Genomic DNA, 132662 nt, shown 5'->3' with positions numbered 1-132662 from the left:
GGAGAGAGGCTGTTCTCAGTAGTGAGAGATGGCAGCACAAGGAGCAATTGTCTCAAGCGGCAGAGCAGTAGGCATATATTGGATATTAGGAAAAATTATTTCACCAGGAGGCTGGTGAAGCACTGGAATGTGCTGCCTAGATAGATGCTGGAATCTTCATCCCGAGAGGTTTTTAAGTCCCGGCTTGACAAGCTCCTGGCTGGGATGAGTTAGTCGACGTTGGTTCTGCTTTGGGCAGGAGTATGGACTCGATGAGCTCCTGAGGTCCCTTCCCGCCCCAGGACTCTATGATTCTGTGATTCTAGGTCAGAAGAGGGGGAACAACAAAAGGGATTTTCTATAAAAATCAACAAAATTCTTTATAGGCGGCATGGTAGAAGTGGGTTTTTAAGAGCTTGGGCCCATTCAGCCTTAACACTGACTTCCGCTTTACACTTACTTGTTTCAAAGAAATTGCAGATTGACCGATTCCAAGACCAAAAGTGACCAAGACATGGCCCACGGGCTGGATCCGGCCTACCTAGCCCTTGGATCCGGCCCTTAGGCTGCATGTGGCTCACATACGATTTATATTCCACTGCCAAGGTAGCAGCAGGTGCTGGGAGCCCTCAGGCTTTTTAAATAGCCCAGGAACCCCAAGTGGTGGACCAGCAATGCAGTAGCACCAAGGACCAAGAGCCATGAGACCTTTAAATTGATGTTATTTAAAGGGCACCCGCTCCCACCACTATCACCCCACCGGGTGACCATCTTTGATTCAATCAGCTATTTAAAAACCCTGTGGTGTCCAGGGCCTGTTGTTACCCTGGCAGTAGGATATAAATAGCATGTAGGCCACAAGCAACCTGAAGGCAAGAGGCAGCCCATAAATCATATCTTGCCTGCCCTGCAATAGAGGGTGAGTTATTTCATTACTAAGAAAGGTGCAGCCCCAGAAACTTTTACAAAACACGTGGAGTGCCCCCGTGGCAAAAATTATCCAATCTAGTCTAATGCCCTGTACACTACAGACCAGAGAACTTCCCCACAATAACTTACAGAGCAGATCTTTTAGAAAAAGAGCCATTTTTTATTTTAAGTAGCACCAGTGATGGAGAATCTGTGATGACCCTGAGTAAATCATAGAATCATAGAATAGAGCTGGAAGAGACCTAAAAAAGCCATCAAGTCCAGCCCCCTGCTCTAAGCAGGACCAAACCCATCAGATCAGATCAGCCAAGGCTTTGTTGAGTAGAGACTTAAACACCTCCAGGGATGGAGACTCCACTACTTCCCTGGCTAGACCATTCCAATGCTTCACCACCCTCCTAGGGAAAAAGTTTTTCCTAACGTTCAACCTGGACCTTCCCAACCACAACTTGAGACCATTGTTCCGCGTTCTGCCATCTGTGACCACTGTGAACAGCCTCTCTCCAGCCTCTCTCCAGCCTCTTTGCAGCCTCCCTTCAGTAAGTTGAAGGCTGTTATCAAGTCCCCCCGTCAGTCTTCTCTTCTGCAGACTAAACAGTCCCAATTCCCTCAACCTTTCTTCATAAGCCATATGCTCCAGCCCCCTAATTACTTTGGTCACCCTCCACTGGACCCTCTCCAGTGTATCCACATCCTTCCAATTAACTAACCTCACAGATTAAAAGCACACCTTACTTTCATTCTGAACGTGTCTAGTGTCAACATCAGGGCCGTGAGGGGACACAGCTGTGACTAACTTGGTGGGCTCCTGGGCAAGGCAGGGAGGGAGGGCAGCTCTGTGCTCCCGGAAGGGGTGGGGTATTGGGCAGAAGGAACAGGGCTGGGGCAGCCTGCTCTCAGAAGCTCCCGGAGTACGCTGAGGTTCTCTCCCTGCATCCACTGCCCCCCCCGCAGAAGCCCTCAGAGCAGCCCAGAACTCACCACGCAGTGCTCCTGTGGCTTTGGTGCGTAAGGCCTGAAGAAATGGATCTTCCCCATGAAAGCTCATCACCTAATAAATAATATCGTTAGCCTGTAAGGTGTTACAGGACTGCTTGCTTTGTTTTGTGAAGATACAGGCTAACATGGCTACCTCTCTGAGCTTGTTTATATCTGTACCCCAAGGGAGTTGTCTCTGTCCAGCCAAGGGGGCAGCATCATATTCTTGGCCCTGACTGAGCTGAGTCCCTTGTCGCGGGGTACATAAGTGTAGTGGTTCAGTAGAGACCGCTGACAAATATTACTGTACGTCATTTGACAATAAACTTGGTCTCATGCCTTCAGACCTTATCTGATTTTGTGGTCTTTGGGGAGTTTACTGTCTTGGAGTTTACTACGTTAGCCAGCTGTGTAGGGCTAATGTGATGTACAGAGTGAGCATAGGCATGTAACCGAATGATTATCGTCCTGGGACAGCACAAGAGACCCATCAGAACTTCACATCAGTCACTTCTGACTACCACATAGGCAAGCAGTGATCCTCTGTAGCTAAACTTCGCCTTCCTTTGCACATCGATAAGCTCTCCTGGGATCTACAACTGTTGTGATGTCGCATCAATACATTCTCATTGCCAGGTGGATCGAGTTGGATTGTTGATATCTAACAAAAAGTAGTCCTCGGTCATCGGTAGCTAAATGTACGGGTTGAACCCCCCTAATCCGGAACACTCTCAGCCAGCAATCTCTGTAATCTGGCATGATTTTCATTAGCCAGCCAGCCCTTTATCATGGCTGTGGCCAAGTTTCCCATGGTCCTGTAAAGTTTGTTGACAACCGCCAGTCCTGGCTCTCGGTGTTCACTGTGGTTATTTAGCTGTATTTTACCCCTAAATATCTTCTAAGAGCCCAGTAAGCAGGGGAAGTGTTAGTAATGTGCAAGAAAACAGTGACCTCCTGAAGGAGTTTTGCCTTCCCCCCCTACAGGTCTCCCAGGCCTGGCTGGGCTCTTGGCATCTGGAGCAACATAACATGTTTTGCAAACGAAACATCTGCTCTCTTGGAGGCAAGCCACAAGGAGCTGTGTTGCTTGAACTAGGTGTTTTCCAAGAGTTCATGTTCAAGGACTGGGAGGAATGATGTGGCTTTTTTAGAGATAGAGGTTTTGAGCCAGTTGTATTGTAGCTGATTGCTTTTCTCATAATAATGTGCTTTCACTTGGTTATAAAAGCTGTGAGAATAATAAACTCAGGGCCTTCAGTCTTCAGAACTGTTGGTCCCCTGCTGTCTTTATGTTTGTCTTTGTCTTTTAACCCTCGCGGCATCTCGCCTCTGGGACCTGTGAGAAAAAGAAATACAATATCTGGCGCCCGAACAGGGACACGGAGGCGAAAAGCGTCCATGAGACGGAAACGGTGTATCAGTGCCGGAGCGACCGAAGGGGATTTTTAGACCAGGTGAGTCAGACCTTCGGGATTTGGGCAGGGTCAAGATGGGGAATTCCCCATCTGCTTACTCCTCTTATATTGAATTGCTTCAGACCTTATTGAGAAGCTCAGGAGTAAAAGTAAAACAAAGTACGTTTCAACAACTTTTTGATCTTGTCTGTAAACATTGTTATTGGTTTACCCCTAGTGGGAAAAATGCTCTAGATTTAAAACAGTGGAAGTTGGTTATGAGAGCCCTGCGTCGAGCGCACCAAAGAGGGGAAATTATCCCGCTCCCCGTTTGGTCTCTTTGTAATCTTGTAGTCCGTGCCTTAGAGCCGTTGCAGTCTGGCTCTGAAGAGGGTTACCCCCTCTCGCCGGACTCCTTAGCGGAAATAGGAGCCAGACACAGGGTCCCTAACGGAGACGGGGCCTTATCGGAGGAATCAGGAGATTCTAGTGAAGAGGGCCAAGGGGATCAGCCTATTACGGGAGATGAAAGGACAGGGCATTATGGTAATTTTGAACAGAAGAAAAATCATAATGCTCGCGAGACCCATCGAAATTGATGGGTAGTAGGTTCAAAACTAATAAAAGGAAATTTTTCTTCACACAGCGCACAGTCAACCTGTGGAACTCCTTGCCCGAGGAGGCTGTGAAGGCCAGGACTCTATTAGGGTTTAAAAAAGAGCTTGATAAATTTTTGCAGGTTAGGTCCATAAATGGCTATTAGCCAGGGATAAAGTATGGTGCCCTAGCCTTCAGAACAAGGGCAGGAGATGGATGGCAGGAGATAAATCACTTGATCATTGTCTTCTGTTCTCCTTCTCTGGGGCACCTGGCATTGGCCACCGTCGGCAGATGGGATGCTGGGCTCGATGGACCTTTGGTCTGACCCAGTATGGCCATACTTATGTTCTTATGTTCTTATGTTTTTCCCTGTTAGTGTTTGTGTGGCTCGGCCGGAGCCCGATCTTTCTCCCCCCCGGCCTTCCCCGCTCTCACTGCCTACCAAGGAGGAAGGCCCCAATGGGGCTTTATCAGAGGAATTATGGTTGCAGCTCTGTAAGCAGAGAACTGCTTGTAAATTAAAAGAGAAAAAGGAATATTGGAGTAGTTTTATATCTGGCTGTGGGATGCAGTTCCTTGGACAAAAGCCCAGATTATAAGACCTTGAAGAAACTGCCCAACTCTGAAAGCTTTAGTTCAAGTTCTTAACTCTTTGTGTAATAAAGTGTAAACATTTATATTGTGGTGTATGTGTATGTATCATGGAGTTTTGTTCAATGTTGTCTGTCTGTCTGTTTGTCTTGCTGGTGCATCCATAAGGAGGGGACGCCTTCCGATATGGACACCTTTCAATATAGGAATAAAAGATCTAAATCTCTTTAGTGATATTTAAAATGGTAATATCCAATAAAATGTCACTTTGGAAAATAAGCATGTGATTTGAGGTTAAGAGTAAATGAGTAGGTCCTTAACTCTAAAGGGTCTGGAGAAAATTCAGAGTGAGTAACTTGCAGAGTTTAGAAAGAACTGAGCATATTTGTAAATGGAATATTCCAATATGCAACCTGCCACCCCAAAGGGGGTAGAAAAGTATTCTTTTGTCTTTCAGAAACACAGAGAAAAGCTGGTAGTTACTGAAGAACAACCTAAACATCATGAATTTCCTTTTAAAATGAAGAATGTGGTTTTGTATTTTATGTTTGTGCTTATCTTATTAATAGCATTATTAAATTGTCTATGTTGGTAAGCTAAAATATATATGGGCTTATGAAAACAACATGGTCTGTATATTGCTGCCTTATTAAATGCCTTGGCTGGCACAGCAGCTAAAGCTGCAGACCTTTTCCCTCTTGGGCCACTTCCCTGTTTCCCATTTTTGCAGATTCCCAGTCTCCTATTGTAACCCTTATTGATATTGCACTATTTTAAGATCAGGCCCTAAAAGTCAGAAGAAACTATTTAGAGACTGGATGAATGCCTTTTGCATCCTGAACACCTTTGGTGCTCCCCGGATGGCCGCCTGGTTGCACCCAAGGTCCTTCTCCTTTATTTTGCTTGCATGCACCACAGCCTGACTCATGTAAGCGAAGCAGGGAAATGATTATTGCTGTTCAAGCAAATTAGTTTGCTTCTAGATTCTCCTAAGTAGCCCAAACTATTGTCTGGCTTGCCCTGTCTGCCAAGCCCACGACATGGGCAAACCTGTAAAGACAGTTTTGGCAACCAGATTTCTGCCTTTAGGACTGTTCTTGAAGTTATAAATGAGCTTCATTCAGCTACCCAAATGTAAATCTTTTAAAAGTTGTGCTGGTTATTGTTTGTTTGTTCTCGGGATGGGTAGAGGAATTTCCATGCCAGAAAGCTGATACCGCACAGAACTCCACCTTAATTAAGGAATCCCTATGGAAGGTGGGAATGCCTAGTGAGTACCACCATGCCACCCAGCAACCCCTAAGTATAGAACATGCGTCAGCCCAGCAAAAGAATAACACCCCAGCTGCACAGCTAAATAACCTGGCAGATGCAGCAGCCCAGATCTCTGCCACCCAAGTAAATTGGAAACGTTTGTATCTATGGCTACAAGAGACCCTGGGGCACACAGGGAGTGATGAGCTGGTGCGGCAAGCACATATTAGGGGGTGGCCTATCACCCACCAACAGGCTAGAGACCTGTTGCAAGCCTGTACTATCTGTGCTATAAACCTGAAAACACACAGCTGAAGGACAGCGATTTGCCAGACTAAGAGATGGGAAAACACTATGGGCAACCTGGCAGGTTAATTACATTGGTCCACTTCCTACTACCAGGCACAGGTGTAAGCACCTCTTGACTGGAATGGAAGTTGTTTCAGAAATTGGTTTGCATACCCTGCCCCATTGGCAACAGGACTGTTCACAATTATGGGACTAAACTGCTTAACAGCAATTGTCCCAGCACCCCATGAAATCCAGTCTGACAACAGCTCACACTTTAAAAACAAAGTAGTACAAGAGTGGGCTACTAAGCATGGAATTCAGGCCCACGGCTGGCACTTGGGAAAACAGGCTGGATAAGGTGGTACAGCGACTGAACAACCGACAGACCCCTACGGGCAGTCCAATCAGCAGAGGATTTTTCCCTACTAGGAGAAATTTCTCAACTTTGGCTGTGCCACTCAAGGACTCCAAATCTAATCCTGGAGATACTGTTGTAATTAAACACCCTAGCCTGGGAACACAGACTCATGTACTGCACTCTTACAAAGGTAGGGGTGTAGACTGCTTTAGACTCTAAAAGAAAACCAATAACCATTACCAAGGCTTGGGTCGCATCCAAGATTGGCTGACCTTGTGTTTTCTCTCCAGAAAAGAAGGAACCACCTGGAATGCACATTTCCCTGGGAGGAAGCAAGGCAACGGCCACCTATAACATCAGTACACACCAAAGAATTTTAATGTATATAATATATGCATGTTGCTAGATGCCATACTAATATTAATAGATTTTTAGTAATTGCTATAGATCTAGTTGTGTTGTAGCTATTTTTAACTCAGATGACAGCATTGCACCTGAACTTCTCCTCATCTTCCTGACTACCTTGCTGACCTTTGCCACGCTCCAGGAAAACCCTGATCTCAACAGTCCTCAAAAATTGTCCATTAAGGCAAAGGCTAAACTTAAATGGGTGAAGCAACAAATTCACTCAGCGCAGTTGCAAAATGCCATATTAAAATGAATCTTTTTGCCAAAATAAGGTGGCAAAAACTTTATCCACCTATTTGAATAAGATTGCTGACGTAATTTATCGAGGGCGTTCCCGCTGTAAACAGCTCACAGGATGGGACCCTCATTCAATTACGGTCCCTCTCACCTCCAATCAGATTAACCAAAGCTTTGAAAACAACATGCAATGGCAAATTAGCCTGTCCAATTATGTGGGAGAAATTGGTAATCATTATCCTCATACCAAGCTGTTCACCTTCCTTAAAAGGACCCCATTTATTTTATCTACCATAGTCAGGCATCAACCCCTTGTTAATGCTGCAACATTTTTCACTGACGCTAATGGGCCTGGCAAGGCCGGTTATACCGGCCCAATTACCAAGGTATGGCAAACCCCTTACAATTCCGTACAAAAAGTTAGAACTACTCTCTGGATCGAAATTGTTAAATGGCCTAGTGGATGGCCTAAGTTCTTTGAATCCGCTCAAACATATTAAGCTGTTAGGAGGCTCAGCTCTGGTATTGTTAGGCCTGATTTTGATTTTTTTGCTTTTGCTTTGTATTATTTGGAGGAGAAGCAGAAACCTATCCTCCAATTGTAAGCAGCAAGCTGCTGTTTTTTCTCTGATGTTGCATAGAGTAGCTAGAAAACAAAAAGGGGGAGATGAAGGAGTTTTGCCTTCCCCCCCTACATGTCTCCCAGGCCCGGCTGGGCTCTTGGCATCTGGAGCAACATAACATGTTTTGCAAACGAAACATCTGCTCTCTTGGAGGCAAGCCACAAGGAGCTGTGTTGCTTGAACTAGGTGTTTTCCAAGAGTTCATGTTCAAGGACTGGGAGGAATGATGTGGCTTTTTTAGAGATAGAGGTGTTGAGCCGGTTGTATTGTAGCTGATTGCTTTTCTCATAATAATGTGCTTTCACTTGGTTATAAAACCTGTGAGAATAATAAACTCAGGGCCTTCAGTCTTCAGAACTGTTGGTCCTCTGCTGTCTTTATGTTTGTCTTTGTCTTTTAACCCTCGTGGCATCTCGCCTCTGGGACCTGTGAGAAAAAGAAATACAACAACCTCCTGAGGGTGCTGGATGAGTGAGGTTCAACTTTTATTGCATTTCACTATCACTATCACATGACAGCACCTTTAGAACTCAGCCACTTTTCTTCCCAAAACAAAAAGCAGTCAAGTAGCACTTTAAAGACTAGCAAAATAGTTTATTAGGTGAGCTTTCGTGGGACAGACCCACTTCTTCAGACCATATCCGCATCCCAGTGTATGGTAAGAAAAGCTGATGTGAAAATAATTTCTTCTCCATGTCATGCCCTGGATCATTTCCCACAGAAAAAAGTTATGTAGGAGTTATGGATTTTTTTTCCTTCCTGGTTGACTAGGATCAGTTGTATGAAAATGCTCATTGCTGTTAATATTCTGTGAAGCTGTTGGTACTTCAAAAAGAAGGGGTGGACTAATTAGCAGGTAGGAATTCCCACGCTGTAGTTATGAGTAACAACTTTGTTCAGCGTATTAGCAATGCCAACATTCTGGCTTTTATGCCTATCTCAGCTGACAGCATGCAGGGCAAGAGCTGGTTTGGGCTTTGAAATAAATCTGCTTGTCCAGATTGCTCTACTGGGCAGGGCAGAAGCAGCCTGTTGTCTTTGGAAGGGGTGCAGAAAGACCACAATTCTACTGGCTCCATATAGGCAGATCCTGGTTGTTCATGACCCACCTGCCTTCTTCCTTCTTTAACTGCCACACAAAGAACTCTCTGCTGAAGCAGAGCCCTGTATCCCCCTCCACCTCATGTGACACCTCATGTGGAATGGCTCTGAGCTGAGCTGAGCTCACAGTAGCTCAAACCCCTTTGCAGGAAACAAACCAGGATCCCACCCTCTCAGTAAGGTCCAGGCTTCTTATCTTGATCACCAAGGCTCTGCACAGGCTCTGCTGCTGAAAGGCCCATTCCTAGATCTTACTGCCCACAGCCAGTGCTCCAACTGAGCCTGGTTCCTAACCATTCTGCCTTGTGACCTGTGCCCTTGTCTCGCCATCACATCTTCTTCCACCCCGCTGCTTAGGTCTGGAACTATCTCCTACCCACTGTCCCTGGTACTTGGGCTCTCAGGGTGGGCAGGTCCCTTGCTGCAGCCAGCCATAAGAGCAACCTAGTCCCCCATGGCTGCCCCCCCAGCCAGAAGGGTGAAGAGAGGGCACCTCCCTTCTGCGGGAGCATGGAGAGGGGATGAGGACTCAAGGGGGGCCTTGCCTTCTCAGTGAGCCTCACCGCTGGGATTGAGATGGAGCAGCCAAGAGGTCAAGGAGTGCCATAATTACGGTGTGAGTGGAGGGATAATGTCCGCAGTGAAGGGGAGCTGGAGGGACACAACATGTAGAGTGGTACTGGCCACCTGGCTTTTGGGGAAACACAGCGCAGGGCACAGCTGTGCACACAACAAAATGTGGCCTCAGCACCATGCTGGACCCTTCCCACGTGTGTGTGGGGCCATGGAAGGGGTGTGTCTCTGAGTACACATGCACCTTGGTGGCCCCCAGCTGCCAGACCAGCCCTTCAAGCCACACTGCACCCAGCACAGCTCTGTATTTCTCTGGGTAGCCTGTCTACAGCCTGGCAGCCTGAGTCACTGCTCTGGTTGAGGTCTTCAAGGCCTTTACCATGGGCATGTCAAGCCAGAACTGCTCCCAGGAGTCCTCAGCACACTATACAAGTGTTTTAAATCACCACAGTTGCTCTGTTTTGCCCCAGCATTCATGAAGTTATATTGTACACATTTTGCACAGGTTGAAACTAAGAACCTGATCCAGCCCCTCAAGCCAATCCATGTATTTTGCATGGCTGAGATTCAGCATTATTTGCACAGGTGTCTCCAAACTACTCCTGGCAAAGGATACATTGCATTCCCTGGCCCAAATCCAGCCCTGGAGCAAACTCTGTGCACTAAGGGGCAGCTGATGTTCCAGCTGAATGCAATAAGCATGGCTAAGAATTTGGAATTTGATGGCCAACAGAATTTGGCCCCTTGCCTTGGTTAGCAAGAACTCATTGGGAAAACCACTGGAGCTGAGTGATTTCATGGATGATTTTGCTGCAGTGAAGTGAGGGAAAAGGCAGGGGAGAATTTTGATATGCCAGACATTTGTATTACCTTGTCCCAGTTTCTGTTTGTGTCTGTGCCAGCAGTAAGATGGATGGACATTTAAGACAAGTCTTTCCCAACCAAGATTGGGCTAGATTGCAAAATCCATTGAGGGCAGATGCTATCTTTCACACAGAGGCCATGCCCTGCAGGGCAGTGCTAGAGTCAATAATTAAAGAAAACTAGATGCCACACACCTGGCCAGCGAACAAAAATGCAAATGAGTCAGCGGTGAAACAGTGCCAATGTGCCCAAATGCAGGTGTAAAACAATGAGAGGGTGACAGTTCATTGGTCAAATGGCTGTTAAAATGGAGTGTAAGAGAGAGACACCAATATACTTACTTCACCGGGTCCGTAATACCTAGAGGAACAATGAAAAAGAAAGCTCTAGTCACATGGTGTGCTAATTAACCTCTGCTTCTGGAGGAGGTGGCAGAACTCTCAGGCTACCTCTACACTACCGCGAAACATCGATCTTCCAGGGTTTGATTTCATGCACGCGTGAGATGACGCTCTCGGGGGTCAAAGTTGACCCCTGTGCTCCTGAGAGGTGAAGAATGAGGAATGTTGAACGGAGAAACTCTCCCATTGACCTTCTGCCGTGTAAACAGATGTGGAAGTTGACTGTAGTTGGCATAGCTAAAATTGCACCTACAGTCGACTTCTGTGTCCTGTGTAGACATAGCCTCAGACAACACAGCGCTTGTAGCTAAAGCCAGTTTCTTGAAACAGCTCCAAAAGCAGAATGCATTTTCACAGAAGAGGCGTGTTCTGCAGATCAGTGTTTTGTTCAAGTTTGTTCTTTTCCCTGCTTTGAAATTCCGTGTAAAACCTTGTATCCTAGAGGCAACGACCTTTTCAGGATTGGAATAAATAAATAAATAAACAAAGTGGGACATTTCTATTTGTAACCGGAGTACTTAGAGTTCTGTTAGGGTTGAAAGCAGAGTTTTGGCAAATACAGACACCCTTGTGCTTCTGGGCATACCAAAGGGGGACAGGAGAAAATGTTCCCATGGAGCTGATTATCCCATAACTGCTTGGTATCTTGCCTCTTCCTCCAACATAGTTCATCCTGGTTTGAAAGAGGCTTCTGGCGTATTGGTTTGGTCCAGCAGTGGTAATTCCTAAGTTTCATGGGTCACAAGGTGTCTGGCCCCTTTTTGCAAGAGGCAGGGCCCAGAACAGCTATAAGCAGAATCTGAATGAGCTGTCCCCCACCATGTAGTGCTGAGCTGTGGAAGAGGACTCTAAGAGCCAATCTCATTTGCGTAGGCACACACTCTCTGCCTTGGTGTTTGGCATGATGGGATTGCTTGCCCAAGCACTCATTTTGGGCTGGTATTAGATTCCCAGCCCTCGTGTTACTGAGGCAGGAGTAATAAAGTTTGGTGGGTGTGAATCCATGGCAGTAAAACTATATTTGGCATAACCCAATCTAGGGACTCGCCTTCACCTAAACATCATTCCCTAGGCAAGGGACGGTTCCAACCTGCCCCCCAAGCCCATGGCTGGAGAGAGGGTTCAGTTTGGGTATTGTGCTAGTGGAGCCTAGGCACAATTTGACCCTTTCCCCTGTGCAATAAGAGTCTGAGTTGAGGATCTCGTTGATAGGTCTGGGTGTTAGACCTAGTTTTGGACAGTGTTTCTGAAGCAAGAACAGCCCAGTGTATGCCAGCAGCAAGGCTCCCCAATGACAGCTGGAAACACAGAAAGCTGTGTGAAGTGGTGGGCCCTGAAGGCATCTCAGTGCTTGGCTGGCCAGGTGGCCAGTGAAGAGGTGCTGCAATTGGCTGGTAAGGCAGCTGGTGGAGAGGAATAAAGCTCCACAGTGAGGCATGTTGATCAGCCAGCAAGGCAGCTGGCAAGGGAGGATCAAAGAAGAGCCTTGCAGAGATGTGTGGCAACTGCCAGAGAGGAGCAGTGAGTCAGTTCCCAGGTCATGGAGTGGGCAGGACCTGCTCTCCACCTAAGGTGGGATGGGAACTTTGCAGGTGCGCCTCTGAACTTTGGGCCTGCACTGACCAGTGGTGAGTGAGGTGTAGAAAAGGGACAGCCAAGGGTGGCAGACCACGGGCAGTGTGCTACAAGAGCCTGATGGAAGACAAGTATACTCGGAACTGGGTCAGTGACCTTTTATTCCCCACCTAGTGTCACAGAGAGCACAGCCTGGCAGCCAGGACAGGCACCTGGGGCTCATTAAGAGTCAGCCTGCAGCAGAAAAGCTAATCAGACACCTGTTGCCAGTGAAGGCATTCTGGCTCACTATAAAAAGGTTTCCCCCAAGAAAGGGAGCTGGGGGGAAGGAGAAGAGGAGCAGACCAGAAAGAGAGGATGGAGAACTGAGGTTTTGGAAGACAGAAGTGGCTCAGCCAGGTACAGGGGGAAGGTACTAGAGGAAAGTGGTGGGAGAAGTGGCCCAGGGAAGACTGCTGTGATTGGGGCAGGGGAAGAACTCCACCTAGGGTCCCTGGATCAGACCCCAGGGTAGTGGGCAGCCCTGGGCTCCCCCCACCTCTCCCCGAGAGAACTACCCGAGTAGAAGAACAAGGGCATCAGAACCTTCTGAAGGGGGTCTTTCATCCCCACTGTGGCTCGCCCATGATGGGCATTGCTTGGTAAATGCAGAACCTTGCCTCTGGAAAGACCCAAGGCAGTGGAAGGACCACTGTGAGTCTCTGAGGCACCCAATAAAAATCCACCAAGAAGCTTAGGACCCCTAGGGGACCAACAAGGGATTTGTCATACAAGTTAAAGGGGCTTTTGGTTGCTGGACTTCAGAACCTGAGGGGGAAGAACACTGCCCTCCTTCTTTGCAAGTGGATCTGTTGCTCATGGTTTATGCGCATGAGTCCTAGCTGTGATGTTTTCCCAACTGAATGCCAAGCTACCGACTTTCTTTCAATTCAAAATGTTTTTGCTCCATTTAGTCTCTATGCTTGCGAGAAGGAAAGCACTGCCTCCAAGACGTGGCTGGAAGGGTGTGCATGGTTGCTCTCGCTCACCGAATGGGGGCTCGAGCCAGTTTTGTGTTGTATTGTTGAAAAGGAACTGCTACCTACTAAACCTGGTCCTTGTTGCTGCCAACGCTGACTGGCAGAAGGTTTACACATCTGTGACTAATTACTTGTGGCCCAGCTGAGTTTAAGGGAAAACATCTGGGCCTTCTGAAGGAGGAAATGTCATTGGTTGGCTGGCTGCCCTTTGACCTCTCTCAACCTATGGAGCTATGGGTGCCGCTGGCAGAAGCTGTAGTGGAGAATGCACAATGCTAAGCGGGAGGAGAGCCGAGGGGGTTGCCGGCTGACCACTCTGAGGCTGAGTGGAAGAAGGCTGAACTCTAGCGGGGAAGAGTGGGGTGTGGCTGCTCCGGGGGGACAGAAATAGAGCTGCAGGACTGGCTGGAGAGGCCAGCATGGAATGTGAGACTTTATGTGGGGAGATGGATGTTATTTTGGAACACTGATTGTGGTTCTAAACTGCGTGTTACAAAATCAGCCACCTGCAAGCCTGTCCAGCATTTTATTTAGGAACCCTGAGGAAAGGGGAAAGTGAGGCAGGCCTCTGTAAAGCCACCCTGAGGGCATGAGAGGTGCTGTAACCTGTGGCCTTAGGTTTAGCAGAAAGCTTTGCATGTCTTCTCAAGAGAGGAGGCCTTTACAGGGAGCTTAAGGAATCATTTGGAACAGACAATTTATTTAATCAGTGCCGCCTTTAGCTCAGGTTCTAAATTTCCTGTGAGCACAGCATGGGACTCTCACTTTTCCCTTTACTGGTGATCTGCCAGTTGTTGTGAATCCCCATTGTTCTGGATTTCTTTGTTCTATAAGCAAACTATCTGCGGTGCCACTCCACCAAGCTGGGGTTGCAATCTAATGGAGCAGTCACAATTATAGCTGGCAAAAACTCACCTTCTGGGGAAAGGTGATGCAACCTTTGCGCTCAACTATTTTTCAACATAGTAGAGGTTATGGAGAAGAGGTAACTAAATAGACACTGACAGCAGCCTGGAACAAGGGCTGAGGATTGGGAGCAAGGTGCACAGTGAAAGGGAAGCAGGTGGTGTTGGCGTGAAGGGCACAGGAAAAAAGCAGAGCACAGATTTATACAGAAGAGCCAGTTTAGAGGAAAAAGCTTGAACTGAGCCACAGGATGAAATGATCATTTATGTTCCTGGTGAAGGACTGAGTGTTTGAGTCACTGTGAACTCAGAAGTTTCAAGGCAGATTAAAAACGTATTCTTGAAACACACCTCCTGAGTCGACTTTCGCTGAATACTCTCGTCCGGGGGTCAGCCACCTGTCTCAGGTGGAGCGCCGAGATCTGACCTTTTGACCTCCATCTACGAGCCGAGTGCCGCTGATACTTTTTAAAGTCATTAATAGTCTTACTTAACAACAGCTTCATGAATAAATACATTAAGGTGCAGAGCTTTACTGTTTTAGTGGTGGTTGGAAGCATTAGCTGGTCTTTTGTTCATCCACAGGCTTTGAGGAAGCTCCCAGCTGTATGGAGGTGCAGGAGCAGGGCTGAGCTCCTGCCTCCCCTGCCAATGAAAATTGGCTTGTGTGCCACTCTGGCTGACCTCTGATTTTTGTCAGTATTTTACTCTGGACCTTGTGTTGCAATGAAATGAGCATGCAACATTTGATGTGGTCAGCAGAGCACAATACAGGTGTGGATCTAGATTTCTGAATCCCTAAACACATGGGTGCTTCTGCTCAAGGTTCTCAAAGTAGAGAGAGAGGCCTTAGCTACATGGATTGTGGCTTCTGGAAGACTGATCTGTCTCTAATACGTTTGATTCTATTTTCTTTCAGAGTTTGAATGAAGCCGTAAATAACAGCAATGCTGATCCAATCCCGTCCCCTTCAATCTCTTGAATTTGGGAGATGTTCTCCTGAAATGCCACAGTTTTGTAGCACTGTTATTTTTCTGTCAATGGGTTTGAACTGGAACACCAAAGCCAAATGCCTCTTATCTGTGGGGACGTTCATCTTTCGATCCACATCTATGGCTCAGGAGCTTGGATATTAAGGCCTGGCAGCCCCACCTTGAGAGATGGACATTCTACAGAAGAGAGGACACCACCAGGCAAGGTTCTTACGCAAGGCGTATGCAGCACAAATGCTTGCATAACAAAGACTTCTGTGTTACTACCTAGCAGGTCCAGACTACTGAACTGGCTTCTCATGAAATTTTCTTGACACGTTTACAACTGATAAATCAGAATAGCTGGAAAAGAGCCACAATCCCCAAGAACAAAGTCCTACCATGGGACACCATAGGTAGCAAAGTCAGGCAGGTTCTGGGAATCATCAGGTGACTAAGTGTGACGGTTATGAGCTAGGAAATACATAAGAGGCCCTGGGGAATTCTCTGGGCCAAAGAAAGATGGTGGTTACCAGTATACCTGAAGCCAAGAGACCTGCACCTACAATGAGGGAAAGGGAAATTGCTTTATGTTGTCACATCCTGACTTTCTTTGTTTATCAGACTCAGGACTCTGAACTTTGGTTACTTGTTTGACCACTGGACTGCTTGTGATATTGCTGGACATGAGCCAGGGCTTCATTTTCAATCAGTGAAAGAGGAAAAAGGTGCTAACTCCACTTCGAACAGTGGTGCAAAAGCCGGCTGTATGATGCTACATGCAGACTGACTTGACTAGAGCTTTCCAACTTGGGTCACTAGAGGTCCAACCCTGCTTGCGGGAGATTCAAATGTGCTCAACATTGGCCTAATTCTGTCCCTACTGACATGAAAGTTCAAATGCCTCCCGATTGCAGTGAGCGCAGAGTTAGGTCAATGCTGAGTGTGTTTGCAAACCCGACCTTACCACTTGGCAGTGCAGGAGACCCAGAGAGCCTGTATGAAATGAGGCCTAGGGGAATATATAGGCACTGAGGAGATTTCTTGTGTCAGTGGATTAAAAAGTTGCCTGTTTATACAGCACTAACTCATGTGGGCTCTAGCCAAGGCTGAGTCCTCACAGGCAAGGAACAGGGGCATTTACCTTCTGCAGGCTACCTGGGGATTCCAAAATCATGTGTAAGATTGGTCAGTTCTTCTGCCTTTGTTGTGAGGGGCCTTAGAGGATTATGGAACATGATCACCTTGGCTACGTCTACACGTGAAGCCTACATCGAAGTAGCCTATTTCGATGAATAGTGTCTACACGTCCTCCAGGGCCGGCAACGTCGATGTTCAACTTCGACGTTGCGCAGCCCAACATCGAAATAGGCGCAGCGAGGGAACGTCTACACGCCCAAGTAGCACACATCGAAATAGGGATGCCAGGCACAGCTGCACACAGGGTCACAGGGCGGACTAGCGCTTCCGGGGCAACAGCTAGCCGCTCCCTTAAAGGGCCCCTCCCAGACACACTCAGCCTGCACAGCGCGCGGTCTGAGGAGCCATAGGCACACAGACCCCAGGCGCCGCAGTCATGGACCCCCAGCAGCAGCAGCAGCAGCAGCAGCAGCAGCTAGAGGTCCACCCAGCCCTCCCGGCAGGAGCAGGGCTTGCCCTGACCCATGCCATGCGGGAGGCAGCTGAGCACCTCCTTGCCCCAGGGGAGGAGATGCCCCCAGGGCAGCAGGGCTCAACCCCTACCCCTGCAGCACCCCGCCCCACCCCCCCGCCTCACACGCCGGCGGCTGTGGAGCTACCCCACCAGCACCGACTGGTGGGAGCGGCTGGTGCTTGGGGAGTGGGACGACGACCACTGGTTCAGGAACTTCAGGATGACCCGGCAGACATTCCTGGAGCTGTGCCAGTGGCTCACCCCCGCACTCAGGCACCAGGACACTGCCATGCGGCGTGCCCTCACAGTGCAGAAACGGGTCGGCATCCGGCACTCCGGACAGCTACTGATCTGTGGGACACCAGTTTGGTGTCGGCAAGGCCACCGTCGGGGCTGTCTTCATGGAGGTAAGCGAACCCATGGGGGGAGGGCAGGGCAGGGGAGGGGAGGCCAGGGCAGGGCAGGGCAGGGCATGGGGGCCAGGGCAGGGGGGCCAGAGCAGGGCAGGGCAGGGCAGGGCAGGGCAGGGCATGGGGGCCAGGGCAGGGGGGCCAGAGCAGGGCAGGGCAGGGCAGGGCAGGGCCACGCACACCCTGCTCACCCCTCATTGGTGCTGTCCCATGTGCTTTCTCTGCAGGTTGTGCGTGCCATCAACGCCATGCTCCTGCACAGGCTCGTGAGGCTGGGGGACCCAGATGCCACCATCGCCGCCTTTGCCACCCTGGGCTTCCCCAACTGCTTCAGGGCTCTGGATGGGACTCACATCCCCATCCGCGCCCCGCATCACAGTGGAGGACAATACCTCAATCGCAAGGGCTACCATTCTGTCGTCCTGCAGGCCTTGGTGGACAGCCGGGGACGTTTCCAGGACATTTACGTGGGCTGGCCTGGCAGCACCCACGACGCCCGGGTTTTCCGGAACTCGGGCCTGTGCCACCGGCTGGAGGTGGGGACCTACATCCCCCAGTGGGAAATCCCTCTGGGGGACACCACCATGCCCTTCTGCGTCATCGCAGATGCGGCCTACCCCCTCCGGCCGTGGTTCATGCACCCCTACACGGGCCATCTCTCCGCTAGCCAGGAGCGCTTCAACGAGCGCCTGAACCACGTGCGCCAGCTGGTGGAGCGCTCATTTGGCCACCTCAAGGGACGCTGGAGATGTCTCCTGACCTGCCTGGATGCAGGCCCCAACATCCCCCAGATTGTGGGTGCCTGCTGCGCCCTGCACAATTTGGTCGAGAGCAAGGGGGAGACCTTTTTCCAGGGCTGGGCTGCGGAGGCCGCCAGGGCACACGTCCAGCCACCTGCTGCCCCCAGCCGGCAGGTGGACCCCGAGGGGACCCGGGTCCGGGAGGCCCTGCGGGCCCACTTCGATGAACAGGCCGCAGGGTGAACTCTGCCCAGGCCCCCTACTGCCCGCCCCTTCCTCCCCCACACTCCTGCCCCAACGCCCACACCATGGAGCATCCCACCGCCCCCCCGTCCCACTTGTCCTGGACAAATGACAGCACGCACTTGTGGCTGAACGTAAATTTTTTTTTTCTTTCCGAAGCTTTTTTTTTTTATGACTGTAAATAAATATGTGAACCACAAACCAAAAACTAGGTACAAACGTTGAACGAAAGCAATATGTACAAAAATAAAACAATCCAAAGAAACAACTGTCTGCAATAATAAAAAGAAAACCAGGGAGGATAAAGGGGATAACTATTTACATGGGGGGGAAGGGGCAAACTGGGGGCCGAAAAAAACAGGGTCCAACTATATACAAGGGGGGGGGAGGCCACGTCCCGGGCCCCTCGCCCCTATAGCCCGGCACTGGGCGTTGGCGGCCGGGAGCCCCGCCGCGCTCGCAGCCTGGTCCGTGGCTGGGTGGGAGCGGGCTGGACCAGAAGGTACGGTGGCCGGCGAGTGTCAGGTGGCTCCAGGGGTCCCTCGGCACTCCGGCCCTCGCCGGTGGGTGGCGGGGCGACGGCGGACGGGACGGCGACGGGCGGAGCAGCTGGTGGTGGGGCTGCAGGAGCAGGCAGGGCAGGCGAGGTTGCGGCCGGCGCGGCATGGGGGGCCAGGTAGTCCACCAGATGGTTAAATGTGTCCATGTAGGCCCCCCATGCCTCCTGGCGCCAGGCCAGCGCCCGCTCCTGCAGCTGGAGGTGCTGCTCCGTGACCTCCAGCTGCCGACAGTGGATGGCCAGCAGCTGGGGGGTCCGTCGCCGTTGGCGGTTGGTGGCGCGGGGTCCGCCGTCTAGTCCGCCGTGGGGCCGGTCGGTCCTCGGCCAAGGGGCTGCCCTGGATCGATGGTCCTGGAGGGCTCTCCGGGACGACTGACGCCTCGCCGTCGCTCTCTTCCGGTCCTTCTGATGGTGCAGGTGCAGGACACAGGAGAGGAGGGGGGGAAGAAGAATGGAGACAGGCGTTAGTGTGGGCCCCGAGCCGTGGCCTTTGTCCCCCCAGCCCTGTGCTGCAGGTTCCCCATCCCCGTCCCCGGGAGATGCTGCTGTGATGGATGGGGTTCAGGGGTCCCCCTGCCCTGCACCCCGTCCCCTGGTGGGAGCGACTCTCACTTCACTCCGCAGGGTCTGAGAGCAGGAGAGGTTTCTTAGGCCACAGATGCCCAGTTTCTGCCAGGAGTGACAGCACCAGCTGTTGGAAGAGACAGTCCTTCCAACCCGTCGTGGGGAGAAGACCGCAAGGGGTGCCCCTCGGGGATGCAGCTTTCCCCCTCCTCAGGCTGGCTGCCTTCCAGCTCTCCCTTCCCCTAGCCTCCACCTGTGTCCCCCGCCCTCGCCCCCCAAGTCCAAGCCAGCTCGGCTCCTCCCTCCTGTTTGTTCAGGGCAGAGGTGTCACCTGCCAGCTGTAGCCCCAGGATCCTCCTTTGCCCTTGGGAGCTATTCGGCTCTTGTTGCTCATATGTAGCCTGAGTCTCCCTTTTGCACTCCCCCCACTCCATCACATGCTGCTGCTGCGGGGTGTCCCACCCCCTCCTCCCGGGGGCCCCTCGAGGTTCCGCTCCCCCCTGGCCCGGGGATGGGGCATGGCACTGTCGTGCTGGGCGGGGGGGGCAGGGGCTGATGCACTCCTATGAGGGCCATGGCCCTGGTGTCCTTGGGGCCATGGCCATGTGAGCATGTGGGGGTCCCTGGACACATATCTCTTACCCCCGCCCCTCAAGCTCAGGGGTGTCCACCAGAGGGGGGAACCTACCTGTCGGTCCGCTCCCACGGTCCGGAGATCCCCGGGGGTCGGAGGCCCTGCTGCTGCTCCGGGATGGCAGGAGGAGGATCTGCAGGCCGGATTCTGCGGAGGAGGAGCCCCCCTCCTCCTCCTCCTCCTCCTGCTGCGATGTCCCGGGGGTGGCCTCCGGGGGGGGCCCCCGGGGTGTGGGGCTTGCCTCCGGGGCGGACTCCGTCTGCAGGGCCTGCTGGGGGTCGTCAGCCGAGGTGTCAAGGGTGGCCGGAGGGGAGGAGGTGTGCCGGGAGCCCAGGATGTCCCTGAGCTCCCTGTAAAAGGGGCAAGTGACGGGGGCGGCCCCAGATCGGCCGGCCGCATCCCGGGCCCGGGAGTAACCCTGCCGCAGCTCCTTGACCTTACTCCTAACGTGGTCAGGAGTGCGGGCAGGGTGACCCCGGGCAGCCAGGCCGTCGGCCAGCCGAGTGAATGCATCCGCGTTCCGCCTCTTGCTCCCCATTACCTGGAGCACCTCCTCCTTGCTCCAGAGCCCCAGCAGGTCCCGCAGCTCGGCCTCCGTCCAGGAGGGGCCCCGCTGCCGCTTCCCAGCCTGGCTGCCCTTCTGGCTGGGCTGGCTGCCATGGCTCCCCTTGGGGGGGGTCCCCTGGGGGCACTGGGGGGGCTGCCGGCCAGCCATCGCAGCTCTGTGGGGCTGAGGGTGGTGCAGGCTGGCCGCATGTGCAGGCTGCAGCCTGCACGTTCCCTCAGCTTCCTGCAGAGGAAGGGAGGGGGAGGGGACCTTTAAGGGGCCGCTCCACGCGGCCACCAGTGAGCTGAGGGGCTGGAGAGAGCGTCTCTCAACCCCGCAGCTGATGGCCACCATGGAGGACCCGGCAATTTCGAACGTCGAAGTAGGGCGCTACTCCGATCCCCTCATGAGGTTAGTGACTTCGACGTCTCGCCGCCTAATGTCGAAGTTAACTTCAAAATAGCGCCTGACGCGTGTAGCCGCGACGGGCGCTATTTCGAAGTTAGTGCCGCTACTTCGAAGTAGCGTGCACGTGTAGACACAGCTCTTGACAGTCATCCTTGTTCATCTCTTCGCATTTTAGGGCTTGATCCAGTTTCCATTAAAGTCAATGGAGTAGCTCCCAGTGAGGTCAAGGGGAATTAGATTCGGCCTATAAGAAACACCTAAACCTGCTCTCCAGTATAGGACCTGTCAGTCCCACCTTCATTATCAGAGATCACTTTTCTTTTTGTGTACTGTTCACACATACACATGTGATTGTGGCTTGTGTTTTTATTCTTACTATTTAATTATTTGTTAAGGCACTTGACTCAGTTTTTGTCCCACTCTTCAGCAGCTTGGACACCCTGGTGAGATGGCAGGAGATCCCTTGGCTTACTGGTAGGGACCACATCACAGTTGTCTGTGGAAGGATCAGTTCACCTGAAAATCCTTAACACCATGTCCAATGTGATGTATACAATGGGGCCTTGGGATAGTCACAAGGCAGGAGACTTGGAACAAATGCATGGAAGTAGGTTGGGGTGTTTTTGTTCAGTAACTGGCTGCCTTTGACCACAGAGAACATTGATGGCTATGCAAACAAAAGCCTTCCATTAACTTTGGAGGGCATTAGCTTGGATCTCGCCATAGTTACAAGAATAATCATAACACTTCCTGCTTCATGGGACGGTTACCTTCCATGGTCAAGAAGGAATTTGCACCTTCAGGAAAGCATTGTACTGACCAGAATTATAAGTTGTTGTATGGAGGGAGGGATGTGCATCTTCTTCTGAAGCACCAGATACACAACTACTGGAGACAAGCTACTATAAGAGAAAAATAATGTAAACTTTTGTGGAAGGAAGCAAAACACCATGTAGGATATTCCAGTGACCTTCGCTGGTAGGGCAGCCCTCGTGGCTTCTTCCTTTCACAGAAAGTGTCAGTCATATTTATAGACATGTCAAAATTCAGCAAGGGGCAAGTTGTTCTGCAACAGGGATTCATGGGATTTGACACCCAACTGTGCAATCATTTCTCTTGCAGAATAGCCCAGATTCTTAGACCGTGTAATTCATCACAGCTTTCTGAATCAAGGGAGCTATACCAATGCACTTTTGCTGAGGATCCTTCATCTGCATGATTGTTTTCCCTTCCCCATTACAGTTTATCTATAAATGTCACTAAGGCTATGTCTACACGAGAAGCACCTGTCAACAGACGTTTCTGTCGACAGGGTAATCTCTACAGACCCTCTGTCAACAGATTGCATCTACACACAACTTGCTGTGTCAACAGAGAACTGCCAGACTGCACTGCCCTCTGGTGTCAGAAAGCAGAATGACAGCTCTGCAAAGAAGGCTGCCTGGCAACTGGAAGTCCTGTTGTCGACAGAAATGTCTACACTGCACTTTTATCGACAGTGCTCCGTCCGGAGATTGTTATGCCTCAAATTTTTGAGGGATAATATTGTCAAGGAAAATGCAGCATTCTGTCAAGGCTCTGCCAACAGAACACTTTAAGTGTGTAGGTGCTCCTTGAGTTATGTCAACAGAAGGCCCCTTCTGTTGATAAAACTCTGTAGTGTAGACCTGGCCTGAGAGCATAACAACAGCTGTTGTTACGTTAATAGCTAGTTGTTTATGAACACAAATCCTGAGCAGCTTTACAGTCTTAATCAGATGCCTATAATGCAGTTCACCCATAAGTCAACAGTGCAAGCTTTAATCAGTGCTCACTAAAAAACCAACAGGTGAGGAATAGTTGACCCACTCTTGCAAGAGCACCAGAAGGAGCATGTTGAATGATGGGGAGAGGTTCATCTGTAGGCACTGTGGAAGGTAAGGAGGGTAGAAGGAAGACCCAAGAAGGCAAATGGGAGGGAAATCGAGAATAGACGGACAGTAGGAAGCAGTGAGAGTTACAACTGAGAAGCTAGAACTTTGCAGGCTGAGCCAATGCCCATTGCACTCAAGGGATAGGCCTCACGGGGGCTGGCCTGGCCATCTGCATGACAGATGACAGACAAAGAAAGGCAGTCAAAGGCTATGAGGAGGCCATACCAGAGCAGGTGCAGATGCTCAAGGCAGAAGAAAATCATACAGTGCAATATGATTCAGGCCTTTTATTAAACCAGCCACCTATGATGCATCAGTACAGGCCAAAATGGCAGCAGAAGAAGGCCCATAACTGTGTCTATCACAACTAACTCATTGGTCTGATTAAATGGGCACCACATGATCTGAGATCAGTGCAATTTCAGCATCAGAGGACTTTCTTCAAGTGCAGGTGAATCCCATTCTTGGAGCGCAGGATAATCTGGGGGATTTTGATCGGGGAGTTGGCCAGATCTGGAGAGAGTTCGAAGCGGAGCAGAGTCAGGGCGAGAGCCACCTTCATCTCGTTCATGGCAAACTGCTGCCCGATGCAATTCCTGAGAAAAGAGACCCAAAGGAAATTCAGCAGCTGTGCTTGCCCCAACAAAAGCCATGAGTTTTTCTCATTAGCTCACCCTCTTCTTTATATCTCATTACCCTAAGGATGGCCATTATTTATGGTGTTCTTCAGGTCTCTTATTCTTTGCCAGCAAATGCAGCTGTAGTACAGATGACTACTGAGCAGTTCAAGTAGATGAGGCACACATGCTGCAGACTTCAAACTCTCTTAGACAAAGAATTAATGGGCATAAAACAGACATAAAAACCCTCCTGATTCACAAACCTGTCAGCCAGCACTTTAATGGAGTGAGCCATTCTGTTAATGACCTGAAAGGCTGTGTTTTACTAAACAGCAATTTTCACAGCACTTTGGAAAGAGAGGCTGCTGAATTCTCTTTTATATTCAAATTTGACACATTAACACGTGGTTTGAACCAGGATGGGAATTTTCTAGCTCATTATAGGGGCTCTTTTGCATATTTGGCTTTATCTAATTCTTGACTCCCCCCCCTTATGTCCCTCTACGTTTTGATTTGCTCACCTTAGCCGTGTCTACACGTGCACGCTACTTCGAAGTAGCGGCACTAACTTCGAAATAGTGCCCATCACGGCTACACGTGTTGGGCGCTATTTTGATGTTAACATCGACGTTAGGCGGCGAGACGTCGAAGCCGCTAACCCCATGAGGGGATGGGAATAGTGCCCTACTTCGACGCTCAACGTCGAAGTAGGGAACGTGTAGTTGTTGCGCGTCCCGCAACTTCGAAATTGCGGGGTCCGCCATGGCGGCCATCAGCTGAGGGGTTCAGAGACGCTCTCTCTCCAGCCCCTGTGGGGCTCTATGGTCACCGTGTGCATCAGCCCTTAGCCCAGGGCTTCTGGCTGATGCTGCTGCAGCTGGGGATCCATGCTGCATGCACAGGGTCTGCAACCAGTTGTTGGCTCTGTGGATCTTGTGTTGTTTAGTGCAACTGTGTCTGGGAGGGGCCCTTTAAGGGAGCGGCTTGCTGTTGAGTCCGCCCTGTGACCCTGTCTGCAGCTGTGCCTGGCACCCTTATTTCGATGTGTGCTACTTTGGCGTGTAGACGTTCCCTCGCAGCGCCTATTTCGATGTGGTGCTGCGCAACGTCGACGTTGAACATCGACGTTCCCAGCCCTGGAGGACGTGTAGACGATATTCATCGAAATAGCCAATTTCGATGTTGCTACATCAAAATAATCTACTTCAATGTAGGCTTCACGTGTAGACGTAGCTCTTGATAATATTTTTCTGATTTGTCAACCTTGATTAGTATGTTTGGTTCTCTGTGGCTTAAATATGGAGTCTGTTCTGGTACGGCTATGGTCTGAAGAAGTGGGTCTGTCCCATGAAAGCTCATGACCTAATAAATTATTTTGTGAGTCTTTAAAGTGCTACTGGACTGTTTTTTGTTATGCTACTGCCAGATGGCATTAGCTTATCTTCAGACTTAACCAATCCCCATGTTCTACTAAAACCCTCCATAAAGTTCCAGAGTCTCCCCTTAGACTCTTGCTCATCTGCCCTCTTTCTGGTGTCTCTGTGCACCTGCTCTTGACTTTACGCTGCCTTAATCTTGAAGTGGTTGCCTCAGTAGGTCAGGACTAAGGTATGCTTCCCCGGCTATCAACTCCTTGCTACCGTGAAGGCTGGACTGGGTTCAGGGCACTTGTTTCCTCCCTTCAGCAACCAGTAGCCAATGCTATTGACCAACAGTCTCCATCAAACAGTGTTTGTATTTATGTCACCCTTTCTTGACACAAGCTGCTAATTGAAGTTAGGAGCCCTGGGAATGTTCCAGTTGGCAGTAGAAATTAATGGAGTCTGGTTTTATCTTGTTAATCACAAGGAATGTATAAAGACCCGTATCTCTGAACACAGAAGGAATAAAGAATAAGGGGAGCAGATTCTTATCTCACAAGCCATTAATGTGTCTAGATAATATCAGACCCAAAATTTTTCCCCCTGGCTTTTCTCAGGGTTATACTGTGATTACACTCTGCTGCTTGGCTTTCTTGTCTCCATCTCCCACCCTCTGTTTTCATCTGTTCTCAGTTTCTGTGTGATCTCTCTCCCCACCTCTCATCTCCCAGCTGTAATACATTTATCTCAGTTTGGTTTGGTACATGGGTCTTGGATGACAATGGTGACAGGACAGAAGATTTGGTGGTCCCTTCTAATCTTAAAGTCTAGCAAGGGAAGCTAGAGCCCCAGGACCATGTGAGGTTATGAAAAGAACAAGGGAGGGGTGTGTACAAGAGAGACCGGCAGATGGTAAGGAATCACCAAGACAAGTAGAGAAGCCTAGATACACATCATATTTCAGGGGGCTGGTAGGAATCTTGGCTGGTCATCTAATCTAGTCCCCCACCCACTTAGCAAGACACAGCACAATCCCTGACACCTATTTGCCCTAACCACAAAGTAGCCTTAGCAAGGACTGAGCTCCCCAGGCTTGGTTTAGAAGGCCAATACTCAAACCACTGAGCTATGGCAGTTGTGGGCCTTGAGCCCTCTAGATCTCTATATGTAATCCCAGCCAAGTCATTTCATCTCTTTGTGCTCTAGCTCCCGGTGAATGAAAGGAGGCTAACTCCACTTTTCTATGTTGTGTATTTCGACTATAAGCTCTTTGGAGGGCTGTGTATGACTGACTGCACAATGCCGAGCAGAGTGAGACAGGATTTTAGCTGGGGCCTCTGGGGTTGACCAAACTATACATAACAACAGAGGACAACTTGATAGAAAATATTAAGTTTGTCTATCTTTTGGACAAGGCACAAGTCTTCCTTTGTTCTTGTGCTTTTGTCCATCACTATGGGGCCCAAGCTTTGTTCTTGGCTGGGATCTCCAAGTGCTTCTTCAATACAAAGAGAAAAATATTCCAAATCACATTTAACTGGGGACGGGGGCAAGCGGTTATTTTCTTCTCCTTGACCTTTAATTAAATATACTTCACCTTGACCCAGCAGCAAAAGGCAGGAAGGCATAAGGATGTCTGTCAGATGTGTTCTCTGGAGAAAATCTCCACGGGTCAAACACCTGGGATGAAAGAATTCATTTAAAAAACAAACAACAATGATCATTTCAGTTTCAAAAACACAGGCCAATTCTTTCAGAAGTGACTAGTGACTTCAGGGTCTATGTTCTGGATGCCTGATTTGAGGCTCCTTCATAGGACATAGCTGGGCGAATCCAGACAGGAAATAAAGTACAACTGATCTTCAACAGTGAGGATACTTATATGGAACCACTAAGTGAGAGACATGATGGATTCCCATAGCTTGAACTCCTTACATAGCTATCCAGTCTTGATTTAAACAGCTTTCTCTAGCTCTGGTAGAAGTGATGGACTTGATTCTGGGATTATTACAGGAGGTTCTCTGGCCTGGTATACAGGTGGTCAGACTGGGCAATCTAATGGTCCCTTCTGGCCTTACAATCTGCCTCTCTTTCCTCCACTTCAACCCCAAGAAGGGTCAAGTACCTGCCCTCTGAAAGTCAAGTCCCATTAAGGGAAGTGTACTAAGTAAACTTGCTGATGAACCAAATTGGGAGGTACCAGCAATTAAGGTAGAACAGAAGTAATAGGAAAGGAATGAAATTTGTACTGTTCGACTCAGGCCAGGTCTACACGAGGAGGTAAAATCAATTTTTAGATACTCAAATCCAGCTACAGGAATTGCATAGCTGGACTCGACTTATCTAAAATTGATTTTTGCCACCGCCCACAGAGCACAAGGTCAACGGGAGAAACTCTCCCATAATGTTCCCTTTCTCCTCACAACTGCTAAGAGTACTGGGGTTGACGGTGGCTCCATGACAGTTCAGTTTAGTGTTTCCCCACTAGGTCCACTAAATTGAACTCCAGAAGATCAAACTCTGAAAGACTGTTTACACTTCCCATACATGTAGATGTACCCTAACAAGTATTTCTGCCGCCAACCAGTTGGAAACAGGAGAGAGACCAGATTGTCTTAGTCAGTCAATCACAGTAAGATTACAGCACACCACTGTGATGTGGCTGTGGGAGGAAAGAACTAAATACAGTCCTAGGAGGTATCAGACAAGGTCTTTCCAGTCAAGAGAGAGAAGCATTAGTGGCAATAGTAGCACCGGTAAAAACTTCATCCGGACTTGTGCACAGTTCTGGTCACGCATGTGTAGTACCCAGAGGCACTGAGACCTCATACTAGGGTGAGCGAAGTCTCTGCTCTACAGCCTCAGCTGAAAACCAGCTGGCCTTTGCTCATGTGGTGGAGCACAGGGCTTTAGCCCTTGAGATTACAGGTTCAATCCCTGGTGCTGATAATCTATGGCTGTTGGTGTCCCAATTTGGGGCTTGTCTGGGAGGAGCTACCTGGAAGGTCTCAGGAGCTTGGGATGTGCTTCCTCAGCCCTGGGAAGCATGTAATACCCAGGAGCACTAAAGTGCCATAATAAGGTGAGTGAAGTTTCTGCTGTACAGGCTTGGCTGAGAGCCAGCTGGCCTTTAGCTCATGCAGTAGAGCACAGGGCTTTAGCCCCTATGATTCCAGGTTCAGTCCCTGGTGCTGGCAACCCAGGTCTGTCAGCATTACACATGTTTGAGAAAGATGAACTCAAATGGGAACAAGAGAAGGATGGCTAGCATAACCCACGTGCCTATGGATGGGTAACTGTCCCATGTAATGGTACCTAGACTGCTTCACAGAAAAAGAATAGGTGTCCTCTGCAGCCTAAACCAAGAGTCAGCTGGCCTTAAACTCAACCTGTAGAGGTACCTGCACTAAGATCCACCAGTCCCAGGTTTGAGCCTGTCTCTAGGTAGTCACCCGACTAGGATCAGGAGAATGCTTTCATCAGAGAGACTAAAAGTGCTTGCTCAGTTAGCCTAGCAATATCAGGAAGGGGATCTGATGGATCTCTTAAGCACAGCAGATTAATATGGGGAAGGAGGTAAATTAGAGCAGGAGAAGGAGCTATTTGGCACAGAGGGTTACCATATTTGACCTTTCAAAGAAGAGGCCATCCTTTGGAGGGAGTGCACTGTATCAATATCTACCAACTCCTGTTGTATTAATGTACTATATATACACCACATTACTACCATGTGATTTGGTAGATACTGATACGCTCCCTCTCAGGGGTGTCCTCTTTTTCATATGGTAACCCTACACAAAAACCAAGGGGGATTTAGTCAGATAAACAAAGTCGGGGTGGAAAGGAGAAGAAAGTTTCTTGGCATCAAAGGAGTGCGGTTCTGGGCCAACAGGAGCACAGGAGGCGAACGCCCTAACTTTGAAGAGGGAGCTTGATATATTGATGAATAGGATTACATGACAGCATAGAGCAGGCCTGTGTCTGGAACACCAACCAAGGATTAAAAAGCAAACAACGAAATTACATCTCCCAGGAGACTGTTACTGTAGCCAGTTGACGTCTGGCAAAGGTGACATGTGCAGAAAAATCAGGGCCCACAATTTGAAAAGTGGGTGCTCACTCCGGTGCCCTGACTTCAAAGTGTAGGAGAATTTAATAGTTGTAGCGTCTCTTGGAGACAACCAGATAAAAGCTAGGGCACATGTGCAAATAACTGTTGTGCAAGTGCTTTAAGAGGGCCACCCATCAGAAGAGGGGGCGTTGGTACCTAATCAAGACAGAGGAGGCAGGTGGACTTGGAAAGACTCTGTCTTTCCTTGTTGACCAAGGCCTCTGGCTAACCAACTTCTCCGAGGCCATGGAGGCTGATGTCAGGAGAGCCAGGATTAAATGAGTCTGGCCTCCGCGGCACACTTCTCATGTCTATTGTTGTTGCTGCGGGGAGTGCGGCTCGTGTGCACAGGCGCTGAGTGGGGGTGCACAGGGGTCACACGCACACGCTAGTGTCATCACTACTCTCCCATCGGTGCCGTGCTGCTTCTGGTGAGTGTGGGACAGTCCCTTCTCTTCCTCGAAGCAGCGTGGCCCAAGAGCCATATCAGCTTCCTTTCAGACTGCACTGCTCTGGGATGGTGTTGGGGGAACCCCAGGAAGAGGTGACCGGGGTGGAACAGGGTGAGGGGGCAGGGAGAGGGTGGGGCAAGGGCACACGGCCAGTGCCTCCCCCTCTGGAATCCCCACATTAGTTGCCTCTGTTTGTGTGGGGTGGGGTCGCGGCCATGTTTTTATGACGTAGTGCTAGTCTGTCAATATACCTACAAAAGAGAGGGGAGACAAATCCAAAAAGTATCAAAAGAGTGGGCATGAAACCTGTGTAGCCTACTGTCTCCTGCCCGATGAGCCTGTCTGCCAAGGAGTTTAAGTAGAAAAGGTGCTGGTGCTGGTGCAGCTACAAGTTGAACCTCCCTAATCCAGGAAACTCCATAATCCGGCATGTTTTTCGTTAGTCGGACAACCACTTATCACGGGTGTGGCCAAGTTTCCCGCGGTCCCATAAAGTTTGTTTACCGCCACCCGTCCTGGCTCTCAGTGTTCTGTGCTTTTATTTAGCTGTGAATTTCCCCTCAATGTCTTCTAAGAGCCCAGGGAGCCATAGAAGTGCTGGTAATGGGCTAGACAATATTGACTTCCCACAGCACAGCGAATTCTCTCATTTGGTACTGGTCAGTACACGGGGTGCCAGAAGAGAGAGGTTCAACCTGTACTAAAACACACACAGTGAAGTCACAGTCTGCGAGTAGAAAGTTCTCATCCAGACAAAAGAAAACATACCAGCGGATCCTTCCATATGCTGGGGTTTCTGTGAATGAGATAGATGCTCACTGCAACCGAGATGCCTGTAAAGCAACAAAGGAAAGAAATATCAGGGAGGTGGCCATGTTAGTCTGTATCTCCAAAAACAAGAAGAAGTCCTGTGGCACCTTATAGACTAACAGATATTTTGGAGCATAAGCTTTCATGGGCAAACACCCGCTTTGTCAGATGTGTGAATGGGCACGGGCATGGGTCTGCTCATGCATCTGACAAAGCGGGTCTTCGCCCCCGAAAGCTGATGCTCCAAAATATGCGTTAGTCTATAATGTCCCACAGGACGACTTCTTGTTTTTAAAGGAGAGAAAATATTTACTGATGCAGCAAACACACAGGCGGCTATAGTTCCATGGGAAACTGGTTTAGACGATCAGAGCAGTCTGGTCGGGCCTTAGTCTAGGGATGAAATCCTGATCTCACTGAAGTCCTTGGGAATTTTGCCATTTCTCCCATGAATCTGGCACACAGCCTGGGGGAAATCGGCACTGTGCCCTTTGAAGTGAATGGTTGAGAATTTTGGATGAACAGAGAGAAGCAAATGAAATGCAACAGATACAGGAGAGTGAAGTCCAACTTTCCCCATGCTGAGTTAAAGCAAATATTTGCAAAGTCAATGCTGGGGAAGGGTGCTGGCCTGATAATCATGAAGAAAATAATCTGTTTGTCCCCAGATAAGGAACTTCCCAGGTGGCAGCAGCACAAGCTGCCCACTGAGCCAGGCCAGTGTTTCACATTACAGTCCCAGAGGGAGTTTAATCCCCTACAATCTCTTTTTGTTGCTAATCTCCCCAGTAAACTTGCTAAGCGTTTCAGTTGTGGTGAGTTTCTGTGCATTAGGACACCAATCCCTTGCAAAAGGGTGTAAACTAATAGTGAGTAATCAGGGAACAATTTGCATAGCGGGTTCTGGTGGGGTCTCTGATTTTTAAATCAAGATTGAGTGTTTTTCTGCAGGATCTGCTCTAGGGATTATTTTAGGGTAGTTCTCTGGCTTGTGCTAAATCAAAGACAAGACTAGGCAATCACAGTAGTCCCTTCGGGCTTTAGAATTTACTAATTGACCTTCAATCCCGGATTCATATCATAGAAGCATGCAACCAGCGGGCACACACAGTCCTTGGTCATTCATGTTATAGGTTATTTTCCTACTTGCTAACCTTGCAATTCCATTACCCAACACTGGTCCCTAGAGCAGGGGTGGGCAATGATTTTTGGGGCCACACTTTTCAACGGTATTAATGGAGGGGGTGCAAAGGCTGGGAAAAGGCAGGAGCTCTGGGTAGGGAGCTTGGATGCAGGAGAGGGTTTCTCACATGGGGCAGAGGTGCAGGAGAGGCGGTGACCAGAGCGGTGTCTACACATGCCGCTTCTTCCAGAAGAAGTTGCACAGTAATGAGCTATCCGGAAGATGCTAATGAGGTCCAGATGCAAGTTTTCCATGCCTCCTTAGCATATCAGCACGTGGTTCAGAGTCCGGAAGAAGCTCTTCCAAAGTTCATGTGCAGACGTGTGGCCCCTGGGGATCTTCCAGAAGAAGATCTGGAATCTTTTCCGGGGAAGAAGGAGCTTGCGGAAGGAGAGTTGCCTTCCAGAAGATCCCCACAGGTCATGTGTCTGCATGTATACTTTGGAGTCTGGAAGAGCTTCTTCCATGCCGAAATGCTAATGAGGTGCAGAAAATTTGCATCCACACATCATTAGCTTCTTCCAGATAGCTCATTACCGTGCTGCTTCTGGAAGAAATGGCACATGTAGATGAAGCCCATGAGTATGGGAGTGGGTAGGATGCCAGGTGCAGACACTGGCAGAGAAGGACTTAACACAGGCAGCTTCCAGCTGACAGCCCACTGGGACCCTGGAGCGCATTCCCCAGCTGATGGACCCACAGCATGGGTGTCTCTGTGTGGCAAGCCCCTCGCTGAGAGGGGAGGAGCAGGTCTGTGTGTGCTGCATATGTAACACCAGCAGGCCTCAGTCATCTGCAGGTGGAATCAAACCTGGGACCTTAGGGCCTGAGTTGCTCCTGCGTGAGCTGAAAGTCAGGAGGCTAATCAGCTGGAGAGAATACTCACCGTTCCCTTCGTATGTCGTCTCAGTGTCACTCAGTGGGCCAGTGCACCACACACAGTAGGTGTGTGAGTTCTAGAAGCACAGCCCTTTCCACTCCCATTGGCTGGGTCCTGGTCAGGGGAGGTTGTGGAGATGGTGCTGGGGGCCGGAGCAGGGAACAGAGATCCCTTCTCCCTCAAGGGACGTGTGCCATGCAAGAGCACACGCACTGACCCAGCCACACACTTCAAGCAGTGTATGGGCCACAGCATCCAGAAAGCCTCCCCAAGGGTCCCATGAGGCCTCAGTGGGCCGGACTCAAATATTTAGCAGGTTGGATTTGGCCCAGGGGCTGTATTTTGCCAGTCCCTGCCCCAGAGTCATCAAATACCGCTTTCTACAGGATGTAAATCTCCACTCTTGACAACATTAGATCGGTCAAAAATTGACAGAACATTTTGGTGTTGGAAAATGTTTTGTCCAATTCAAAACCTTCCTCGGGAACACATCTAGTTCATGAAAATGTTCTCAGCTGGGGAGCTGTGTTAGTCTGGAGCTCCACAAAACACAAGCCATCCCGTAACACCTTAAAGATTAACACATTTACTTATTTGGTAATGAGCTTTCGTGGGAAAGACTCACTTCCTCAGATTTTCAGACTGGAGCAGATAAGAACGCAGGGTATATATAACAGGGGAGGGGGAAGGCAGGAAGGAAGAAAAAAAAGGAGGGGTCAGGTGTCATTAACAGGACCTGTGGAAAAAGTAGTTTAAGTGATGGGGTTGCCATTCCGGCAAATATCAAAGATAAGGAAATGAGCCTTGTAATGACTAACAAATGACTGACACTAGCTCAGCTGAAAACAAACCAGCAGTCATGTAGCATTTTAAAGACTAACAAACTAATGTATCGAAGGTGGGGAAATTGCCCCTGTAATGTGAAAAATAGTTGACATCTCTGTTAAGCTCCAGGTTAAATGTGTCAAACTTGTAGCTAAGTCGTAACAGAGAGGCAGCCGTGTTAGGCTGTATTTCGAACAAAACAAACCAGAAGTCATGCAGCACTTTAAAGACTAACAAAAATAATTTATTAGATGATGAGCTTTCTTGGGACAGACCCAAGTGTTCAGATCAATAGCATTTCCAGTCCAGACTGACCGTTATATAGCCCAGGGGTCCAAAAAATTAAACAAACACTGACAAATAAAAATGTTTATTTCATTTTTTTTTTGGACCCCTGGGCTATATAATGGTCAGTCTGGACTGGAAATGCTATTGATCTGAAGAAGTGGGTCTGTCCCACAAGAGGTCATTACCTAATACACTAGTTTGTTAGTCTTTGAAGTGCTACATGACTTCTGGTTTGTTTTGTTAGAATACAGACTAACACGGCTGCCTCTCTGTTACGACTTAGCTCATTTGAATTAATTTGCAAGTTTGACACATTTAACTTGGAGCTTAACAGAGATCTCAATTATTTTTCACATTACAGGGGCAATTTCCCCACCGTTGATATTTGCAGGAATGATTCTTGTCCCATTTAACCTCATTTATTTCTTCCACTGGTCCTATTAATGACAGGTGACCTTCCCCACTTTTTTATTCTTTCCTCCCTCCTTCCTTCCCCACTCCCCACTCTATAATCCCTGGATTCTTATTATCCACTCCAATCTGAAAATCTGAGGAAGTGGGTCATACCCACAAAAGCTCATGACCTAATAAATGAAACGGTTAGTCTTTAAGGTGCCACAGGACTGCTTGTTTCTTGTCAAGAAAATTCGATAGTTAAAAAAAAATCAAAATCAAGTGTTCCAATAGCATCCCTCTAATCTATTTTGACATCTTTGGAACAAAAATTTCAACTGCTCATTTTGAACTTGCCCTTTTACATTTTGTCTTTTACAAGTATATAAATAAAATAGAAATTTAAAAAATGAAACATTTTAATTGATCCAAAATGCATTTTGCGTAAAATTTTGTCTCCTGGGAATTTTTTGTTTGGTTCCTGCACTGATCTATGAACTACAGAGAGTGAGAAACAGTGAATCAGTGCAGATCTCGTGGAAGATTTTTACATTTCTGGCCTGGAAGATTGTTTAATTACAGTTAACTGCTTTGCACATTTTCCTAATTTCTTTCTTCCCTGCACTCTGTACTTATAGCTGTGTCACTAGACCACAGCTGCTTCTACTCTCCAGCTTTACAAGTTGCCTGTAGATCTGTTTACAACTGTTCGATTCTAATCACCTTCCCCTGACAGGTAGTGCCCACAGCTTTTTGTATAAACGCTTGCTCTCACAGGCTGTGTCTACACTTGCATTCCTCTTTCGAAAAATGTATGCAAATGAAGGTAATAGAATATGCAAGTGAGGTGCATATTTGCATGTTCAGCACTTAATTTGCATATTCTTACTTTCGAAAGAGCAGCGTCTACACCAGTTTTCTTCTTTTGGAAGAAGCTCTTTCGAAATAAGAATATGCAAATTGGGTGCCGAATATGCAAATATGCACCTCATTTGCATTTGCATTTCCCTCGTTTGCATAACTCTTTTGAAAGAGGAATGCAAGTGTAGATGCACCCATAATGTCATATAACTTATTTAGGGCCATGCCTTTGTTTCTGCTTAGGTGGAAATCTCACAGCTGTCAAGGGGAGTTCTACCTGAATAGCTGAGAGCAGAATTTGGCCATGAAAATTAACAGAAAAGAGCAAACCAAATGCACAGACCTTTGGGTAAGGTACGTCCGTCGTGGAAGGTGATGGGTTTACTGAGCTGTCGGGACACTCCAGGTACGGGAGGATAAAGGCGAAGGCTCTCCTTGATGCACATGGTGCTGTAGGTCATCTTGTTGAGGTCATCCCTGAAATGACCCAAAGTCAAGAGTGCAAGGGAGTGATCCAAATACTTCCAGGGAAACCTATTCCAACAGGCAATGACTGTGCACGAAGGAGACGCACTGTTTGCCACCGGCATGGGTCTAGTTATGGTTAGAGACTTAATTTGAGGGTGACACAGCCAAATGCCCTGACTGCAGTGACACCATCAGTGGGCAGTGTGGTATGTTACGGGCCATTCATGTAGATACTGAGGGTCCAGATTGCAGAAGGATGTAGCAGCCACAACAACAAAGGATGTAATAACAACTGTGTACTCAGTGCCTCTGAAAACTAAGCCCTGAGTATCTTGGCTGTCGAATGAACCTTGATTAATATGTTATCGCTTAATAACAAGATTGATGGGGAGGGGAGGAACTATCAAATAAATAAGAAAATGCGAGATTCACCACTGGATACTATTCCGGCCCATCAGAACCTGCTGGATCTCTTCCCTGCATCTCTGCTGGTGCTCGGGGTACAAGGCCATGCAGTACAAGAGCCAGGAGATCCCACTGGCTGTAGTATCGTGACCCTCAAACATGAAGGTGTCCACCTCCGCCCGTAGATCTTCGTCAGACAGTCCAGCTCCATTTTCATCCTAGCACATAAACACTATGGCCGTGTCTACACTAGCCAAAAACTTCGAAATGGCCATGCAAATGGCCATTTCGAAGTTTACTAATGAAGCGCTGAAATACATATTCAGCGCCTCATTAGCATGCAGGCAGCCGCAGCACTTCGAAATTGACGCAGCTCGCGGCCGGGCAGCTCGTCCAGGTTGGGCTCCTTTTTGAGAGGACCCCGGCTACTTCGAAGTCCCCTTATTCCTATGAGCAGACAGGAATAAGGGGATTTCGAAGTAGCTGGAGTCCTTTCGAAAAGGAGCCCCGTCTGGATGAGCCGCGTGGCGGTGAGCCGCGTCAATTTCGAAGTGCCACAGCCGCCCGCATGCTAATGAGGTGCTGAATATGTATTTCAGTGCTTCATTAGTAAACTTCGAAATGGCCATTTGCATGGCCATTTTGAAGTTTTTGGCTAGTGTAGACGTAGCCTATCAGTGGCACAAATTAGTCCAGCAACCAGGATTACATTCATTGATTATGCTGGCTAGAGTTAAGCCAAAAGGTTCAGGCAGGAATCCAGAATCTTCGACCAGGGCTACGCTAGGCTGGAAAGTTGATCTGAGATATGCAGCTGGATATGTGTAGCTGGAATCTATGCATCGAAGGTCAGTTTTTCTGGCTGTCCACATACAGCGGGAGGTCTATAGGAGAAACTCTTCCATTCACATCTCTTACTCCTCAGAAGAATGAGGAGCACCAGAGCTGATGGGAGAGCCCAGATGGTTCCATTTAGCATACCCCTACTAGGCACGCGACATCAAACCGTGGAAGACTGACCCTGAATGAGTTGACCTTCTGGTGAGCGATATACCCTTTGTTACACAGTGCCTATGGACAACTCCTGCTGCCACTGTCTCACCTGGGCTCAGAGACAGAGGCATTGGCTCATCTCGCTCATTGTGGCAGAGCTGTGGAGAATTGCTCCTCACACTTCTTTGGTTCTCACCAGAAAAAATACTCTCCCCACTTCCCTAAAGGGACTGTTCTGGGGGCCTGAAGGGCCAACTGCATTCTGATCTTACCCCGTTGACGGCCAGGAATATATTTTTGACCAATTGCACTGACATTTCCTTTTCTTAACATTGCCCCTCTCATCCGAATTAATGCTACCTATCTGGGGAAAGGAGCTAAGTCCCCTTGGAAAACTAATCTGCCCCTTCTACACTCTTCCGTAGACGTCCACCGCTCCAAGTGCTTCCAGCAAGCAACCCTGAGGCTGGGAGAAGAGAAATCTTCCCTCTCCAGTGATGGGACAGCAGGAAAGAAGACTTGAGAGCAAGGCCTAACTCATGCAAGAGAGAGGAGGCAAATTGAAGCCAGGGACTAAATCAATTACTGCAGATTGCAAAAGAAGGAGGTTAGAGACGAGAAGTGAGTTTTGCATTTGAATGCTGGATTGGCGACTGACTGGGACTAACTTCTCCTTTCACTTCTTCTGTGGGGTCCACACAACTTGCTGTAGGAGGAGAAGAGGGAATATTTGGTTTAATCACCAACCGGAACTCACGCTATGCAGTGGGCCAGCCGTGAGGGTCAGCCCTCATCTGAGGTCCTAACTGGTGGGTAGGTGCTGTGCTGCCTGTCAACAGAGGGTGCCGGTCACTTGGTATCACCAGACCACTGTCAGCGATGTCCTGGGGAAAATACTCACGCTTGGTGGTATTTAGTGCACACGAATTCCTCCATAACTCACTTTGGCATGAAGAAGAATATCCAGGAAGTCCAAGTGCCTCTTCTTCTGGATCTTCTCACGTTCTTGCTCATCCTTGAGAGACTCCTTCCGCTCCTGGATCACCTTGTCTTAGAAAACAATGACAGTATGCCTTTCAGCGACAGCCACCAGAGCACGGTAGGCCTGGAGACTGGCTGAGGGCTCTCCAATCTTCAGGTGGGGAGGCCATTCAACTCCACCAACCTTCTTCTGACCTATGCAAATGGGAGCCTGGCTATGATAGCACATATGCTCAGATCCCCCAGATGTGGACTCCTAACATTCATTGAAATCAATGGACATTAAGCACTGAAATACCTTTCAGGGGGTGTGAAAGCAAAAGTCTGTTAGAAGGAGCATGAGAGGAGTGGGAATTTCCTCCTGTCCTGATCCACCTTACCCCAGCACCTCCATCAACTCAATTTGCTGCACACCAGGAACAGTATAGTACGATTAGGATTCAGAGAAAGGTCATTGATTGTTCTAGTCCAGACCGGTCATGAGTCAGCACCCAAAGCTGCTACCCTGTGATGGCTATTCATTGAATTGCTGGGTCTCACCTGGGTTCCTAGCTGGCCTGGGCTCACATCATGAGAAATAATGGTACATCTGACAAGTAACTAGATCCCTGGCTACAGACCAAGCACCGAGGCCAGGGAGCTTATGAAGCTAGGAAGTCTGAACTAATCTCTGAGCCCTAGCAGGTATCCTTTGGAAGGAGGTTGGAATACATTGGCCATGGGTTTTGATGGCTGCTGTTTGTTCTGGGGACAGGGAGGGCTCCCTGCTTAGCACTACCCTGTGCACATAAAAGATTCAGAAAAATAGAGGCCAGTGTGTGGGGAAGTACCTGTGTGGTGATGTGCGAGCTGGCAGGCCTTCTTGAATTGGAAACCATGAGGGCTGAGCCAATAAAGGAGATCATTTTGATAGGGGAAGAAGCGCAGCCTCTGGTCCACCAAGTAGCTGAGGTCAAAGACAGCTCGGATGTAAGAATTCTCCCTGGGGGTGGAGGGGAGAAGAGGGATAAACAGGAGACAGTTGCTTTCAGGAAATCAGATATGGGCTGCAGTGGTGCACGTGGTCCAGACCAATGTCCGCTTATTGACCCCATCACTACCCAGCATCTGTGTTCCCTATAAGCTGTGCACTTGGGCAGCAGCTCAGGAGAGATTCAAATGCTGCCCAGCTGATTAGCAGAGCACCCTCAGCTGGTTGCATGTATTTCTATTGGTGGTGCACATCCGCACAGGCCACGGTGCACATAAAATTTATTCTGCACATGGATGGGAAAAATTAGAGAGACCCTTGCCTGGCAACAGCTGGTCACAGGCTACAAAGCAGCCCCATTTTCACAAGGGAAATAGCTTTCTCTCATTCTCCAAAGCATGATCAATTTTAATACCGCAATATAACATGTAGAGCAGCTGCATGGGGTTTTAAAGCAGAAGATGGTGGCCAAGAAAACATGGGATGGGTTAAAAACTTAAGGATTCCATATATTGAAGTATCTGCCATCCAGGGAGGAGTGGGCTATCACTATTGGTGATAATACGCTAGCATCAGAAAACTTTATGCAAGGTAAGAGCTCCACTCGACTAAACTCAGTATGCAAACATGGGAAGAGACAGTCCCTGCAGCATGGTCCAGTGTAAATACAGAGTCTGTATAGACAAGCCAAACAAAGGGTAGGAGAAAGGGAGAAGGATTATCCCCTTTTTACAGATGGGAAACTGAGGCACAGAGATTAAGTGGCATGCCCAAGGTCACACAAGGAATCTGCAGCAGGGCTGGGAACTGCAACCAGATGTCTTGAGTCCCAGTCCAAAGCCTGAACTGCAAAATCATCCTTCCTCCCTGCCTAAGGATGCAAATATTGTGCCCCTTGTTCACAAAACTGCCTCCCTTCCTGGGAGCACCAGAGACCCACTGGCAGAGGCAGAATCTTCCCTGTGTGTCAGCTGCTGAGAGGAAAATATTTACGCTGAAGCAGCATCGTACCGTGGGGAATATAAGAACCAGCTCTGGCACAGAGTGACCAGCAGCAGGAGGTGGGAGTCCCGTCCATTCTGCCCATTCAACTGCCTGGACAGTTGGAGAACTTCTAAAATGAAGGTGGGATAAATTTACCCAGCACGAGCAAGATGCACAGTTTGTTCGCAGCCAGCGAATAGACATTATCCAGCAGGACCCAAGAGTATCCCGTACTGACCTGTCCATCTGGCAGTTGCTTTGGTAACTGAAGGCACATTTCATGATGCTGTCGAGCGTCATCAAGGCAACGTGTTCAAAGAGCTCCACCGACTTATCCTGTGAGATCAGCCGTTCCCATTTGTCCTAGTGCAGGAAGGAGATAGAGGTGAGAAGGCCCACAAAGGCCTTGCTCTGCAATGCCAGCATTTACTTCCCACCTTACAAGTACACTAGCGACATCTTTAACCAGTCATGTATTCTAGGCAACAACAACCAAGAGAAGCTCCCTTGTGTGTTATGTATCCACTGAAGATGCCAATTTGAAGCTAGACAACTGACTTGGTGCTTATTGGATTATTTCTCTCTCTCCTGCCTTTGCCTGGCATCAGTTGCTTTGATCACTACATCACAGGCAGAGGTGGGAAAAGTTCCCCAAAAGTTGCCCAAGTAAAAATACAGCTGTTGGGTGTGAGGAGGGAATGTGCTGAAGTACAAGTCACCTGTGTCCCCCTGGAAAGCTACTTGAGTAAAAGTACACACAAATCACATCGTGATTGTACTCAAGTATCCAGAAGTGAAAGCAGCTGCACTTTTACTCAAGTAACTTTTGGGGGTACTTTTTCCACCGCTGATCACGGGGTCTCTTATGATATGGAAAATTAGCCAGAAAAATTACTACGTACAACTGGGCCCTCTGGAGCATAGGTCTAGGGCTGATCCTCTGCAGAGGAGTGTACTTTCACTTCAGTGTGGATGTATAAGGTGGCAGCTGCTCTGCTCTCAACCTGAGCACTGCCTTATTCTGCCCTCCTCACCAGGTCCAGTCCCAGCCAGACATCTGTCCCTAGCCAACTCTCCAGGATTATTCACACTGGAGACAGGCTAGTTCTTCCAAGGAGGTCCTTGGGAGTGACACGGGACTCATCAGGAGGTTCTGTGAGACATCATTGGCATGTCTCCATACTGAACTTATCCTGGAGACACGCTAATGCAGGATAAATTCAATGCTGGCCCAGAGAACCTCCTGACGAGTCAAATGTCATTGGGAAGGGCCTCCTTGGAAGAAGCCTCAGGCTCACACCAAGATGATGTCAGAAATCCAAGATGGTGCCAGAAGCCACCACAGAGCTGACTGTTCTCCCAACTGTTTAGTTTCCTGCCTTCCTATGAGGGCCTTGGGTGTTATTTTTAGGTTGGCTTTTAGAATAATTTGTTCACTGATCAATCCCATGAGGTACCAGGGCAGGCTGACCTAAAGGCTGCTGAACGCTGAAGATGTCAGATGCTTAGGCGTTTATCAGAAGGGCTGTCAGAACTGCTGGGCCCCTGGTCAAGTGTGGGGGTGTGGCTCAAGCTGGGGCAGGGCTTTGGGCAGAAGGGACAGAGCTGGGCCATCCAGCCCTGAGCATCTCCCGCCTCCTCCACCCCTCAGCCAGACCTCAGCACTATCCAGAACATTTGGTCTGGAGCTCTGGCAGATTTAAAAGATCCAGCACCCTGGTGCTGCCGCAGTTGCCGTAGCAGTGGTGGTGTTTGGGAGTCCCGGGCCTTTTTGAATCCCAAGGTAGCTGCCCCCTTTGTCCTTCCCTGTAGGTGGGCCTGGCTATGGTATTCACGTGTGATGTGACTCCTTCCCTTAGAAAGAGATTTTTACCCCTGGAAAGGAATTTGACTAAAAGACTTGCAACTCCAGCCTGAGGTCTCCTTTGCATCAGCTGGGGTGTAAGCGGGTGCAATCATCTGTGGACTGTGGAATGCAGCTTGCTTCCAGTTTAATATAACACATGGAGATATACATCTCCTAAAACTGGAAGGGACCTCAGGAGGTCATCAAATCCAGTCCCCAGCCCTCTTGGCAGGACCAAGCACCATTCCCTTTTGCCCCAGATCCCTAAATGGCCCCCTCACAGATTGAGCTCACAACCCTGAGTTTAGCTGGCCAATAACCAAACCACTGAGCTCTTGTACATACAACAAGGTGTGTGGTAGCATGCTCATATAGGCCTGGACCAATCCGAGGTCTACATATCAGTGAATCTCAGCGTCCTGTGCATTCTGAAAAGGTCGAGAAAATATTTCCATAGCTAAATCAAGAGGCAAAGTAAGAAAAATGCAGCCTGAGCACTTGAACGTTTGATTTAAGGTTAGTTACACTGGCAGTGTGATAGTAACACATTGCATTTAAATGGCTAATGCTTTACTTTTTCACATCTTAATGTCTGTCATTAAATAATTGTTTGATGCCCCCCTGACTCCCACATCGGCTGTGTCTACACTTGCCTCCAACTTCAAAGGGGGCATGGTAATCGGGGCCACGGGAGATTACTAATGAAGTGCTGCAGTGAATACGTAGCACTTAATTAGGCTAGTTTTCCCCCACAGCAGCTTTGAAGTGGCAAACTTTGAAGGGCCGGCATGCGTGTAGCCGTGGGCCCTTCAAAATGCCCGCGCTACTTTGAAGTCACTATACTCCTCAAAGTTTTGAGGAGTAAAGGGACTTCGAAGTGCCCACAGCTACACGCTTACCAGCACTTCCAAGTGCCCACAGCTACACGCAAGCTGGTACTTCAAAGCTTGCCTCTTCAAAGTTGCCACGGAGGAAAATTAACCTAATGAAGTGCTGCGTATTCACCACAGCACGTCATTAGTAATCTCCCTTGGTCCTGATTACCATGCCCCCTTCGAAGTTGGGGGCAAGTGTAGGCCCAGCCATAATTTCCTGCAACTGTGAAAATTTCAACTGAGATGCTTTTTACCTAATTCATAATTCTGGGAAACCATCAGTTTAAAAATTAAAAAAAAAAGTGCTTAAAATATGAGCTGTCCAAGTTGTATAAATGAATAAATAAATTCTACCAAGCTATGGGGGGGTGAGACCACCCTCTAGTGGCACATAGAAAAATTATAGCATCTCTTGTACTGTTTGTAGGTTCAGCAGCTGTTGTCATATGTTGCAAATGCCTTCCTAGGTCTTAACACCTGCAAGTTTGCACTGGGCTGCTATGGTTGCTGACTGGTATTTGCGGGGGCCAGGGGAGAGCACCACAGTTCTGGCTACTCTGCTCCCCTCCTACCCTATTCCCTGCTCAGCTTGCTTGGGATCAGAAATGGTGACACTCCAGAGCCAGATGTCACCTGCCCTCTCCCTGACATCCTGCCTCTGCTAGCTCCTTTGCTGCCCTAGCAAAGAAGGCAGCAATATCCTATCACCAAATATCTTGTCTGGTGCAAATAAGTGCAAAGTGAGTTGCCAGCAGCGTAAGTGGAGCACTTGGGCGGCCACTCACAAATTCAGGTGCCACCCAGCTGATCAGCTGAGCACCCACAGTGGGCAGCATGTGTTTCTACTGGTGGTGTACACCCGCACATGCCTTGGTGCACATAACAAAATTTATTACACCCCTGGACGGAAAATATTAGAGGGAACATTGGACACCTTTGGCGACTGTCTTTTTGAAACCCAAGATGAATGATAGTTCAGAGCCATCATTTACCAGTCAGCATACCTGATTTATATTCACTCCAGACACCCTCTCCAACTCCGTTTGCCCTACAGTTTCCTCTGCCACAGAGGTCAGCAACCTTTCCAAGGCAGAATGCTGAAATTTGACCTTTTCACCTCTACATATGGTCCAAGTGCTGGTGATACTTTTTAACATCACTAACAGTCCTACTTACAACAGCTTCATTAATAAATGCACTAAGACACAGAGCTTTACCATTAGGTGGTGGTTTGTAGCATTAGCTCATCTTTTGTTAAACCACAGGCAGCCTGACTTTGAGCAAGCTGCCAGCTGCTTGGGGCAGGAGGGGCAGGGTTGAGCTCCCACCTCATGTGCTGATGAAAATCATCTCGCCTGCCACTCTTGGCATTCCTGCCGGGGGGTTGCTGACCACTGCTCTGTGACAATGTTGGTCCACCTGAAGGAGTTGTAACCCACTAGTTGATGTGTGCCCCTTTCAGACCCATCCCAAAATGGGTCTAGTACACCTCTCAGCAACACCAAGAGGCTGTTTGGCTCCATACTTGGTGCACAGACTTGGGATTTCAGCAGTGGAAGTCCCTTGTTCAATCCCCAGGATGTTGGCTGACACAAAGAAAATACAGCTTTTAATTGGTCTGAACTGGCTAGCTCCAGAGTGGTGCAAATCCCACACCAGTGTGTCAATAATATGCTCAGTTCACTCATCGCAGAGTTGCAACATTGAGCATCTATGCTGCAGCTGGTCTTTAAGTCTCACACTAGAAGGCTGTGTTGTCCACATGGAATCAGTTCTTCCGGGGGCAATGCGTTGCAACTCAATGATGAAACTCACTGCTGAATGAACAGAGTGTGTGCAGTGAGAGAAACAATATTATTCAAACGGGCCTGGCATTTCAACCACACTGGAGCAAGGGTGACAGAAAAATATTTTCTGTACATGTCAGCCAATTTAACAGGCACCGAACAAGGGACTTCCACCAATAGTGGAGCTGCAGAAATTAATGATGGACAATCCAATGTCCAAGTCTTTTAATTGGATTATTTTTAAAAGAGCCCAATGGGAATTGAAACTGTAGTTCCACTGCACAAAGCAAAGATTGTGATATTACTGCTGTGACTATGACAGGATAGCTCAGTGGCTCGAGCATTAGCCTGCCAAACCCAGGGTAGTGAGCTCAATCTTTGAGAGAGCTATTTGTGGCAAATAGATTTAACATATATACATATCTGTCGGTGATGGGGACTAGCCTTGATGACCTCTGAAGGTCCTTTCCAGCTCTATGAGATAGATATATCTCCTGGTATGCTCAAGTCTCCAGTTCACCAGGAGTAGGTCTACACAGCAAAGTTATTTCAAAATAACTACTGTGGCGGAGTCAGTCTCATTCCTGGGCTCAGGTCCTCTGTTTAGTCCTCCTTTGTTTGGCTCTTCCAGCTGACCAGTTCCTCAAAGTCTCTGGTGGAGCTCCAGGCCCCCCTGGGTTGCTGAGCCTCCTTTCTTCTTTCATGGTCCCTGGTGTTCCTCAAAGTCTCCTTCCTTCCTTCCTTCTCCTCACTCGCCTCCCAAACTCTCCTTCACCCCCCACCTCCTCTTGTCCTGCGTGGAGAAGAGCTTATAAAAGGGATCCCGAGTGGGATCAGCTGGACCTAATTGATTTAGGGCAGCCTGCTCCTCCCCTGTTCCCCCTTTGATTGCCAGCTCTGTCTCCGCTCTGTTTTTACTCCTGCCTCCCCTCTCCTGGCCCCACCCTGCCACACGACCCTAGCATCTGCACAATGCAACCACTATTTTGAAAGTGGATTTTTTCAAACTTGGTAAACCTCATTGAACAAAGAACAGCTATTTCGATATAGGGGCCCTTTAGATAGGGAATAGAGCCTGTTTTGAAATAAGCCATAGTGCATCCAGTGGCTCTATTTAGACTCGAAATAGACTCCATGTATGTAAAATGGTGTATTTCGAAAGAGCTAAGAGCTATTTCAAAATGTATTTGGTGTGTAGAAGCATTATTTCAAAATAAACAGTTCCAGAACAGCTCTTGCAGAATATCTTATTTTGAAATAAGGCTGCTGTGTAGACATAACCTAGGTCAGGGTTTCCCAAAGTGTAGCCCACGGCCCAGTACCGGTCCTTGGAAAATATACAAATGACCTCTATGTACTATTATTATTGTGAATAAATAATAAACAGTGAACATTTAATCATTTATATTTTGGGGCTGCAAAAAAAGGTACTGAAAAAACCCGGGTCCCAACCACATAAAGTTTGGGAAACTCTGCACTAGTTAAAGCGCCTCCAGTCCTAGGGTTTAGGAATGCATGAGATCACTTATTTCATCTTGCCTTTCATATAAAGTACCGTTAGAAAGTGCCACCAAGAGCCTATATTATGCTTTATTACCAGTAGTATTATTGCAGATTAGATGTGATTGTTGGATTGTGGTAAAACAGAGCCCCGAAGTCCCTAATTTTCATAAAAGTTCTAGAATTGTTTTTCCTATTGAAAAGTGAGGAAATACTGTATCTGGAAACCATTTCAGAAAGGCCCAGATGGCCCCTTTCCTTATGTATCTAACAGGCCATGTGCATTAATTAACTCAAGAGTAGAGATGGTTGGGACCTACTTGCCACCAAACTTTTTAATTAAGAACTGTGTCCCTCGCAGAGCTGGTCAGACCACTAGGGCATCTTCCATTGAAAATGTCAACTTTTCATTGAAGACCAAAACACCAACCACAGAAATATTTGGCTGCAAACCACTCGAAAAAATTTCAATATTCCACTTTCCAGTTTAGATTTTTAAAAATGAAAATGTTCAAGGACAGCAGATACATCACAGCAAAATTTTCATTTAATCAAAACAATGTTCTTTGGTCAGCGCGAGTCCCTTGCTTTGTATTATAAAAAGTGCATTATAGTCTGTGCCACAGAGTCTGTGCATCCCCTGGACCAGTAAGTTGCTATACCTCACAAGAGCATCCTTTAATTCAAATTCGGCACAACCAAAAGAAAGTAATTCCATGGAATTATAAACTGTACAGGCCGATGACACTACAGCAAGAAAATTCTTGGTCCATCATTCTGCATTTAACCCATCAAGTAGAAGAAACTAACACAATAAATATGCCAATAGCTGTGAGCATTCCTACCAGCATCACTTTGGTGGACTCTGCAATCAATGGCACATAAGGTTTCAAAACGTCATAATGAAACCCTGGAGTCAGCAGCTTACGATGCTGGTACCACTTTGGCCCATGTAAGACCAATAATCCTTTCCCTGGGGGAACACAAGCAAAGGAGTTCAGATCATTTCAGATTTTAAAGACCACAAATAGTTATTTATGATATACATAGGTAAATACTTAGCCTACAGTAACCAGAACTTCCATCAGAGATGGTCGTATCTAGTCCATCTCCTATTTGGTAGGACAATATATTTTCCAGTGTTATGAAAACAAACAGCTAATAGGAATGCAGAGAGGGCACGGATTTTCTTTCATCTTCAGATTTTACCTTTTCTTTGTGATCGTAATCTAGATGATTGCATATTGAATAGGTGCCCAGGCTTAGATGAAATAAGAACCTGTTTGAACCTTCACCTACAATTTGAAATTAACTCAGTTTTCTCCATTTTCCAGAAAGTTAGCTTTTCATTTCATGTTCATTTTCATGCTTCTTTGCATTTACCACTTTCAAGCTATGTCTACACATGTATGCTACATCGAAATAGCTTATTTCGATGTAGCGAAATCGAAATAAGCTATTTCGATGAATAGCGTCTACACGTCCTCCAGGGCTGGTGCCGTCAACGTTCAACGTCGACGTTGGGCAGCACCACATCGAAGTAGGCGCTGCAGGGGAGCGTCTACACGCCAAAGCAGCCCACATCGAAATAAGGGTGCCAGGAACAGCTGCAGACAGGGTCACAGGGCGGACTAGCACTTCCCGGGCAACAGCTAGCCGCTCCCTTAAAGGGCCCCTCCCAGACACACTTGCACTAAACAGCACAAGATCCACAGAGCCGACAACTGGTTGCAGACCCTGTGCATGCAGCGTGGATCCCCAGCTGCAGCAGCAGCAGCCAGAAGCCCTGGGCTAAGGGCTACTGCACACGGTGACCATAGAGCCCTGCAGGGCTGGAGAGACAGCGTCTCTCAACCCCTCAGCTGATGGCCGCCATGGCGAACCCCGCTATTTCGATGTTGTGGGACGCGGATCGTCTACCCGTGCCCTACTTCAACGTTCAAGGTCGAAGTAGGGCGCTATTCCCATCTCCTGTTGGGGATAGCGACTTCGACGTCTCTCCGCCTTATGTCGATTTCAACTTCGCAATAGCGCTCTCCACGTGTAGACGTGGCGGGCGCTATTTTGAAGTTGGCACAGCTACTTCGAAGTAGCCGGCACGTGTAGACGCGGCTTCAGAGAGACTACAAAGGGTTATGCAGAAATATCTGCAGTAAAGCTGTCGTCCCGAGTTTCTAACTGAACGAGATGCAAAGAATAGCCTAAATCTCAATTGAAAGTCTGTTCTTATGCTAAATTTCTAAAAACAAGAACTTCAGGTAAGCAGCCAAATCTTTGGTTTATTCTTCAAACAGAATCTTTGAATAGTCTCCTATCATTACGGAGTGCAAGGTACGTTAATGGAATCTCATTTTTATATATATGACAAATAGCATCTTGGGAAACCTCAGTGTTGATACAAAAATGATAAATAACCTTTTTTAATTTGTTACAAACTTGTCTACACCTTTGCTGAGTATTAAGTATAATAATGTTGTATCCAGGATGCTTGAAAAAGATAACCACAAACGTGTGGAAAAGATACGCACAAACACAAAAAAGAGTTCCACAAACATGTTTAGCTAATTATGTTACACAATATTAGTGCGAATCAAAGACATTTTAAAGGTTTCTGCTTCTAACTCCCAAGGACAAGCAATCATCAGGTTTAAACACTCATAGAAGAAAACTGACTATGAAAAAAATGCAAAGTTGTGTTATCCTAGCAGTAAATCCAGAGGTAAATTGGAGCTATTACAAATCTCTTTCCTTTTTCGTTTCAAAGACAAACCTCTGTTCAACCCCACAAAAGGAATTCTAACAATATTATCCTTGAAATTGGTTTCCTCTGTAAACATTCTAAAGTCTTCATTTTTCAAACCTAGAGAGCACTTCACGGTGGCAGATGCTGGTACAGAAGATGCTGGTTACTTCCCAATTTGCATTTCCTTTTGAACAACACATTTTGTTGTTTCTCAAATATTCAAGATGGCAGAAGCGTCTGTTAATATCTGTATTTGCAAATATTTTGTATCAAAATACAAGCCTTCATATGACAAGGATATCAATCAATTATTATAGTAATAGAAAGATGTTTTATATATAAGAACATAAGAACATAAGAATGGCCATGCTGGGTCAGACCAAAGGTCCATCCAGCCCAGCATCCCATCTGCCGACGGTGGCCAATGCCAGGTGCCCCAGAGAAGGAGAACAGAAGACAATGATCAAGTGATTTATCTCCTGCCATCCATCTCCTGCCCTTGTTATGAAGGCTAGGGCACCATACTTTATCCCTGGCTAATAGCCATTTATGGACCTAACCTGCAAAAATTTATCAAGCTCTTTTTTAAACCCTAATAGAGTCCTGGCCTTCACAGCCTCCTCGGGCAAGGAGTTCCACAGGTTGACTGTGCGCTGTGTGAAGAAAAATTTCCTTTTATTAGTTTTGAACCTACTACCCATCAATTTCATTTGGTGTCCTCTAGTTCTTGTATTATGGGAAAAGGTAAATAATTTTTCTATATTCACTTTCTCCACACCATTCATGATTTTATATACCTCTATCATATCGCCCCTCAATCGCCTCTTTTCCAAACTGAAAAGTCCCAGTCTCTCTAGCCTCTCCCCATATGGGACCCTTTCCAAGCCCCTAATCATCTTAGTCGCCCTTTTCTGAACCTTTTCTAATGCCAATATATCTTTTTTGAGGTGAGGAGACCACATCTGCACGCAGTACTCAAGATGTGGGCGTACCATAGTTTTATATAGGGGAAGTATGATATCTTTTGTCTTATTATCGATCCCTTTTTTAATAATTCCTAACATCCTATTTGCCTTACTAACTGTCGCTGCACACTGCGTGGATGTCTTCAGAGAACTATCCACTATAACTCCAAGATCCCTTTCCTGATCTGTCGTAGCTAAATTTGACCCCATCATGTAGTACGTGTAATTTGGGTTATTTTTTCCAACATGCATTACCTTACACTTACCCACATTAAATTTCATTTGCCATTTTGCTGCCCAATCACTCAGTTTGCTGAGATCTTTTTGTAGTTCTTCACAATCTGTTTTGGTTTTGACTGTCCTGAACAACTTGGTGTCATCTGCAAACTTTGCCACCTCACTGCTTACCTCATTTTCTAGATCATTGATGAACAAGTTGAACAGGATCGGTCCCAGGACTGACCCCTGGGGAACACCACTAGTTACCCTCCTCCATTGTGAAAATTTACCATTTATTCCCACCCTTTGTTTTCTGTCTTTTAACCAATTCCCGATCCATGAAAGGACCTTTCCTCCTACCCCATGACCACCTAATTTACATAAAAGCCTTTGGTGTGGGACCGTGTCAAAGGCTTTCTGGAAATCTAGGTATATTATGTCCACTGGGTGCCCCTTGTCCGCATGTTTATTAACCCCTTCAAAGAATTCTAATAGATTAGTTAGACACGACTTCCCTCTGCAGAAACCATGCTGACTTTTGCCCAACAATTTGTGCTCTTCTATGTGCCTTGCAATTTTACTCTTTACTAGTGTTTCTACTAATTTGCCTGGTACTGATGTTAAACTTATCGGTCTATAATTGCCAGGATCTCCTCTAGAGCCTTTTTTAAATATTGGTGTTATATTGGCCGTCTTCCAGTCATTTGGTACCAAATATACAAATATACAAATATAGCAAGCTCATTTGATGTTAAACTAATGATTTATAAGAAGCCATATAAGTATAGAACTGTTATATTAATCAGGAATTAATTAATTAAAACAAACCCTCATCCAACACAGGAAAACCAGAACATCATTCCCAAAATCGCCATGTTGAATCAACAACTTAGGCTAAAGACTTTCTCAGCATTGTTTGATTTTAAAAGATTGTTTTGATAACTAAACACTTGTATGAATGATAGGACTGTTTGGACTGTTTGAAACAGGATTTCACTGCCTGTGAGACTAAAGGAAAAAAAACGTATCAGGAAATGAGGAAAAGAAAAAAGGTTGTTTTCACTTTAAAAGTTATCTGGGATATGCCCTGCCATTAGACGAACAAAGGCAATTCAGGAAATGTTGCCTATTCATTGAACAGGCTGCATGTTCAGTAGCTGCAAAGGTCACCTAAGCAACCATGAAATCATGGAGCCAATGACAGAGTGACAGCAACTAACCCAAATCTAAAACAATCACGCAAGAGACGGGTAAAAGACTCATCAAGTGAGCGTGCCATGTTACACGCGCCCTTCTACTCATGTCATAAACGTGACTCAATCATCCTGCCCATCTCTACTAGCAACCTGTTGCAGACAGATAAGAAATCAGAAAGACTCAAAAAGAAACCAACTCATGGCCTCTCCTCTCCTAGATCACACCATGGATTGGTGAAAAGAACTTAACTCACTTGGAAGGACAACAAAGGCTCCTCTGACACCTTAAAGACTAACAAATATATCAGGACACATGAGCTTTCATGGGCTTCGGCTCTCTTCAGTCTTTCACCATGGAAGTTTATGCCCTGATACATCTGTTAGTCTTAAGATGCCACAGGACTCTGTGTTGATTTTGCTGAAATTGACTAACAGCTAACTCTCTGTCTCTTGCAGGTGATTCATAGGTGCTGGAATAAGGGGCACTGCTGAACCCCCTGGCTGGCAGTGGTTTCCACCAGTGCCCCAGAAGGGATTAGGTTTAAAACTCCCAAACTTCCAGCCCTCAAACTCCCTCCCAGAGACACACCCTCATCCATCCCAGAAGCCACATTAGCACCTGAACTCCTGCCCAGAAACTGCATCCCTCACCCTCTCCTGCACCCCCAAGCAGGAGTCTGCATCCCGGACTCCATCCCACTCCCAAAATCCTTCCTGAAGCCCAATGTTTCACCCCTCCTGCACCCAGCTCCCTCCCAGAACCTGCATCCCAATCCCATACCCAGCATTCACACTCCTTCCCAGAGTCTGTACCCCCACCCACTCCTACACCCCCACCTCCAGCCCAGAGCCTGCACCTAGCACCCAGGCTGCATCCCAGAGCCTGGGCCCCAGATCCCCTCTAATAACCAAACTCCTTCCCAGAGTCCACATCCACCCCCTCTGCCCAAACTCCCCCCAAGAGCCTTGGGTGAGGGGAGGGGTGCAGATTCTGGGCACCAACAACATTTCTGCAACCCTCGTCCACCCCGACCATGTTTTCCTAGAGAGCAGACAGGGATTCAATTGGTTTGAGGATTCTTAATAGTTGTTGCTGACCTGTTTTAAAACAGCTCTTTAAGAAGCTAATTTACATATTGTCTTTGAATTAATGGGCTGTAGTGAAGATTGGCCACTTTGCCCAACTGTGAGCTACGTGGGTTATTATTACCATCAAGGTAGGCTTAACCAAATTATTTTTGGTGCATAAATACTTAAGCATCTAATAAGATATTAACACTGAAGTCACAATAATTTTGGAAAATGATATATTTTGGTATTTACTTGCCAAAGGAAAAGCGACCCTTCCTCCCCAAAGGCGGGGTCACTCATCCAGGGTATAATCTCTGTTAAAAACTCACCACAGAACGGCTTGCAAAAGTGACTAATGGTAGTTACAGTGGGGAATCAGAGTCTGTAGCAACACCAGGGTCTGAGCAAGCTAAGGCACACAGCTGGCCTGGAGTAGGCTACACTGCTTGTTGCTTGGACAAGTCAGCAGACAGCTGTTAAGTATTAACCCATGGCTGTAATAGTTCCTAGTTCTGCCTTGGTCCTGGCCCTTCTTCTACTTTGCTTCACTGCAGAGAACCCCACTCTGACCCTGGCAACTGACTTTGGCTGGGACCCCTGGCTCTGAGGCCTGGCAACTGACTTCTGTCCAACCACTAAGACGGATTCCTGCTTCAACCGCTAGGCATAACTGCCCACATCAATATCACTGACACTAACACATTTATCACCCTGACCTAGTGGTGTTTGGTTCCATGTTTTCAACTCTGGCCATTTTATTATTCATCTTTGTGATTACTGGGCTTGGGGATGCTCATGGAGATCCCCATGGTATGTCAAAGAGCCCTGGTAATTAAATACAGGTTGAACCACTCTCGTCCAAGACCCTGGGGACCTGACTGGTGCTGGAAAGGAGAATTTGCCACATCAGGGGAGGTCAACATTGTCTAGCACGTTACCAACACTCCCACTGCTTACTGGACTCTTACAAGACATTTAGGGATAAGTTCCTGCTAAATAATAGCACAGAACTGAGAGCTAGGACTGGTGGCTGGAAACAAACTTTATGGAACCACAGAAAACTTGGCCACCAACATTATAAGTGGTCATCCAGCTAAGTAAAACCATGCCTGATTACGAACATTGCCAGATGAGAGAGTTCCAGATTAAAGAAGTTCAACCTATAGTGGAAGCCACTGACCTGGCAGTGAGAGAGTGCATAAGAGCAGGATTACCCTCTTTTTTTTCCTTTAAACCATATATTTTTAGAAATTTTAAAAAAGAAATTTTGTATCCACCAATAACAACAAGCAGTCCTGTGGCACCTTATAGACTAACAGATATTTTGAAGCATAAGCTTTCGTGGGCAAAACTTGCTTAGAAGTAAGTCTTTGCCCACAAAAGCTTATGCTCCAAAATAGCTGTTAGTCTATAAGGGGCCACAGGACTTCTTGTTATTTTTGAAGACACAGGCTAACTCAGCTACCCCTCTGATACTTGTATCCGTCAATGTCAAACTACCCCTTTCAGCCCTGCAATCTGAACCTTCCAGAGTGCAGCCACATTTGTCCAAATCAAAAGCTTCTTCTACTATCATTTTTTGACGTACAATGCATACGAGATGATTTCAGAAAGCTTCTGTCCCTCACCGTACCAAGGAATGGGAAATACCATCTATTTATGACTTGTTCATGACTGACTGAGCCATCGTTTCTGGTCAAGAACATGGAGGAGGCCACGAATATACATACCAATCCATGGAACTAAGTGCTGATAGCTAAGGTCGTCCTTGGGATCTAGAAAAGCCGATTGAGAAAGAAGAAAATAAGAGTTTATTAGTAATGATTCATTGCATTGGAGGTTTATCTGCAGAGTAGACACCAGCCTTCGGCTGTGAATGAAACAAAATCGGTAGCTTCCCTGCATAATGAATCAACATTACACAATAATGGAGCACAATCGCAAGGATGCTGGATGTAGGAGAGACGTAAGGCTAGCATTAACCAGGGAGGCTGCAGGTCTAGAACTGAACGCACAAAAGGTACTGACGTGAGAGTTCACCACTCATAGGCATCATTTTTCAGCACAAATCTATATGGGATGTTCAATATATCACTTTGTAGTTGCCATAAATTAAAGCGGCGTGAACCAAAACTCACTGATGTCATTGACCACAGCTGGATAGGGAGCACTAGACGGGGCAGACCAAAGCTCTGCGAGGCTACAGAGAACGTTGAGGATGGGCTGGTATGACTTGTTCATGCCCAGGGAGATACTGATGGCAAGATTTGGGAGCAGGAAGGAATTTTCCCTTGACAGGGGTTTTATCCTCCCCTGCAATGCAAGGCATAGTTTGCTTCCTGGGCACATCCCCCCTAATCTATTTCCTGCCATTGCAGGGGATTTCAGTGTGAGTGACACCTTGTAATCTCCTGTTCTCTACCTGCCAAACATGCCTGAGTCACCTCAGGAATGAAAGCCCATAGTCTGACTAAAGGCTTTGGTCTCTGTAGGGAGCTGGTGATCTTTAATGGCCTTTGATGGGCAGGAGGTTACACTGGATGACCTAATAGTCCCCTCTGGTCTTGAACTCCCAGAGACTCCCAATGGACTCCAGCGTGCCTTTGATCAGGTACCAGTGGGTAATTTTTATATAACTTTAGGAAGTTTGATTTGCAAGCAAGGAGCCAGTGATATGAGGCTGGAACATAAGAACGGACTCACTGGGTCAGACCAATGGTCTATCTAGCCCAATATCCTGTCTTCCAACAGTGGCCAATGCCAGATGCCCCAGAGGGAGTGAATAGAACAGGTATTACCAAAGTAATTCCTCTCCTGACATCCATTTCCAACCTCTGACAGACAGAGGCTAGGGACACCATTCCCACCCATCCTGGCCAATATCTATCGATGGACCAAACCTCCATGAATTGATCTAACTCTTTTTGAACTCTGTTAGGCTACGTCTACACGTGCAGCCAACATCGAAATAGCTTATTTCGATGTTGCGACATCGAAATAGTCTATTTCAATGAATAACGTCTACACGTCCTCCAGGGCCAGCAACGTCGATGTTCAACTTCGACGTTGCTCAGCCCAACATCGAAATAGGCGCAGCGAGGGAACGTCTACACGTCAAAGTAGCACACATCGAAACAGGGATGCCAGGCACAGCGGCAGACAGGGTCACAGGGCGGACTCAACAGCAAGCCGCTCCCTTAAAGGGCCCCTCCCAGACACAGTTGCACTAAACAACACAAGATACACAGAGCTGACAACTGGTTGCAGACCCTGTGCCTGCAGCATAGATCCCCAGCTGCCGCAGAAGCAGCCAGAAGCCCTGGGCTAAGGGCTGCTGCCCACGGTGACCATAGAGCCCCGCAGGGGCTGGAGAGAGAGCATCTCTCAACCCCCCAGCTGATGGCCGCCATGGAGGACCCAGCAATTTCGACGTTGCGGGACGCGGATCGTCTACACGGTCCCTACTTCGACGTTGAACGTCGAAGTAGGGCGCTATTCCTATCTCCTCATGAGGTTAGCGACTTCGACGTCTCGCCGCCTAACGTCGAAGTTGGTGCCGCTACTTCGAAGTAGCGTGCACGTGTAGACGCAGCTTTAGAGTCCTGGTCTTCACAACATCCTCTGGCAAGGAGTTTCATGGGCCGACTGTGTGCTACATGAAGAAGAACTTCCTTTTGTTAGTTTTAAACCTGCTACCCATTAATTTCATTGGGTGACCTAGTTCTTATGTTATGGGAACAAGTAAATAACTTTTTTATTATTCATTTTTTCCACACCAATCATGATTGTATAAACCTCTAGCATATGCCCCCTTAGTCTCCTTTATTCTAAGCTAAACCATCTCAGTCTTTTAAATCTCTCTTCACATGGCACCCATTCCAAACTCCTCATCATTTTTGTTGCCCTTTTCTGAACCTTTCCAAATGCCAACAGATTTTTTGAGATGTGCTGACCACATCTGTATGCAGTATTCAAGATGTGGATGTACCATGGATTTATATAGAGGCAATAAAGATATTCTCTGTCTTATTCTGTTGCTTTTTTAATGATTCCTAACATTTTGTTTGCTTTTTTTGACCGCTGCAGAACATCAAGGTCACATCAACATGACAGCCTTATTTTGCAATAAGATCTTTCGAAATGGATATTTTGAAAGATCTTATTTCAAAATAATGTAGGGCCCAGCAGCACTGAGACCTCATGTGGGGTGAGTGAAGTCCTTGCTTAACAGCCAGCTGACCTTTAGCTCAGGTGGTAGAGTACAGGGCTTTAGACCCTATGCTCGCAGCTTCTATCCCTGAGCCCAGCAATCCCAGGTCTGTCAGCGTTACAATAACATAACCAAATGCACAAGGCACTTCAAAAAAGCACTTAGCTATTTTGAAATAGCATTTCCAGTCCATAGCACTATTTCAAAATAGTGCCATTGGAGCCCATTATGGCCTATTTTGAAATAGGTGTTATTCCTCAGGGAATTAGGTTTACCGCAATCAAAAGAACACACCTGTTATTTTGAATGTATTTCAAAATAGCATGCATGTCATTTAGACAATGCCAAAGTTGTTTCAAAATATCTGCTGTTATTTCAAGGTAACGGCTGTTTAGACATAGCCTGAGTGATTAGTAACTGCTATGCAGCCAGCAAGTACACAAACTCTTCCTTGGTAGTACAATACCTGAGCAGTCCTTCAGAGCTGCTATCAATCCCTGGCCATGCACAAACTGTGGTTAGACAGATGCCTATGAGAGACATCCAGGACTAGGGATTTCTGTGTGGCATCATGTGTGGAATTCTGCTTTGCTATGCGTACCTTGATCCCTGGAATTATACTTGGCATTTGCAATTTGCAGTCAACTTATCATTCAGAAGTCAGGTGCACGAGTCCTTACCTCCTCTGGCAAATAAGGTCTTGGCATAATCAGGGTGGGTGATGTTTAAAAATGCCGTGAAACTCCCAAACCACAGAGGGAAGGCGCAGGGATACTTCTGACTCCAGAGCTCTACTTTGCGCAAAATTTCCCCTTCTTGTAGAAACTGTAACAGTAGAAGGGGAAAGAGAAAAGCAGATAGGGTGGCCAGAAAAATATCGGTCCTGAAGAGCTCAGGGTAAGCTTGCTACAGCCAAAAGCGTGGTGATGGTCATGACATGTGGTTGTGGCGATGGCCGTGACAGGTATAAATAGCCGACGGTTCCTCTGAATTGAGCTGATGTACTGCAGAGAGGTTTCCCATTTTTAAACACTGTGGCTGTGTCTACACTGCAAAAATCACTTCAAAGTTGCTTACTTTGAAGTAAACAACTTTGAAGCTGAGCGTCGACATACACCCTATTTCGAAGTAACAGGAATGGAGTAAGGACTTCGAAGTTGGGCTTCTTGGAAGGGAAAATGTGTGTGGAGACTCTGCTGGCTGCTCGATGCGGTGCCTAACTTCAACATTAACTTCGAAGTTAGTTCCTAGTGTAGACGCACCCTGTATAAAAGCAGGCACCCCGACGGAGGGTCAGGAGAGGGGGCCAAATGCCACAAGGACCGGCACTTCAAAGGGTCCCAGAGCTCTGGCTGCCACCGCTGCTACCTTGAGAGCAGTGACAGTCAGAGTGCTGGGCCCCTTGCCACGCATCTCTGGAGGGTGGGGAGAGCTTCCTGGTCTGAACAGTGCTAAGGGCTTATTGCCCTTGACTCTGCCACTTCTGCCTCTGGCCCCACTGCTTCTGGGGGTGTGGACCCAGGCCCCCCTCCCACCTGGTCCCAGGGTCCACCATGGCTGTCGGTCCTGCTGTATGAAATAACTGTTCATCAAGGGATTCACACCAAAGAAAATCTTTTTACAGGTAATACGGTAATGGGCTGGTCAATGTGCATTACCTCTGTCCCTACTTGTAACCAATCCACAAGGACATGACTGTTACAGCTCTAAATATCACAGCCTGGCTTATCCGTTCCCTGACAAAGACTCAGCTTTTCAGTTCTAGGAAGTGCCTGGTTCCATCCTTATCATGATAGCACAATGTATAATGTACTTTGAACAAGGAGCAGAGGAATCTGAAGGCACAGGAGCAAACCATCCCACTGCATAGTAAGAAATGTAAACATGGTAGGCAACCATCTTGGCTTAACAGGGAAATCCTTAGTCAGCTTAAACTCAAAAAGAATGCATCCAAGAAATGGAAACGTGGACAGTTGACTAAGGAGGAGTATAAACATATGGCTGGAGAGTGCCGGGCCGTAATCAGGAAAGCAAAAGCACAATTGGAACTGCAGCTGGAAAGGGATGTGAAGAGTAACAAGAAGGGTTTCTACAGGCATGTTAACAATAAACGGGTTATCAGAGAAGGTGTGGGGATGTTACTGGATGAGGGAGGTAACCTAGTGACAGATGATGTAGGAAAAGCTGAAGTACTCAATGCTTTTTTTGCCTCAGTCTTCACGGAAAGAGTAAACTGCCACATGACGGTCCTAGACAATGCAGTATGGCAAGGTGGAGGGCAGCCATCTTTGGGGAAGGAACAAGTTCTGAGCTATCTAGAAAAACTAGATGTTCACAAATCCATGGGTCTGGATTTAATGCACCCGAGGGTACTGAGGGAATTGGCAGAGGTCATTGCTGAACCTTTGGCCATTATCCTTGAAGACTCTTGGAGATCGGGGGACATACCGGATGACTGGAAGAAGGCAAATGTAATGCCCATCTTTAAAAAAGGAAAGAAGGACAATCCAGGGAACTGCAGACCGGTCGGCCTTACCTCAGTCCCTGAGAAAATAATGGAGGGAATCTTCAAGGAATCCATTTTGGAGCACTTGGAAGAGGGGAAAGTGATCAAACGTAGCCAACATGGATTCACCAAGGGCAAGTCCTGCCTGACCAATCTGATTTACTTCTGTGAGGAGGTAACAAGCTCTGTGAACATGGTCAGTGGATGCAACATACCTTGCCTTCAGCAAAGCTTTTGATAATGGTCTCCCACAACATTCTTGTCCATAAGTTAAAAATATGGATTGGATCCTTGGACTATAAGATGGATAGAAAGCTGGCTTGACGGTCGGGCCCAAAAAGTAGTGGTCAATGGCTTAATATCTGGATGGCGGTCGGTTTCAAGCGGACTGCCGCAAGGCTCGGTTCTGGGGCCAGTGTTATACAACATCTTTATTAATGACCTCGATGAGGGACTGGATTGCACCCTCAGCAAGTTTGCAGATGATACAAAACTAGGGGGAGAGGTAGATATGTTGGAGGGTAGAGAGAGAATCCAGAGGGACCTGGATAAATTGGAGGACTGGGCCAAAAGAAATCTGATGCGATTCAACAAGGAGAAGTGTAGAGTCCTGCACCTGGGGTGGAAGAATCCCAAGCATTGTTACAGGCTGCGGACCGACTGGCTCAGCAGCAGGAAGATGGAAAGGGACCTAGGGGTTATGGTGGTCGAAAGGCTGGATATGAGTAAACAGTGTGCCCTTGTAGCCAAGAAGGCTAATGGCATACTAGGGTGCATTTGGAGGAGGATTTCAAGCAGATCTACAGAAGTAGTTATTCCCCTCTATTTGGCACTGGTGAGGCCACATCTGGAATATTGTGACCAGTTTTGGGCCCCCCAGTATAAAAAGGATGTGGATTTGCTGGAGCAAGTTCAGCAGAGGGCAACAAAAACGATTAGGGGTCTGGAGCACAAGACCTATGAGGATAGGCTGAGGGATTTTGGCTTGTTTAGTTTATAGAAGAGAAGACGGGTGATTTAATAGCAGCCTTCAACTTACTGAAGGGGAGCTCTAAACAGGAGGGTGAGAAGCTGTTCTCAGTGGTGTCAGATGGCAGAACAAGGAGCAATGGTCTGAAGTTGAAGAGGGGGAGGTGTAGGTTAGATATTAGGAAAAACTACTTTACGAGGAGGGTGGTGAAGCAGTGGAATGCGTTGCCTAGAGAGGTGGTGGATTCTCCATCCCTCAAGGTTTTTAAGTCCTGGCTGGACAAGGTCCTGGTGAGGATGACCTAGGGGGGGTTGATCCTGCGTGAAGCAGGGGGCTGGACTCGATGACCTCCTGAGGTCCCTTCCAGCCCTGTGATTCTGTGAATCCAACCAATAAAGAGTCCAGCTAAAGACTGCATGAATAAATCTGCCTGTCCTTTATATATCTGGGGCCTCTGACCTACATATTTCAGGAGCAAGTAAATAGGCAATGGGGAGAGAACCTAATTTCCAGCTACTCTGCCCCTCTCATCTCCTGTTCCTTTCCCATCTTGCTCGGGGTCAGAAATGGTGACATTCCAGAGGCAGATGTCATCTGCCCTCCCCCCAGAGCTGCAGTTGCTGTAGGCTCCATGGAAGGGCTGTGGGCAGGGGGTATTATATGCAACCCCAAGAAGGCAAGTGAGAGTCTTGCCTGTTGTATTTAAAATGATAATGTTTGATCTTTTGCTGCCCTATTCAAGAAGGTGGCAATATGTTACCATCAAATAAGAGTGCAGAGTGAGTTTCCAGCAGTGTTCCCCTTAAGCTGAGCACTAGGGTGGCCACCCAAGACGGATTCAAGTGCTACCCAGGTGATTAGCAGAGTGCCCACAGCCACCCAACATGGGCAGCATGTGTTTCTCATGGTGGTGCACGTCCATACATGCCTTGGTGCTTGTAACAAAATTTATTCCACCCACAGAAGGAAACAGAGTAGAGGAAACACCACCGGCCATGTAGCTGTATTTCAACTATGCTACTTTGGGTGAGCATACACACAATGGATCTGATTGGAGGCCACATTTCTAAAGTCAGAATAGACTCTCCTAACTCTCTGCACGGACGTTTGATGCTAAAGAAAGATAGAGCCATGCAGGTAAGCATGCCACAGCGCTTGGACGAGCAAGTCGTATGTGGGCAATGAAATTCCCTACTGCAAATAACCGTTTTTTTTTAATTTACACAGTGTATAAATATGGATTTTGTACTCTCTGGAGCAAGAGTAAACACCTGGTTTATATAACCTGTCTTTATGCCAAGAAGATCCCAGAGTAATCCTTCCAGCTCTGTGGGATGCTGTTTCATCTTTAATTTTTAAATAGATTCATAAACGAATAGGTTCTGGTTCTGGGGAATTAAGACTTACAGCCGAGTTACTCATTTATCCAGTAATTCCAAATGATCAGTGAAACAGCACAGTGCAATACCTAAGGTCAAGGCTGCAGAAAGGACTTTGTTAAGGGTATGTCTACACTACCCAGGCAGGGCTGAACTTCTGGAGTTTGATGTTGCGCGAAATCAAACTATCTCTGCACACCCTTCAACCTCCCTCTGTGTGGAGGGCCAGGTAAGTTGATTGCAGATAAGTCGATTCTAGCTATGCAATTGCCATAGCTAGAATTGCATATTTGCGATTGACTTAACTCCCTAGTGTAAACAAAGCCAAAGTCTCAGATCTTCAAGGGTGTTAGAAAGCAATTTGTAGAGGCTACACCAGTTTCTTAGTGAGCCAGAAGTTAAATGTGGCTTCCTTCCTCTCTTGCTTCCTTCTTATACCTGCCCAACAGGGGAGCTAGGGACCTGATTCTTGCTTACTCCAGGGCCCCTTTGCACAGCTCTAGCAGCGTAAAGGGCCTCACGTGTTATATGCACCTAAGTTGCCACAGAGGTACAAAGGTACCTCAGTGCAAAAGAGAGTCAGACCTAAGAGGTAGGAAGGGGCCAGGTTTAATTCTGTGTTCTGCAAACTGGGATGAACCTTAGCCCAACAACAAATTTGTTTCTTGTGGACTATTTCTGCTCATGGTAAATTGTGAATTATGTTTATGGCAATGTGCTACTGATGAGCAGTTCTTGTCCTTCCTCACTTCTGCAGAGCCACCTCACTGATTTACATACAGAACGTGTGAGCCACAACTTGGGGGCTAGATACACACTTGCCCAGGTGCAAAGACTTAGGCTATAAGCTTGTTAGAACAGGGAACATCTTTATGTGCTGTGTTTACATAGCACGCAGTCCTTTGGGGTTCTGCTCCATGACTGGGACTGCTGGGGGAGCACAAACAATATGGTAATATCTATGGTCACTAACAGCCTGACCCAAAGTCCACTGACATTAATGGATCAGCATTTTGTTCTTGTTAAGCAAATTTCAGATTGGCTTTTGTTCTGATGTTTTCAAGGGCCCCTTGTTTTCTCATTAATGTAGGAACAGTTGAACTTTGCAATTCAAATACTAGCATGTCAATAGTTCATTTTGTGGAACAGACCCAGAACAGCCTTTCAATGAATAATAATTAAAGACCAGATGCTGATGCCTTCACTCGCAACCAATAACATCTTACTCCGCAGCTAGAGCTACTCATCAAGTAGGGTCCTACTCAATGGGAGTCGCTGGATCACAGCCTGATACTCAGTCCCAAGCCATCGAAAAAACATTTTTGAGTCTGCCCATTGGACATCTAAAATGACCTCAAACCTGCTGCCACTGATGTCAATGAAAGCTGAATCAGGCCCATTTGATAGCAAGGGCCAGTCTGCTATGGGAGAAGGGTCACTTGAGCAGATGCTTTCTGGGGATCAGAGGGGGAATGACGGGAACGAAAAAGGTTTGATGAAGGAGGGTGGGGGGAGGTAAGGCAGCTCCTTCACCTTCCAGGGCTGGACAAGGTACCAAGCCAAGTTTGCAACAGTATCCATAGCACATGGAACCAGAACAGGTAACCAGTGAGATATTTAGCAATGCCTCTTCCTAGCCCTGATCCTCTGAAAATTCAGGAGGTCCTCCAGTCTTTGCAGCCCACTGATTGCCACAGGTGCAAGACCATGCTCTTCACCTTTCAGTCCTGCACTTCGGCCCCATATCTTGTTTTGCATCTGAGGCTTGGTCTACGCTAGGGAGATAAGTCAACTGTAGATATGCAGTTCTAGCTATGGCAATTGCGTAGCTAGAGTTGACTTACCTGCGATCGACTTACCTGGCCATCCTCATTGAAGAAGGTTGATGGGAGAGTTTCTCCTGGCAACGTCCCTTACTTGTTATGAGATTGAGGAGTGCAGGGGTTGACTGCCAAGCCAAGATAGGTCAGTTTTGTGAGTCTCTACTGGATGCACAAAATTGAACCCTGGAGGATCGACCTTGTGCGGATTGATCTTCTGGGTAATGTAGACATGACCTAACAGTTACAACCACTGAATTCAGCCTAGTAACCTTTACACTGGTTACATTTTCAGGGCAAATGGAAATCTCTCCAGCCATAAACTAGAGTAGTTATGGATTTTCTTTATAAAGGTTTAATTAAGGGATAGCCTCAGTTTTAAAAGGATAGTCTGTCCTCTTGCAGACATTAGTGCTCCTGCTGGCTCCCAATGCTAGATTCATGGTGTCGGGACCAAGGATGCACAAATTTACTCATATGAGTAGCCCTCCAGCCCACAGTCACTCCCCACCACCCAGAAATGGTAAGGCTATAATTTACTGTTCTTTCATTCACTGCTGATTCTAGTAATAGTGTACTAATGTGTCATATTTACGCATTACCAGGACAGCACCCTAACTTTACCTTACGCTGTGTTACTCTTTCTGTATATTTGTTTTAACATATGTAAATGGTTTGTTTCCTGACTCCAGCTCTGACCCAGGAGTGTAATCATAGTGTCTGAACCCCAGCACTGAGCCTGCCCTCTGATTCCTGCTACGACCAGTAGGCACTACCACCGCTGCTCCAACAACTAGTCCTGACTGCTCATACCCCCGCAGTCCATGACAATCGATGCCGAGTGTGGGATATGTAGGTACATTACAAACCTATCACTACTAGTTGGTACATTCCATTTGGCAATGGAATTAAGAAAACTTTACACACAGGGGTAAGAATATGCCCCAGAGCCTCGTTCTCTGCCCTGTATAGAAAAATTATTCTAATACACATTCTACCCTTCTGCAAAGGAATTACAACCTTCAGAGCACCGCAGTGTTTTCACTCTTAGTTTACTCTCCAGTCAAATCAGAAGAGATTTGGGGTTAGCTGGCGTAAATCAGTGATTTACTGGTTTTAATGGAAGAGCCTGATTTGCAACAGGGGAAGAGACGACCCCAAACGGCATCATCAGATGTTATCCTCACCTTGGCCCTCAGTGAATCATTAATTCTCTGTTGTGCTTTATGCACTGATCTGTGCCTTTTGTTCTTTACACAACACTCAGATAAGGACTGCAGTGCAAGAAGTGTCGGTGAATGCATGACTTAGCAGTGATTTATATTGGTCAGAGATCACCGGAACGCACCCTATTGAGCTCAGTGAAACTGCTCTCCCCCCGCATGCCCCTTCCCCCACATTTCAGGAAAGGAAGCTTTTTCCTTTGTTCAGTGCATTGTGTCAATCTCATTTTTAAACAACGCCTCCTTCTGCCCCGCAAAGCACAAACCCAGCCCTTTTCCTACCTCATGGACGTGGCCATACAGCCAGTGGGTCGGATGGCTTGGGAACCTGCTGAAAGCTTTGATTAATTCCCGTCTCCTGTGATACAGCTGTATCACTTTCAGCAGCAGGGAGGTCAAGCAGAACACAGCCACCAGGTGAAAAAGCCGGTAGATATCCACCCCCAGCCAGGGCCAGGAGGGCTTTGCCCCTCTCTCTAGCACAGTTGTCATCTTCCTGCTGCTTCTGTTAGAATGCACTCATTGTCCTATCACCCTGCCTGTGCTGCAGTTATGTAAAGCAGCTGCAGCCAATGCTGTGCAAAGGGGCAGGGTCTCAGAGGCAGGTTTTGCTGCCAAATCATGAGAGTCCTTATTGGAGGGAAGAAGCCAGCTAGACAACCTTGGGAAAACATCATTCACGTGAGGAAGAGTGAACAATGACAACCTGGCCTGTCTTTCCTGTACCTTACAGCTGCAGATAAAGCATGTGATACTCCTGTTGCATTGATGTCCCTGGTTACACATGTAAGACAGTTGCAAATCATCCCCTCTTGTTATGCTTATAAAAAGCACAGGGGATCTTTCTGAGGCAACACCCTGTGTTTATTGAGAATACAGTAGAAAAGCAGTTAGTGTCTGCTTACACACACCCAGTCACGCTAGTTGATGTTAGAGGTCCCAGTCTGTTGCTCAGTTTCAATGAGTTGACCAAGCTAATGAAATGCAAGGATGGCTCGGGACCGGGTTTCTTACAGCCAGGACTGAGATCCCATTGAAAGTGGCAGACGACCCCAAAGTCTGTGGCAGAGCAGCTCCCTTCTTATAGCACTCTTCTTTCATTGGGATCACTGGCCTGTGCAGCTGTCTGCGAGGGCTTGTTTTCTGAAGTTCCTTTCTGTTTCCTTAAGTTGTTCTTCTCATCTTTCATCCCATTGTGCAGATTCTGATTACTGCTACCTTGTCCTTATTGATGACTGCCTGTTTCCTCCTCAGAGTCCTCCTAACACCCTCTTCTCTCGTTTTAATGAGGATATGCAACCATCCCTAGAACATAAGGTGATGATCTTGCACTTGTCACACATATTCCACATTCATAAGACATGGTGTTCTCATTAGCTTAGAGCCAATATAAGCATTTAGACAGAACATTGTTAGTTTTAACCATCACTCATCACAATCTCTTAAAATAGTACAGAGTGGTTGCTGTGTTAGTCTGTATCTTCACAAAACAAAAAAGCAGCCCTGTAGCACTCTGAAGGCTAACAAAATAATTTATTAGGAGAGGAGCTTTTGTGGGACAAACCCACTTCTTCAGATCTGGAACTATTGGAGTGGGCTGTGAAACTTCGTCAATTTCCTCTTGTTGCCCCTCTTTGCAGAGCCCTGGGGAGAAGGGAAATTGACAACCCCACACCAGCTGGGGCTCAGGCAGCAAGGCTGCCTGAGTCCCAGCTGATGTGGGGTTCATCAATTTTCCCATGATAGCTCTTGGCAGAGCCACCACAACTAAAAATGACAATCCCACAGGACTCCATTCGTGCCAGGAGGCAGCTAAAATTCTGCTACCGAGCTCAAACGCGCTGACAGAGAGCCCACCTCCAATCCCTGCTTTGGCAAGGGGGAGGGAGGGTGGGAGTCTGCTGGAGCTGGGACACAGTTCAAATGCTGCCTCCTGGCTCCAATGGGCTGGAGTGGGAGGGGAGGGGAGCCTGGTTTCAGTGATTACTCCTTTGCTCGCCGTCCCTAGCATGGCATAGAGCAGATTTTGAAAATGCGTCTGTGCTCCCTGTCAAAGATGGTATATTCTGTGGCAGATTTCAAACATGAATGTATTTGATCCTTGTTTAGCTTGTTGTATGCACCACGGTGTTGCAAACCTCTCTAGTAAGACCACAGCCATAGTAAATGTCAGTAAATGTGACATTCATGAGCAAAAGGGGGGAGGGATAGCTCAGTGGTTTGAGCATTGGCCTGCTAAACCCAGGGTTGTGAGCTTCCTCTTTGAGGAGGCCATTTAGGGATTGGGGCAAATAGAGATCAGGGATGGTGCTCAGCCCTGCCAAGAGAGCAGGGGACTAAATTAGATGATCTCCTGTGGTTCCTTCAAGTTCTAGGAGATGTGCACCTCCAATTATATTTTTTATATTAATTCAGTTTTAAAAAAGTGGGTGTGCCATGGAATTGCTTGTCTCATTGAATGTGCTGTCTTACTCAACAGGTTGGGAACCACTCTTTTATTGGACCAACAAAGTGGTGCTGATTTAATTAAAGGTGTGGCTTTGAACCGGTTTAGCTGAATAGGTGCAAATTTCTGTGTGACTGCTCCTCTGTAAGTTTCTGCTTCACTTTTAGCAATTTAATGTGAACTGGCAAATTAACAAATGCAACCTAAATGGTTATACCCAGTTCTAATCTGATAGAGTCCACACACACTCAGCTGCACCAGTTTAAATGAACCAATTTAAGCTAAGGTTGAACCTCTCTAGTTTGGTAACTCTCTCGTCTGGCAACATCCATAATCTGTCATGATTTTAGTTTAGTAGATACCCACGTATCATGAGTGTGGCCATGTTTCCCACAATCCCACAAAGTTTGTTTACAGCTACCAGTCCTGGCTCTCAGTGTTCTGTGCTGTTATTTAGCTGTAATTTATCCCAACTGTCTTCTAAGAGCCCAGTAAGCAGTGGAAAGGTTGGTAATGTGCTAGACAATACCGATCTCTCAAGGTCTGGCAAATTCTCTCTTTCAGCTCCAGTCGGGTCCTGAGGATGCCAGACGAGACAGGTTCAACCTGTAGTGAAATGTGTGAGTGTAGATCTTAGAAAACAAACAAAGCAAAAACACATGAATAAAAAACACTGGAAATCCCATTAGTAGTAGGCATCCTTCAGTCTGCATAGACTATGGATCGCGCCCTTTATAGTTTCAATTGAGGACTTCATTTACAGAGTCTACTGTGACTATGAAGACCCACATGAGAGTGACAGTCCTTGCTGCATCTCTTGCAGATGCGGTGGGTGTCTGGCAAGTTCTTAGTGTGCTTTCTGTGTGCTCACTTCTCCTCTGCTAGCTGTCTGATCCTCATCTCGCCCTTCTGAAGGCCCCTGTGTAACCCCTGCCTCCACCTGCTGCAGTCGTCTGCTAGTTCTTCCCAGTCGTCCAGCTCGATGTCTACCTCTCTGAGGTCTCTCTTGCAGACATCTTTGTAGAGCTACCGGGGGCGTCCAGGAGGTCTTTTGCCAGAGGCTAGCTCACCATACAGGATGTCTTTTGGAATCCTTCCATCATTCATCCTGTGGATGTGGCCAAGCCAGCAGAGCTGACGCTGCCTGAGGAGAGTGTGCTTGGTTGGGATTCCAGCTTGCTTGAGGACGGCGGTGTTGGTCACTTTGTCCTTCCATGATATTCCAAGGATGCGCCTGAGGCAGCGCAAGTGGAAGACGTTCAGCCTCTTTTCCTGGCGGGCATACAGGGTCCAAGTCTCGCTGCCATAAAGGAGGATGCTGAGGATGCAGGCTCTGCAGACTTGCATTTTGGTGTGAGTGTACAGCTTGTTGTTATTCCACACTCTCTTGCTGAGTCTGGACAGAGTTGTGGCCGCTTTTCCGATCCTCCTATTTAGCTCAGTGTCCAATGACAGGGTGTCAGTGATGGTGGACCCGGGGTAAACGAACTCATGGACAACCTCTAACGTACAGTTGTCAATGCTGATTGATGGGGATTCAGCAACATCCTGACCGAGTATGTTTGTCTTCTTTAGGCTGATGGTAAGCCCAAAGTCCTTGCATGCTTTGGAGAACTGATCCAGCAGGTTTTGAAGCTGGTCTTCTGTGTGAGACACTACAGCAGCATCGTCTGCGAACAGCGTGTCTCTGATGAGGACTTCCCGCACCTTAGACTTAGCTTTCAGCCTTGCAAGATTAAACAGTTTCCCATCAGATCTTGTGTGCAGCAAGATGCCCTCTGTTGAAGATCCAAAGGCATGCTTCCGGAGGAGTGCGAAGAAGATCCCGAACAATGTCGGAGCAAGCACGCATCCTTGTTTGATGCCGCTCCTGATTCCGAAAGCATCCGATAATGCGCCGTCATAGTGGATGGTTACTCTCATGTCTTCGTGGAACGACTGGATCATCTTGAGTAACTGTGGAGGACAGCCTATCTTGTGGAGCAGTTTGAACAGACCATCCCTGCTGACCAAGTCAAAGGCCTTGGTCAGGTCGATGAAGGCTATGTAGAGTGGCTTCCTCTGCTCCCTGCACTTCTCCTGCAGCTGCCTTAGAGAGAAGACCATGTCAACGGTAGACCTCTCTGTGCGGAATCCGCACTGCGATTTGGGGTACACCCTCTCAGCAATCTTCTGGAGTCTGCCAAGGATGACGCGAGCGAACAGTTTACCAGTGACGCTTAGGAGGGAGATTCCACGGTAGTTGTTGCAGTTGCTTCTGTCTCCTTTGTTCTTATACAACGTTACAATGTTAGCGTCGCGCATATCCTGTGGAACCTCACCCTCTTTCCAGCACAGGCACAGTAGCTCGTGTAGGGGTTCCAGGAGTGTGTCCGCGGCACACTTGATTACCTCTGGTGGTATACCATCCTGGCCAGGGGCCTTTCCTGCTGCAATGCTGTCGATGGCTCTCTTCAGTTCATCCACAGTCGGTTCCTGATCCAGTTCGTCCATTACTGGTAGGAGCTCGATGGCATCGAGGGCTGCGTCAACCACAACATTATCGCGTGAGTACAGCTCGGAGTAGTGCTCGACCCAGCGCTCCATCTGTTTGGCTTTGTCAGTGGTGACTTCACCAGATTTGGATTTCAGAGGTGCCATCTTGTTCTGGGTGGGTCCTAATGCCTTCTTCATACCCTCGTACATTCCTCTGAGATTACCAAAGTCAGCACAGGTCTGGATGCTGCTGCATAGCTGGAGCCAGTGGTTGTTGGCACAGCGCCTGGCTGTCTGCTGTACTGTTCTTCTGGCCGCTCTAAGTGCTTGCTGGGTACTCTGGCTCGGTGAGCATTTGTACTCCAGGAGTGCAGCGCGCTTCTTTTCAATGACTGGAATCATCTCATCGGAGTTAGCTTTGAACCAGTCGTTCATGTTTCTAGCTCTTCTTCCAAACACTGACAAGGCCGTGTTGTAAACTGTATCCCACAGATGTTGCCATTTGGATGTCACATCGGCGCCCCCAGGGCCGCTGCACAGATTTTCCTGGAGGGCCTCTCTGAACTTTTCAGCTTTCTCTGAGTTTGCCGTCTTTCTGGCGTCAATGTGGGGCCTTCCAGCAGGTTTAGAATGGTACAGCTTCTTGGGTCTCAGCTTGAGCTTGGAGCAAACTAGCGAGTGATCTGTATCACAGTCAGCACTATGATAGCTGCGTGTCAGAAGGACGTTTTTGAGGTTATTACGCCTAGTGATGACCATGTCTAGTTGATGCCAGTGCTTCGAGCGTGGGTGTCTCCATGACACTCTGTTCTGTGGCTTCGTTTGGAAGAATGTGTTTGTGATACACAGATTGTGGTACGTGCACAGTTCAAGGAGACGCTGTCCATTGTCATTCATTTTTCCCACACCAGTGTCCTAAGCAGGAAGGCCACGAGGCCCAATCAGCTCCAACTCTTGCACTGAAGTCACCCAAGATGTACAGTTGTTCACGAGCAGGTATTTGCGCTACAGCAGCACTAAGCAGGTCATAGAACTTGTCTTTTACTTCTGGTGTGGCGTACAGGGTTGGAGCATAAGCGCTGATCAGGTGGACGGGACCCGAAGAAGTCTTTCTGATCCGCCCATGACTAATTCCACCATTTGTAGAAGGGTGTTTCTGACAGCAAAGCCAACACCATGCTCTCTGGGTTCTTCTTGGGCTTTACCCTGCCAGAAAAAGGTGTAGTCCTTTTCCTTTAGAGATCCCGAATCTGCGAGTCGCGTCTCTTGCAGTGCAGCGATATCAACTCAGAGCTTCTTCAGTTCCTCGTTGATGTCAGCGGTCTTTTGGGTGTCACTGATGCCCTGAAGATCTTCAGTCAAGCGGGTCAGCATGGTCCGCACATTCCAGCAAGCAAGCTTAAATTGTTGATGTTTCTCATTTCTTGTTGACTTTCTTATTGGTTTGTCTGGTGCCCAAATTTCAGTCACTTGTCAGGTTCAGGAACCTTAAGCCTCATGCACCCAGCGAGGCAGGTGAACTGTGGCGGGACAGTACCCTATTGGCTGGGGGCTGCCCAGCTTGAGGAGGGCGGTGACTGTCCAGTGAGATGTGAGGATCTCTCCCAGCATCGAAGGCAACCCCTGGCTCTCGTTCTCTACGCCAATCGAGCAAGAGCTTATAACCGGTATCTGTTGCCTCCCGTGTTGATGCAACGCTGTTCACCAATGCCGGAGTACCTCTCCGGGCGCGAGCCTGGGTACTTATTATGGAGACTCTGGGCTGCCCAGACACCAGTGGCCCCCTCTCGGCTTTACTGATATAGTCCAAAGGAGAGGATAACCTCCACGTCTGGTACCAGCTCAGCTGCAGGAGTTGCCAGGACAGTGCCAGAAGTTGACACTGAACCGCCTTCGGACTCCACTCCGGATTTTCTGTCAGCGTTTACTCCCTTAGCCTTGCTCCTTCCCAGGATAACCCACAAGGCAGTGGGGTGTGGAGAATGTGGTTAAGGATCCCACTACTTCATACCTCTCTGTCACCACGAGTCACCATAGCTCCCTGTGGAGCAATGACCTCATATCCCCGGGACCCTCCTCCCCACCTTTCGCACCCCCCCAGCTACCATCACCATAGGACCCTTCCCAACCCACTACCCCCATCTGCTCCCATGTCTGCCCTCCTCACTGCACTGGCCCCTCTCCCCCCAGCTGCTCTCAGTGCACCCAGGTCCACGTTCCCCCATCGCTCTTCAGGCTCTTCTCTTCAGAGACTCCTTTTCCTGATAGTGCTGCCTTGCAGGGCACAGGTGGAACACCATACCTGAAAAGGACAACAAACACGGGGCTCCTCCCTCGGCAAACTCCCAGAGGCAAACTCCCTTCCCTGTTAGCTGCTGCCCCTGTTCGCTGCTCACAGTGTGCCTGAGCTTGTGTTGTGCAGAGAGGAGCAGTTTGCAAGGTGTGAATTGGTGGAGTTCCCTGCCAGGTGAGCCTTCAAGGGCTGATTAGACTGGAGGCAAGGCTTTGAGCCAGGCCTAACCAGCTAGCAGCTCTCTCTATAAGAAGGGAGCTTTCAGCGAACACTGGAAATCCCATTGGTGGGGTAACATCACAAATCCACAGGAATCTCTGCTATATCCCAGTTTTTAAACAGGGCTCCAGAGGAACCCCGACTCTGGCAGCCCTCCCACCCAGGGTTCCTGCTCATCCTAAGTATAGGCCACATAGCTTTAATGCTTCCAATAGGCTCCAGCTGAAAAATATGACCCTTACCCAACATGGGTTTAGTGGTATGACTTTCATGTGTAGCTGAGCCCTTAGTCTGAACTGGCCCAGCTCTGGGCAGGCTGAAACCCATTTGTTTCTCCAGGCATTTGTGGAGGAAGAGATTTCCATTGAAGCTATTGTTTATGGAAAAAAGGGTGGGAATTGTTGGACCTGGCTTCTCCTGTTCATGGTTACCATTGGGTGTGGAGCAGCTGCTGACTTCCTTCTGATTTTCCTTCGGACTGATTGTTTTTTAAGAGTTGGCAAAGACCTTGGTGGGGTGCTTTTATCCATATCGTTAGAAATGTAAATAAGTACAGCCACAAAGTTATCTATCAACTCTTGGCTGTGATTAGCATTAGAGAACACCCCCTCCCCATAGACATTCTTGACTCACTTCTGCCCTGAAGTTCAAATTCTGTACATGCCTCTGATTATTTACCCTGACAACACCTCAACTCCCTGCCCTGTTGTGGGAGAACGACTGTAGCAACCATCAAATAATATGCTTTGCTAGAAACTCTGCAGGGATTATCTTGCTCAACCTGCTTGCAACAAGCCATCTGTGCTACAGACTACAGCAGCCTGGGAAACAATGTTCTTTGTTGGTGTTTAATAATTGGCCTTCCTCTTTCATAGCACCATGTTACAACAGGGGGTTACAGGGCATGTCTGCATGCCTTGGGCTGTATGACAGTCTGGTCTGCCCCTTGAAAAGCCAGGAGCAAGCAAGCTTTGTTCCACTATTAGACTTAGATGGGAAGGGCCCCGGCTCAGGGGTTTTCAATAAAGGGCTAAGAGAACAAAGTGGAGAAGGGCTAGAGCAGTGGTTCCCAACCTTTCTAATAACACAACACACTTGAACGAGACAATCAATTCCATGACACGCTCATGTTTTCCCTTGTGTGCAAACCTGCCATGATAGGAGTAAAGGCTGAAAATTTCAGTGGTCACTTGATTACCTGCAGGTGAGGAGGTGGCTCCAAAAATCAGGCTCCCCTCCCTGCCAGCCCCTTTGAGCCATAGTTGGTCATTTTTCCCTCCCCCCAACTCTTTGCAGAGATAAGGTAATGGGGAGGGGGAATTGATGACCCCACACCTGCTGGGACTCAGGCTGCCTTGCTGCTTGAGCCCCCAGCTGCTGCAGGGCCACCTAAGTGTGCTGTGAAAATTCATCAATTTCCCTCACCCCTTTGGCTCTGTGAAGAGCGAGAGGGAAAAGAAATTAATGAAATTTCCACAGCACACCAGTGGGAACTGGCCAGAGGGCTACATGTGTATTGTAAAGAAAGTGGCTTTGAACTGTCATTAAATCAGTAGGTTCTGCTATTGTACAGCAGTTGTGCTCACTAGCAGAGGTGTTGTGATTGTTTTACGCTACTGGCTCAACGGGCTTGTTTTATTTTCATTGTAGTAGGGACCCAGATCAGCAGCGTTGCCAGTTTTGATTGGATGTATTCCTGGAGGTTGCATCACATGATGTAATAATAAATTGAAGATTAATTAATGGACGAGGCAATCATGGTACTGTACATGTAAGCCATGCAAGAGATACAGGTCCTAATTCCAAGAATGACACATGATAAGGAAAATTGTCTATTGAGGGAAAATGAGGTGGATACGGCCAAGTGGATCAACTGGTTATTAACTGAAATAATTCCATTTGCAATGCATCATTCTTCAAGATTCTTTAGTGTAAGTGTGATTTGACAAGTAAGTTTCTGAGATGTTTGCTCTACTGGATATTACTAGGAAAAAAAAAGTTTCTTCGCTAATCTGTGTGGCTTGTTTAGTTACTTAAGTTAGGTTTACAATCTATCACTCAAGGACCTAATAAAAAAAGATGCAGGAAGAGAAATCCAGAGCTGAGTTGCCAGTGAATGTCATTTTCTTATTTTATATGGTGTAATACATACCCCTGATTTTGGAACAGCATGGCCACAGACCTTAATCAACAAGAAGTCCTGTGGCACCTTATAGACTAACAGATAATTTGGAGCATAAGCGGGTCTTTGCCCATGAAAGCTGATGCTCCAAAATATCTGTTAGTCTATAAGGTGCCACAGGACTTCTTGTTGTTTTTGAAGACATAGACTAACATGGCTACCTCTCGGATACTGACAGACCATAATGGTGATGCCATAAGTGTAGTCCCTATTTTACTTCAGCAGAAGTCAGCTTTTCCAAGGGAACCCCATTCTATACTTGTTTTGTCTAAAAACAGAAATGCCAGTGAGCTGAACAGTGCTTACTTCAAAATTAAGGCACCTACCTGGTGTTACTGAAGGACAGCAGGAAACACCTGCAACCCAACCAAGCAAATAAAAGCCTTGCAAACCCCACATTCTCCGTGACAGAACTGACCTTGTCAACTCTGGCCCTCCTCTTGACTGGGACTCCCATCTTTTCATGAGCCTATATAGTTAAACCCTCATCTGTAAGCCCCACTCATTCAAAATTACTTCAATCTTCACTTTTTTGGTAATTTGATCAATGATTTTTTTTTTTTTTTTGGTATCAGCTTTGCTTCAAGCAGAGGCTGGGTTTGGGGGAGTCCTGCTTCCCCAAGAACACAGAGTTTGTAGGTAACAATGCAGTTATTCACCTTTCTCCCTGAAGCCATAAAGTTGGATTACTTTATAATCTAGCATGAACAGCTGCAAACCTATCTGTCAGGCTCTTGTTTATTTAAATCCAACCCTGTTGTTTCCTCTACTGAGGTCCTGCTGCAATAATTATACCAAGCATAAGAAATGACTCCTCTTGGTTGCTTTGCCTTTGCTCAATAAATTCCTGGTTTGAGCCTTTCACCTGTAATTAGTAGGCATCCTTCAGTCTGCATAGACTATGGATAGCACCCTTTATAGTTTCAACTGAGGACTTCATTTATAGCATCTACTGTGACTATGAAGACCCACACGAGAGTGACAGGCCTTGCTGCATCTCTTGCAGATGTGGTGGGCGCCTGGCAAGTCCTTAGTGTGCTTCATCCTATATGGTGAGCTAGCCTCTGGCAAAAGACCTCCCGGACAACCCCAGCTGCGCTACAAAGATGTCTGCAAGAGAGACCTCAGAGAGGTAGACATCGAGCTGGACAACTGGGAAGAACTAGCAGACGACCGCAGCAGATGGAGGCAGGGGTTACACAAGGGCCTTCAAAAGGGCGAGATGAGGATCAGACACCTGTAATTACTTATAGGGGTAACAGAGTTGACAAGGTCAGTTCAGTCACAGAGAATGTGGGGTTTGTGAGGTTTTTATTTGCCTGGTTGGGTTGCACGTGTTTCCTACTGTCCTGTCGTAACACCAGGGGGGTGCCTCACTTTTCCTAGGCACAGCATCAATGCATAGATGATGATGGGAGTTCCAGTGTGATGACTTCTTGTAAGTACACAATGGGCCTCCACGCTATTTGTAAATTAGGCAACCAGGTGACACCTTTCTTCCATGGGGGAGGGGGCAGAGAACAGGACAAATGCAGGAGGAAGGGCAGAATCTCATGTCACACAGCATAGATATTGATAACTTCAAAGCCAGGGCCCCAGAGAGAGCTGAAAGGAGAACAGCTATCAATAAAGGTTGCTAATACTTTGAGTTGGAAAAAACATGAAAAGCTGATCAAAAAGGCCTAGCACCCTGCGAGGTCTTCAGTGGCAGCCTGTACATACTTCTGCAATGTGTTATGATCTTCCTCCTTACTATAAAAATACCCAAGGAAACATGCCTCATACTGTGATGTAATCATGGTATATCGAACTGCACAACCACGAGAGAACCTTCATGACACTATCATTGTATCCGACTATACAACCACTATCAGAACAATTGTGATGCTGTAACATCAGCATGGTATCGGACTATACAGCCACACCAGAACTCCTGTGATGACTCCTGGGGAAGTTCTACACCTGCACTGCATGCATGCAGAATTCATGTCCCCCAGGCAGATTTCTTTGCTTCCCTGCAGCAAAGTGCTGGGGAGGACATAGGGAAAGGATAGTGACCAGGGGACAGGAAGGGAGAGCAGATGGGAAGGTGTTGGAGGATGGCATGTGGTGAACCTTTAGCAACAGCTGGTGTGCCCCAATTAAGCAGGCCCATTGCATTAAGCAAGCCACAGCTGCAGGGGACCTGCACCATCCTGATAAACCACCTGAAGCTGGACCCTCATCCCTCTGCCCCAACACATAGGCCCCTTGCAAAGTGCCAACCACTTTCACGTATACCCCCTGCAAAATCCCATCAACCTCCACCCCCACCCCAGGCACCCGTGTATCCACATCCCGCACCGCCAGATTGCGCCAGGCAGCTACCTCTCACCCCTCCTCTGGCCTCCCCGCACTACCCCCAGATCTGGGCAGGTCCCAGCAAGGCTTCTGGGGTAGCCCCGGCCCTTGCACTGTGTTAGGCTCGGGACAGCTAAGCTCCCAGTCCCTGTGCCCTTGGGTAACAGGGGCAGGCTCAGGCGCCCCCCCCGCCTGCAGGCGACGGGATGAGCTTCCCACGCCAAGCGCCACACACACCTCAAGCGAAGCAGGGGACGCCCGCTTGCGCTTTCCGGAGGCGGGCGTGGCGCGCTGACGTCATCGCGGCGTCACACACCCTCCTGGAAACACCTGTGTGATCACGGCATCGTCCTGGGGAACCAGCCAGCCTCTTGGCAGCCCCCGCGCGGCTGCTGGGCACAGCCCGGGGTCCCTTAGCCAGTGCGTAGCCCGCCAGATGGGAGGGACCAGCGGGATCTTCCGCGGACGGGCCTCGAACCTGCAACCTCCCCACCCCGGGCACCCGCGTCCCAGCCCTGAGCCCCCAGCGACGCCACTAGCCCTTTAATTGTCCCCTCCCTCCGCCCGGGGGGGGGCGGGGTGATAGCACCGCTGGCCAATGGGAGCGGCCCTTACTGGCAGGTGGGGCCGCGCTGGGCGCTGAGGGAAGCGGAGCGGCCGCGACCGGCCCCTTCTCGGCGGCGGCGGCGGAGGGAGCTGCCATGGCCACGGCGGGGAGGCGGCGGCGGCCGCAGCAGCCCCTAGCCGCGAGGCCCCGCTGAGAGAGGGCGCCCGGAGAGCCGCACACCGCCCCCGGCCGGGCGCAGACCAGCCCCCCGCCGGGGGGGTCCCGCTGCGCGCGCGGAGCCGCCCCAAGCTGGAGAGTCGGGGCCCGGCGGCGGTGCTGGGAGTCGGGTGCTCCCCCCCCGCCGCCGGGGCCCCGCTCACCCCGCACAAGAGGATGAAGAAGCGCAAGGAGCTGAACGCGCTGATCGGCCTGGCCGCGGACGGGCGCCGCAAGATGCTGCCCAAGAACGGCTCGGGCCACCGGCTGCTGCGCACCGAGCCGCCCGCCTCCGACTCCGAGTCCAGCTCCGAGGCCGACGAGGACGAGTTCGGGCCGCCGGGCGCCCGCGCCCGCTTCGCCAAGTGAGGCCGGGGCAGAGCTGGGGGAGAAGTGGGTGGGGGAGCCCGGGGGAGAGCTGCGGGGGGGAGGGAGGGAGGGAGTGTGTTGACGGGCCTGGGGGGAGGGAGCGTTGGGGGGAACTCGGGGGAGAGCTGTGGGGGTGGGGAGTTGAGGGGGAAGGGCGTGATGGGGGGGACCTGGCAGGGAGTTTCTGCAGCTCGGAGGCTGCAGTAACGGAGAGGGAGCCGTGCTGGTCTAGATCCTATCAGAACACAAGCAGTCGAGTGGCACTTTAAAGGCTAACAAAGTAATTTAAGAGGCGAGGTTCCGTGGGACAGACAGCCCATCGTAAACCATATCTTCTGAGGAGGTGGGTCCGTCCCGCGAAAGCTGGTCACCTCCTAAATTGTTTTGTTAGTCTTTGAAGTGTTACTTGACTGCTTTTTTTTGTTTTGAAGGCGGCTGTAGGTTCTTTTGGATGCTGTTCATTGGTTGTTGGGGAAAGAACTGGGGTCATGGGGTGGGTGTAATGAGGAGAACTGGAGGTGTAGTTGTGGAGGGGAAGAAAGGTTATGGGCTGTAGTGCAGGAAAGGCGTAGTGGGGAATCAGATGATACAGGATGGGTGGCTGGTAATAGCCTGTGAGGATAACTTACCCATCTAGTCTTGTCAGGTCCTGACATAGGAGGAAAAGCTCCCGAATCAAGACAGGAGTTTATGCACTGCTTTGTTGACACACTTTTGTTACCGTATTGATTTTGCTGTTCCCTGTTTCTAGTTACTTTCATTTTATGTTCTGCTTTACATCAGTCTCTTCAGTTGTACGTTTTGTATCCCTAATAAATCTGAATACGCTTTGACTCCTAGTTTCAACTCCTTTCTCTTCACTTTTCTCTCCTCTCATCAGACACACACATACTGCTTTGTTTTGTTTTGATAATATATAGACTAGCACGGCTTTCTCTCTGTTAAAATTCTTAATTGTGAGCAGCATGGTTTGGTAGTGCTTAAGGTGAAGACCATTCTTCCTGCATAATTTCTCTTTCGAAAAGATTAGGCTGCCTTTAATAACTTTCATCCCCTTGTTCCTCCCATGTGTCCATAATGTACTGTTTTGGAACCATGTAAAACACTCAGAAGTATCTGTGTTTGTCTGACATCTGGTTGCTGACATTTCAGATAAAACTCTGACATGCAGGCACTGACTGGTCTTTCTAGTTAAATTTACTTCCAAGGTAACACTATCACTGGCTTCTTCCCATTTTTAAAAACTGTTTACCTTTATCCTAGAATCTGGCACTTCTCCACAGTTAGCTAAAAACTAAAAAAGCAGTCATGTAGCACTTTAAAGGCTAACAGTTATCTAGATTCTGAATGAAGGAAAGAGTCCCCTTGTGTCAGACAAGATTTGTCTTTCTGTGTTTCTGATGCATCAGTCAATTTTGTGGTAGACATCACTTTTATTTTGTTGATGCTTGGGGAATGATCATTTTCTTCTTGGGGGTTTGGGTGGGGAATTCCTCTCATCTTTTGTTGGTTGTCTTCCATCTCAGAATCACTGGATGGCTACAGTAGATAATTTTTACAGCGGGGTGCACAAAGTGAGGGGCATGAATTTTGTAAGGAGGGTGCACCGTGATAGGCTGCTGGGTCTCAGGCTTGTGGATCTCATTAAAAATTTTGAAATACGTTACTCTTTTTAGGTATGCGTCTTCACATTTATATGCCCGTTAAGTTTTTTTTTTTTACATTCAGCATACTTATTTTCTTATGTGCTGAGCTTTTTTTTTTTCCCCATATGAACATAACTAAAATTTCCAGCGGTTTGGATTACAGTAGAGATGTTTAGGGGGCCCTGCTAATTGCAGGGGTGAAAAGTGGGGGTCCAACCTGAAAAGTTTGCTGAACCCTACTTCACTGATTTTTACCAGATAATCTGATTAGTCTCTCTCAAAAATGGGCTTTTAACTCTTCTAAAGTAATTAATTTAATGTATTTTTATAATCTTTAACTTTGCAAAAGTCAGGGCAAATTGATCTTTTCAAAGGTTTTTTTACATTGTGTTGTGTATGAAGGGATTCATCTTCAAACAACTTGTAAAAATAGCTCTGAAATCGCTTCTGTTGTGTTGCAACAGATGACGTGTTATTTATCCGATGATGGTAAAGAATGATGATGAAACAGGTTGAATGGTTATTGGTGTATGCACATATGCATTCATTGTTATACTATTAAATTTACAGATGAATTGATCCATGATGATGATGTTATACTAGGTATGGAGGAAATACTTTTGCTGGTAAATTCTGCAATTGAATCAATAATGTTGAAGATCCTCCAATAATAACTTAAACCTAAATTTTTATTACAATTTTGCACCTCAGGATTCCAGTACTTTTAAAATATCTGTTGTCATATCATAACAATTAGTGAAATCCTACCCTTTACTTTCCAAAAAATTAAACTTGAATTTTGCATTGTGGCTCTCTTGTAATAAAGCAAGAAATTCTGGAAACACAAGCATGACTGTTACATGAAGCATGGAGGAGGAAGAGTGTTTGCAGTTTCATAAGGATTCATTTTATGATGAAGACTGTTTAGAGCAGGTTTTCATTGTCTTCTAGTAATTAACTGTTCCTGGAAAAGCAATGTTGTATTGCTCCTGGTGAAGCAAACTTACTGTTTCGTTAGGATCTCAGTTAAGTTGACTTGACTGTAGGTCTTCCCATGTTGAGCATAGCTGTACCTGTCCCACTGCAGATTCATAATCAACTTCTGTTCTTTATTCAGGGGAGAATACCTGCGATGCTGCAAGTTCTGTTATCCACTGTGTGCTTTTGTCATTCTGGCTGCTTGCGTGGTAGCTTGTGTTGGCTTAGTATGGATGCAAGTTGCCCTCAAGGAAGATCTGGATGCACTAAAAGAAAAATTTCGAACTAGTAAGTGTATCAACCTTTCTTAAATTGAGTGACTTTGCTGTTTTTACCCTAGCTGTTGGGGGAAGATAAGCTGTGCATAGTGGAACATACTATCCCATGCTTCAGAGTCTGGCTAGACAAGGTCAGAAGAACCTCAGATGTATGCTTGTTTTTTATGGAGATTTGTGTACGTCTTTCTTACAAACAAACCTAATGTGAAAAGCATTCTCAAAACTGACAGAGGTGCATGGTCTTTGGATTGTTAGCGATTAACATGATTGCTGCACTCTTTAAAAAGAAAAAGAAAACAAAAATGAAAATTTCCAAGTCGTTAAAGTATTGAAATGATACCTTTCATTAAAATTAATGGAAGATGTGTGAAAATCCCTTTGGCTCCTTTTAAAAAAAAAAAGTTCACCTTTTTTCAAGTCTTTGAATGCTGCAGATTTTCTACTGCTTCATTACAACACTGGCTATATCTGCATATCATCCTAAAACATGTAATTATATATATGGAGATACACATCTCATAGAACTGGAAGGGACCGCTGGAGGTCATCGAGTCCAGCCACCTGCCCTCTTGGCAGGACCAAGCACCATTTTTTTTTTTAAATCTTTGTCACAGATTCCTAAATGCCCACTCAAGGATTGAGCTCACAACCCTGGGTTTAACAGGCCAGTGCTCAAACCACTGAGCTATACTCCAGGAGTCAGTTTTTCATTTATCTTTATCTCTTGTGCTTAAAATTGATATTCAGTTGTTAAGCCTATACTTAGAGAGAATTTAGGTTTACGTGAGCCATTCTTCATTTTAGTATGAGTCTTGATTTGTTCACTTGTACAAGGTTGAAGCAGCTGCAGTGTGATCAGATCACATTGTTGTGCATAGAATGCCTTCAGACAAACTTATTTCGCTCTCTCTGTGTACCCTCCCCTCCAAGGATGTTGCTAGAAAAATCAGAGTCCAATGAACACTCACTTAGCAAGAAATACAGAACTGTCTTATTACTGTTAATTTGTATTAAGATAATGCCTCAAATTCCCAGCCAAGTTCTGGGTCATGGTAGTAGGCACAGTATACAGAAACACAGAAGACAGTTCCATCCTCAAAGAGATAACAATCTAAGTAGACAAGACAGGTGAAGATTCTGAGACAGGAAACTTTATTTTCCCCATTATGCAGATGGCAGAGATGCCCTAGCAGAATTGGAAATTGAATGCAGATCTCCCGAGTCTTAGTGCAGTGCTGGGCTGTAACTACTGCACCATTTTTCCTTTTTATTTTGTTGGGGTTTATATTTATTTTAACCAATTTCTCATTGTTACTTCTGTTACATGTTCCTGATGTTGCATTGGGAATATGCTCAGTAAACTGCTTCTGATAACCAAAAGCATTTTTTCTTTATTCTTGTTAAAATTGCCCATAAAATCTCTCTCTCTGTTCTTGCAACATTCTCTTTTTATTTATATGGCTAGTAGTGCATTTTTGTAATTTTGAGCTTGCGTGCAAAATGGACATCATCTGTGCCATGGATTTCTGAACCAGATTTGCATTAAAAAAAGGATTTCATCCTTAGGATTTTCTCAGTATAATGCAAAGAAGATTCAAACTTGACAATCTCTTGTAATTTAAAAAAAAAAAAAAAGTCTAACTTGTTACTGAAAAAAGATAAGGTCAGTGAGCTAATAGCTTCTATAGCCAACTTGTGTTGATGTGAGAGACAGGCTTTTGAGCTACACAGAACTCTTCAGTAGATCTGGAAAAGGTACTCTGGGCATCACAGCTAAATACGAGGAATCCGTGCCACCTTGTATTTTAGATGATATGCCCAGAGGTTTCCAGACCCAGGAAAGACCCCTGTGTAGCTCAAACTCCTCTCATACAAACACAGATTGGTTCAGTAAAAAGATATTATCTCACCCATCGTGTCTCTAATATCCTGTGACCGGACTACACAACAGTATATCTTTCACTAAGACAGTTTCACATCAGTTGTCAGAAGTGATGCTTTGAATTTATATAGAACTCTAAACTTGAAAGCATCATACAATTTTAAGTAGATCAGTTAAATGCATAATAATGAATCTGTGGAAGTGAAAAATCAACAGGATTCATTAAAGTGGAAAAAAACCAAAAAAACCAAAAAAAAAAACTTTTGCAGCGTTTCCTGGAATTTTAAGCTTAAACTCTTCCTGCTCATCATTGCCAATCTACAACCTATACTGGAATACAGTTCCTCACTCTGACAGGCCAGTCCACTCCTACAGACAGCCGCCAAACCCTGAGAAAATACACACCATACACACCACCAGCCACACACCATACCAGAGAAACACTAAACCAGGAGTCTATCCTTGCAACAAACCCTGTTATCAGCTCTGTCTTGAAGGTGCTACAGGGCTGCTTGTTGTTTGTGAAACTGACTAACAAAGATATCCCTCTCAGACTTACAAAGTCAGTGGAAGTTTTCACTTAACTTTCTTTGGGCTCTTTAAAAATCTTTTTAAATTTGAAAAATAAAGTAGCTTTCTTGAGATCATAAATCCCCATTTTGCTACTTTTTCTTTAAAGATATGCTGTTAGGTCTCGTCTATAGATTTCTCGTTCATCAAGGAATTCTCTTCGCCAGCTTCTTTTACGATCAGACTTTTAGTGCATTAAGTACCTGCACTTTTATATAGGGAGCCTTGCTGTTTTATATAAGGACTGTTCAAGTAATATGAAATAGCCCTAATGTCTTTGGAATATTTTTCATAGTCCGCAGTCACACTGTATGTTTAAATTGAGGATTGGGGCTAATTTGGTATTCTTGGCAATTGCTCAATAATGAGTAGGACATCTTTGTGTCACTCTCTATTTGTGAGTCTGTTGATGGCTGATCAGCCCAATTCTGGAGCTGCAGATCTTATTATAGAAGAGGCAGGTGTTAGTAGCTTTTGAAGGGATGAGGGACAGTTTTTGATGCTCTTTTCTTCTCTGCCTGTCCTCGTCTTCACTGTGGCGAGACCTCTCAAATTGCACCACCCCCCTCATGCATTCCCGTTCTCTACTGGGGACAGTCTTGGGCAAGGTCCTCCCCAGTGTTGACTCTGATGCCACACTTTTTCATACGTGCCTTCAGCACACGCTTATATTGCTTCCACTGATCGACAATGCTCCTCTGTTCTTCCTCCAATTCAGAAGAGAGAGTCTGGTTTGGGAGGCACTGATCAGACATTTGAACCATGTGACAAGTCCAGCGTAGTTGTTGATGAATGACAATGGCTTCAATGCCACTCACGTTTCTGGATGCTAGTGTTCATGCACCTGTGCTCCCAAGAGATATTTAGGATTCTCCTGAGGTAGCATTGATGATATTTTTGATGTGCCTTCAAATGATGCCTGTATGTTGTCCAGGTTTCACACACATGCGTAGCAGTGTTGGAACAACCACTGCACGTTATGCAAGGAGCTTTGTTTTGAGATAGGTGTCCTGGCTCATATGCTTCTATTGTGAGGGTACAGTTCTCAGCAGTTCTTATCACGTAGTCATTTTGAACTATTTATTACATCATTGTATGATATAATAAGGAAACAGTACAAATGACTAGACTGACTAAAAAGATTCTAAAAGTTTTCAGAAATAATCATACTATGAATGTATTATAAAGTGCCAAACCTAGTAGACCTTTCTTCATTTTCCAGATATTAGGTGGTGGTGGATACTGTTGGGCCAGGAGCTATCAATTTAAATCAACACTCAATATCTGAGTTAATTCAGAATATGGGGATTACACACCAGAGGATGTTGTTTGTGATATTCGCCAACTATTGTTGATATCCCTGGTTATAGCTTGTTTCATCTTGTGTAATTTTCACGTTAGTCTGTTTTGCTGGGTTACTAAATTATTTTTCATTTTTTTAGTGGAGTCTAATCAAAAAACATCATTCCAAGAGATCCCCAAATTAAATGAAGATCTGCTTGATAAGCAAAAGCACCTTGAGAAAATAGAGACTGGAGACATGGGACTAAATAAAATTTGGCTAAATATCACTGAGATCAATAAACAGGTAATAGGGATAAATGTTTAAAATTTAAAAGTATTTTAAATATTGTCAGTGCTTTAAATCAGCTCTGCTTTCTTGACTTCACTGTGTGTTTACACCTAGTATGAAAGTTAAGAATGAAAAATGAGCTGTGTGATAATTCCAGGCATGCTCGCGATCAGTTCTCTAAGGAGTTAATTGAATAGTAATGTAGTTTCAAAAACTTAGGAGATTCATACACAACTCCGTGTTTTTCAAGGCACATATATTGAAAAGTGCCTTATTATCCTTCGAAATTTCCACCATGAATCAAAAACAGTGACTGAATGGCCTTCATGTGGGAGAAAAAGTTTAAAGGAGGTGGCTTAAAGTTGACATTGCTTCCCCTTTCTGACAGAGATAAATGTCACTATTTCCTAAATACCTGATGCAAGGGCAGACCCTGGCATGATGGGGATGTTGGAGGTAGAAATTAACGTACTTAATTACGTCAAAAGCTGGAGAGGGGGACAGGCTGAAAGATATCTAAATTACAATCTAGCTGCGGTTTTAAGTACTGTAGAGGCAAATAAACTTAATGCCTATGTAACATATAACATGCTAAAAAAAACTCTGTCAGCTGGTATAAATTGAAGTCAATGACAGTAAGCCACTTTATACTAACTGATCCTCTGAGCCTTTGAGTTTTATCTAATTTTAATCATAACTTATTGATTAAAACTGGAAGATAAAAATCTCAGTGAAACTAAAGATACCTTGTGGGGACGATAGAGATTTAGATTCCGTCTATGAAATTGATTCCAAATTGTTTAGTGTTGGCTACAGTCAATCACTTTGAGTCAGATTTTTAGATGTATTTGGGTGCCTAAAAATGCAGATGGTACCAATTAAGATCTTTAAAATTTTAAATAGCTGCTTAAGCACTTATCTGGATTTTTTAGCACCTAAATACCTTTAAATCTGGCCCTATGGCACTAATCACTCCTAAGTTTTCAGTTATATAGCTGGTCACTTCAGGCCAGTCTCATAGTCAGACTAACTTCCCACTTGGAAACATACAGGGGATATACCAGTAATTTAAAACAGAGCCAGCTTACTGCTAAACTAGTATCTGAGCCTTTCCTCAGCTTGAGAAGCTGCATATATTTTTATAGGTATAGATTGAGTTAATCAATTTTAACAACTGGATTTTGAAATTGAAGGACTTTGTTCTAAGTTCTCCTCAACTATAGAACAGTGTAAATTGCTTTTAAAGTGACATGTCTAGCAAGTGTCCACAACTTCATGATATTTTTACTTACTAATTGGAAACCTTGTAGCTTGCATATGTCATATTTATAAGACTGATTCAACAGCTTAATATTTTTAATGACTCAACATCAGGTGAAATATTTAACTAATATTTGAGCTAAGTTGTTTTGTGCAGATTCTTAATTCTACCTCTATACCTTAATTTTTCCATGCATTATGTACGTGGCCCCCATTTACATAGGTGTTTGAAGCACATATTAAGGGAGGAACAGACAGGAAAGCTAAGCATTTTTCTGTGCTGATACCGTGGGTAAGCATGCTAAAAACATTGTGCTAGATAGTGCATTTCCTTTTTTAAAAGATTATGTAATTTTGTTTGTCTCTCAGGAAATTAATTGTATAGCAATAGGCAAATACAAATTGAAAAAAATACGTTGAAGACAAATATGTAGGTTTGAGTTCCTGTGATTCTTATAAGTAGGGCAAATTTTGAAACATTGTTAGGGTTAGTACTGACGTCTCATGTAGTAGAGTTCATATATAGACCAGCTTTCAGTATTAAGTGCATGTCAGTTGTGTTCAGTGTAGTATTCTAATTATTTAATTATTTCTCACACATGCGCGCGCACACCCCATTAGACTATAATCTGAGCCGCTCTGTCTATAATGTGCTTATCCTCTCAGCACTCTGAAATAGGGCAGGGGTGTTATTCGCATTGTACAGATGGTGAACTGAAGCAGACTGAGTGACAAGCCCAAGGCCACACAGGAAGCTTGTGCCAGAGCAGGAATTGAAACTTGGATTCCCGCATCCCAGGCTGGCATGTCAACCACTGGGCCTTCCTTGTCTAGCTCTTGTTTTTCAGGCGATTGCCAAGTAAAATAAGGTATTTAGGGCATCTTACAGTATCATATTGGTGAGTATAGTGAAAGTGCAAACATATAAGGTTTAGATGCTTCTGTTACAACTTTGGTTTTTAAAACTTTCTAATAGTAGAAAGGCATTAAAGGTGGCACTAATATAAATAAAGTAAAGATATTTTTGTCCTATTTTTAAGCTTTTCGTCCAAGCTATCAGTCTCTTATGCTAGTTCTCAATCCTGTTAGTTATAATTTAACCCAATGTTAGTACCACTAAACATGACTTTCTATGTCTGTCTTATATAAAGATTTAATTTGTAGAAGCTATTCAGAGTAGTAAAGGAGCATAGCAATTCATCCAAACAAAAGCAATCTAAAAAGTGAAATTATCCTGTTTATATCTGCCTCATTATCTTGCAAACTCTAAGGTTTGTAGTAAGGGCTTTCTAGTGACTTGCAGGGCCCAAGCAGATTAAATTCTTGCTGCTTGTTTTATGATCAGAGCTACGTCTACACTAGTCCCTTCCTTTCGGAAGGGGTATGGTAATGAGTGAGTTGGGAAGATGCTAATGAGGCCCTTCTATGATGATGCAGCACGTCATTAGCATAATGGCAGCCATGTGCTATTTGAAAGTGCCACTTTCGAATCGCCCACCGCCCATGTAGATGGAGGGCCTTTTGAAAGGACCCCCTGACTTTGAAAGCCCCTTCCTCCTAAAACCAAATAGGAAGAAGGGGCTTTTGAAGTCTGGGGGATCCTTTCGAAAGGCCCCTGTCTACATGGGCAGTGCGCGATTTAAAAGCGGCACTTTCGAATCACGTGTGACTGCCATTATGCTAATGAGGTGTTGCATATTCATTGAAGTGCCTCATTAACATCTTCCCAACTTGCTCATTACCGTGCCCCTCCCAAAAGGAAGGGGCTACTGAAGACATAGCCAAGGTGTTAAAAGTGTTAGCAACCTCAGCCATTCCACAGCTCCATGCTAGTGAAGATTGGTTGGGCTAAGGATTCTGTGAACTGTATAGAAAAACACATGGCCTCAAGCAGGGGCTTGTGTTTAATGTCAGTCACAAATTAACAGACATTATTTATTTACTAATTTTAAGTACTTTTCTCTATTTTTAGATACTGTTTTTGACATCAGTAGTAAATCACCTCAAAGCCAACATGAAGTCTGCTTCTGATTTGATTACTCTTCCTGTCACTGTAGAGGAACTTCAGAAGGTAAATATTATAAATGTGGCTTTTGGTGACCGTCACACTAATTTTAAGCTGTAGATGATTGTAAAAACATTTTGGAAGCTAGTCACAAAACAGTAATTACCAGAACTTCTCAAAGATCTTATGAAATACTGGTAGATTATGCTTATTATAGTGGAGAAACTTCTGTGATCTTTTTTCTTAATGCAAACTGATATGGTGGATTGTGTCTAGGGAACCCTTTCCAATTGGTGAAACAAGAAATATTATCCCCCTTTCTGTTGGTTTGCTTTTAAAAAGTTTCTTCTAATAAAAAATATTAGATTATTTCCTTTTCAAGTGGTAGTGAAAAACAATGTAAAACAATAAAGAAAATATTTCTTTATGGTAGTGTCTACACTAGCCCAAAACTTCGAAATGGCCTTGTAAATATTCAAATACATATTCAGCACCTCATTAGAATGCCGGCAGCTGCAGCACTTCGAAATTGACACAGCTCGTCCAGAGGGGGCTCCTTTTCCAAAGGACCACGGCAACTTTGAAATCCCCTTATTCCTTACAGCAGATAGGAATAAGGGGATTTCAGTGGTGCTGGGGTCCTTTTGAAAAGGAGCCATGCAGTGGTGAGCTACATCAATTTCAAAGTGCTGTGGCTGCCTGCATTCTAATGAGGTGCTGAATATGGATTTCAGCGCTTCATTAGTAAACTTTTGAAATGGCCATTTGCATGGCTATTTTGAAGTTTTGGGCTAGTGTAGACGTTGTCTATATGTCCTATTTTCAAGCTACTCATTCAAGCTATCAGTCTGTTATGCTAGTTCACAATCCTGCTAATCCTTGTAATTTAACCAGATGTTAGTATCACCAAAAATGACTTTCCATGTCTCTCTTACATTCAGGTTTAATTTGGGTTGGTAATTTTCCTCCATTTACATGAGATGCTCATGAAAGACTTGATTTTGTTTTCTATCCTTTACAGCCCTAAATCAATGTCATTTAGCTTTCTTTTGTAAGAAATGGAAACAGACCCTTTTTTTTTTTTTGGAAAACCTTCTTAAATTTCACAAATAACATGGAAGTGCAGAAACTTTAAGCAAGAGTCATTTATCCAGTAGACTGCTCTCATATTGTTGTTTCAGTCAGGCTATTGTGTGTTCAGTATTTGCATAATGAAATTCATTGGTGTATGTACACTGACCGATTTTCAAAATCAGAATTTTTAATTTACTCATCTGCCGTTTTATTAACGGATTTCATGAGCTATTAGCTGATACTTTCACTGATCAACTTTTAAATTTTACCTTTGGAATTATGCTAGAGGCAAAAGTATCTCTGCTACTTTAAATCTGCACTGTTTTAACTCTTTAAAAGCGCACACACACGCGCGCGCGCGTGATCAGAATTCTCGTAGAACATGATCCAGCATGTAGAGTTATTTCCAGGAAATCTGTGACCTTTTGAAAAACTAGCTAGACTACAGTAACTATTTTAGTCACTGTTTCTGTGGTTCATTTCTTAGCTGAGCGTCCTTTCAGTAGGAGCTAGCTTATTCAGTGGGTTAATGAAGTGGTTGTGCAAACCTGTCCAAGATCTGAATTGGCATTTGTGTTAGAATCAAATATTTATAGTACAGGAATACTGAAAGGCTTCAAATGGGTTGGAACCCCATCATGTTGACAGTATTTGAGGGTCTTATGGTCTAAAGACATAAGAGTAAATGTTGAAGATGAGGATACAACATATAAGCAAATTAACACAAAGAATTGGCACAGTATGGTTGGGTATACTGTAGATGTTCTGTCTTTGTAGTTGAAACAAGATTAGGTGTAGGGAATGGGAAAGAGGGAAGAAGAGAATAGTCATAGCTTCTTACCTGTTTTGCTGCATTCAGGAGACTTCTGTAGGCATCATATCAGAAGTAGATTTTAAAGGAATTTTTCCAGAAAACCCCAGGCTACACTTAACTTGCATAAAACAGAAGATTTCAGTAGTTCCCAAACTTTTGGAGACAGTGACCCATTTTGACAAGTCAGTAAGACTTTGTGACCCAAGGCAGTTCAAAATGGTAGGGGAAGGTTCTCCCCAGGAAACTTTTTTATAAATCTTGGTTCTCCTCTCTGTCCCCTCCCCCAAACTGCCCATCCTGTCCCCAGACTTAAATCTCTCAGAGCCCCAAACTGCTCCCATACCTACCTCACATGAGAGCTTCTGCTGCCCCCTCCTGCTCCTTCCCCAGGGCACCGCCACCTCCATGCGGCTCCTCCCAGCCCTCCTGCTCCGTTTCTCCAGTGCAGGCAGTTCCCTGCCCTGCCATGCTGAAAGGGGACTCCATTTAATTGGTTTAAGGATGGGGTCCCTCCTGTTGGTCGTTACACCAGTTAAATTGAATTCCATGTCAGCACAGCAGGGCAGGAACTGGGAGCCTGAGCAGTGGGAGCTGGAGATAGCTCCTTAAAGAGATACATGTGGTTTAGGGCTGCCCAGCTAGTGACCCTTAGAAAATCTAATGGTGACCCATAGGTTGGGAATCCCTGCTCTAGATTCACTATTGCCAACACCATTGATTTCATCACACAACTGCAGTCTGTAGGACTACAGGTTCCAGCATGCGGTGCTTCCAGAATGACAAGGCTGCATTTCATACTGGAACAAATCATCTTTGCCCAAATCTCACTCAAGTTGTAGGCCCAGCTGAATTCCGTTACGAATTTTGGGAGCTGAACTGGGCTCGTGTATGGTGCTATTTCCAGCTTTAAACTGAAGTATTAGAAGTAGTAGTATCCATTTTTCACTCCCGGATATCGTCTTTCTTTCACAAGATCTTACGTTTGGTAAGTGCGATGCAATTAAAATAAAGTTGGAATCCTGCCGGGAAGTTCATTATGCTTTTATTTATTTTAAATCAATACTGTAAAAAAACACTTCTGGGAGTTAAATAAAACTTGAAGTTTTTAGGTTGGACAACTAGAAAAGTGGTGAAATTATAACCTGGAAGCTTGGTGTCCTTTACTCCTCCCTGTGTGTACATTGCAGCACATTAGATCACTTGCATCGGTGGAAGGCTAGTTTTTGTACATTTGTGAAAAAGAAGCACACATGGAACTTCTTAATTTTGTATTTGGGAGTTGCTGCTACCCCCTGAACTAGGTTTAAGAATATGTCGAAGCCGACTCCTCCACTGCAGTTAGTCTCCGCAATCAACGGGGAGTGTCTCTTTGTATTATGAAGCCTGAAGAATTTCTTTACTGTACCAGAGTTCCCCCTGAAGGAGGGCAAGTGGCAAAGGTACTGCTGCCATGGTAGGGCAACTGAGTTCCCAACTTTCCCTAGAGTGCAGAGGCTGTCTGCTGTGTGCTTGTATTGGGATTTAAGAGAGGGAAATTGAGGGTGTGTACCATCCCTATTTCTGTTGGGCAAGAAGGGATTATAGGAGTTTTGAAGATGGATTTGGGTAGATTATATTCATAATGGAGCAGAATATGTTCACATGGAACAGGCAGTTGAGCTGTGTGTTCTCTGGTCATGCAGTTATTTGAATTGCGGTAGCAACAAAAAGTCACCGTTGAGGATCAAGACCTCAACTGGTGCTGTAGAAACATATATCAACTCTGTAAAATGAGAGAACTGATGACTACAGAAGGCTGGCCCCAAGGAAACGATGACTGATGTTGTTTGTTATGGAATGCAGTGCTCTCACTGCACTTGTAGATGCTCAATGTCAAGTTTCCTGAGAGATGGAGGATAATGAGATGACCCAAGGGCTGTTTATAGGGAACTCCTATGCCTGAGGAGCTACCTGGGAGAAACATGACTGTTTCTTTGAAAATCAAACAAGTGGGTAATAAAGGCTGGGGGTCATTAGTAGAATGGAGATAAGTCAGAGTCTTGATATTGGGTATAGAGGGAAAAGACCGTGATGGGGCATAAAAGATGAGATTAATGGTTTGTATTTGATGTAAAGATGCTGATGATAAAGCTGCACACAGGTAATTACAAATTACTCTTCAACTAAGTGCTGTTTAAAGACCCAGGAGTACTTAGCTGCAGTACAAGTACAGTATGTCCCTGTATATCCCTTTAAGTCACTCATGTGAAAAATGGAAGAAAACCTGTGGATGGAGGTTAAATTAAACTTCCTTGTTTGCATCAGAACATTTTGAGCAAAGACTAAGGATAGAATGATGGATGTATTCTGTAGACACATTTGCATCATTCAGGACATCACACAGGTTTGTAAGAATCTGGCTATGTGGCATGTCATTAACTAAACGTTTTGCAAGTTGCTCTTTCAGATTCTGTTTTTGAACATGGCTGAAACTTATTAGGTTGCTCTTTCTTTTTCAGAGCGTGGCTACTATAGGTAGCACTCTAACCAGTGTTGTTCATGATGTTGAGTCTATGCAGGCAGCAATTGAAGAACACAAGAAAATCACAGAAAGGCTCCAGAATGATATGGTAAGGACTATACTTAGTTAACTGAGTTAAATATTTGCTAAACTTAGAGTAATGTGAGCTATACTAAGTGTTCTCTAACCTGAACTTGATAAATGTTTAAAGATCTCTGCAAGATACTGGCTCGTATAAAATATGTAGTAATAGCTAATAGTCTTCATGTGGCTTCATAGTAATGAGATTTTGGCTTGAAGAAAATATGCTCTAAATTTCTTCCATAGGTTTTCTAGACAAGAAGCACTGGGGTGGAATGTCAGGAGGGCTTTATTGTACCTACCTGGTGCGAAGAGCTATGCTAAATTGTACTCTGCAGAACATCTTGAGAGCAAGGGGGTAGTGTTGGGAATGTGCTGGGGTGAACAAGCTTCTGACACAAATCAAGATGCATACTCAGGAAATACAGATTCACTAATATGTGAAACTCTCTAAAGGTTCAACGGTCTGAAATGTTAACTTACTGTTAACGTCCAGTCTTCCTGCCACAGTGGGAATGGATGTTTGTAAGTTAACTGCTGCTGCTGCTGCAGCAAGAAGTGCTTCAGGAACACCATAATGCTAATTGATTTGTTCTCTTCTACCAGTTCCATTTTTCTTTTATAGCAGACTTAACTCTCTAACTCAGACAACTACAGGGATTCTTTGTGCCACGTATTGGAACATCATTGGTGCTGATTCTTAGAAACTATGCAGTTCAGTCTTAATTTTTGTTAACTGAAATGTGTGTGTATACTTTGAATGCTGCATGTGAAAGGGAAAAGAGATGAGACACAGCCACTATATTTATGAAACTTAAGTCTGGGCTCTACCTATTTGACAGAACATAAACAACACACTCTGTGCTATGTACTAGTATGCTTATGTTGGTTGTGCATGTAATATTTTTATGGTTCAAAACGTATGAAATACCTGAAGTTATGTCTACAGTCTTTGCCTAGCTTCAGGTTTCATAAATGTAACAAATTATTTGGTGATGTAACTTCTTCTCTTTGTCAGACTGACTACATTAAAGAAAATGGAGAAAAACAGATATCACTGTCCGCCACAGTCAGTCCAAGAATTACCAACAGAAATCAGACCGAGAATTGTAAACAGGTATTTCTTGCTTTACCATTACATGCCAGCATCATTGCAAGTGGTAAAAGTACAATTAATATTTTCCCTTATGCTTGTCAATATTGTAGTACACTACAAAGTAGGTTCATGTCAAGATTCAACTTGAGTAGAATCATGTGAGTCAAATACTGGATTGTAATGATACTCCTGTAATGTGTGTTTTGCCATTGTAGACTTTCTGAATGTAACTCTAGACAAATCTTTACTATATTGCCTTCTGAAGTGACATTTTCCATAGCTTTATGAGGAGTACGGCGTAAGGGAGTGGACTGTGAAGGTTTAGTAACAGGTAGTTGAGGAAGTTAGAGGTGTAGCTTGTAGTAGAAGTGTGACTAATGAGTCAAGGTCTTGAAATAGAAGCTGGCTTTAATGCCAGGTACTTGCCTGTCAGCTTGTGCAAAACAGGGAGAGGCAGGTGATGAGTCATTCTGAAGGTGGTAAAATCAGAAGTAGGGCTTCAGAAAGATGAGTGAATTGTACATGAGACTATACAGAAATAACTAACGAGTGGGTGTGTGTATTTTTAATACAGTCGTGCTGACTTCAGAAGTAAACCTGGTATGAACAGTGCGTGGGTTTTTTGGCCAATACAGTAATTGGTATTATGCTTAAAACAGTTTTCATCAAAAAATTAGGTCAATGCACCCTTCAGTTAATTCCATGGCACCTCTTGTAATCATAGGGTTCATTGGCAGCACTGAGTTTTAGCACTAGGAAATCCTATTTTCAAACAGCAAAGGCTAAAATTATTTGCTCTGGTCTTCCTCCCTGTAAGGCTGTTCCAAATACAAAATAGTTTGCGTGGCTCTGAGGCCCTTCCAGAGGAGGACACTCGGATGAACTGGGACAATTTTGCGTACTTGGCTTAATCTCATTCTTGCCTCCCTTCCTCTTTCCCCCGCAGCCCCTCTACTCTCTGATTTGCTCACCTTGATGATTTTTTTTTCTGATTTGTCCACCTTGCTTACTATTTTTCGTTCTCTGTGCCTTAAATATTGAGTCTGTTCTGGTATGGCTATGGTCTGAAGAAGTGGGTCTGTCCCACGAAAGCTCACCTAATAAATTATTTAGGAAGTAGGCTTGTATAACCAGAATGCCTCCTATGTTGCCATTTTGTTCATCTTTAAAGTGCTACGTGACTTTTTTTTTTTTTTTTTTTTGTGTTTTGATGGGACAGTCACTGCTTCATTAACTGAAATAATGCTCTGGCAGTATTTCCAAACACCTGTAGTAAGGTAACACAATTCATTCTCTTTATTTCAGGATAACCAACTCCTGTGTGCCATGGTAGAAGAGATAAATGCTTCCCTAGTGGTGTACCAGAAGCTCAGTGATCTAAAGCTTCTAAGTGTGGATACAGCAATCAGCAATATAACTCAAAGGGTTATGTTGTTGGAAGACCATGTGGCTGTCACGGATAATTTGGAAAATGGAGATAATTTGTCCAGTAGTATGGTAAGTGCTCAGTGATCATGGGGGCCTGCTTGCCTGTGTAAGGTATTCGAGTGGCTGAGGGTGCTTCCTGTGCAGCAGTTCCAGTCTGCTTTGGGCTAGGGAGGCCATCGACTAGATTAGGAATGCTTAATCCAGCAGTTCTCAAACTGTGGATCAGGATTCCAAAGTGATCGTGACCCCATTTTAATGGGCTTTCTAGGGCTGATAGGAAAATTGCTGGGACTTGGGTCTGAAGCCAGTTCCTGAGTGTTTCAGTCTGGGCGGGGGGGTGGTGGGAGATTCAGGTTACAGCCACCTACTTGGGGCTGCAGGCCTTGGTTTCAAAACCTTCCCCCTGCCTGTGGCTGTTGGGGAGACTTGGGCTCTGGCTTTGGTCCACTTTTCCTAAGTCCAGTAGTAATTTTTGTTGACCAGTCATGATGCGTGAATTAGAGAGACACTGGCTAACTGAAAAGAAATATGTGAAGCTGATGCTTTAGAGGCTTAATGCTTGATTCAAAGGGAGCTTGGAAGTTTCAGCTGCTGTGCAGATAGCCTAATGGTAACCTACAAAATATTTGTGTACTGAAACCGACACCACCAGCCTATTAAAACCTAGACCATTTCTGATATGGTACTACCTAGGATTACCTCCTGTGATAGGGTGTTTTAAGAGTAAGGCATACGCTAATGCTATGGTGGGTAGAAATTTAGTTGTGCAAGTCTTATTAACAATAAGACATGCAGATAAATTCCACTGTTTAAATCAAATTTTAGGATTACATAAAGTAAGATTCCTCCAGTGCCAAATTTGATCTTTTTATTTAAATACACCACTGAATCCCGTCTTGGTTGTTGGAAAGTCAAACAAGTAGTCAAGTCCATGCAGGAGACCCTGCAGAAATGTTTCATGTAGTGTGGTAATCAGAATTAACCCCTTAATATTTAACATGGTTCTGTGTATTTATTATAAGTTTGAGTTGGTTTTTCCACTACATGCATGCCCAGCTTGAAGTAAGCAAACTTTGTTATGGAGGGTTTTAAGCAAAAGTCTAAGCTCTAGTACTCTCATTCTTTTTCTTCAGGTGGGTAATAAAACTACCTCCCCAAAGTTGGAAAGCCAAGATCAACTGGAAAATGAAACTGGTGAAGAAAAAACACTGAATGTGACGGTAATCAAGAAAGTAAAATCCATATTGATTAGTAGGTCATACAAGTAGTCATTTAAATTTCACATTTATTTGGGTTACTCTGGTACTAATATTTTCAAAGGCAGTGAGGTAGCAAAATAACTTTCCCACAACATTGTGTGTGCAAAAGTGATTTAAGAAGGAAATAAAACTAGTAATAAGGTCAGGTGCTGCCATCTTAAATCTGTGGAAGCACGCATGTTACTGAAAACTGCAGGATCCAGAGTCCCAGTAACTGCATTTCTTTCTGTAACTTCCCAAGAAAGCTGCACTCCACAGGGATATTGCAGCTGAAGGAGCATTGCGGAAGATTCTGAGGAGCCAGTGACTGTATCTTCTTGGCAGACAGCCTTTGGCACAACAGCTGCTTATTAATGTTGGTCAGGACAAGCATGGCATGTTTTGTCACTCAGTGAACACCTTCCCCCAAGTAATAAACTCTGAAGAGTAACTGGGAACATCTCTATCAGATGAACAAAAGAATGCTGTGATTAAGTAACAGCAGCTGAATTGCTTTGGTTGGGAAGCAATTTCTGGAAAACAGTTTATTCCTTTGTATTCAGTGTATAAATAGTGTTGGAGGGTGAGTGGGTGCATAAGAAATGCTTGTGCGCTGGTTATAAAAACAACAGACGTGTGATAACCTGCGTAGTATTTGCTGCAGAACACGTACCTTCAGTAATCCTGTTTTTGTAACTCTTACATAATCTTCATTTCTGCATCCAGTCAAGTAAGGGCCAGCGAGTGGATAGACTGAGCAAAAAGTTGAAAGGGACAGTGTAGTAAAACTAACTTCAATACTCTTAAAAGCGGTTCAGGTGGATGAAATAATTTCTAAGATTTTAGTGATTTGATTTAACTTAAGCTGGTTTCCAAGCTTAGCTATTTGTGGTGGTTGGGTTTTAGTACCTGGCTTAAATTCTGTGTTCACTGTGAGAAAATTATCAAAGTAAGTCCCATATGACAAATGAGCTCCGTATAAACGTCTGGGTATTTTCAGTTCATTTGACAGGGATTTAGTAATTTATAACTTCTGTATCCCACCCCACCCCACATGGCAATCAGGTATGCACAAGCACTTCCAAAATGTGTCAAAAACTGACGGCATGGTATGCTGATAAAATGTGTAATAATGACAAAAGTGTTTGTTTGTTATACCTTTTTAAATTTTGGTTAAAAAATAGTAGTAAATAAAGCCCTGGGGACGTTTTTGTTGAGAAATAATGCAGGAAAAGTATTTTTTCTTGTTCTCTTAGATTCAAGTTTCATATTAGAGACTGTTTTGCACAGGAGTGTACTTTGATGGCATATAGACTATATATTTTTTCCTTCTTAATCAGTTAAAACTTCCTTACCCTGGAAGTATATAGAGACAACTAAGAGTTTACAGATCTGTTGTAAAGTGCACTCTTTTCTTGCAGTACTGTACTTCGTAAAGACAGTTTTTTAAGATATATTTTCCTGTTGCTTTGCACAGACAATAGAAAATGTAGATTCTCAGGTGTCAAAACTAAGAGAGAAGCTTCAGCTCATCAGTGCTCTCACAAGCAAGCCAGAAATTGAAAGACCTCTTGAGGCATCAAACAAAGGTGAGATTAAAATGTAGTTATACCATTTAAATCTAAAGGATTATTTTATAATTCAAAGAATAAATATACAGTTGAATAAATATTTTCTTAATATTTTGGTCAAAGAACCTGAGTGTTTCTTAAAATAATAAGACGTTAATGGTACTAAAACAGAACTCTAGCTTAGAGTTCAAAATATAACATAGAGAAATTGAGTGGGGTTTCCCTGTGTTTGGAAGGATCCCTAATCTTAGATGGTATAGCACTTCCATCTAGTATGTAAATATTGAACTGTGTTGGCATGTAATAAAATGTTTTTATCATCAAGGTCTGTTATGTTAAACTGTTGTGAACTCTCTTTAATATTTATTGGTGCTCAGTAGCCAAATTAAGTGTAAATTGTAATGATTCTGAAAGTTTAGCATAATGCTGCCAAGATGTACAGAAGTGCAGGTCAGTCCTATACTTCAGTATAGCTGTTACTCTATTCCTGAGTAATACGAAACATGTCAGATGTCCACTCTTTACTGTAGTATTGTAGTTGGTAAACTTGACACTTCCTTCCAAACAAGGCTCTCATGTCATTGAGAAAAAGACGAGAGCTTAAAGTATGGTATGTAGTCCTCAGGAAACTTTGTTCTTTAATGTGCTCATCTAGAGAGTGGTTTATGCCCTGAAGGACACCCATACTGAAAGGATTTGTTCTTTTCACAAAATGTATGTTTTCTAGTATAGCATGAAGTATTAATACAGTCAGGTCTCAGAGTAGGTGAACTCAGAGTGCGCGACCCCACTCTTATGTGTCTGACCATGACCCCAGCCCGGTTTAAACCAGCTACAAGCAGCTCTAGTTCAAGCTGTCCCTTCCACCCTGCGGGGCTCTGGTGCAAGCCCACTGCTGGCTTACCTCTCAGCTGCTTCCCTGGCTGCAGAGTGTGTGTTCTGCTGGGGAAAAGGCCAGAACCCAACTTGCGTAACATCCAAGTTTATGCATTTGTGTGTGGAACGGAACCCTCATGTACTCTGAGACCTTCCTGTACTGCATAATTGTCTTACAAAATATGCTTCAATGATGTATCCTATAGGATAGCTTGTTTCTTTTCTTTCTATTTCTCAAAGTTAAATCTCTGGTGGCTCCCCTACCAGTAATGAGATTTAACAAGAGTTTCCTGTATTTTGAAACTAGTAAACTACCCTCATACTACATTTGAATCTAGTTTTTTAATGCAAAAAGTCTTTAACACTGGTCTATCTTGTCCCTGGCAATTACTGTTGATTTTAATTGCATTTAAATTTGTAATACTAATCTAAATTAATTTTTGAACAGCTGAAAAAATGCTGAATGCTACATCAAAGCCTCCAATTTTTCCAAAGTTTTCATCGAGATCAGTTGAAGACAACATGGAGAAGAATAGACAGCCACGACGCCTCTCATTAAGAGGAATTGCCACCGTAAAAGGTACATTTTGGTTTCTTTGATTTTTCATCAACGCTTCTTGTAAGTACAGACGAACAAGCCATGAATAGTTGTGGTACAACATAGCTTAGACAGAACAAGGGATAGTTGTTCTTGAAAGGGATCATGTAGAAAATATGTTGACAAGTCAAGCAGAGGGAATAAATGGATGAAGATGGGCTTTAGTGACTTGGAGGAGAGGGGTTTTTCCATGAAATGGAAGACTGTTTTGTGTGCAAGGGGTGTCAAGTAATGGGCAAGGAGAGGAGCGGAAGGTATTTGGGGCACAAGATATAGCTGTAAGATGAAGTAGTTCTAGCCAGAGGGCCTTTTGCTACAACTCTTGAATTGCTAAAAATTGAATGTTTTAGCCTCAGAAAATATAATAGAAACACTTGTCTCTCCATTTGATCTACACAAAGTACAGTAAGTTTAACTCAAGGGCTTTTACCTGTTTGGTTGTGGAAGTTTGTTATTAGGTATCAGTAGAAATAGCAGTTACGTGCTTTTGTGTTCAGAATTACTAAGTGGATTCCAAGCAACTAAAACGTACACACCTTTCGACAGAGCTTACACTTGCTTTCTGAATTCTCATGGTTACTGGCTTATACTGTGTTTAATCCACTGGATGCATGCAAAGAACCTCTTCTAAAACCTTGTTTAACTTTCCAGGCTTTTAAGGGACTGTATAATGTAGTGAAACAGGAGTAGACCTTGTACTATAACACTATGTAGTTTAAGTGCTTGCTCCTTAAAACTGTTTGTCCTTCTTGCAGATCTTCAGGATTTGTTTGAAAAGACAGATCAAGGCATTGAAGGAAAGCTGTCGTATGAGGATCTCCAAACTCTGGTTGGCTTACCCATGCAAGAGTCACAAAGCTTTAAAGAATTTGATACAGATGGGGATGAAAAATATTCATTACCAGAACTGAGACTAGCTTTAGGTGTATAGCATACCTGTTTAGCAATACAGTATTGATGAACTTTACTGTAGCTACTGAAAACTGCAAATCTGCATCTGCACTGTGCCCAGTGTTCATCACATCTTTGGAGCTAAACTTACCATACTTGTTGCCACCTTTTTAATTTGCATTCTTTGAATATGTTTAAAGATTTTAAAGGGTTTTATTTATGGCATAAATGGGAGGAATTTCATTCAAAATTCCAGGAACCTTGTAAACTCAAACTACATGAAGCATTGCCTGCCAACATTTTCTTTCCCATTTAAGGGGCATTTTTGTGTTTAAAGTGGAACACATGTACATAGAGAGAAACCCATGATTTACAGTTCGCATAAATTTGCCTTAAATTAGAGAGCTGCACTTTATATAGAGCCAGAAGAAATCTGTCTTTTAAAGATGGGCCTTTTCTGCTTGTAAATACTTAAAATGGGATAAATTATGCGTATTTTAGGGGTATGTGTTTTCAGGGCTGTGTTGATAACCATGATGGCTTGTGAATGATAAACATGGAGAATTTCTGAAAGCAGAGGGTATTTCAGTTTCCACTTGGATTTAAATTGCTGGTGCATCTGGGGATAGAATTTGAGCTCAAACTGAGGCAGGTGTAAGGCATGATTTCTCATGCCATCCTATGAAGGATTTTCATTTTAAGAGGCAAGGAGTGAAACCTACTGGGGGCTTTTTGATTTTGCTTTTTTAATATCATGGGTCCATCAGAATAATTAGATGACCAAAACTAGGTAAGGTAGCTGCTTATGACCCACTCCAGTGTTTCCTTTTAACTTTGTTTCATTCAGGGTTCTAATTTGTGGGAGGTGGGCGAGTGTAAAAAGGAAACTATTGGAACATTTTAATTGACTCGTAGAGTTTAAAGAGAGCTTGTTCCCAGGAGCTGCTGCTGGCTTCCATCATGACAAAATAATTTGCATCCCTATTGTCTTTATACCTAGCAGGCTTTCACATGCGACAGTGGTCTGACTGGTCATTGGGGTTACTTTCAACTAGGTTTCTGACATGCCTTCTTTCTTCCTTCTAATATTATTTCATATTGTTACGCTACCCATGACGAAGAGCAGTTTGTTTCTGAACAAGCCTCTTTCTGCTGCGTTGTCACCAACAGGATGGGAAAGCCTACAACTTTGAGATTTGCATGCTGTTTCCTTGCTATGTGAATATTCACAGTTATTAGGACCTTAGATGACCATATATTCATTCACATGGGAAACAAAAGGAGGTGCAGGGTAAAATTGTACTATATATGTTTTTTTATTATTGAGTTCAGTATAAATTTGCTTTGATCTTGAACAAATATCCACACATGAGAACACGCTAAATATGGTCATTTGATCACTTGGTCATTTGTATTTTGGTTTAGTGGATTCTGAAATACAGTGATGGTCTGACATGGGCCTACTTGATGTCTGGTCATAGTTGTTAATTTTGTGACTTTGAATGGGATGTTCATAATTTCTCAAGGAAATATTCTGTGGAAGTACTCACATCAGTCATAGGCTTGCAAAAAGGAATTCTTGTCTCGATTATCTAGTCCATTTTCCCCATTGCTCTCCTTTCCTGTTTTGGGTGTGTTTGCTTTGCCCAACAGGAAGATGATTTCAGTGATGTGAAGTTTTGAAATGCAGTATCACCTGGCTTCCAAGGCAAGTAGAAATTGACACTTGAGTCTTCTGATCAGTTTCCACACCTCTTTTATACACATCTGTATAAATCCCTTAACCAAATAAAAATTCTAGCAATAAAAAAGTAATCATTCTGGTATTTTATTTGTACATAAATGTATCATAGCTTTGTCAGAATTTGCACAGTATTTTTGGAAGATTTATTTGTATGAAACAGAGCTTAAGTAAAAGGTAAAACTTAGGATTGTGTGTGTAATCACAACTTTAAACATTTTCCTTGTTGCAATTTGTTTTAATTTTGCAGGCTGCTTCTATAGTAAAGACAAATCTTACTCAAACAGCTCTCTAGTATTTTTATAGCTGCTGTATGTGACTGTGGTACTGAATTGGTCAATTGAAACATTAAGACAGCCCTCCCCAAACTTTTTCCGGTTGTGGAACACTTGGACGTCACAGTGCTCTCCGTGGAACACTTCACCTTTTTCACATCCTACTAACTATGAGGAACATTACTATCGGATATCTCATAATGCTAATTACAATTAATGTACAATAAACAGCTCAACAAATAATGAAATCAGATATTGACAAAACAAATATAGCAGGGATGACAGATAAAACAAAATCAGCATATTTAGTAAACTTCATGTGATGGAGGGAGTTAGGGCTGCAAGGGGTGGAGTTGAGCCAGGGCCCCATGGGCCTGGGAGGGTTGAGCTGTGGGTGTGTGGGGCTGGGTGGGTGTTTGAGCCACAGGCGCACAGAGCAGGGGGGTGTTGAGCTGTGACCAGGAGTGTTGAGTTGCAGGCATGTAGGGCTGGGAGGTTTGAGCTGGCGCTGGGGTGTTAAGCCACAGTTTACTGTAGGTCTAAGCCAGAAGTGTGCAAAACTGTAAAACTGAGCAAATTGCATCCCAAAATTTATTTATTTTTTTTCCTGAGTGGAGGAGAGACCGCCCTGAATCAGTTTCACTGGTGGAACACTTAACAATAGCTTGTGGAATGCCAGTGTTCTGTCAGAACATAGTTTGGGAACTGCTGCATTAAGACATGAGACCATTCTGTAGTGATGGTTAACTGTGGTTAATGTGACTCTTGGATACATAGTGCCATCTCCAAGGTCACTAATTGGCATTTCCACAAAATCTGCAGCCTTACTGAGATTATGGAATGGATAGGTACAAAGAATTTTTAACAAAATTGGACAACTTAAAAGTACACTGAATTAATCATTGCTGACTAGTTTTATGTTCACTTAATTTTGGCCAGCAGGCAGCCATCCTAATCTCAAGTATTGCTCAGTATCCAAACACTTGAGACTTACACTGCTTCGCAGTTGCCACGAATGTAATCCATCCGGTTGCTGGCCAACGTTGTTAGGTGAGGCACCAGCAGACTTTTCTGAAAGTCCAAAAAACTTAACCTACACTAGTGTTGACAGGTCACTGGTAACTGCAGGCATGAAAAACACTTCCCTAAATCTGCTCTGAACAAAGCTCAACTGAGTGGTGGCTGGCCTGCATTTGCATCCCCGGCAATAGTGAGAAATCAAGCCAAAAACTCTTAACAGTCTAATTAATCCACCATTGGTGTGAATTTTAAAATGTCCCATAGTTGACAGAACATAATGTTCCACCTGCCCCCAATTAGTGGAAGCTGCAAAGCAGTGTAAGTCTCAAGCATCTGGATACTCTTGCAAAACAAAACAGTGGGATAGTTTGTGAAAGATACGTGGATCATAAATTCTTTCACTGTGCTTAACTCCATGGATTCCAAAGTAGGTGCTCTCCGTACTCTAGGAAGGCTTATCCATGGTCACCAACTTAAAAGGAGATGGTACCAGAGAAGCATTATTGAAATGTTCTTATACCTTGGCTAGTGGAAGCCCATGCAGAAAAGAGTGAAGTCTGAGAAACAGGAGGTCATTTTTAATAGATAGGTTTACTTTGGGATAGCAGATGAAGTGGACTTGTTTTAGGAGCAGTGGACAGTTGAATAGGGCTGCTTCTGAGCAGTGGGAAAGGGACAGGAGAGACAGTATAACACCTGATTAAATGGGCTTTTAAAATTAGTATGATTTTAATGCTTTTAATGATATAGACTCTTGTTTTGAGAATACCTATCAGAGAGAAGACTCTGGATTCTGCTATTGAAGTAGTGCACTGGTGTAAGCAATTATTTTCCAAGATTCTAAAAACACGTTTTAGAACATATCCTGTAATTGTAAATAATTACCAAGTTATTTTGAATTGGGTTTTTTGTTGTTGTTTTAGTTTCCAAATACATTGTGTTCTCGCCTGCTAATTTGTTTTTAAACTTACATTTACTAAAGTCAGATTTTAGGCTCAACAGTGTCTGAGGACCTTCTGTTTAGTTTGCCTGACCTTTCCTGTACACAAAGAGAAATCTTGGCTCTATTTGAATAAAGTTGGACTTATTTTGGAAATGTACCGAGGCTTTTTTTGATCTGTATATGGAATAAATTAAGGCTGGTTTTAGCTACTGAGCTCTGCACATGTCATCATGTAACATAATTTAATTAAAATATTTAATTTTTAGTGTTTACTTGAGTAAATCATTTGTGGTGTAAACATTACTACTCGAGTGACAAGTAGGTCAGATAAGATGATCAGTTGCGAATTGAGATCCACGTCATTTTCCCAGGTGTTCACAATGTTCATGTACGGAACATGGGTACTGATCCGTAAACCCTTTTTATTCTGTTCGGATTCCTAACCCACCCTCATCACCATAGTATTAATGTACTTGCCAGAAGTACATTAACCAATGTGACTGGCATTTATTATGTGTAATTTTTTTCTCCCCTTTTCCTCTGAGGAAAATTGTGACTTTGTTTGTGTCTGCTGTTATTGGTACTGAAGGCAAGAAAAAAAGGAATACACCTTTTATTTGGAAAGTGATGTTTGAGACAATTCTCTCAGTAGCGTCTTCTCTGATTAGGACACAAAGGAGCTATGAATACTTGATTTAAAAAAAAAATTATGGACAGGTTTCTCTCTATGGAAAAAATTAGCCATTGTCTTTTCAGCTTTCAAATTAGATGTGGCTGGAAAAAAGTGGGGCTTTTAATAAAGGAGCTATCTTTAGACTTTTAAAACATTCAGGAAATTACCCAAAATGTGTACAGGGAAAATTCTTCTCCAATTTAACATTAAACATGTGTATTTTGATGGGCAAACTAATCTCCTTACCTAAATTGACAGTAGAGTTTGAACATCAAGGATTGAAGTCCTTTCAAAGTCACGATCAAACTCCCTGTGACTTCACTGGCTCCAGGTTTTTCACCCCTGGTTTATAATGGAACCATGGTTATAACCTTAATTATAAAGACTTCCCATAATTAAAGTAGCAACACAGAATAAAGTTAGCATGGATTTCCATTCGTAGCCCCAGTTATGACTGTATGCAAATGTATTTTGGGTTAAAAGATGAAGAATACCAAAGCAGTTTTATATGTGTGGCTGATTTTTTTTTTTTTTTTTTTTTTTTTTTAAATTAACCCACAAAAGGTGGGGGAGGGGGAACCTCTGCAGCTCAGTTAATTGCTGGGTAAGCACTCAGTGCTTATTTTGATACAGTGCTTTGGTCAGGGGTCTGGATGTGGAAATAAGGTGCATTCTGTACAAGTCAGAATGGTGCAAAGCAAGCTGCCAAACTGTGGCTTTTTGATGAATCAAATAGCCGGTTCAAGCCTCACTAGGGTGGGAAGCTGAAATTAGAGCTGTTCAAGGTGTAGTTTAGTCAAAGCAGGAAATATCTACTGCAGCCCTCAAGTGTCTTGTGTGTAACAAACACATTTAAGGTGGCCTTGAAAGTTTTCGGATGACAGCAGCTTGCTTTATTTGACTTGAATGTTTTTTCCATGTTTTTATTATTTTGGTTCCCATGACAAATGATGCTCTCCACTATGGGTGTGACGTGGGCTATATCTCTCAGGCCGAGTTGCCACTGCTCCCATGGCATCTTCCGTTTCTTGACATAAAGTCAGGAAGAGAGCTGAATGGAACAGTCCTTGATGGAATAGCTGAACAGGGATAAGAGGTTGAATGAGGGAGTAGCGGTGGCAGGCTGGAAAGTGAACGAGCACAGGGCAGTTCCTGAAACACTGGTTTATATGACTTGTTCCCTGTATCTCCCTCTCCATCTAAGCTTCTGCCATTGTGCTTTGGGCTGGTTCTGGACTCGGGAGCGCATACCTCTGCTTTAATCCCAAAATGAGCTCTTTTGTTAGCCCAGTGAACTACTGCGTTGGGGAAGAACGTTTCGGTCTGCATCAGCTCAACCCACGCTTTTGCACGTTTCTCCCGGTGAACGGCTTTCTTCCCGTGAAAGAAAAACATACTGATGAATATGAGGATGTAGCCTAGCCCTAGGCACACAAAGTAGAGAGGCAGCCACCCTGAAAAGCAAAGCAGATGGTAAATCCTTTGGTATGGGGATTGGGTCCATTAATGCATTTGTGCCTCATCCAACACAATGGGAGACAGAAGTCCAATAGAACCTTCTCAGAACTAAGGGCAGGTATACACTAGGCCTGAAAGTTGATTCTAGATAGGTAATTCCAGCTACGACAATTGTGTAGCTGGAATCAATGCATCTACAATTGACTTATCTGGCTGTGCTCACTGATGGAGACCAACAGGAGAAGTTCTCTCACCGACCTCCCCTGCTCCCTGCAATAATGAGGAGTAGAGGGGTCGACTGAGCCTTAAAAGTTCAATTTCCCCATCCCCACTAGTTGCATGAAACTGAACTCTGGAAGATCAACCTGGTATCTCCAGGCAAGTATAGATGTACCCTAAGTTTCTATCAGTCAGTTGTTTGGGCTTTTCTTTGATCACTTCCATTAAATATAGAAGAGAATTACACTTTCCTTTTCTATCTATTAGTAGCTGCCTCTGTTTTGTATCTATGGAGCTTGGTATTTGAGGCTATGCTTCAAGCATCATTATATGTAATTATAATTATCATACAAGATTAATTATAACGTGGCTCAAGTCTATTTGAAGTTTAAAACTGCAGCTTTAAAATGTATATGGGATTGCCCCCCAGATGAGCACCAGTTGACACGGGTAGCCCCTTGTCTTGCCATTCTTTCTGTGGCTTAAACTAGGTGTCCCTATGGCCTTTTTGCAGTGGTTTTACTGCATCTGTTTTAAGTAACACCTTTCATTAAACCAGTCTAACTCTGGATTTTTAACAAACCGCCAGCTACCTGGGAAACCAGGTTCAAATCCCTGAAGTGCCACTTCAGACAGAACATGTAGTTTGTGTAAAAGTGTTTAGGAAATCTTTATTTTTAAAAGACACATCTCTTCTCGATAGAAATGTAGGGAAGGAAAGGACTTCTGTCACCAGCCTGTCCCCCCCCCGCAACCCCAGATAATTCTTTCTCAAATAGGCTCTTCTGCTTCAAAAGGGTGGTTGCAAAATTACTGTAGGGATTGCGAGACCAGTGGCTGCTGGCACATGTCTAGCTCTGAAAGAAGAGCCCCTGCCTGCAGAAGTGGAGAAGCAAGAGTGGCATGGTATGGGGAAAGTATCACGTTTTTGGAGAGGGAGGAAATCACAGGCTGAAGTATTTTCAAGGGGGATTCCAGCCCCTCCCCCAAAGAAAAAAGCCCCTGAGCTAGGCCACTGTTAACAGGTGTTTCATTAACCTGCTGTTAATCTCCAATGAGAGGGGCTCCACCTATTTAAAGACTATGTGGTTGTCTGGGTAAGAGCCTGGTCTCTGGTTCAAAAATCTGTGCTGTTGTGTGGTAGTAGCAATACTGTTACAATGTAAAGTATTTTGGGTCTGTTCAATTAGAAAAGTGATGTAAAACTTATTATTGTAGTAAGGACATGTTTTTTGTTTGTTTGTTTGTTTTTAAGCAAGTTGAAAAAGCTGCTTGTCTATGTGACCGTCTCAATGTTTTTGGGGGGGGGCAGGAGCATTTCTTAAAGCTTGTCCCAAGAGATAACAATTGTAGTAGTTTAGTAGTGAGATTGCATTTCCCTACATCCACAGGTTGAACCTCTGTAATCCAGCACTCCCTCCTTCAACAGCCATAATCTGGCATTATTTTGGTTAGCCATATGACCACTTACCATGAGTGTGGCCAAGTTTCCTGTGGTCCCATAAAGTTTGTTTACAGCCACCAGTCCTGGCTCTCAGTGTTTGGTGCTGTTATTTATCTCTAATTTACCCCTAAATGTCTTCTAAGAGCCCTGTAAAACATGGAAGTGTTGGTAATGTGCTGGACAATATTGACCTCCTGGCAAATTCTCTCATTCAGCACCAGTTATGTCCAAAAGGTGCCATACTAGAGAGTTGAACCAGATGGGTAAGTTAAGTGGAGCATTGTCTGCATAAAGTGACCTTACTGGCTAACATCTTCTATTTAGTAACACTATTTGATGGTCAGAAAAAAAGCATTTTAAGGATGTAATAGAAAACCAATGACTAGTTTCCTGATAGTAAATATGCTACTCACTGCTGGGGATAATCATTGTGCTCTTAGAAGAGGTGGGGGTAATATCACAGGTCTGTGTTGGCTCCCATCCCTCTTCTAGAGGGGGGAGTAAAGAAGGGTTAGAAGGTACACTGAAACTAAAGCTGGTGCTGTTGAGGTAAGAGAACTGCAGCAGCTGAGCATTCTAGGTCTCACAATGCAACAATGGTTGCTGTTGCTGCTGCAACTGCATCAGGAGAAGCTAGAATACCAGCTGTGGGCATTCAGGGGCACTCCTGTGGCTGTGGGCCCCCAGTATTATCTGTTGGGCCTGTGGGGAATATCCCATTAAGGAGTGAAAGACACTGGTAGTGTGACTGTCTTTATACAAAAACAAATTTCTCCAGCCAGCACTAAAGCCAGGGGCTGATCTATTGCTGAAACATTTATGCTGTGCAGAGACCTGGGATGGTATGTCCATAAGCTTCATGCAAATTGATTTTTAATATAATTTTGATGAATATCAGTTTATTTTCAGTGTTTTTGTATTTCCAGATTTGAGTTTTCAAATGAGGGGAAAAGGAAGATGATGATTATAGAACGACAGAAGTTGAAATTCTACAAATTAAGGGTTTTACGACTATTAAAACATGAATGGTCCACTATGCATGTCAGACTATACAGCGTGTGTATTTTTAAATCAAACTGAAGTTCTAATGCAGCATTTTCCTCATTTTGCCTATCTGCCCAGTCCATTTCAACTGTTTGTTGGTGGAAATATTTTTCTTTGGTTGGTTTGTGGATGTGTGTTGGGAAACGGACCAGGGATAGTTACTGATCATTATCTAAACTTTAGAAGTCAACCTATTCAGACTGCCCCCAACACAGACTTAACTTCAGAGGCTGAATCCGCTGCCTTTTTACTCAGCCTAGAGCCATTCTTTAAACCTGAATCCTATGTGTGGTTAGAGATCTATTGAGCTACTAGAGAGAGATTGTCTTAAAAAAAAAAAAAAATCACTATCACAAATTCATCATGTGCAGGTGGTGGGCTATGTAGAAATAACATGAAGTGTGAGATGAAAGGGTAGAGGAACCCAGGTAAAGCCCAACAGCGGGGCAGGAAAGATGTAGCCCAGGTGCTGGATCTGTCCCACTAAGCCTTTTAATGCACCCACCCCTGTGCAGCAGCAGTGCTGCTCAAAGAGGCTAGCTGCATGAGGGGCTTTGCCTGCTGTCTCAACCCTCAGAAAACCTCTTTTCCCAGGGGCTTTGTTTTGGCCAACAGGAAGTGAGAGGTTTTGCTAGGATGAGGGCAGCACAGAAAGCCTCCCCTGTGCCATGAACAAACCTGGCAGCTTGCTTGCAAGTGGTGCTGAGCTAGAGGTGCGTTAGGTAAGTGCCTTCCAGCCGGAGCCCTATCCCATCTCTGACCCTGCACCCCAAACCCCAGCCCCAAGTCACAGCCCCCTTCTTCACCTAAACTCCTACTCAGACACACCACCATATCCTGCACCCCTACCTCAAGCTCCCTTCTGCACCCAACCTCCATCCCAGACCCTGCCCCCTTCTACAGGAATGTGTGGCCCTCGACCCCTTCCCAATGTCTTGGAATGCCCCCGCCCTGGAGCCACGTCCCAGGCTACAACAACAAGAAGTCCTGTGGCACCTTATAGACTAACAGATACTTTGGAGCATCAGCTTCCGTAGGCAAAGACCCACTTCGTCAGATACAAGTGGGTCTTTTGCCTGCGAAAGTTTATGCTCCAAAATATCAGAGGGTCCATAAGGTGCCCCAGGAGGACTTCTTGTTTTTGAAGATACAGACTAACCCAGCTCCCCCACCCATCCTTGTGCAGCCTCTCAGGCGGGGTTCCAAGGGCGCCCAGCGGAGGAGCCGCGTGCCCACCGCCCTGGTGCCCGCGGCCTGTGGTGCACATTCACACGTGCCCTGGTGCACATTCACACGTGCCCTGGTGCACATAAAATTTATTCTGCACAGGGAGGGGAGAAATCCGCCGAGGGACAGAAAAGAGGAGCCGGCCCCTTGCCCCACCCCCACCAGGAGGAGCCTGCGCTCAGGGCCCCCCACGTGCTGCACAAGGCGGGTCCCCCCCCACCCCTTCCATGGACCTGTGAACTCCGCCCCCTGCCCGGAACCTGGGCGGGCCGGAACCCTCGTGCGGGCTGCGCGGCGGAGCCGGAGCCGGAGCCGGCGAGGGGCGGACGCGGCCCCGCTGCATGTGGGCAGCGCCCGGGGAGCCGATGGCGGGGGCTTTGCAGCAGGTCTCCGGCCTGTACCGGGGGGCGCTGGCGGTGCGCAGCCGGGCGGTGCTCCGGCCCCTGGGCCTGCTCTCCCCGGCGGCCCGGCTGCTGGCGGTGCCGCGGGGCCCGGCCGGGCAGGGCGAGCCCGGCCTAGAGGAGAACCCCTTCTACGGGCGGTACCGCGACAAGATCCAGGCGCTGCGCAGGTGCGGGGGGACCTGGGGGCGGGGCCACTAGGGGAGGGGGGACCCTTTTGAGGGGGGCATCCTTGGGGGCGGGGCCACTAGGGGAGGGGGGACCCTTTTGAGGGGGGCATCCTTGGGGGACATCTGGCGAAGTGGGGTACACCTGGTGGTGAGGCTGGAGTCTTCAGCCCCATGGGGTTCTGGGCAGCATAGGGAGCAGGGGTCATGGGGGCAGGGGGAGCTGATGCTTGGTGGGACTTGGGGTTCAGGGCTGTGGGGAGCAGCCTAACTTGGGTCTTCTGGGAGCTGGTGAATGCTTCAGGCTTGAGGGTGCTGTGAGGGGCATTGGGTGCTGCAGCAAGCGGGAGGGGGTCGTGGGGTGCAGTGGATGAGGTGTTTGCGAGCATTGTCTGGGCTGTGGTTTTCTCAAGATCCAGATATTACAGTAATGGAGAGCAGGTAGTGAGAGAGAGGGGTTGGCAGCGGCATTAGGGGGGCTTAGGGAGAGGTTGTGACAATGGGGAGGAAGAGTTGGCTGGGAGGTAGAATAGCTTATTATTAACGCTAACGTTTTTGTCATGATTGTTTTTAGTGGAAGTCACAGACAGTGAACAAAAGTTTTCAGAAACTGCTGTGACCCATTCATGATTTTACTAAAATAACAGGAGGGCAGAGCTAGGTAAAGTCATGGATCCTGTGACTGCCATGACCTCTGGCACTAAATCATAGCCTTACTTATGCAAAGCATTTAAGTGGTGGATGGGAGTTTTTGATTTTGCATTTGTTTTAGTATTACAAGGTGGAGTGCAGGGAGGGAGGAAGAGTCTTGAAAATCATCAGAATATGTGCTGCTTACTTTATGGTCCATCCCTAACCCAATGACCTCTCTGCTGTGGGAAACCTGTGCTGGATAGACCCAGCCAATGCGAATTGAAGTCTCTGTTGTAGAAAGTCAGATTTTAAAAATGCTAGCATGGTAGTTGCCACTCAAAAGTAGTAATGTTCTCTGTTTTGTTCAGATCTAACCCGGAAGTTTTTGAATCCCGCTTGGAGAAACGAAGTGAAGTGAAAAAGCAGCCAGTGGGACAGTCCAAGCAAATGGACTTTGTCAGATATATGGAAGAAAAGGCAAGACCAACTGTTAACTTCATTTCAGTCTCACGTGTAAATTAGCTTAAATTGTCATCTGTTACAACTGTGGTACTGGGATGGAAATTATTGTTTGGGATTAAAAACATACCTGATCACTGTTTATATTGTGTCTGAAAGTGCAATGTTCACTACAAGTATGCCAAAGAAAACAACAGTCATGTAGCACTTTAAAGACTAACAAAATAATGTATTAGGTGATGAGCTTTCATGGGACAGACCCACTTCTTCAGATCTCAAGATAGATCTGAAGAAGTGGGTCTGTCCCATGAAAGCTCATCACCTAATAAATTATTTTATTAGTCTTTAAAGTGCTACATGTCTGCTGTTGTATTTTGTTAGAATACAGACTAACACAACTACCTCTCTTTTACTCTGCAAATATGGAAGAGAGGTGCTTGTGCCAAACAGTGAATAGCACCAATTTAGCTGTTGCTAAATGCCGTGATTGAATCTTATTCCAAGAGTTTGTGATCAGTCGCAGGTCCAGCTGAGTTATCATATTGTATGACCTGACATTTTCCAACCTGATTCCAAACCACTGATAAATGGGGTGGAGAGAGAGTTGCGTATTAATTTTGAAGCTAATAATTCCCAGTAGTTTACTCCACTTGTTGTTGACTTGTTTGGATCCGCTATTCTATCCAAGTTAATTTCATTTTAAGCATTCTTACCTCTCCTTCCCTTTCAGAGATGTTTTTATAACAACAGTGGGCAACCTAGGCTAGTGAGTGGGCCACATGAGTGGCCTTCCTTCATCTTAGTGAGCTGCAAGATTGTTTTAACCAAGATGGTCTCCCAGGACAGGGTAGTTTTGCTAACTGTGTTTGTGTTCCTGGAATTTGGTGGATGTGCCAGTTGAACCATAACAGCGCTTTGATTGGATGCAGATTGGTGCCTGGCTCTCACGGTCAATTTTGTATAAAATCATAAGAACAGTCACACTAGGTTAGGCCAATGGTTCAGCAAGCCTAGTATTCTGGCTTCTTATGGTGGCCAAGGCCAGGTGCCCCAGAGAGAAGGCACAGAACAGGTAGTCATCAAGTGATCTGTCCCGTCACCCATTTTTCCCCCTTCTGACAAGCAAAGGCTAGGGACACCATTCCTGCTCATCCTGGCAAAAAGTCATTGGTGGACCTATCCTCCATGGATCTACCTCTCCAGTCAGCATGCGCCTCACGTCATACACCTTTGCTTTGTGTGTCACTTTAGTAATACTGGTAAGAGAAAAAGATAGAAGCTAGTGGAATCTGGCAACCCTGTGTATAGGCAGGAGTAAACAAAATGCCCCATGGACCCTACATAGACTCCTCATGGGGCACAGGCTGTCCACCGCTGTACTATCACCTTCTCTTGGTGGACATGAAGATTAGTGCAGGGTTGAAAAATTAACAGCATTTGTCTTTGTGTGATGAATCAGTGCACCCCTTACCCAGTCTAGACTGGTGCATTGAGTGTATTGCCTTAAAGTGCGCAGTCAGGATCACAGGGCTAAACTTTAAATTACCTTTTATAAAGAAAACCATTTATGACACAGAAAAAACTTTTCTGTTCCAACCCAAAACACTGTTGCTGTACTGAGTACTCCACCAGATGACTTGTCATGTAGGGTGCTGAAACTGTATCACATTAGGACTTTACTTTTTGTGGGTCACTTCATTTTTATGAGCCTGAGTTGTGTGGATGTGGAAAGGAATTCAGGTGTGAAAATGTTGGAAGTCATCACCTACTTCATTAAGAGTCCGGGAGTTATTTGATCTGTGAGGAAAAAGATAGGCCCCGATTCAGTAGGATATTTAAACATATGCCTGATTCTAAGCATGTTAGTAGTCCCATTAAAGTCACTGAGGCCACTTATGCTCAAATACCTGGCTGCATCAACTCCTCAAAAACTTACGTTTAGCTTGGCTAGGTAGGGAGTGAAGTAAACTTTAGGTTCTCTTATGGGAAGCCTTTTCAATTCAGTGTTTTACATGGAGAACAATTTCCAAGGTCCTTTGTGTACTGGTAAGTGACCAGTTGTTGCTGTTAGCAACAAATTCCCTGGGTTCATTTTCACCACCATTACAATGAGGATGACTTGAGATCTAGTTTTACTAGACTGGGAATACACTCACGTGGTTTGAAGGTGTTGAAACTTGTCCTTTCCACACAAGTAATTAATAATTTTCTGTACTAATTAAGGTAGAGACAGTTGCTGGCAAATACCCTTCACAGCAGATTGCTTTCTCTGTGTAGACTGGGGCCAAGGGCAGTGGGGGAAGCCCCATTATTTGAGACTCTTTGGGCTTTTTTTGACAAAACTCATGGAGCATCCACACAACAAATGTGTTTTGTTGAGAAGCTGTCGACAGAATGCAGCAGTTTTCTCAGGAAAGTTAAGTCACTCCTGTGCAAGGCTTAACGCCTCTGTCTACTGTTTCTGTCGACAGCAAAATAGTGTAGACACTTTGGAGGGCCCTCTGTCAACAGAGAGGGCGTCCAGTTCACCGGGCAACCGTGTTTGCAAAGCTTCCGGTTGGCTGTTCTTTCGACAGACGGGAGGGCAATCTGGCTGCTCTCTGTCGCTTCTGTTAGGTGAGGACTCGTTCTGGCAGGAAATAAGTCTGGACAGTAATTTCTGTTGACAAAACTCTGTAGTGTGGACCTAGCCTTTAAGAAGAGACAAGTTTTGAAGCAATGTGCAATCCACCTTTAGCCACAAGGGTGGACATGGCATCTTAGTAGACATTTCCATCTCTAAAATCTGTGATTCTTGTTTTTGTAAATCCGCATGCTTCAAGAACAGAGCACAGTAACAATGTGGTGGGTGTGACCTACTTATGTTAAAGAAAAGCTGTAGGTCTAATTTTAGGCCTCGTCACTGCCCCTTGAGCAGCACAAGGTAACCAAGCATAGGTATGCGCTTTGATTTCTTCACTTCCACCCACAGGGCACAAGCTTGAAGGGTTATGTCAATAGGCGTATTATGCTTGCCGGAGATGGGGCTCCAATTAACACGAAAACACTTAAAACATGAAGTACTTATTTTTTAATTTTAGGCAGAAGCCTTGGGTACAAAGTCATCAAAGGAGGGATTCACAAAAGATAAGGTAAGATGAAATGGACCTCTACATCTGGCTATGGCATGCCTATGAATCAAGCCATGAGATTATTTTTTTTAAAACACTGCATTCTGCTTAGGCCAGTTCTTGCGGGATGCAAAGCTGAAATTCCTTTATGTTGTATCTCATTTTAACTTCTATTTTTTAGTACTGGAATAGTTTTGACACTTCAGAATCTCAGAACAGAGCAGTGGGTTCACAGTCCATCTTCGTCTCTGTGAGATGTGAGAAGTCCTTACCATTCTGGGAATCTGTCTTGAATGCATGCAGAAAAATGTTAGAACTTTTTCATGCTGCTCCTATTTCCATCAGAGTAGATGCTGCCAAGGGACTATATTGTGGTTACTATTTCAGTACCAGCAACCTTGGTTAAAACTGTGAAAGCTACTAACAGCATGTACCTAGGTAATGGCAGAAGGGGAGAGAGAAACAATACATGTTACAAGCATATGGGTCTTATTGCATTTCGCAAGTATTGGAATGAAAATTTACAATATGAAAACTTCTATTCATCTTGGTATGTATTTCTTTTTCTTTTCATTGTCTGGCTATCTGATGACTTGACTTTGTTTTGACAGCTGTGCAAAGATATGATTTAGTGTCTGAACTCTCCGCTGCCTGGATTTGTCCTGTGTAATGTACCAGTGAACTGCCTTCATTATGAGTTCTTTGTGCTTTCTGTTGCAGACGCTTGATTCAATACTTAATGTTGAAAAGGTGAAAGAGAAAACTCCGGAGGAAATAAAGCAGGTGATACATTTACATGAAAATTTTAAAATTAAATGTGAAGCATCATTTTCGATTTCATTTATTAGAACATTTATTGATCCTCTCTACTCTGGCACCTCCAGGACCTGACTGATGTGGAACCAGAGAATTTACAGAACATTGGGAGGTCCATATTGTCTAGCAGCATTACCAACACTTCCACTGCTTATGGGGCTCTTAAAAGACATTGGCCGTGTCTACACTATCCCCAAACTTCGAAATGGCCATGCAAATGGCCATTTCGAAGTTTACTAATGAAGCGCTGAAATACATATTCAGCGCCTCATTAGCATGCGGGCGGCCACGGCACTTCGAAATTGATGCGGCTCGTCACGACGGGGCTCCTTTTCGAAAGGACCCCGCCTACTTCGAAGTCCCCTTATTCTTATGAGCAGATGGGAATAAGGGGACTTCAAAGTAGACAGGGTCCTTTCGAAAAGGAGCCCTGTCGGGACGAGCTGCATCAATTTCGAAGCACCGCAGCCGCCCGCATGCTAATGAGGCACTGAATATGTATTTCAGCACTTCATTAGTAAACTTCGAATTGGCCATTTGCATGGCCATTTTGAAGTTTTTGGCTAGTATGGACATAGCCATTTAGGGGCAAATTACACCTAAAAACCGCACAGAACACTCCGAGCCAGAACTGATGGCTGTAAACACAGTTTACGGGACCATGGGACACTTGGCCACACCCATGCTCATCTGGCTTACTAAAATCATGCCAGACCATGGATGTCGCTGGACCAGGGAGTGCTGGGTTAGAGAGGTTCAATCTGTATTCTGTATGGCGGGTTGGAATGTGTACTTGGAAGAATTTTGTAAATAAAGGAATCTCTTTCAGCCACAGATGATGATATTAAAAAAAAAAACCTAAATAGACACAAAACCAAACGTTGTCTCAGCGTGAGGTAATCTGACATGGAACCTTTCTCTTGAGCTGATCAACAGCTGCCTTCAGTGTAATTGCCCATGTCCCTAATACTTGTGGTGACTGATGTGTCTGCTCACTGGCTGCAGTCAGAGTTGAAGTAGGTTGCTGGGGCATCTTGCAGGAAGCTGATGTTTGCGCTGTACCTGTTCTGTGGTTCTTCAGAAGATCTAAAGCCTTTTAGCTGTCAGTCTGGTGCATTTCATTAGCATTAACAATGCTCAGGGCGAAGGGAAGGAAGTGAATTTTTATTAAAACAGCAAGATTAAAGGCTGTTTTCATGGTGCACTAGCCAGTGTTGCCATGAGATTTACTTTCCTCTTTTATCTTTTTTAAAAATCTGCTTCCATTCTACATCTCTGAAGCACCTACCTCAAGCAAAGTGTTTGTTTGCTCCTCAAAATTTGAGGTAATGAAGCATTAGAGGGTACCTTGCTTACAAAGTCAGCACCACACTTCAAGATTCCATTTGTTAGAGGTCCTTCTGAAGATTCTGATTAAATATCAGCAATTAGAGGGAGCCAGTGTTGGCTAGAAGATAGAAGAGAATTTTGAGACAGCTTTGTTTTAGTTCTGTCACTGACTTCATTAGTGACTTTGGGCTGGTCATATCTATCACTTCCTCTGTATCTGTAACAAAAAGAATAGTACCAACCCAGCTTCATCCAGTGCTTTGAAGTTCTCAGAAGCAAACCACTGTGTCGATACAGAGAATCCTTAAAAAATTTAAGTAGTCTTCTGATGGGAGGGATCTCCTATGCGCCTTACTCAGAAATGCTTGTTCACTTGAGGGCAGTGTTGTGAAAAGTCACATGGTCCGAAGTATTTGTCACTATTACTAAACTGGGGACTGCCAAATCTGACCCCATTGTTTATGGCAGTTGTTTGGTTGCAATATGCATCATTTGATACTAGTAGTTTTGGAGCATAATATATGAGATCATAGTTTTCGGGGGCCAGGGGGGGAGTGGGAAAATGGCCCCTGCCCTGGGGTGCTTACAGTCAGAGTAGCTGACAAATGAATACTTTTAAAAGGGTTTGCTATAGAATGCTTGATGATTGTCTGTGGTCTTAGTCATATTTGGCTTCCCTCCTTTCTTACAGATCTGGCAGCAGTATTTTTCTGCAAAAGATACCGTTTATGCCGTTATTCCTGTAAGTAGTTTCCATGACAAAATGTGCACCATGGAGGTCTACATAAAAAGATCTGCAATACAACTTCCTTTTCCTATATGTCTGTTGCCTCTAACAACAATCACTTAATGAAAGCCAGTATCAGAGAGGGAGCTATGTTAGTCTGTAGCATCGAGAACAACAAGAAGTCTTGTGGCACCTTATAGACTAACAGATATTTTGGAAATTATTTGCAAACTTGACTCCATTAACCAAGGATTAAACAGAGACTGGGAGTGGCTCGCAGTTTACAAAGGCAGCTTCTCTGCTCTGGGTGCTAATATTTCCCCATTAGACTCTGACAAAGGCTCACATCCCTCTGTCTTCTCTGACTTGTTTTTAGCTCTTGTGATAAGTACTGTTTATACTGGGCCATTTCCACTTTGCTGCGTAAACCTTGTCAGCTCTGGCCCTCCCTTTTACTGGGACCCCACTCTTTAAATACACCTCTGAAACCACCCCCCACTCATGCATCTGAGGAAGCGGGTATTTGCCCACAAAAGCTTAAGCTCCAAAATATCTGTTCGTCTATAAGGTGCCACAAGACTTCTTGTTGTTTTTAACGAAAGCCAGGTTTCTTAACCCAGACTCTCTGGCAGTAACTTTAATGTAAGACAGTCATTTGAAAGCCAATTTTCTTAGGCTGCTATTGACCTCAGTGGTCATTGGAGAAGGCTCCTCGTATAGATTAAATGCATAGTCTTCAAACTTTCCCAACCCTTAACTTTTCGAATCACTTATTCCTGTGGTATCAACTTCCTTCCTGCAGCATTGGGACCAAACTCAGGTCTGTCACATAGCATTATGGAGCACGGGTCTGTTTGACTGGAGTAGCTTTGGAAAATTTCAGCCAGAACAGATTGTCCATAAACAAGAAAGGATCTAGGGAAAAATCAGTTGGTTTTTCCCATGATAAAAAAATTTTGGCAACCTTTTCTTTCAAAAGCTCTAGAGTGGCGTGTTGGGGCTCATGGATTTGAAAACGGTTAGTAAGGCAGCCTTTGCACCCAATGAGCGCTTTGCGTGTCCTCCGTCCCCAGTAAAAATCTGTCCAGATTTGGTCAAATCCTTGTTTCAACATAGAACAGATCGAAGCACACTGTGGAGTTTTCACCTGTGACAGTGGGACCTGCTTGCACACTCAACATATGGCGAGCTGTTTCAGGGTGAATTTACATCTCAGCTGCTGCATTCTGTGTGTGTGTCTGAGTCCTTAGCCAATCCCAGCCTGTCCTGTTTTCAGTTACACCACATGGCCATCTTCTCCCAACACACCCCTTTCATCCTTTCTTTTCTGGGCCCTAGGTCTGGAATGGCTTACTGCTGGATTTGTTTTGCTAAGTGAGGGAACTTCTTCTCTGAGCCAGTGTTCTACCTTTCCTGCTTGGTATCTTTAACAATCCCATTCAATCTCTCCATAGCAAGCAGCCCACCATAAACGAACAAGGAGACATGTATCATGATATTCATAAAGTATGATTTAGAGAGTTCACAGTTAACTGTAGCAACTCATTGATTGAGCACTGTCGATCCTGACATGGTAGAGGGCCTGTGCAAAAAAACAGTATGTGATCCCATCATTAAAGACTGTATCGTGAAGTATATGTGCAAGAGCTTTAGTTAAGGCTGCACAGGCAACTTTAATTTTGAAGAACAACAAGAAGTCCTGTGGCTCCTCATAGACTAACAGATATTTTGGAGCATCAGCTTTTGTGGGCAAAGACCTGCTTCGTCAGATGCATGAGGTGGGGAGGGGGGTCCCAGAGGGGTATTTAAAGAGTGGGGTCCTATGAAAAGGGAGGGCCAGAGCTGACAAGGTCTATTCAGCAAGTTGGAAATGGCCCATTATCAAAAGAGATAAAAACAAGCCAGATCAGGCAGGGGGATGTGGCCCATTGTCAGTGTCTAATGGGGAGATATTAACACCCAGGGCAGAGAAGCTGCTTTTGTAAGGGGCCAGCCACTCCTAGTCTCTGTTTAATCCTTGGTTGATGGAGTCAAATTATGTAGAAGAGGTGCTCATGATCCTCACACAGCTAAGAGTTAACTGTCATACATCTCATTTCTGCAAACCTGCTCAGTTGAGGCAGACTAATTGTTGCTTAATTGTTAACATTTACATATTTGAGACTTAACTGTTTATGCAGGTTGAATCCTACAAAGGTTGACGGAGTGACTGAGTGCCAGCCATATCTCTGTTATTTTCATGTTGTCATAATTACCTAAGTGCTTTTGTTTCTCTTCCAAAGGCAGAAACATTTGGTTTAATGTGGGAGCGTGCCCAGAACTGTCCATCGGTAAGTGTGATATGCACTGCACATGTGTACAGCTTTAATGGATTCTTCTCTCTAGAAGTGAGACCAGAAGTTTATGAACTTTGGACCTTTTGCTAGTCAGATGAATTGTAGTAATGTGATTGGAGAAAGTATTGGGAGTAATCGTATTAGTGTCTATCACCAAAATGAGAAGTCCTACGCAGCTTATGGACTAACAGATTTTTCTGGAGCATAAGCTTTTGTGGGCAAAGACCCGCTTCGTCAGCCCACAAAAGCTTATGCTCCAAAAAGTCAGTCAATCTATAAGGTGCCACAGGACTTCTCGTTGTGATTAGAGAGAGCCATTTCATCAAGTATTTGCTTTAGTGGTCAGTTAAAAACAGCAGGCTGCTCGTAGCTGTCAAACGTTTCGCTATGGCTGTAACAGGCAAGAAGTTCAACAATGATATCTGGGCGCCAAGCAGTTTCCCAAGCTGAGTAGTATCGTGGGAATTTAGCTACGTGGCTCAGATTCCCTGTGTTTGGTGTCATGTGGTTAAATCTCCTGTGCGCTGCACTGTGGAGAAGCTAGCCCTGTACGCTCGCTTTATCGACACTGGCTCCATGAAAAGTGCTTGATTTAGGGCCAGTAAGGTTAATTTGGGGGTGGGGGTGTCTTTTCATTGATTGCAGCTGGTATTATGCCAGGTACAAAGGGTTTGATATGTTCAGTCTGCAACAGACCACAATTCCATATGCAAAACCCAGTTCATGGCTGCTCCATGGCGAATAGAGCCATGCCTCACAGGCCACTGCATGGCCGTGACTTCTTTTGTACAGCTGTATGTCTTCCTGCTCACCCTGCTCCTGGCAACTTCACTGCAAAATGAAGCCAGCTCTACATTAGACATTAAAGTTGATTGTAGATACACTATTCTAGCTATGGCAATTGTGCAGGTAGAATCAACTTATCTGCAGTTGATGTACCTGGCTGCCCTCAGAGAGGGACATCCATGGGAGAAACTATTCTGTCAACCTCCCTTACTTCTCGCGAGATTGAGGAGTGCAGGGGTCGACTGTCGGTCTCAGGTAGTTCGATTTCATGCATCCTTACCAGATATGTGAAATCAAACCCTGAAAGATCGACCCTGACCAGGTCTACCTTCCGCATACAGAAGTCCCACCCTTAGTCACCCTATGCTGGATTGCTCCTGACCCCTCTCCGTAGTGGAAAAGATACACTGGGATGACACTGCAAACTATGCTGAAGAACCACGTTGGTACAGATACACTGATAAAATCTTGTTTTGCCCTTTGGCTCACACGATTTGCCCCCATGTCATACAGCAGTGAGGTATGGTTTAGGCAAGTACAGTAAAGACACACCAGAATGTTTTATCTGCCTGGGTTTCTGCATGCCCAAGCAGTGCCTACCCGACCCTGCCTGCATGACTGTTTTAGCAATCTAGTGTCCCACCACCCCTGGGAAAGGCTCCAGCAATGAGGCAGTGGAAGCAGCAGGAAAAGGCCCACAACTGCTTTTCTGTGCAGTGTGTAGGTATGCAGCGTAGATGCAGCCTGCTTTTCACAATAGCTTGTCGCTGTATGTACCCTGTGCTCGACAAGGCTGAACCTCTATCTCCATAACCGCCTCCCTGCTGTGATTCCTAGCAAGGTTGCCTGTAAGGTCCTGTTTTTTGCCTGTTTACTCCACTGTGGGTTGGGAGAGCATGTGATGCTGACTGTCTTTTCTCCCCAGTTCCTGTATGCTTTGCCAAGGAAAGAAGGCTATGAGTTTTTTGTGGGGCAGTGGGCAGGATCACAGCTGCATTTCACTGCGCTTATCAACATTCAGGTGAGTGTATCGGTTGGTATTACTCTCCAGAGTGACGCTTGACTCTCCAGGTGCATTTTGTTCTGCTTGACGTGGAGAAATAGACGTATCTTTAAACAAACACACGAAACTCTGTGCAGCAGAATCATTCCATAAAATACTAGGCAATAGCTTGCGCTGTTTCCTCTAGCTTCGTGTAATGCAGCATTTAAGCTGCTGGTGCATGATTTTAAATGAGGCTACCCTTTGTTGTATTGTAAATGAAAAAAAGTTGTGGACATCTTAGATGTTTGTTTGGCCCTTACTGTTTCTGTTTGATTAGATTTGCCCTATGAGATTGAACCAGTCTGTCAGCTCAGCTGTTCTGGAGCTCTGCCCTACCTGTTCGGAGTCCGCCTATTCAGTGAAGCAAGGTTTCCTGTCATGCATCCACCAGCCTTCAGTTTATGCAAGAATTACGTAACTGCTCCTCTCTTAGCCTGTGCATGGGAGTCCAGAAAGTCATCTCAATCTTTTAAAAATCATCCAGGGGATTTTTCTGGTGGACATGCAGTTACAATTCTCTGTGTTCCAGTCTCCAGCTTCAGCAGGCTAAGCAGGTTCAGACTTGTGCAGTATGCTGATGGGAGACCTCCAAGATTCAGCCTGTGACATTCATTCCTCTGAGTCACAACTTGTCTGTCTCCTCCCACGAACTTTCTTTAATTCTGCCTATTAGCAGAACACTCCTTTGATCGAGTGAGTTACATGAGTTGCTCTTCCCTCCTGTCTTTTCAGGAGTTGCTTCTTTTAATTTTTCTCTTCCCTCCACTGCTCCTTCCGTCTTGCCTGATTGTTCCCTTTAACCTTTTGAAATATTTAAAGAGTTTAAAAAGTGCACAGAGAGCTTAGAGACTAAATTGTACTTAACAAAAGCTTCTCCTGTGACCTTTGCAGTTCATCATTGCTCACTGATCTTTGTCTAGTGGAGACAGTAAATTCCTCAGTATTTAGTTTGTGGCAATATTCAGTTTGTGAGCAAAGTCCCTGGTACTTTTATGGTGGTACAGCAGTAATAATAATCCCTAGCACTTAGTGTTTCCTTCTGTAGATCTGGAAGAATTTTGTGGAGAAAACCAGGATCATTATCTCCAAATAAAAGTAATAAGCCCATGCAGCAGGGTGGTACTGCATGGCCGGCAATGCCTTATTTTTGGACTTGAAACCAGAGAGCTGGAGGTTTATGGTCACTAAAAATTCCATGGTCCATCATGTGGGAATAGCGAAATTGATGCTGGTTGGTGACTCAGATTCTGACTTGGTAAATAGCTTCTGGATCTTTAATTGGCATGGGTATTCCCTTCCTTATTCTCAACTCTAGTGTAGTGATGTATGCGGTAAAACAGGTGATATAATTGGACCCGAGAGGAAGCTGCATTTCATTCGTAGGTGCTGTGTTTTCTATATATGGTTTCTAAATAATTGTGGGATCCTTAGGCATGAAATGTGCTTTGTGAACATAAAATTGACTGATTACATGTTGACCACTGGCAGCAGTGGATTCTGTAAATTCATCACATATGATATAAAGTAGCACCATAGACTAGGAGAGTCTCACTGCCACTCTTTTCCAATTTTTGCACTGTGCTTCTGACTCTCGGATAGTAAAAATGCTGTCAGTTTTGGTGACTGTGGTGGAGTTAATAAATTTGGTGAAAATACGCAGCTATGTGAACCCTTCAGTGGTATCATATAATTTAATACAGGGGCTATTAAACAGTTTTGGGCATTTCCTCTGTTCTGTATTTACTGCCTACGAAAATATCTGAGCCATAAATAAAATGTCTATAAACTACTTAGCTTTTAATGCCGCTATGATTTAATTGTGTTGTATACCACCAGCATAGTTAGTGTGAGCCACATCCCCCTGACTGAACTGACTTGTTTTCTCCTCTCTCTTGAGGTTCACAACTCCACATAAACTGCTGATAATGGGCCATTTCCACCCTTACTGAATAGACCTTGTCAGCTCTGATCCTCCCCTTTACTGAGACCCCCCTCTTTAAATCCTCCTCTGAACCGCCCCACTCATGTGTCTGACGAAGTGGGTCTTTGCCCATGAACGCTTATGCTCCAGAATATCTCTTAGTCTATAAGGTGCCACAGGACTTCTTGTTGTTTTTGAAGATACAGACTAACTCGGCTACCTCTCTGATAGTTAGTATTGTTCATTTTAGACAGGCTTTCTAATCTGTCTTCTCTCTACAATCAGTTTGATATCTATTTATTATGTATTTAAATCTAAAATAAGCCTTTTCTAGCACAACAGGCATTGTCCACAACATGAGGCAGTTCTATTTGGACTTCTTTGTGACACACAAAAATGAATGACTCACTGGGCTGGAAAATGGTGGTTGCCTAGGGACCAACGATCGTGACCTGATTACACTCAATAGAGGCAAACAAAGGAAATTCCCAGCTAGTAACGTATATAACTTGTTGTGTGATAAAGACAGTGAAGTAGATGTAATAGATTTTTGTAATAGACATACTACTCTCATGGTAGTCTGCTTTTAAAAATTAGCGCCATGCAACATCAGTAAAGCAAGCATTACATGGCTTAAGAACTGGCTGAGTGCAGACCTCAGAAAGTAGTTTTCAATGGGTAATTGTCATCAAATGGTGGGGCTTTGAGCATGGCTCCACAGGGAGCAGTTCTAGGCCAGTTATTTTCAGCAGTGGTCTAGCAGTAAATATAAAATCACTAATGATAAAATTCGCAGGTGACACTCAGCTTGTGGGAGGGTGATGAGGACAGGACAGACATACAGAGGCATTTAGTTCATTTAGTAAGCTGGACCCATTCAGACAAACCTTTTAATACAGCCACTTGCAAAGATATGTATCCAGAAACAATGAACGCAGGCTCTCCCTGCAGAATGAGACTGTGTCAAGGTAAGCAATGACCGTGAAAAAGGTGTAGGGGTCTAGTAGACAAGCAACTCTGCAAGAGCACCCACTATGATACCAGGAAATACCAGGCACTACCAGGATCTTTAATCTCTTGAGGAAGGCAGAACGCAAACCAATGGCTGGGTGCTGAAGCCAGCCTGTTCAAATAGTAAATAAGGAATGCATTTTTATCAGCAAGAGTGATAAACCATTGGAAAAAACTGTAAAGTAGTGGCTCCTTCATCACCTGCTGCCTTCAGTTCAGGACTGGGTGCCCTTCTGGAAGTTCAGCCCAGCGCAGCTTATTGGACTGAGTGCAGTGAGAACTGGTTAAGATTTACTGGTCTGGGCTATACTGCAAGTCAGATTAGATGATCCAGTAGTCTCTTGTGGCCTTAAATTATGTCTGCATTAGAAGCATCTGTCGCCAGCGTGCATCAACACGCAGAAGCAGATTGGCGGAGCAATCCACCTTGTTGACAGAGAGAAGCCAGACTGCCCTGCCTTCTGTCGACAGAATGGCTGACCGGAAGCTCTGCAAACAGGGCTGCCTGGTGAACTGGAAGCCCCCTCTGTCTGCATTGCACTTCTCGACAAAGCGTTATTCCCCAAATTTTCGAGGGATAACAATGTTGAGAAAATGCAGAGTTCTGTCGAGACTGTGTCATCGGAACGCTTTATGCGTGTAGACGCTCCCTGGCCTTCTGTCGACAAAACTCTAGTGTAGACACAGCCTCTGAGTCTGAAAGTCACTGTTGGCTATAGACCCACAGAAGTGCAAATAATTAACTCTTAGTTAAAACTGCTTCTCCATGACCTTGCTGGGAAGGCAGATGGGGCTCTGAATGAGTCTATGCATGCAGCTGATGTTCAAATTCTTATTAGCTGTCTGCTAAATTTGCAATAAATCTAGAGTTCTCTCCATGGCACTGCTAAGAAATCTCTGTTATCTCCTGCAGACCCGAGGTGAAACTGCCTCTACCCAGTTGATATTGTACCATTATCCAGAGCTCCAGAAGGAAAAGGGAATAGTGCTAATGACTGCTGAAATGGACTCCAGTTTCCTGGTAAGAGGCTCCCATGTTGTTTCCTTGGTGTTATACTAAGATCTGATTCATTGGTATTTCTTTAAAAGCAATTAAAAATTAAGTCTTGTAAAGTAGATGATGTTGTGACCGAGAAGTGCTGTTCTTTTTCCATCTCTGCTAAAGCAGTTAAGTTAAAGAAATCTACAGGTATCCATTGGAGGGTAAGGCGCACACATTGCCAGAAGCCTGCAGACCAGGTGTCTAGTGATTGTAGTTCACGCTCTGGCTGATTTTTTTCCCCCCACCCATTATCAGCATTAGCAAAATTCAGAAGGATCATTTAGAAAAATACAGAATTGTAGCGCTTCAGTTTCTCCTCTTTCGGAAAGGAGATTTAAAGAATAATAATAAAAAGTTGGCATTTCCCAGCAGTGTTAAAATACACTTCGTAAAATTAACATTGATGGACTATTCTGAAAACCTGCATTGGATTCTCCTTGTGCTTTCCTGTACTTCCTCTGAGTGAGAACGTACGGCCACCTGGATAGTTCTGATAGTACTTGTAAATAAGGTTATGGGACTTGTTCTGCCGAGAGCATGAACTGAGCATTGGGCTTGTGAGTTCAGTCCTTAAGGACACCATTTAGAGGTGTGGGGCAAATAGATTAAAAAAAATTATCTGCCGGGGATGGTGCCTGGTCCTGCCGTGAGCGGAGGGGACGGAACTTGATGACCTCTTGAAGTCCCTTCCAGTTCTGTGAGGTATAGGTATGTATTCAATTCGGTGTTGGGGTAACTGGATGACTGGTCCGTTCTGTGCAAGATGTCAGACTGAATAATCAAATTGTCATTTCTGGTCTTAAAAATGGATAAATGTAGATACCTAAACTCGACATTTCCACACTTCAGCAAAACAAATTGTGACATTTTTACCGTAACGGACATTTTCTTCTGCTCTGATATTTGATTTTCAATCACCCCCGTGTTCTGTTGTTGTTACATTACCAATTTTAGCTTTGCTGCCAAAGTTTTGTCTGTGAATTATATTTTTATATAGGATTCTCAATACTAGAGTGAGGTAAATCTCAAAAGAAAAATAATGTTTCAAGGAATGTTTGTATGAATGTGTAAAGTAATTCAACCAGCTCATTTCATTATCTTTAGTCATGAAGAGGATCTCATGGTACTCTCTCTTATTTTTGTTGTACAATTCACCCTGCCGGTTGAACCTCTCCAGTCTGACACCCTCGAGACACGACCAGTGCCGAATGAGAAAACTTGCCAGATTATATAGGTCAATATTGTCTAGCACATTACCAATACTTCCACTGCTTACTGGGTGCTTAGAAGACATTTAGGGGTATATTACAGCTAAATAACAGCACGGAACACTGAGAGCCAGGACTGGGTGCTGTAAACAAACTTTATTGGACCACAGGAAACTTGGCCACACCCATGATAAGTAGTTGTCCGGCTAACTAAAAGCATATTGGGTTATGGATGTTGCCAGGTGAGAGAGTGCTGAATTAGAGAAGTTCAACCTGTACAACCATGACAAGACAGAGAAGTCTAGTCTCTCTTGCTGTGAAAGGAACCTTAGCATTGGAATGGTCTACCCAGGGAAGTGGTGTAGTCTCCATCCCTGGAGGTGTTTAAGTCTCATCTCAACAAAGCCCTAGCTGGGCTGATCTGTTGGGTTTGGTCCTGCTTAGGGCAGGGGGCTGGACTTGATGGCTTTTTTAGGTCTCTTCCAGCTCTATTGTTCTATGATTCTGTCTGAGACTTGTCATGGCCTGGTTACCTGCTTTAAAAGCCTAATTTTCAACATAGACACACAGATGCTTAAATATTATCCATACATATGTTTCACAGTGATTGTGATGCCTTTTGGGGTACTGGCTCTCAGTAGAGATCTCACAAGGTGCCCTGTAGTGAATTATTTTGCATGTATCTGAGTTGGGGATCTCAGTGAAGCTCTGCCTTCCTCTTGCGCCATCTGTCCATGGGCATCAAGAAAGTTCCTGGATCAGAAAGGTTCACACAAGTAGGAAGTGTGGAAACTGGAAACTATTCAAGGAAAATGGATTTTTTATTCAGAAACATTGCTTTGGGTTAAGCTTGGTTGTTAGGTGCTCATCCCATCAGGAAACAGAAGCACTTGACCTGAGAGGCCAAGCAAAGTGAGCCAGTGAGGCGTGGCTGGAGGATATTTATGAATAATTGCTCCCTAGCAAAAAAAAAAAAATCTGGAATAATTTTCTGTGGTTAATAAAACTGAGAGAACCCCAGGGTTTTTCTGTAATAGTTTCCAAATAGGTGAAACTGGTCATTCACTGTGGGCGTGTCTGCACGTACAGTTGAACCACCGTAACTCATGTCTGTCTAATTAAAGCAGTAGTAGTTACGCTGGTGGAAAGGATCCTCAGACTATTATGGCTTATTTCCATAGAGGAAGGGGAGTAGGTAGGGAGGCAGCTTGTCTGCTTTCGAACCAGCATGTCATCAGCAGGGGTGTTCTTTCCTCTGTCCAGTACTGGGATAAAACCAGATGTGGTTTTATATGGGGCAGAGAGGAGGCACCATCTTTAAGAACATGTTGCTCCACCCCATCTGGTGTGACCTCAGGTACATCGTGTTGCGCGGTCTGTCATACGCTGCGCATGCCAGACCTCGAGAGGGTGAGGCAGGATTACACCCTTCCACAGAGTACAGTAGACCCTCGATTTGCTCGGAGATCACATTCCTGGGGAACCAGGAGTAATTCGATTTTTTTTTTGGCAAGTCAAGTTGGGGGCAGGGCCACCTGCTCCTCTCCCAGGAAGCTAGTGGGGCCAGGGAATCCCTAGGTTATGGGGGATGCCCTGGTGGCGGCTCCCTGCGGCTGGAGCTGGCGGAGCTCTGTGGTCCGCCAGCTGCCATCCCCTTTAACGTCTGGGGATTCCCCAGCCCCAGCAGCTCCCTGTGGCTGGAGCTGCTGCTGGGGTCTCCCTTGACTCATGTTAAAATGAGAAATGCGCAGGTCAAATTGGCATATCTCAGGGGTCTACTATACCCAACCATCTGATTGACAGGAAGCCAGTGAGTGGCCACCTAAGGGATAACCCGTAGCAGTATAAAGCGCCTTTACGCCAGTATAATTGTGCCTGCATTAGGGTTTGTACTGATATAACAAAGTCCAGAAACAAACCTCACCCCGAACTGACAGGATTTTGTGCTGGTAGACTAACTGTGCTGAGCAGACGTTTGTTAGGACTTGTTTGCTTTGCTGTGTTTAATACAGAGTATTACTGAATGTTTTGATGGGGGCAGTCTGATGAGGAGTGGAGGGGAAAGTTGAAAAGGGTCTATTCAGAGGAGGGAGTGGAGCATGAGAGGGTGGCGGAGCTGTAGCTCCTAAACTGCGTACCTATAAGAGCGAGTTTGTAGGAGTGACCCAGAGGTAAGTAGGTTGATGACAAGGTGGATCAGGCTTGTGAAGAGATTTGAAGAACTAGAACAGCTTTGAACTGAGTCAGAAGCTTGCTGAGGTAACAGAAGCAACCTGAAGAGGGATCCATTTGCAGAACTTTTAGAAAGGGGAATTGACTTTCCTGTCCAAAGTGCTGCTTATGCTATTTTGATACATTCTCTTCTTTTTTAAACCTTGCAGAATGTCCCCGAAGCTCAGTGCATTGCCAATCAGGTGCAGCTTTTCTATGCAACGGATCGTCCAGAGACCTATGGTTTAGTGGAGACCTTCAATCATAGACCTAATGAGTTTAAGTACATGGCAGTTATAGCAGAGCTTGAGCAGAGTGGACTTGGAAGAGAATTGAGACCTAGATTGGACTCTGACAAAACCTAACATCTGATTTGCACAGCATACAGGCCAAAGGCAACTGAAATTGGGGCAGACACCGCTTTTTATACAGGGCCTGTTTGCTGCAAAGCTGGACAGAAGAAAGGTTCAGGAATTGATAGTCACTCCTGAACATTGTGTATCCATTCGAGGAAATGTGGCAGCCTAATTCAGGCGGAATGGGAATGATGCATCTTAGTAGGACTCCATCAAAACAACATATTTTCCCTTTCAATCAGTTCAGCCTGAGTTCTATATTTCTTTGGATCTGATCGGTCGAATAAGAGAAGGGAGGCCACGTACGGGACTCCATCAGCCTCTGGAGAAAGACAACAAGGGATGTTTGTGTTCAGTAAAAGCTATTTGGAAGCTGTCTTCCACTCTAAATACATGGGTCGGGGATCTTTATCTTGAATGAGGACTATCAATTCCCCTCTTTCATCCCGCCTTGAAAAGATAATACAGTTGCTGATCTAAGACAGACTCCTCTTTGTTGATTAACATGTCATGCATAGATGCATGCTTTGCTTTCTTTGATAGTGCAACTAAGGAGAAAAACCATTCAGCTGATTTAGATTTGACTCTGGGAATATCTGTTTTTTTTAATTGAGGCATGAACCTCATTCACGTACCCAGGTGTTAGGTCACTGTACTGGAAATCATTGCCCTGAAGAGAGGATGTAATAAACGGGGGTTCTTTTTTGCATGGTGGACTTTCTAAAGTAGTCCATGAGATAATTAAAATATTTTAGAGATCATAATAGTTATGGTCAGATGTCTTCTGGACATCCAGCTCTTTAATGCATCCATGTGAAAGAGGAGAAGTATCACTCTTACTTGTGGTTTGGGAAAGACACCGTAGAACATTAAAAATGGTCTGGAATAGAGAGTTCTGTATTTCTGTTTAGGATCACCAGGAGATAAGACACATGCATTAGAATAAGTACACACAGCAATTAAAATTACTCTGTCTTAAAGAACCTTGGTGATTTTTCATGAAACTAAGCTCCTTTCCTGCAAGGATTTTACAAGCTCTGCCTGAGGTCCCATTTTTTGCCACCGTCATTGCAAACAACTGCTGAATCATTAAATAGAGGCCATAATGATATATGCAGTGAGGATGCAAAAGCTGTGCACAGGTCATTGGCAATATGATGCTAGCCCACAGCGAGAGAAGCAAACAGAAAAGCACCCAATGTTTTTTCTGCAGTTACAGCTTAAGGGAGGGGAATAACACTGAACTGTTTCTGGAATGGATTGCATGCTTCGGGAGCAGTAATTATCCTGGTTAGCACATACTCAGCATTGGCTGTGTCCAGAGCAGCAGTCTCTGCACAGCTGCTCAGGAGAAAGTCAGACGGCACGCAGCTGATCAGCAAAGCATTCCCAGCTAGGTGTAGTGTGTTCTGTTGGTGGTGTACATCGCACGTGCCTCAGTGCACATAAAAGTTTATTCTGCACATGGATGGAAAAGGTGAGCGGAACCATTGATCTGGATCACCTTGCAAATGTTCATTATCCCTTCCAACCACCCTTGTTTGTCTGAGGGGGCAGACTCGCTCCCAGCCAGACAGGTAGCCATGATCAGAGCAGGGATTATAACCCCTGCTCAACCCATTATTAGAAGGAGGCAGAGGTGTGAATCGGGCAGAATTACCATATTGTGCATGTTGCTCACTTAAGACATGAGCTCAATACTGTTCTCTTCCCCCATGCGCGCACGTGCGCACACATACTCCTCCTCTTCCCCCTTGTTGGCTGGGGCCTGCACTCTGGATTCGAAATGTACACCTGTAGCTCTCTCTGCACCTCCTGGAAGGAGACTCTGGTATCTCCCCAGAACTGTCTGACCCTCCCGATAACCCTGCAGCCTCTGGAGGATTTCCTGCATGACCCTGAGCACAAGGTGGAGACCAGTCAGGCCAAGTGGAAGATGGGATGGGGATGGGATCGGGGAACATGAAATCCCTCACCAGCTAAATAGGAATTAGAGAAGATGACGTGCTGGCTTGGCAGAGGTCCTGGTAGGCATCTGGGTCCATGGAGTCCCTGTAGGAGAAGCTGTGACGGAACTGCCACCGGGATGGAGGTGTAGAGCCTCCAGAAAGGAGGTCCTGATTTCCCAAAAGTCCCTGGACATCTGTTTCTTTTGGGGTGTGCCCTGGTGCTCTCTTCTTCAGGAGCTGGGTGCCAACCTTGTTCCCTAATAGGGCGGGTGTGGTGTTTTTGGAGGACAATCGTTGTTCTCCTGCTTCATTCTTTTCCAGGTGTCTGACCGGTGGGTCCTGCCCACATGCTCGGGGTCTAACTCTTTGCCACATTTGGTGTTCACAGTCCCTCCCCGCCCATGACAGACACTCTGTTTTTGTTTTTTCTCCCCATCTTCCTCTGTAGCATGGGGCCTGGGTCATTGACAGTTTTACACTAGTGTCAATGATGGGTTCTTTGTCTCTTGGAGTCTTTAAATAAGAACGGCTATACTGGGTCAGACCAAAGGTCCATCCAGCCCAGTAGCCTGTCTGCCAGGTGCCCCAGAGGGGATGGATTGAAGACACTGATCAAGCAATTTGTCTCCTGCCATCCATCTCCAGCCTCTGACAGTCAGAGGCCAGGGACATGATTCCTACCCTTGGCTAATAGCCTTTTATGGACCTAACCTCCATGAATTTATCTAGCTCTTTCCTAAATTCTGTTATAGTCCTAGCCTTCGCAGTCTCCTCTGGCAAGGAGTTCCACAGGTTAACTATGCACTGAGTGAAGAAGAACTTTCTTTTATTAGTTCTAAACCTGCTCCCCATTAATTTCATTTGGTGTCCTCTAGTTCTTGTATTATGGGCCCAAGTAAATAACTTCCCCTTATTCACCCTCTCTCGTGATTTGAGGAAATTGGTAACTCAGCCAGAGGTTATGGGTGGCAGAGGTGAGGTTCTGTGGCCCGCAGTGTGCAGATCAGATTAGAATTCAGTGGTATCTAAGAAAAATTTACCAGATTGCCAGCACTTGCCCCCTCCCCGCCCCCCACACCGCCAGGTATCCCCTGAGATTACTCACTGCAGCGTCTGCTGCCACAGCGCCAGCTGCCCAGTGCTGAAGCTGCACTGCAGCAGCCACCCCATGGCTGGAGCCCACCAGAGCCAGAGGAGCTGCCTTTACCACTGCCACCACGCACTTGTCCCACCATGTGGTGAGGTGTGTGCGCAGAGCAGCTGAAGGGGACCCCCCTGTATGCGGCTCTCTTGTGCCGCATTTCGCTGCACTACGCTTCCCTCTTCGCTGCATGTGACGAACATGTGTGAGTGTGTTGGATGCTGTGGGATTAGATGATCGTAATGGTCCTTTCTGGCCTCGCAGCCTGAGCCATTTCTTCCGGAAGTCATCCATTCTGGATTTGAAGACCTGGAGAACCTACCACTTCCTGGGGGAGTGAATTTCCGTGGCTAATCGCTGATGCTGTTTAAAAACAAACAAACAAACAAACAAACAAAAACAATCTGTGCCTTCCTTCTAATGGCAATTTGTCTGTCTTTAAGTTGCAGCCACTGGCTTTTGTTCTGCTTTGCTCTGTTAAATTAAATAGCCTTTTAGTAGCCAGTTTATGATGCTGTACGGTAGACTCTCGACTTATGTGGAGATTGCGTTCTTGTGCAAGCCACGTAAGTCAATTTTTGCGTAACTCAGGGGAGCCAGGAAACTGACTGGTGCAGGAGCGCCGGTCAGTTTCCTGTCTCTTCTGAGTGGGGGCCTGGTTCTGGGCTGCCTGCTGATCACAGGAGAGGGGAAACTGACCAGCACTGCTGAGTTGGTCAGTTTCCCAGCTCCTGTCAGTGGCGGCAGTTAAGAGTCAGGCTGCTGCCCCTGACAGGAGCAGTTTCCCCGCTGGTCCCAGCTGTCCACCACTCACAGGAGCGAGGGAAAACTGACCAGTGCTGTTGCACCAGTCTGTTTCCTGGATTCCCTGAGTGGCGGGCAGTCCGGAGCCAGGCGCCAGCTCC

General features: G+C 45.5%; 4 protein-coding genes across 4 annotated transcripts; 2 read left to right on the top strand and 2 right to left on the bottom strand.

The window, feature by feature from the left end:
* Positions 1-23002: 23002 nt before the first annotated feature.
* On the bottom strand, positions 23003-64111 carry LOC142017391 (cytochrome P450 4B1-like). Its single transcript, XM_075002178.1, has 12 exons — positions 63902-64111; positions 56402-56546; positions 53242-53286; positions 46163-46290; positions 39548-39672; positions 38186-38337; positions 37318-37424; positions 35409-35599; positions 34852-34985; positions 30037-30101; positions 26303-26385; positions 23003-23320 (listed from the first exon to the last, which is right to left on the bottom strand). The coding sequence occupies exons 1-12, from the start codon at positions 64109-64111 to the stop codon at positions 23152-23154; spliced, it is 1554 nt and encodes a 517-aa protein (XP_074858279.1). The 3' UTR covers positions 23003-23151.
* A 12108-nt stretch (positions 64112-76219) lies between these two features.
* Positions 76220-103316, top strand: EFCAB14 (EF-hand calcium binding domain 14). Its single transcript, XM_075002789.1, has 11 exons — positions 76220-76702; positions 79470-79618; positions 83503-83648; positions 86866-86964; positions 91285-91395; positions 92386-92484; positions 93769-93960; positions 95025-95111; positions 96607-96718; positions 98025-98156; positions 98930-103316. The coding sequence occupies exons 1-11, from the start codon at positions 76515-76517 to the stop codon at positions 99103-99105; spliced, it is 1491 nt and encodes a 496-aa protein (XP_074858890.1). The 5' UTR covers positions 76220-76514; the 3' UTR covers positions 99106-103316.
* Positions 103317-104704: 1388 nt separating this feature from the next.
* On the bottom strand, positions 104705-107267 carry TEX38 (testis expressed 38). The gene is made up of 2 exons (XM_075003586.1): positions 107252-107267; positions 104705-105171 (listed from the first exon to the last, which is right to left on the bottom strand). Exons 1-2 carry the CDS (start codon positions 107265-107267, stop codon positions 104705-104707), a joined length of 483 nt encoding a protein of 160 aa, XP_074859687.1.
* Positions 107268-109379: 2112 nt separating this feature from the next.
* Positions 109380-129739, top strand: ATPAF1 (ATP synthase mitochondrial F1 complex assembly factor 1). Its single transcript, XM_075003226.1, has 9 exons — positions 109380-109680; positions 110679-110787; positions 113850-113900; positions 114600-114662; positions 116716-116766; positions 119034-119081; positions 120799-120894; positions 124764-124871; positions 128482-129739. The coding sequence occupies exons 1-9, from the start codon at positions 109451-109453 to the stop codon at positions 128674-128676; spliced, it is 951 nt and encodes a 316-aa protein (XP_074859327.1). The 5' UTR covers positions 109380-109450; the 3' UTR covers positions 128677-129739.
* Positions 129740-132662: the final 2923 nt, after the last annotated feature.

Source organism: Carettochelys insculpta, chromosome 9, assembly GCF_033958435.1.
Source record: "Carettochelys insculpta isolate YL-2023 chromosome 9, ASM3395843v1, whole genome shotgun sequence".
Taxonomy (NCBI): domain Eukaryota; kingdom Metazoa; phylum Chordata; order Testudines; family Carettochelyidae; genus Carettochelys; species Carettochelys insculpta.
This window is presented reverse-complemented; position numbering and strand designations above follow the sequence as displayed.

What these genes read in the sequence shown, in the direction of transcription:
- LOC142017391 (XM_075002178.1), bottom strand. Translation starts at nt 64,111, where the DNA reads ATGACAACTGTGCTAGAGAGAGGGGCAAAGCCCTCCTGGCCCTGGCTG. An exon ending in TGTATGGCCACGTCCATGAG is followed by an intron (nt 56,547 to 63,901) that starts GTAGGAAAAGGG and finishes CTACTGTTACAG; the next exon opens with TTTCTACAAGAAGGGGAAAT. An exon ending in CCTTTTGCTGCTGGGTCAAG is followed by an intron (nt 23,321 to 26,302) that starts GTGAAGTATATT and finishes CTCTTTTCTCAG; the next exon opens with GAATTGCATCGGGCAGCAGT.
- EFCAB14 (XM_075002789.1), top strand. Translation starts at nt 76,515, where the DNA reads ATGAAGAAGCGCAAGGAGCTGAACGCGCTGATCGGCCTGGCCGCGGAC. An exon ending in CTGTAGAGGAACTTCAGAAG is followed by an intron (nt 86,965 to 91,284) that starts GTAAATATTATA and finishes TTTCTTTTTCAG; the next exon opens with AGCGTGGCTACTATAGGTAG. An exon ending in AGGAATTGCCACCGTAAAAG is followed by an intron (nt 98,157 to 98,929) that starts GTACATTTTGGT and finishes TCCTTCTTGCAG; the next exon opens with ATCTTCAGGATTTGTTTGAA.
- ATPAF1 (XM_075003226.1), top strand. Translation starts at nt 109,451, where the DNA reads ATGTGGGCAGCGCCCGGGGAGCCGATGGCGGGGGCTTTGCAGCAGGTC. An exon ending in AAGATCCAGGCGCTGCGCAG is followed by an intron (nt 109,681 to 110,678) that starts GTGCGGGGGGAC and finishes TGTTTTGTTCAG; the next exon opens with ATCTAACCCGGAAGTTTTTG. An exon ending in CTCCGGAGGAAATAAAGCAG is followed by an intron (nt 114,663 to 116,715) that starts GTGATACATTTA and finishes CCTTTCTTACAG; the next exon opens with ATCTGGCAGCAGTATTTTTC.